This window comes from Panthera pardus, unplaced genomic scaffold (assembly GCF_024362965.1).
Source record: "Panthera pardus isolate Hobbes unplaced genomic scaffold, ASM2436296v1 HiC_scaffold_27, whole genome shotgun sequence".
Lineage (NCBI taxonomy): Eukaryota > Metazoa > Chordata > Mammalia > Carnivora > Felidae > Panthera > Panthera pardus.
The window spans coordinates 1,538,897-1,670,468 of record NW_026526843.1 but is presented as its reverse complement, the minus strand read 5'-3'; the positions used below and the strand labels follow the sequence as shown (position 1 = coordinate 1,670,468).

Below are 131,572 nucleotides of genomic sequence, written 5' to 3'. Positions count from 1 at the left end.
GCGACTGAGGCCAGGGCCCTCAGCCTTCACCTTGCTGGCATCGTGGGAGGGCTCCACCTTGACCCGGATGGGGCTGGTGGGTGTGGCCTGCAGGGGGTGGGAGGAGACAGGCTCAGAGGAGAGCAGCACCCCAACACTCAGCAAGCAGTGTTAGGGGCTGGGAGGAGCAGCACCCACCTGGTCGGCAAAGAGGACCATGATGGTATAGCTACCGGCCCCTGCGCGGTGTATACTTCACCGTGAAGGTGTCATTGTCATTACGGATGATGTCGAAGTCAATGTCGGCCTCAGTGGGGCCCACCACGCCAGGAGCACACTTGATGCCGATGCTGACATCACCTGCGGTGGTGGTGGGAGCAGAGGCTGGGATCGCGTAGGGACACCTCACCCCCGCGCCCACCCGCTCGGGGCAGGGCCTTACCCTGGCCGGCCTCTGTGCAATCCACAGTGAAGTACGTTGGCTCATGAGCCTTGAGCCCGGTCTTGGCTACTCCGGGGCCATACACCTTGACCTTGTTTGGGTGGCTACCAGCTCCCACGTTCACCTGCAGGGCACAGAGGCAAGTGCAATGGCATGACCGGCCTGGGGGAGAGGCCGGCCTTTTTCACTCACTGCCGACAAGCACACGAAATGTGAGCATGAAGTGACTATCTGATGTCGCGATGCCACCTTTAGGTGTCTGTGTATCGGGAGGAAGGAGACGACTCGTCCCCATGAACACTCATCCTCGAATGTTCACGGTGGCACTATTCGCAACAGCCAAAAGGCACAGAACCCCCAAATGTCCATCAACAAAGAGATAGGCAACGTGTGGTCTGTCCACACACTGGCACGTTATTCAGCCCTAAAAGGGCGGCAGGTGCTGATTCACGAGAGGATGTGGGTGAACCGTAACGAGAGCGTGATGCTGAGTGAAAGCGGCGAGGAACACGAGGCCCCATACCAGATGGTGCATCTATAGCAAACGTCTAGGACGGGCAAACCCACACAGCCAGGAAGATCGGTGGTTATTTAGGGCTGGGGGAGGGGGAGTTGGAGGGTAGGGGGGTTTCTTTCGGGGATGATGAAGATGCGCTCTGCTTTGATTGTAACCGCAGCTGCCTAACTCTGGAGGTACTCAAAACCACCGAGCTGCACACTTGAGATGGGGGAACTGCGTGGCTGTCATCTGACACAGGTGGAGGACAGAAGGGAAGCAGGTGCCCCGGGGAGACGGGCTGCAGGCCCACTGGAGGCCCCGGGAAGGCCGGCTCACCCGGAAGGGGCTGTTAGGGACGTTCACGCCTCCCCAGGACACCACGGCCGTGTGCTTCACAGGCTTCCTGGGCACATAGGAGCAGCTGTAAGTGCCGTTGCCGTTGTCCTTGACCGACGCCTCCACGGGGCATCCCTCGTTGTCCTGGAAAGCGGGCAGGGACAAGCAGCCTGCCGATCAGCCCGGGCACCTGGCCACCCCACCCCACCCCACCCCCACCACGGGTGGGCACCCCACCTGGACTTGGATCCGGAGAGGGGCCTTCCCGCCATGCTTGGCATCCACCGTGAACTCGGCCGGCTTATTGACGGCCACACCCGTCTTCTCCAACCCAGGCCCGCGCGCCTTCACCTGATGAGAGGCCACCCAGGTCTCAGGCCACCAAGGACCCAGAGTGGCAGGAACACACCCCTGGGGATACCAGCCCGGCCACGCCTCCCAAGGCCCCACGCAGAGGCAGAAGGGGGCCGAGACCCAGGCCAGCAGCGCGCGCCCCTCACCCTATCTGGGTGGAAGTCCTGGGGCGCCTCACGGATGTCGGCCATGAAGGGGCTGAGGCGGATGTCCTCACTGTTGCACAGCACGTGCACTGCATACTCGCCAGCCTCCTGGGGCCAGTAGCGCACATCACAGGAGCCGTCGCCCTTGTCGTCGCATTCAATCTTGGCCTGCGACGGGCCCTCCACCGAGAAGCCTGAGGACAGCCGCCGGTCCCATCAGCACCCTGGAACCCGGTCGGGTGGCCTCACCGCCCTCCGCCCCGAGGTGCCCACATCACAGCCTCCAACCTACCCAAGGTGCCGACGTCGTCCCCGATGGCCTCCACCACAAAGTCTGCTGACTTGCCGACGACACCCCCTTCCAGCCCAGGGCCCCAGGCCCGCACCTTCTGATTGCCACACTCCGTGCCCACCTTCACCTCGAAGGGACTGTGAAAAGAGAGCCACGCAGGGCAGCGCTGAGGGCCCAGCAGGGAGAAAAGCGTGCTGCCTGGGCTCTGAGGGCTCCGCCCGGGGCCTCACCTGCGCCCAATGTTCTGGCCGCCCCACGTGATGGTGACAGTGTAGGTGCCGGGGACCATGGGGTAATACTCGAAGCCATAAACGCCGTCCCCCAGGTCCTTCTGCTTCACACGCTCCTCGCCCTCTGCCCAAGACAAGGGAGGGCCTCAGGCCTGGCCAGCAGCAGCCCCGGGGTCTGCCGCTGCCCATCCCAGCCGTGGCCCAACTTACTGGGACCCTTCACGGTGACCTTCAGCTCCCCACTGCCCGCGCCCTTCGTGTACACCTTGAAGTCCGCGGTCTCTTTCACCCGCACACCCTTGGGCTGCAGGCCCCGGCCGACAGCGCGGCAGGCACCCGGGTTACAGGCTGTGGGTACAGGGCCGGCTAAGCCACTGGGAGCGGGCCGTGGGCGACCCCGCCCCCCGCCCCCTGCCCAGGGCTGGGGGTCCCTCAGAACTTGGTCCCACGGGATGGCGAGGGACATGCAAGAAAGAACTGCAAGGGACCGTGACCCCAGGACCTGCGGGCCAGGCCTCCTCCCAGCTCCTCAACACCAGCACCCCGCCCCCCACCCAGCCCACCCCCTCCCAGAGGAAGACAGATCCAAGTACCGTTGACCCTGTGGGCAGAGCAGAGAGCAGCAGGTTTCTAAACAGCTGGAGCGAGCTCTTCTGAAGGTGAAAGCGTGGAGAGAGAGCCGGAGAAGGAGGAGGAAGGGCCCCAGTAGGGGACGACAGAGAGCCCAGACAGTGGAAGCATAGAGACCCAGGGGGCCGGGGCCGGGGCCACACGGAGACTCGCCCTAGCTACCCCCTCCTGAGGGAGGCCCAGTCTACAGCGCCCCGCTCGGGGGGGGCGGCTGGGACCGGCCTACCTTGGCCAACAGTGACAGTGTAGGGGCTGCGAGGGATCGGCACGCCGGCAAAAGTGACGTGCACCGTGTGGACGCCCTCCATGGTGGGCTGGTAGCTGCAGCGGTATGTGCTGTCGCCCCGGGCCTCCAGCTGGGGCTCCACGGCGCCCTTCTGTCCCGTGGGGTCCTGGATCACAACGTCCACCTCACCCGTGCCAGCTCCTGCCACGAGGCACCGGCTCAGGCCCGGGCCGTTCCGGGACCCCGGCAGCTCCCGCCTCAGACCTGCCAGCCTCAGCAAAACCCCCTCACCTGCCGTGAAGATCTCAAAGTAGGTGGTCTTGTTGGCAATGTTGCCACTGGGCTCCAGGCCGGGGCCCTGGGCAGTCACTTTGCTGGCATCACCCTGGGACTTGTCCACATACACCTCGAAGGGACTCTTGGCGATATGCTGGCCGGCAAAGAGCACGGTGACCTGTCCCCAGGAGGGGCAGACCGTGAGGGGCGAGCTCTGGGCCTGCCGGCCGCCGCCTCCACCCCCCCGCCTCCCCTGGGGCTGAGGGCTCACCTTGTGAGTCCCGGTCACCTCGGGGACGTACCAGACAGAGAAGGTACGGTTCTTGTCATTATTGGCTGTCACCTTTGCCTGTAGCAGGAAGGAGCACATGAGCCATGCTCGGAACGGGGGCACCGCCGAGCCCACCGCCGTCCGCCGGGACCCCTACCTCCTCCTGGTGGCCAGCCGGGTCCTCCACATACACCAGCACCTCTCCCTGGCCGGCGCTTCTAGTCTCCACCGTGAATTCTGCCCGCTTCTTCACCATGTTGCCCGTGGGCTCGATGCCTGCCGGGCAGGGTCAGGGAGCCGGGAGCCGGCCGTCAGGGCCGCCTCCTCGCCCCTGCATCCCTCCCCTGCCATTCCCCCCTCTCCCCATCAGGCGGGCTCCGAACTGGGTGAATCGATTCCAAGTGAATCCTGGCCCAGCACACAGCCTGCCCTCGTGCCCCCGCTGCATTCTTGCCGTGGGCTGGGCCCGGGTCTGTTTCCTAGTACCCTCACTCGGTCGGCCTGGGCCCTAGTTCCCATGTTTCGCCCTGGCTGGCTTATCTCTGTTTACAGGAGAGCGGCTGGGTCCTCCCTCCTGAACACGCTCCACCTTGCGCTGGTGACTCGGGGACTTCTAGCCAAGTGGCCAGTCCTGAGCAGCCCTGGCCCACTTCTTGGATTCTGAGGGGGCGCTTGAGAACCTAGCCGCCACGTAAGCAAAGAGTTCCCAAGACCTCCAGGTCCCGCGGGAACGAGGTAAGCACTCAGAGCATCCCTGCCCCCCCCTCCTCACCTGGCCCGTAGGCGCGGGCTTTCTTTGGGTTTAGTTTGGGCCGCAGCGGAGCCCCTGGCTTCAGCTTGGCCTTGGGGAACTGGGACAGGTAGGTCATGACGGAGTGCTCGTCTACATTGGGATCCACGATCTCCTCGGGCGTGATCACCTAGCACAGACGGAAGACAGAAACCACGTGACCTCCAAGCCTCAGGCTCCCGGGAAGCCACACGGCTGGGCTGCCCACTGGGACCGCACCCCCTGGACGGCCTGCACGCGGCCGGGCGGGGGCGTACCTGAGGGATGCCCAGCCAGTCATCGGCCTGCTGCATGGCCTCCCTCGCGTTGTTCACGGGCTTGCTGGCGTCCCAGGAGTCCCAGTCAGGACACAGGCCTGCGGCGCAAGGAAGGCTGGGAGGAGAGGGGAGGGACCCGCGGGCCCCCCGACGAGGGCGCTGCCCGCCACCTCAGCCCCCTGCCCCGCACCCCCTCACCCCTCACCCCTCACCTGGGGCACAGCTGTCGACGAGGGCGCCCAGGGCCCTGCCGCTCTGCCAGTCCCGGCTAAAGTTGGTGATGGGCAGCTGTGGCAGCTTGTTCTGAATCCAGCCCAGGAGCCGCTGCTTGGGGGTCTGCTTCTTGGCTTCCTCATCCTCCTCCTCATCCCACATGGGCATAGAGATGGAGTAGTGCAGGATCAGGGTCCAGATGAGGCCTAAGATCAGCTTCAGGTTCCCGTCCACGATGGCCTTGCTGTCTGTGAGGAAAGCGAGTGGCCACACTGAGCACGTAGGCGGCCGAGCTCGAGCGTCCCAGAGCACGCGCACACAGGGCACCGGGCGCTCACAGGTGGCGCAGGGGGAGCGGGGGGGACGGGAGAGCCCTCCTGAGGGCATGGGGTGTGGGTTGTGCCCTCTGCCCAGGGTCCCTGTGCGGGGTGGAGACGAGAGACCTCTGGGGATGGATGGGGTGACACCCGCTGACACGTGGTGCCGATACAGTGCAATGAAGGGTGTTGCTGGGGGCCCAGAGGCAGCCCCGACGATGGACCCAGGCTGCAGACAGGGCCCGGGGTGGTGGTGGGGGGGGTGGCGGCTCCGGAAGAGCCCTTCTCCTGAAGGTGCTTTGCAGCTGCCTGCCTCCAGGGTCCCCAAGGAATCGGGCAGGGGGAGCAGCCTGGCCCCAGTGGGCCTAGATGCGAGAGCCCCTGAGCTGACCCTGGCACTGGCTGCGGACTGGGGCTGCGGCTGAGGAAGAGGAAATCTGGCCGGCGGGACAGTTGAGAAAGAAAACCATTGCCTCAGGATGACTGGGTGGGCCGAGGGCCACGCAGGACAGGGGAAGTGGAGGCGTTGGGCAAGGACCCTTTGTATGGAGGATGTGGGCCCTACCCCCACTTCCTCAGTGCCTCCCACCCCTCCACAGACCCAAACTGGGAGCAGGCCCGGGGTGGGGAGTGCGGAGGACACAAGAGCCAGTGCTTGGGTTGCGTGGCCCTGACTCACTGAGACCCAGCAGCTGGCCTGCCACCCAGGGTGATGGCCAGGACACATGCCAGGGAGCCCCTTCACCCACTCTGAGGAGAAGGGCAGAGCTAGCCAGCCTGGGTGGGGCAGCCAGGGCCCCGCTTGGGAGCATGGGTGGGGTCCCTGACTCCTGCTGCCTCAGCAGAGCTCGCCGGCGGCCGCCTGCCCTCTTCACCACCTAACGGGGCCCTGGGCCTCAGGGGGGTGGCTGCTAAACTCACCACAGGGGAAGCGGTTAGGGCGGGCACCCGGCACCCCGTCACCCCAGCAACCCCTCCAGGCTCTGGGCCCCACCCAAGGCACTTCTGGGTCTCAGCTTCCTCAGGGGTGGGGCCCTGAAAAGGGGAGGGCTCCGGGAGCCACCGGAGTCCTGCACCCCCATCAAAATCAGGAGAAAATACTTGTGTGATGAGTCAACTGGAGGGTGGGAAGAAGGAGATGGACGCCACCAAAAGGGCCATCAGTGGCAGGCAGCCTCGAGGACCGGCCAAGCCACTCAGCGAAGCAGCCTCTCTGCTCCCAGACTGAGGCGTCCTAGTTCTGCACCCCTGCCTTGTTCTGTGCCCAGACAGCAAGGGGACGTGGTGGAGGAGGGGCTTCAGGCTGCGGGTGAATGGAAGGTTCAGAGAAGACCAAAGGCACAGGCCTAGCCAGGGCTTCCCAGCAGGCCCCCACCTCAAGTCCTGCTGTGACTTAGGAGAGGACACATCAGGCCAAGCTCATCAGCCTCAGTCGTTGGGCTGGGCCCTCCCCTCGATCATCAGTAGGAGGCGGGCCTAAGCCCTCCTCCATCCCCCTCACAAAAGAGGGAGGGAAGAACCAGGGCCCGGGGTTGGGAGACAGCCCGGTTGGATGGCCCCGCCCCATCCCACCCCCTTTCCCCAGCCCCGGGGCTAGCCTGCCCCCTCCCTCCCCTAATCACTGCTGCTTTCCAACATTTTTTTGCCTTATATGGCAAAGCTCTGGGAACTAGGCCTGCTCCAGCCAGCTCACAAGAGGAGGAGAAGAAGGGAGGAGGGAGGAGGAGACCCCCCCCAGACAGCTGGGGTGTGGCCTGCCTCCCCACATCCGGTTGCCCCCCCACCCAAGGCTCAGAGATGACTCAGCTTGGCTAGACTGAGGCTGGGACTGAGGGGTGGGCCTCATCCCCGACTGGCATTCCAAAGAAAGAGGTGGGGCCCTGGAGACCTGCCCTCGGAGTGGTTGGGGGCATCTGAGTCTCCGTCACTCAGACTGAGGCTCAGCAAGGACCGTGCCGTAGGGACAACTAGAAGAACTGTAAAGAAAAGAAAGTTTTCCTTCTCTCTCGGCAACACGCTACCCCCCCAGTGACCCACCAGTTCCGGTGCCTGTCTCTGAGCAGCCCCCATCTTGAGAAGAACCTGGGATGCCGCAGTAGGTCCGGTCAATGCCAGCCTCACCAGCCTCACCCGTCCAGTGACACGGACACTAGGTTGGCGGTGAGCCCAGTGCACGCTGGAGTACCTCCCAGCCAACTCCTGCATTCTAGATGCAGAAAAGCAAGTCCTACATGGAAGCAAGAGTTTGGCCCAAGCTCAACGGTAACTTGGAGTTGAAGTAGACTACAAACCAGCTCCCTTCGCCAGCCGACTCATCTCACGTGCCCTTTGGCTAGCTATCGTCCTCTGTGGCCCCGAGTTCCCCGAGGGGAGATCTAAACTGGGGGTTGGGACCATCTCCAATAGAAGGACCCATCTCCCAAGGCCAAAAGGAGCCAAGAGCCCTAGACAATGGGACCCGCGAGCTCCAAGACCCTGTTTAGGAACTACAGGAGCGCGGGAGGCCAGAGGACCCTTCCCAAACTGCCGAAGGGGAGGTGGTGGAGAGCCTGAGACTCCCCCTCCTCAGGGATGGGGCACTGGGCGCAGGGCCAGAGCCTGGCCAGTGCCCGCCTTCCGCAGGCTCTCTCCCACCGCGGGCTCGGTGGCGGGGGCGCGGCCTGCGGAGGATGTGAGCTCAGCCTGGGCGCGGGCCAGCCGGGGTGCGGCGGGCGGGGGCGCGTAGCGGTCTGCATGCCTGGCCGGCCTGCCAGCGCGCCTTTGTTCTCGAGGCCTGCGCGCTGGAGCCCGGCGGCCGGGGGGCAGCGCCGCGGCTTGGCGGGGGTGGCTGGGAGGGGTTGGCCCGGGAGAGAGGGGAGGACGCGTGGAGCCCCCGCCCTCGACCTCCCGGTGCCACAGGGGCGACCCGCGCCCTCACCGATGGACACGAGCTTGATGCTCTCGCGGTCCAGGAACTCGAGCGCCACCGACACGTTCTCCAGCTGCATCTGGCGGAAGGTGGGCCTCTGGTTGTGCTTGCGGTGCATCTTCTTCTGGCTGAGCACCTCCAGCAGTGCGATGAGCCGCAGCCCATCGCTCAGGTCCGTCTGCAGGTTGGCGATGCGCTTGCTCACGCACTTGAGGTGCTCGTTGCACCAGCGCGTGAACGTGTTCTGCTGGATCTTCTTCCACGGCGCGTCCTCCGCCAGGTCCTTCTCGGTGGCTGGCATCTCGGCGTCCCGCGTGTCGGTACCGCCGCCCGGAGCCGCGCCTGCCGCGCTCTGGCCCGCCCGGGAGTGGGAGCTACTCATTTTGAGGCGCGAGGAGCCGAGGGGCGGTGCTGCAGCCTAGGCGAGGGGACGGCCCTTTAATTAAAGTCGCAGGCACCTCGGCACACGCAGGGCGAGGCGGACAGCGGAGATTGTGCTGCGGAGAGAGCGAGCCCTTTAAATGCGGGAGGGGGGCGGGTTCCGTAGGGGCGGAGCCACAGCGGGGCGGGGCCCCGGGGTGGGGCTTCGGGCCGCACCCTCCCCGCCCCGCCCCGCCCGTCGGAATGCCCCCTTCAGCCCCCAGTCCCGTCAGTTCGGACCCGACACCGAGGCTCCGGGGAGGGTCTTTGGGCCCCGAAGGGGGCAAGGACGCGCCCTCGCCTCATGGCCTCGCACCAGCGCTGCAGGAAACGCTACAGCAAGGAACGGGTGAACAGCGTCTGGCGCCGTACCACTTGGCCGCCAGCGGGCACGCCATACAAGGGACTTTCTTTCCCCAAGTCCCCTGCGGGGGGCGGGGGGGGTGTTGGGTGAGGTGAAGTGGGGTGGGGTGACTCCTTCTCCCCGAGTCACGTGGACTCCGTCCCGTCCCCGCAGCCCCCCGGCCCCCTCCCTACTCGGGACTCCCGCGCCTGGGGTTCCCCGGCCGCCCCTGCAGCAGCAGGAAGGGACCCGATCCTAAGAGCGAGCCCTTGGAGACCGCGGGTCCCAGGCCCGGCGCTGCTGCCAGAGCTTCACGCCCGTGCCCCACGCCAGGGAAGCGGCCGCGCCACAACCCCTGTGCCTGGCCCGCCTTCCCGCTCTACGCGGTCCTGGCCCGCGCACCTGCGCCCGCCGTCCCGCCGGTCCCCACCGCCTCCCTCCCTCCCCACTCCACTCGGGAGGAAATGGGGCACTGGGCCAGGAGGCCGCCGGCACTCCAGGAGCAAGCAGCCTTGCAAGGGACTGGGCGTGCCAGTGGGCACTGGCAGAGGGCCGAGTGAGGCGCGCAGACGGCGAGTGTACGTCTGACCCACCATGCCATCCACCTGGGGCGCTGGGGGTTTGCTCTCCTCTTGCAATGCCTGCCTCACCCCCCAGCCCCGGTCGCCCCAGGAGGCAGCCTGGCAGGGGGCGGGGGGGGGGGGTCGGGGCACCTTCCAGACCCAGAGGGCCTGCTCACGAGTTCCAATAAGGCTTGGCAGGCTCTGAGTACTTGGATCTGGGTGGGCCTCAGCCCCGTAGCAGCACAGGGGCGGGGGTGGGGGCAAAGACAGGGATCCAGGGTCCTGATGTGGGCGAAGCATGGAGGGCTGCAAGGGCAATGGGCAGCTATTCAGTCAAGATCACTTTTCTGGTCGATTGGTCTGGAGACAGTGGGAAGGCTGCCGTGGAGAGACAGAGACCACCAAAGGAACAAAGGCCAGAGGTCTTCTGGGGACCCTCGCTGCCACCCTCTTCAGTCTAGAGTAGCCAGCCTACCAGGACTCCTCCCAGGCCTGTGCGCCTCCCCTCTGCAACCTGTTCCCTTCCTTATGTCTTCTCTTAAGAAAGCCATGCTTCTTCCTCCTGCGTGGTTGTGAGACTGAACTGCACACTAGCAGGGTTTAAGTTACCTCCTAAAGACCAGTGCAGGAGGAGGCCCTGGGTCAGCCAGCAGGTCGTGCCCAAATATGGTTGACTGAAGTAGCCCCGGGGGTCTGTGTTACCCGCGGTGGGGCTGCAGTCCCAGGCAGCATGTCCCCCGCCCTCTGGCATGCTCCCTGCGGGGCTGCCTGTCACCCTATTGCGCTCCTCCCTCTCCCTACCGCTTTCAAACACGCTTGCACAAAACTCCACGAAATGGTGTCTGGGACCTGGGCTGGAGTGGCAGTGACAGCTGTAAAGAGGGAACCCATATGGACCCCTCCCTACCAGGCCCCGTCAGGACGATGTGAGATGTGACCTGGTCTGTCCCCATGCCCCACTGGAAAAGCAAGTTCCTAAGGACAGAATGACGGGAAATCACTGGATTTTCTCTCCACTAAGTGCCATCCCACTGGGTCATCTGTGTTCATTCTGTAATCTTCAGAGACCAGGCAAACTAAGTCAGCACAACTGAGCGGTAGTCAGCCCCAGCAGAAAGGGGAGCAGAAGCTGGGTATCCAGGCTTCCAGCCCTAAGCTTTCCCGGTTTGGGGGAGACCAGGGACGTGGGTGTAGAGGGTTCTTGTCCTCAGGAAACACAGTATCGCCACCAGATGGCGCCCCATCTCCAAGCCCCCAGATCGGGCAGCCCTCGGAAGCCAAAATCCAGCTCTTTCATATTTTCCCTTATTTGGAGTAGATTCTTGGACGTTAGACACACCCCGCCCCCACCCCACCCCCGGCCCTCAGACCCCAGGCCAGGCCCTCCCACATGGGCGCTTCGGCTGGGGCGCAAAGCTGCAGGGTGGCCCGGTGAGAAGAGACCTGGGCTGGAAAGGCAAGTCCAGGTGCCGCAGGTGTGGACACTCACTTCCTGAGCTCCCACCTTGACCGCTGGCCTGGAGCACGTGCAGGTGGACCTGCCAGGGGACTTCACCTACTTTTCCTGGACCCAGCTGGCACAGGAATCTGGGGATGCTGCTGCTCACATCCTGACTGGCGCTGAACATCCAGCTCAGAGCCAACCTGGGATAGGGCCCAGCCGGGGAATCCGGCCCGTAGGAGGAGCCCCTGCTGCCTGTGCCTGGCCACACCCCTGCCCCAGCCCCCACGGAGCGTAGCTGCCCCGGAACCAGCTCCCCCGTGCCGGAGGCAGCTGGTGCCCTGAGGACTGGTGCCAGCGACGACCCCACTATTACCCTCCCCGGGGGTCATACTGGCTGCGAAGCGTCCTTCTAGGTGACCACTCGGTCTCAGCCCATACAATCTCCTGCTCTCGGGAGCCTTTCTTTCCCAGCAATGCAGTGGTTAGCTCATGGGCACCCGCTTAGCCCGTGTCCTGCCAAACACTCAGACACCATCTCTCCGAGGGACCTCTATGGCCCAGGGCGCCCACACTCCTGGGCACCAGCACGCATTCCCGGGTAAACTAGGGAGGGCAGCTCCTGGGCACCGCATTCCCAGGTTCACTCCCAGCTGCGCCTGGCTCCGGCGCGGTGCGGGCCGGCGCCCGCGTTCTTGGCGCCTCTCCGCCCTCCTTCGCCACCCCCGTTCCCGGTCCGCGAGCTGCGCGGTGACCGTCTCGCGCGGAGGCCTCACCTGCTGTCGCCGCGGGCGGCCCGCGACGGCGGGGGTGGCGCCGGGGTCGCCTTCGCGCCCGCGCCGGGAGCCTCGGGGTTCCGCTGGCGTCCGCTGCGCGCCGCGCGCCTCCACGCGAATGGGCCGCCGCTGCCCGCCTTCTTGTTGGCCGCACCCCCGCCCCGCGCCCGCCCCGCGCCCGCCCCGCGCCCGGCCCGGCGAGAAAGCCTTAATTGGTAAAATCGCCCAGGAGCCGGGGGGCGGGGGCGCGCCGCGAGCTCGAGCGCCGGGGCCGCCCGGCGACTCCGCCACCCCCCCATCCCCGATGAGCTCACCGCCCGGCGAGGTCCGCCTGGGGGTGGGGGTGCCTGCCTCAAGATCCCGCGGGGTCTACGGGGCCCACATCTCAGCTCAGCGGGAAAGGCCCCTCCCTCCAGGGAGCCGCCCACAGTCACGGCCCCCTGCATTTGCCCCAAGCCTGGGCTGGCCGGGCAAGTTGGATTCTGCCCCCTAGGGTGGGGGTGGGGGGGGGACGGACAACAGTCCGCTACAGGTGTTCGCTGAGCTCCTACCACCCGCAAGGCCACAGTGGGTCAGAGCCCCGAGCCCCGTGCCGAGCGAGCATCCCGCTGCCACCGATTTGGCCCCTGCTGGCTGCCAGGCCTGGCCTGGGAGCCAGCGGCAGAAAGACACTGATTCTCAGGAGCACGATTAGGTGCGGTCCCGAAGTCTTCGAGGGCCCAGGGCGGTGCAGTCGAAGAGCCAAGTATCGGGGCTCCTGTTCCTCTTCTACATGCCAACAGCCTGGCAGCTTCAGATTCGGCTCAAATGTCATTTCCTTGGGGAAGGCCACATAAAGCAGTGTCGTTTTAACATGTTGCCCACAAAGCCCAATAAGAACTACATTTTACATCCTGAGCCAGTATTATGTGCTTGCCCGTGCACACGCACACAGATTGGCCCAAGTAACTGAAAGAAACATTTCACAAAATGAGACTTCTCCTTACTACCTGCAAAGCACTCTGATATTTTTTTATTCTATTCTACCTCATTAAAAGAAAAAGAGAGGGGCGCCTGAGTGGCTCAGTCGGTTAGGCACCTGGCTCTTGATTTTGACTCAGTTCATGACCTCACTGTTCATGAGTTCAAGCCCCACATTGGGCTCTGTGCTGACAGTGTGGAGCCTGCTTGGGACTCTCTCTCTCTCTCTCTCTCTCTCTCTCTCTCTCTCTCTCTCAAAATAAATAAATAAGTAAACATTTAAAAAGAGAAAAAGAAAAGAAGAAAAGGAGGGACGGGGAAAGAAGTCGGTCATACCCGCTAAATGAATTTGGCCGTCCATCTGCAGTTTAACACTAACAGCAAGGCGCTGATCGTCCTCCTGGCCTCCCTGCATTCATTGCTGCCTTTGCTGGCTCCACTGGCAATGACCTTCCACCCTGACCCAGAGTGGGATCTTCCAGCGGTGCCAGGGTCTCCCGCTGCTCCCTCTCGTGGGAACCCCCCCACACACACACACTGCTGGGGGGACCAGTGGATTTTTGTCACTTGATAGATGAGCGTGGATGGCCACCATGAATTCAGGCCTATGAGGTGGCTGTGCCGGCGCTTATGGCCAAGACTGTCCTTCGGGGATGGAAACAGACATTGTAATGGTGGAGCTCACCATGGAGGCTATGGCCACGTGGCCGGATCTTGGGACCCCCACCTCCATTTGAATCCTCTTTTTACACTACTGCCTCCCTCCTCCTCTGTACACGACCCAGACAGGCTGGGGGGAAGCGAACGTTTGTACGGCGCCCGCTGTTCTCTGGCGAAGGTTTGATATCGGTTGTGACAATCTTCCGCGTACTTATTTTCACAGTAGTCCTGCCCTTACGACTTTTGTTCCTATCTGAGCAATGTTTCAAAGTATTTGAATACCACTAGGTAAATCCAAAGTATCCTTAACATCTTTGAAAAGTTAAGTTTTATATCAAACTAAAGTATCAAGAAGATTCTGATCTTAAAACGTTAAAGAGCTCAGTCAACAATCGTCTGGCTGAAGTTCCAGAGAAATTCCTCCTCTTCTTTACCTCTGCACACCCTTCCCAGAAAGACTCTGCTGGAGGCCCAAGATTTCCCCCAACAGCCCCCGTGATGACTCAGAACCCCCAGACCGTCCAGGTCACTGTCCTGAGAACTAAATACTAGCCGTGGGGACGTCCATGATGGAATTGCTGCACTGGCGATCCCTGAGCATAGTCTCCTCCCTGTCTAGGCCTCCAATTCCTCCTCCTCTGTGTGATGGGGGTGGTGCAGAGGGCCTCTCAGCTCCATTGGTCAAGGGCTTTCCTGGTTTCTGGTGTCCAGAATAGACCTGCACGGCAGTGGGGCTGGATTGGGGCTACAGGTGCCCACGGGGTGGGCGCAGGGGACCGTCACGGTTCAGCCTCCTGGTGCCATCCGTGGTGGGACCCCATAGCGGGGCAATGGGTGGGACATAAAAGGCAGAGTGCCGAGGCAGGTGCCGGGGGAAGGGGTGTTCCTTGGGGAGAAGGCAAACCTAGAATTCCTTGACCTCATAAGGAAACAGCTTGGATCCCTACGGGGAGGGGTGGCGTGGAGGAGGACCGGGCCTCTGGGACAGGGGCCAGCACTGCAGAAGAAGGCTTGGAGAGGTGCTCGGGAATCCGATCTTGCCAAAACTCACAATTCCATGAGGCAGCCTCTGAGCGCCCCGAGCCCGAATGCCATGTGTTTCCCTGCTCTGAAAGATGAACAGCAAGCCCCCGCCCTGCCCAGGCTGTCCCCTTGCTGCTGCCATGCACTTGTCTCGGCAGCCACACACCTCCGCCTCCGATTTCGAGAGACAGAGCAGGCTTTGCGTATACTCTAAAACCCAGCCAGCTGCAACTCTTCTGGGGGTCTTTGCGCGTGCTCACATCAGGACCACATCTCCTCACCACTCCGTGTGTGGCTACCTCTTCTCCACCCCATAACTCACAGAGAGCCAGTCTGTGACCCTCACCAGCTGGACCTAGCAGCCTGGGTTTGACCAGAGCCCTCCCCTCGTCTCCTGGTCGCCAGCTGTCATCTGACATCAGACACAATACCTCCTCTCCCTATGCTCCCAGCTCTGGCCCTACCCAGGGAGGAGTACATCAGTTGGACCGACACTCCATTAGCCGGCTTCATTCACGATATGATTGTTATAATCACGCCTTTGCAATCTCCCCAGGGACAGCTCTTTATTGACCAAGGCCCCCACCATTTCCTAATAGTAGTCTACGCTCTTCCGCAGGCCTTGCAGCCCTCCATGGTTTGCCCACAACAGGACCCCGGATCCCTGTCTTTGCACCCTCCCCTGTGCTGCAACGGGGCCGAGGCCCACCCAGACCTGAGTACTCAGAGCCTGCCAAGCCTTATTGGAACTCGTGAGCAGGCCCTCTGGGTCTGGAAGGTGCCCCGATTCCCCCCCCCCCCCCCACCAGGCTGCCTCCTGGGGCGACCGGGGCTGGGGGGTGGGGCAGGCATTGCAAGAGGAGAGCAAACCCCCAGCGCCCCAGGTGGATGGCATGGTGGGTCAGACGTACACTCGCCGTCTGCGCGCCTCACTCGGCCCTCTGCCAGTGCCCACTGGCACGCCCAGTCCCTTGCAAGGCTGCTTGCTCCTGGAGTGCCGGCGGCCTCCTGGCCCAGTGCCCCATTTCCTCCCGAGTGGAGTGGGGAGGGAGGGAGGCGGTGGGGACCGGCGGGACGGCGGGCGCAGGTGCGCGGGCCAGGACCGCGTAGAGCGGGAAGGCGGGCCAGGCACAGGGGTTGTGGCGCGGCCGCTTCCCTGGCGTGGGGCACGGGCGTGAAGCTCTGGCAGCAGCGCCGGGCCTGGGACCCGCGGTCTCCAAGGGCTCGCTCTTAGGATCGGGTCCCTTCCTGCTGCTGCAGGGGCGGCCGGGGAACCCCAGGCGCGGGAGTCCCGAGTAGGGAGGGGGCCGGGGGGCTGCGGGGACGGGACGGAGTCCACGTGACTCGGGGAGCGCGAGCCACGCCCAGCGCCTCGGTCCCGCGCGGCTTTCCTGTCCTGGCCGGTTTCTGCCGGTTCGATTTGCGTAGGCACCCCCTACCTCCTCCCTTCTGGCCGTGACACACCAGCCGGTGACGCCTCGGCCGCTGACCCCGCCCCGCTCCCACGTCCCGACGAGCCCACGCTCTTTCCCCTCGCGCGCAGGCCCAGCTCCCCTCTCGAGTCCCTCCGGAACGCGCCAGCGGGCGGTGTCTCTAGAGTCGCCGGCCCCGCCCCCTTCCCGGGGCGCGCGGCCCCGCCCGTTCCCGCGGCCGGTCGGGCGTGCGCGGTCCGGGCTTCCGCGCACGCCCCGCCCCCTTCTGCCTCTAGCCTATCCTGCCCGTTTGTGACGTCAGGGCTCGTCAGGCCCGCCCCGCCTGCTCCCACGGCCCGACCGATCCGCACCGGCTGCTGTTCGCGGCCCGGCCCCGCCCCGCACAGCGCGCGCCGTCCGCAGAGCCCGCGGCCGTGACGCGGGCGTGACGCGGGCGTGACGCGAGTGCCGCCGCTCCCGAGGCGCTCGCGCTGTCCCCGCCGCGCTCCGAGGCAGTCGTAGCTCGGCCCGCGTCGCCAGGCCCCGGGCCGCCCCCGGGTCCCCGCCGCCCGCCATGGACGACTACGCGGTCCTGTCGGACGCTGAGCTGGCCGCCGTGCTGCGCCAGTACAACATCCCGCACGGGCCTGTCGTGGGTACGCGGCGGCGAGCGGGCCCCCTCCCCGCGCCGCCCCCGGGCTCCCGGCCCGCGCCCCTGACCGCCCCGCGTCCCGTGTCTGGCCAGGTTCCACACGCAAGCTCTACGAAAAGAAAATCTTCGAGTACGAGACCCAGAGGCGGAGGCTCTCACCCCCGAACTCGTCCGCGTCGTCTTTCTCCTATCGGTTCTCGGGTGAGGCCCCCGCCCCAGAGCCCCACCTGGCGTCCCGTGGGGACGGGGCTTGGGCGCCACGGAGGCCGGGGTCGGGAGGGTGCAGCAGGGGCGCCGGCCGGGAGGGAGGGGCACGGGGGAAAGGAGGGGGGCCTCGGGGGCAAATGGTCCCGGCCCCCCCCCCCCCCATTCAGACTTAGACTCGGCTTCAGTGGACTCGGATATGTACGATCTGCCGAAGAAAGAGGACGCCTTACTCTACCAGAGCAAGGGTAAGGCCGCGGTGGGCCGGGCACCCAGCCACCTTTATGGCACTCCCTCAGGGACCCTGGTGTCGGGGGGGAACCTGGGATCTCGACCCCCATCACCCTCGGCAGCCCTAGAGGGGCGAAACGGTGCCACAGGCTGGCAAATGGGATTCAGATTAGGGCCACTGGGCCGAGGTGGGGCATTGCTCTCTCCTCTGCTACCCTGTCCCCCACCCCTTCCCAAGGCTACGGTGATGACTACTATGAGGAGAGCTACTTGAGCACCAGGACTTATGGGGAGCCGGAGCCTGTGGGCGCCTCGAAGGGGTTCCGCCAGCCCCCAAGTTCACTCTCAGACACAGACACCTTTCACCACCAGGTGAGCTGGCCGTTGAGCACTTGGGTGCTACCTGAGGGGGTCGTAGCTGCCTTCGGATAAAACAGGGGGGCTGCTGGGACAAATGGTGGCCCCCGTGCCTCCAGAAAGGTGTGGTCAGCAGACACCTTCCTGGTCAGGACCGTTCTTTGGGGGGCTGTCAGAACTGTTAAGAATAGAGCACTTGTGGGGTGCCTGGGCGGCTCAGTCAGTTAAGCTTCTGACTTCGGCTCAGGTCACGATGTCATGGTTTGTAGGTTTGAGCCTCCTGGTCAGGCTCTCTGCTGACAGCTCGGAGCCCGGAGGCCGCTTGGGATTCTGTGTCTCCCTCTCTCTCTGCCCCTCCCCGTCTCACGCTCTGTCTCTGTCTCCTTCAAAAATAAATAAACATTAGGGGCGCCTGAGTGGCTCAGTCCGTTTAGCGCCCAACTTCGGCTCAGGTCATAATCTCGCAGTTCGTGGGTTCGAGCCCCACGTCGGGCTCTGTGCTGACAGCGTGGAGCCTGGAGCCTGCTTCGGATTCTGTGTCTCCCTCTCTCTCTGCCCCTCCCCCTTTCGCGCGCGCTCTCTCTCTCTCTCTCTCTCTCTCTCTCTCTCTCTCTTAAAAAGAAACAAACATTAGAAAAAAATTTTAATACAAAAATGAATACACGTTAAAAGAAAAAGACTAGAGCACTTGGGACCGGCCTTCCACCCTGATCTGGGATCTAGCTTTGAGCTCTTTCTCGGAACCTCGGGGCAGAAAGTAAGGTGCAGGCAGCCAGGACGGGCGAGGAGCAAGCAACAAAGCCCTACAGACACAGGGCTCAGACCTCAGGAGGGTCCTGGGAGGGGCAGGCTCTGGGCCTTTAAGCATCGGTCAGAATAGGCCGGTTGGGAGAGTTTGGACTGAGGGAGAGGACAGGCCACGCCGACCTGCCTGCTGGTCTTTCCTGACTCTCACCTACAGGTGCGTGAGGACAGTCTTTTCTCTTCTGAAGAGGAGAGCAAGGATAGGTGAGTAGGAGGGAGGACCAGGCACTGGGTGCGATTCCAGGCCCTGGCGCCCCCCCCCCCCCCCCGCCCGGCTCACCCGCTCCCCTCTCTGCCTCAGGGAGCGCCCCGTGTATGGCCGGGACGGCGCCTACCAGAGCGTCGCGCACTACCGCCCTGTGTCCAGCGTGTCCAGAAGCTCCCTGGGCCTATCCTATTATCCCACCTCCTCCTCCGCCTCCCCCATGTCCTCCTCTCCATCTTCCCCCACTTCGTGGCTCACTCGTCGAGCTATCCGGCCGGAAAAGCAGGCCCCTGGGGCCGGTCTGGGCCAGGACCGCCAGGTCCCCCTCTGGGGCCAGCTGCTCCTGTTCCTGGTCTTTGCCGCCTTCCTGCTCTTTGTTTACTACTCCTTGCAGGCTGAGGACGGCAATCCCTTCTGGACGGAGCCCTGAGGCTCTGGCTTCGTGGCCGCCTGTTCTCAGAAGTCCTGGCTGACTGCCTTAGTAGTGTTTGCTGGGGGAGGGGGTGGGGGCTTTTCTGTGTGTTCTGGCTTGGGAGCGCCGGGCCTGGGTCCGGGCACCGCTCGCTCCCCTCGTTCTGCGGGGTAGGTGGCAGGCCCAGGCCCTCCGTGGCACGGTGGGCCTGGGCAGGCCTTCCTCTGGAGCCTTCTGGATCCTGCTTGCCTCTGACCCTTAGGGCCCAGGAGGGCAAGACTCTTCTCCCGGAGAGGAGAACATGGTTGTTGTCGTTGCATGCCTCCTGTCCGTTGTCACCTCGTTGGGGGGGGTCAGCCAAAAGCCACCCCGACTTTGTTTTCGTGGACACGCAATAAAAAGACCATTTATTTTTAACGTGTGGGCTCCTTCTGCTGGGTATGGGTCGGGCTCCCCCGGCTGGGGGCCTCCGGGGTCGACATCTGGCTTTGTCGCTTCTCCCCTTTTGCTTTGGGGTTGGGGTAGGGATCGCATGCTACCTGTAGGCGCGTTTGCGCTTTACTTGTAGGGTTCCTGATTCCTTACCCAAAGCTGCTGTAACTACTTAGGACAATAACTGCCACCACGGGGCACGGAGAGCACATTTGGGAATGCAGGCGAGGGCACGGGCACAACGCTACTTACAGAGGCTTTAACCTCGGAGAGCTGACAACGGGCCTCAGTGTCCAAGGGCAGGGACGTGGGCAGGAAAGGAGACATGTTTGTTTGCTGGGGTTTCTCCTGGAAAGCTGCTTGCTTAGTGGCATGGGAACTCACAGTACTCAAATGCCTCATCGCTTCTGGGTCTAATCCAACCCCTTACCTGGCTATATTGTTGCCTATCTCCAGGTTTTCTGCGGGGTTGGGGGGTGTTTCATAATCTTCAAAGTTGACATACATATATATACATTTTTTAAGATTTCGTACACCCAATGTGGGGCTCGAACTTACAACCCCGAGATTGAGTCACATGCTCTACTGACTGAGCCAGCCAGGTGCCCCAAAGTTTACATGTATTTTTTATTTTATTTATTGACTTATTTTTAAGAGAGAGAGAGCACAAGCCAGGGAGTGGCAGGCGGTGGGGAGGGAGAGAGAATGTTAAGCAGGCTCCACGCTCAGCATGGAGCCCGAATCAGGGCTCAATCCCACGACTGTGCGATCATGACCTGAGCCGAAATCAGGAATCGGACGTTCAACTGACTGAGCCACCCGGGTGCCTTTACATGTAGTTTTTAAAGCAAGTGCTAAGGAGCCCGAGGGCAGTAGACTGCGTGAGGCCCTGCATCCTGGTTCTGCATGCCAGCTGAGGAGGAAGGCGCAAGGGGTGGGGGTGGGGGGTGGTCCGGGCAAGCACTCCAAGCACTCAGGTGGCAAACAGAGTCCCTGGCACGGGTCCCCGACAGGTGGGGCCCTGGCATCAGTCCCTCACCTCTGACCAGCTCCTTGCTTGGGCAGTAGGACTCGGCCAGGCCTACCTCCCTGGGCACAGCACCCGCGGGCCCCTATTTATGGTACACAGTGAACTTGGGTCAGGGCTGGAACTGGGACCCCCCCCTACCCCGTGCTCCTGACCATTTCTTTTTCCTGCATGCTAGTGTTTCTCCCACGTGTGTGTGTGTGTGTGTGTGTGTGTGTGTGTGTGTTTTCTTAAAGTAACACGTGCATTTAGAATTTAGGGAACAGAATGAAAGAAATGAATGGCTTCTCATTTTCTCACCACCCCCACAGTTCAGCCTCCCTCGTTTGCTCCAAGCCACTCCCACCCCGGCTCACCCCCACCCCCGCTCCCCACCCCTCTCCCGCCAGGGCCCAGCCACTTTCGGGGAGGACTCCCCAGGCTCCCTGCCTCTGCCCCTTACCGTCCACCTAGACCCGGCTGCTCTGGGGTGGGCGGTGGGCACGGACACGAGACGGTGCCTCCTTCCTGATGACGAAGGGGCCTGATGATCAGATCAGTGAACCCATGTGAGGCCGCCAGTGCACCAAGACCCCAGAGGGGCACGATGATGCAACTCGTCTCACCCACTGATCCCCAGTCAGGTGTGTTGAGAGGAGGGACTGACCCTGCCTGGGAGGGCAGCTACCCCACGGGCACTTGGCACCCAGGCAGAGACGCGAGTGAAGCCTAGCGGACCCAACATAGGGCCTGGGGAAGTGGCGAGCTTGACGCGGTGACACTCTGGAGTGGCTGGGGCAGAGTGAAGGCACAGTGGGAGGCGAAGGGGAGCTGAGCTTGAGACATCCCAAGGAAAGGACAGAGACGGCATGGCTTCTGGACGTGATGGCCCTCTATAGGCCTCTATCTGGTGCGGGAAAGGGGGCAGGGCGACAAGGTGTGCTTGGCAACCACTGTGGTTTCTTGGATGTGAGAAGAGAGGAGAGGGAGGAGACGGTCCTACCCATGTGACTCAGTCTCCCCCTTTCCATTCATTTCTTCCCCGAGGTGACCTGCATTCACCCCCCTGTGGCCAGGTGGAGGATTGCTGAGGACTCGCACAGTCCCTAGAGAGCTCCCCCTTTGAGCCTCCTGCCCTAGGGCTCAGAGACACCCCTGTCACATGCAGTCTCGACAGCTTGGGAGGATATTGGGCCTTCCCCAGGACTCCACTTCAAGCCTGGCCCCCTGCCCCAGGGCTCTGTGGGTCCCCGCGGACTCCCATACCTTTCCCAGTGCTCTGAAGGCTCCGGGCCTCCACGTGCTATTGTGCCCCATCCCTAGCAGGCACCCGAGTGCTCTCTGCTGCTCTGGGGGCCCTGATCCTAAGGCTGTGGATGGCTCCATGGGGATCTGCTGGAGCACTGAGCTTCAAGGTCTCTACTTAGTGCTCTCTAGGACTCTGGGACTACCTCTGGGAAAGCTCCCACGGGCCCCCCTCCTGAAGTTACCTAGGGCTCCGGAGTAGCCCCACCAGGGCAGCTGGGGTTCCAGGATTCCCACTCCCAACAGTTCAGGTCATCCTCCTTCCGCCTCCAAGGGCTTGTGAGGTGGCCAGGGGCACAGTAGGGGGACAGTAGCTGCCCTCGGTCCAGGGCACAGCGGCTGTGCTGGTGCAGGGATGTCAGCCCTGCTGGGAAGGAGAGGCCCCGGCAGGCAGGGGCTGCCAGACTGGGCACAGCAGCATCCCAGGACAGGGACAGAGAGGAGGGCCCTACAAACGTGGTCTGCAAGGAGTGCTCCTGACCCTGGCCCTCCAACACGGGCCCCTGAATGTCCAGGGGAAGAGGAGGACAGCACTGGAACGACATAGGACTGGGCCTGCCTTGACACGCCCACTGTCCAGAAGCCAGCAGCTGCGGCGAGAGAGGGCAGTGGCCAGGCCACTTGGTCCCAGTGCCTCCACGAGCATAAACTACCCCAGGCCTTAAGACCGTAACGGATGGGAAAGTCGCACTACCTCCTCTCTGTTCTGGAAAACGGTGGGCCTGCCACCCTAGGCGCCCGGTGGCCAGTCCCGGGCGACACCGCCCTCTCACGGCAGGCCGCACGCAGGTGAATAAAGTCAGGCCCCACCACTTCTGCGGGGCATGCTGGCCAGGGTCCCCACAGGACAGCTCCAGAGCTGGGCTGAGCCGAGGAGGAGCCCCTGTCCCTCCCTGGATGCCACATCCTGTCCAGGCAGCTGTGACACACGCAGGGAAGCAAGGGCGAAAGATGCCAGCCTGGGGGTGGGGAACAAGCCCCGGGGGGAAGGCTCCGCACGGAGGCTAGGAGGCTACAGGACGGACCCGGCCCTGCCCAGGCAGGGGGCAGAAGGGAGCAGGACTGGGGCTCCATCCCTGCAGAGGGCTCTGGGGTAGGACGGGCGCATGGCACCGGGACTCCATCCTACGAGCGGCAAGCGGGCTGGGACCCGGTGCACTGGCAGAGTCCCGGCAGGACACCCCGGCCGCTAGGTGCTAGGAGGAGACAGGGAGGGGCAAGGCCCGGGCCCGCCACCGGGCTCACACACAGGGTGTGGAGGCCTGGTCACCTGCCCGGAGCCAGCGGGGATGGTGGCCCAGCCCCGCCGCACCCGCACCAGCGTCCAGGCCTTGCCTGCCAGGCGGGGCGCCAGGAGCAGAGGAGCGGTCCCCGCCACACGGCGACCGCAGGCTGGCCCCATCTCATCTTCTAAGTGTAGGGACGGGACCGCTGGCCACCCTAGTGGGGAGCAGCACGCCCCCCGCCCCCCATCCTTGGGGTCCTGTCCGCTCTGAGTCCAGGCAGCGCAGGGCAGGGGGAAGCTGACCAGCCCCACCCCACAGCCAGCCTCCAGCCCGCCCCAGCCACACCTCTGCACCTGGCCCTGCCTGTCGCCCTTCTGCCCCATCGCCCGCCGCCCCCATCCCCCCAAAAGAGGCTGGAAGGGGACTGGGGTGAGGAAAGGGGGGCACCCGGCCCCTCAGGGTGGGTGGGGCCGCCACTCACCCGAGCCAGCGAGGGAGTCCCAGCACCTCCACAAGGGGAACCTTAGTCCGGGGCCCCTTAGGATTCTGTGGGCCCACCCCAGCGCGTGTGGCCACATCCCGCTCCAGGGCATAGGGCCAAGGTGCTGCAGGGCAGCCCCGACCACGGAACCCCGGCGGAACCAAGGGAAAGAGGATGGGGTGGCCGCTAAGACAGGGCCAGCGAGCACGCAGAGCAGAGCGACAGGTGCCCGCCACAGGCACCTCCCGTGCGCTCAGCGCTCTGCAGCTCTGGACGGTCTCCTCCCGCTCCCGCTCCCGCTCCCGCTCGGGTGGGTGTGGGGGAGTGGGCCCATGGCAAGTGCAGACGGGTCCCCCAGAGGGTGGGGTCTCCTCCCCCGGGGCAGGTGCATCCAGGGGAGGGCCGTCCCGAGCTGGGGCCGCTGTGCTGTGCGGCTCGGAGGTGGGGCTGGCTTCCGCCGCCTCTAGCGCTCCCCACGGGCTCCCCACGGGCCGGGCCGTGTCTCTCAGCAGGTCTCCAGGAGCCCGGCCAGGCCACTGGCGGTGGCGGAGGGGACGGGGCTGAGCAAACCACTGAGCCACGCGTGGGGTGGGGGGTTGCCCTTGAGCCGGCACAGCTGCTGAGGACCGGCCGGGCACAGACGTCCTCGGGCAGAGACGGTGAGGTGCAGGGATGGGCACCGAAGGTGGGTGGGCAGGTGAGCGGGCGCAGGATCTGGCTGCCGGGGGCTGCGCCCACCCACAGGGCCGGCCACCAGGGGGAGCGCCTGCGCGGCCCCGTGAGGGAAAGGGAAGACTCCGCGCCCCCCCGCCCCCCCCCCCCACCGCCGCCGCCGCCGCCACCACCACCGCCACCACCGCCACCACCACCAGGGGCAGGAGGCCTCCGAGGGAAGAGGGAAGGCCGGGCCCTCCTTGCTGTTCCTCCTGCCGGGGCCGAGGGACGGGAAAGCCGTTCAGCTCAGACACACGCCAGGGAGCTGGCGACGACGCCGGTCAGATGGCCCCGGCGTGTGGGGCCACACTGGGCCTGTGGGTCTCCGGGGGGCCGTCTTCAGGACCAAGCCACCCGACACGCTGGCCGGGGGATGTCCCCAGGAGCCACGACCACAGTCCCCGAGGTCAGGCCCAGCAAGCAACGCCCTGGTCTCTGCTGCTGCTCCCGGGACACGGCCCCGCTGCCCCGAGACCCTCTGTCCTCGGGTTCAAAAAGCACACGGCGGCCGCCCCCTTCCCGCCCCCCCCCCCCCCCCCCGCACGGTGCCACGAGCTGCACCACGGGGCCTGGCCCTGCGCGGCAGCAACGGCCAACGGGAAAGGCCCGGCCCACAGAACCGGCGTGACACACAGAGCTCGTGAGCATGTCAGAGCGTGTCAGAGCGAGCTCATCTCTGAGGCCCAGCCAGGAAGGACGGGGTGGGCACTTCCCCAGGGAAACCAGATGCTGCTGGCCTCCTGTGGCCACAGTGGGAGCTCCTTCCTGGATTGACAGCTGCACCCCGCCCCTCCCCCACCGCAAGCCTGCCACCACCTGGGCCACCAGAGTCCAGCACGGGGCCACCCGGCTACCCGAACCATCACTGAGGAGGGGCCCGCTCCTCTCCACTCCCTGCCCTCACCCGCTTGCCAGCCGCCCGGCGGAGGGCAGGGGGCAGAAGGGAGGGCACGCCTGTGTGTGGAGAGAGGTCACCCCTGCCTGCCTCACGGGGCAGCTGCCCCCGGCCCCGGGGAAGGAGAGGATGCGGGGGCGCCCGGGGACTGAGGCGCCCGGGCGGGAGCACCGGCGGTCCGGAGCCTCCTGCTCTCAGGCCTGGGCAGGACTCAGCACGCTGGCAACGGTGCTGACCGGCTGCCGTGACGACAGACAGCTGCCCGCCCCTGTGCCGGGACGGCCGCCAGGGCTGCACGCTGCCCTGCAAAGGGCAGAAAGCGCCCCTCTTGGGCTGCGTGGGCCGCCCGGGAACCCGGTCCCATATTCTTCTTCCTGTCTCTGGCTCTTTGTGCGTTTTGTCTGCAAGCCTTTAAAGACGAAGAGCCACCCTCTGCCCATACACATGCGGGCCCTGCCTGCCTTGGTCACCGGGCCGGAACGTGCCACCCCCCCTTTAGACAAAGGACGTGTTCCTGAGGGGCCCTGTGAGACCAGGACGCCCGCACCCAGGTTCAGGAGCCAGGACGCTCCTCCTGTGTCGTCCCCTCCAGCACTGCTCCAGGTGGACCCGTGTGACCTAGAAGGACACAGCAGAGGGGAGGGAACAAGAACACAGACATGAAGTTGTAAAACGGCTGAGGCTTCAATCTCGGGGCCCCTCTCTTCTCTCTCTCCACCCCCCTCTGCCCCCTCGCTCTCTGTCTCTTTCTGTCTCCCGTCTGTCACATCGCTGGCTCTGGGAAGCCCTGCCCTGTGCTGCCCTATGGAGGGGCCCCACGGGGGAGGCACCGGGGCCCCGCCACAGCCACGGGAGCCAGCTTGGATGCAGGGCCCGCTCGACAGGCAGACCGGGTGGCTTGGGCCCTAGCTGATGCCTGGACTGCGGCCTGTGAGCCACCTTGAGCCAGAGCCCCCCAACCGAGCCCTCTAGGAGCCTGTCCTCAGACAGTGTGGAGGTCAGAACACAGGGATTAGTGGTGGCAGGGGTACGTCGGGGTAACTCGGTGTGCAGCAATGGGTGAGGAATACAAGGAAGCGGTCCAGCAGGAAAGCGCCACGACCCGGTAGCTGGGGGCAGGGGGAGCAGGGAGGACGAGAGGCAGAGGCTAGTCCGTTTGATCCCACGGCCACAACACGCTCGTGTGCCACGTCGCAGAGCCGCTCGGGTATTTACGTGGAGAAAGCCTCTCTGAGTAAGTCTGGAGCAAAGGAACCCACGAGAAGCCCCGGAAGCCATTAGGAAGAGCCTGGAAAGCCCGATGACACAGAAACTAAACGCGTCTGCCCGGCCTGAACAAACCCAAAACCACAGTCAAGAGACAAGTGACAGTGCAGCGCGGGGAAAGATTAGCAAGACGTGACTCAGGCCTCGTAGCATCAACCTATCGAGAGAGCTTGAAGCGGTCCAGCAGGAAAAGCGCCAAGACCCGGTAGCTAGAGGCAGGGGGCGCGAGCAGGGAGAAGGAAAGGCAGAGGCTACACCCTTCGACCCCACGGCCAGAACCCGCTCGTGCGCCACCCTGCAGAGCTGCTCATTCTGGAGACAAATGGCGGCCAGTGCCGGGCACTGCATTGCCCCCACCAGCCGGGGACAAGCCACCGCGGAGTCAAACCAACAGCGACCACCAAAGAGACCGGCCCTGGTGGGTGGGTGGCGGTCGTGGCGCCGGGTGCCGAGCAGCTCCGGGCGGCACCGCCGGGGCCCCGGGAGGCCATGTTGCTGGAGAAAGGCAGTGGCTTCCCAGCAGCTAGAGGGCCGACGGCACCCACGGACCAGACGACTGGCAGGGCCGGTCCCGGGCAGACGACCCCCTTGCCCGTCTGCACGCTCCCCCCAGATCCACGTTCTCGGTCTCAGGGCCCAGGGTCCTCCCCCGGCCCCGAGCTCAGGGTGCGGCTCTGTCCTCTGCCTCATCCGAGGGTTCTTTGCATCCCCACTGCCGGGCCCCACTCTGATCTCCGCCCCTCTCTCTCCTACGTGTCCGGACCTATCCGCTCCGGTCTGGGACTTGCCGGGCGCCTGTACAAACCCGACAGACACCTTCTCCCCGCCCGGGCTGTGGACGGTGCCCTCCAGACAAACCGGGGCAGGAAACGCTGACTGCCCCTCGTTGGGAAGTCCCCGAATCCTCGAGGGCTAGCAGCCTCCTGGCGTTTCCCAGGCCCGTGGGGACCCGGCCAAGGGGCCATGCCCAGGTAGGGAGGGCACGGGGCACGCACACACCTAGGAGTGAGTCTCAGGTCTCCGCAGCAGTGCTCCTCACAGAGGGGGTCCCAGACCCAGACCCGTGGTGGTGGCAGCAGCGTCAGCCCGGAGCTTGTTAGAGTCACAAGTTCTCAGGCCCCACCGCAGATCTGCAAGATCAGAGACCCCGGGGTGGAGTCCGGCGTCGCCAGGTTGAACAAGCCCTCCAGGTGTTCCCACGCGGCCGTCCAGCGTGAGAACCACGGGGACGGATGGTTCCTGATGGCACCCACTTGTAGAGAAGCCACGAGCTTTCTCTGCCTCTGCGGGGCCGCCCTTGCTTGTGACCTCCCCAGGTGACAGGCAGGGACAACCACAGGTGGTCCTGGAGAGCAGGGTGACTCGGGCAGGCCTCTCTCCCAGGGGGGCCACACCTGTCAAGTGGCGTGGGAAAGACTTTGTTACCTTCCTGCCGTCCTCACCTGCAGGAGCCTGGAGAGCTCCCCTGGCCAACACCACACTCGCGGGTACGGGCACCAGCTCTGCCCACCTTTTCCCGGGTAGCGGGTACTAGGCCTGTGTGTGTGTGGAGGTGGGATCCATGCTTTACAGAGAACTGTCCCAGACGCACGCAGGGCCGCTGGAACACACAGCGCGCCGGGCAAGGAAGGGGCGGAGGGGGGGGGGGAGAGTGGGGCGGGGGTGCCGCGATCCGGTCCCCGGGAGGCTGGATGCGCCCCGGACCGCACAGCAAGGCCGCTCTCCGAGGCCAGGGCGGGGAGGGGCTGCAGACGCGGTGACCATGCCCTTGGTCATCCCGGTGGGGCCGCCGCCCCCTTCTCCCCTCACTAGGCCCCCGGGGGCCCCGATACACTGGCCCTGGCCGTCTAGAGGGCCAGACACCGTCAGGTCGGCCTCGCCCCGGCGGAACGCACAGGTCCCCAGGCCTCGGGGAACGGAGACTCTGGCAGGGGCCAGGACCCGGAGAGGCGGGGAGCGGAGCCCAGGGACGGAGGGCGGTGTCCAGAAGGCCGGGGCGTCGTCCGCGCACGCCGCGCCCACCCTCACCGCCCCGGCACCGGTCTCCTCCTGTCCCTCAGCGCGCCACAGGAAGCCCCGCCCCACAGGTCGCGGGGCACCGCCTTCCTGCCCACCCCTTCCGGCTAGCTCCGCCAATGCCCCAGCTCGGCTCAGGACGGGGCCGCTCCCAGGCCGCCCGCGGAAGCCCCGGCCCCGCGGCCTGACGGACGTGTCCCCTGCCCAATCAAAACAAGCCGGTCTCCTGCGCGCCCCTCTGGGCTCGGCTCCCGCGCGCTCCTTTCTAGCGGTCGGGCCCGGTGGGCCGCGCGACGCCTAGACGTCCCGGCGGGACGAGCGGGACGTCTGCGTGCAGAGTCGCGCAAGTCGTCGTGTCCGTCCACGCCAAGCCCTGCTTGTGTGCTTTCGGCTGGAACTTGGATCTTGAAGTAACGGACCTCACGGGGAGTTCCGGAGAAGCGCCAGGGCGCCTCCCGCAGTTCCCTGGGACCGGCAGGGTGCACATCTAGTGCAATCGCACACCCGGCTTTGGCACTGCTGCCGTCCGAGAGCTGCTCCGTGTGTGCCGCACCCGCGTGTGCGGCCGCGCGTAGCTCTGCACTTTCGCCACGCGTGTAGATTCGGGCGACTCCCACGGGCATCCGCGTCCAGTTGGTTCCCTCCCAAGGACCCCTCCTGTTAACCTTTCGTAACCACAGCCTCCTCCCCTCTGCTCCCTCCCACCCCGCGACCACCAGTGTTGTGTGCTCGCTCGTGTACAAGTTGGTCATTTGAGCACTTCGGTAAATGGAACCATGCGGTATGCAGTAGGTCTCAGTGACGCGGGGTGGGCTTTTTTCCCTTCACTCTCATAATGCCCTTGAGATCCATCCAGATGGTCGCGTGTATCCATAGTCAGTTCTTCCTTCGTATTGCTAGCTACGGTCCTTGGTGTGGATCGACCGGTTGCTTCAAACATTCACCCGCTGAAGGACACGCTGCTCGTCCCCAGTCCTAGGCTGCTGCAGATACCCCCGCTATGGACATTCACGTACATGTTTTCGCGTGATCCTAAGCTTCTGTTTCTTTGGCCTAAATGCCCAAGAGTGCAATTGCTGGGTCCTATGGACATGGATGTTTAGCTTTAAATATTTCATTTAATTTTAGGGTATTTATTTAAGTACTCTCTATACCGAACGTGGGGCTCCAACCCACCACCCCAAGATCAAGGGTTGCACGCTCTTCCCACCGAGCCAGCCAGGCGCCCCTGGATGTTTAGCTTTAGGAGAAAGTGCCCACTTGCGGTCCACCCTGGCTGTTACCATTTTCCATTAGCACCCTGCACAGTTTTAGAGCGCATCGTTGAACATTTTTACAAAGCAACATTATATTAAGCAAGATTGTTAACAATTTTGTCTCTCTCTTCTACATATAGTCTTCTAATGCAATCACCAACATAGTCATTTACAGAGTTTTACAAAGCATATACCCTGGGGCGGGGGCGGGGGCGGGGGAGCGGGCAGGGAAAAACAAAAATGAATAAAAATAAAAAGCATACATCCTATATATTTAATTGTGATTTTCTCTTACTTACTTAGCAATAGGTCTTTGAAAACCTTCCATGTCACTAAACAAATGTCTAGCTCATCTCTCTTCTGGCTGCGTGGTATCTGATGCATGTACTGTATGTATGTACTATATGCAGCTACTATAATTTACATAATGAATCCCCAACTGGATGGTACGTTTACCTTTCCTCTTCTCTCTGCCATTGGCATTAGCACCGCAAGTACCAACCGTGAACGTGTGTCAGCCTCCCTCTAGGATAATTACCTCTAAGTGAAATTGACAGGTCAAAACCTATGGGCGTTTGAAATGTCAATAGATACTAAGAGATGGCCTTCCCGACAGAAAGACCCCACTGGTGGTACACTAGGGCTGTTAGTTCTTTGTTACCTATGTTGCAAATATTTTGCCCCCAGTATGTCTTTTGTCTTCAAGGACAAGGCTTGCCGGTTTGGGCAGTCAAGAAGATATACATTTTTTTTTTTTAAGTTTTTATTTTACTTTTATTTTCACTTATTTTCTTTGAAAAATTTTAACGCGATTTATTTCTGAGAGACAGAGACAGAGAACAAGCAGGGGAGGGGCGGAGAGAGAGAGGGAGACACACAATCTGAAGCAGGCTCCAGGCTCGGAGCTGTCAGCCCGGAGCCCCACACGGGTCGAACCCACGAATCGTGAGTGAGATGGTGACCTGAGCCGAAGTCGGACGCTCCACCGACTGAGCCACCCAGGCACCCCAATTTTTAATTATTTTCCATGTTTGTTTATTTTTGAGAGAGAGGGAGAACGCGAGTGGGGGAGGGGCAGAGAGAGGGAGTCAAGAGGATCCAAACCGGACTCTATGCTGACAGCACAGAGCCCCATGTGGGGCTAGAACTCACAAACCGTGAGATCATGACCTGAACCCAAGTCGGAGGCTTACCCGAATGAGCCACCCAGGCGCCCCTAAAGTTTTTGTTTTTAAGTCATCCCTACACCCCCCCCCCGGGGCTCCAACTTCACACCCTGAGGTCAGGAGTCACATGCTCTACAGACTGAGCCAGCCAGGCGCCCCAAAGTTACACATCTTTATACCACCAAGGGTATTAAACTGTCAATTGGCGATTTCTGGGTTGCGTATCGTGGGCACGAAGGCCTCCTCCCACGTGTGATGACAGTAAGGAGACTCGGGGTGGCATTGGTGAGCCTGTTGCCAAGTCCTCGGTGACCCGGGCTGGTAGGTTGACCCGCTGGGCCAATGGCTGTGGCCCTGGGCGCCGGTCACATGATGCAGTGCTGCCTAGGCTGGGGGCTGGGGGCGGTGCCACTCTGACAGCCAGCCTCTGCCCTCCAGGGATGCCAGTCCAGCGAATACGGAATGAGAAACACGCATAGGTTGCGCGCGGGTAAGCAAGAGAAATCCCGGGGAAGAGGACGCAGAGCAAATGCAAAGTCAGGGGTGGGTGAGCAGGGATGCGCTAGGGCCGTGGGGAGGAGCTCCCGGGGTAGGGAGGAGCTCCCGGGGTGGGGAGGAGCTCCCGGGGTGGGGTTCCCAGGTGCCAGGAGCAAATGGCTTTCAGAAGGTCAGAGGGCAGAACCGAGACCCCACCTAAAACCCGTGTTGGTGAAGGGTGACCCCCGCGGGACAAAGGCAGGATGGTGCTATCAGGAGAAGTGGGTCTGAGGGAGCGGGGACCAACGCCCCCCTGACTCCAGTCCTAGCAGCTGCGAACAGGGAGGGGCTGCCTTCCCCCCACCCCTAGCTGCAGGCTGAGAGAGGAACCGCTCCCCCTGCATCGTCGTGGTACTGCTGGGCTCCGGGCGGGCCGAGCACATCCACCCTCCCTGGAAGGGTAGCTCACCCCAGGCTTCCGGCCCAGGACCCCCAGAGGCCCAGCGGGACACGTGTCAGCAACCTCGACTTGAAGACACGGCCCACCTTGGTGGAGAACCGGCAGGCCTGTCGAAGACAGGACTGGCCCTGTGGACCTTCCCAGGGTGCAACTCTCAGAGGCCAGAGGACATCATTTGCGGTCATGGCCTTGCGTGCTTGCGGTGTGCCTCGGCTCCTCCCATCCCGCAGCCCTAGCAGCCTGTTCGCGGCGTGATCCCCATTCACGGCTTCTTCCGCACCACTAGCTGGCAAGTGGCCCAGGCGGGGTGTGGATCAAGGACGTCGGGCTCAAGCCAGATCCCCTTCTGTGGGGCTGTGCTCTACGGCGCGGTTCGCTCCCTCACTTGGAGGTCCCCGGGGAACGTGTGGCACACTCAGCATGTCCTGGAGGCTTGAGAGGTGAGCCCAGGTGGCCATCCCCCACGGAAGCCTCCTGGGGCCAGCACACAGCAAAGGGGGCAGGGTGAGAAAGAGAGCCGCCTTCCCCTCTTGTGCTTAACCGGGGCAGGGCGGGGGGGGGGGGGGGACTTCAAAACCCAGACTGGCATTACCTTTGATTTCTCAGGAGATCAGAGAGTGGCGCTCGTGGATATCTACGCGTTGTTTGCGTTATTGTGATAGAAAGCTACTCCACCTCCCCAAGTCTTCAATGGCCTGTGAGACACAACAAAATAAAAACACAGAAGAGGGAATCGAACAGATAAGAATAATTTTAAAAGCCCAGGCACGGGGCACCTGGGCGGCTCAATCACTAGAGCACGCAACTCTGTGTCTCGGGGTTGCGAGTTCCAGCCCCGCGTTGGGCACACAGAGGTTCCTTAAAAGAAAAAAAAAAGCACCCAGGCAATTTTGAAAAAGAACTGTCGAAGTCGGGCGCCTGGGTGGCTAAGTCTGTTAAGTGTCTGACTTTGGCTCAGGTCATGATCTCTCGGTTCGTGAGTTTGAGCCCCACGTCGGGCTTTGTGCTGATGGCTCAGAGCCTGGAGCATAGATTCTGTGTCTCCCTCTCTCTCTGCCCCTCCCCTGCTCATGCTCTTTCTCGGTCTCTCTAAAATAGACATGAAAAAGCGTAGGAGTCACAAAACATAGCCTTTGGAATAAAATCCGTCAACAGACGGATGAAACCACAAACAGATGCCACTGAAGAAAGAATTACTGACCTGGAAGATGGTCCTCAGAAATCATCTCCTGCCCCATATCCCCTCGTGGTGGATAAGGTTGCTTCCGCCTTCCCTGAGAAATTGTGGCAGCCCCTCCTCAGAGATCCGGGCTCTGCCTCTTCCAGGCCCCTCATCCTGGCGTCTAGGTGTCTGCTCAGCCCGACCTCTTCCCCGCTTCCCCTCGCCTTAGGGACGGCAGCTTTCTGCCATACGATCTGTTTCTTCGGCCCTCCGGGCCCTGAGCCACCAAATGCTCGTATTCGATTTCGTCTGCTGAGAAACCGTGTCTATTTCTCGTCTCCTTCTCCTGCCCGACTGCTACAGAGTCGGACCTGGGAGTGCTCTCAGAAGAGGGGCCCGCCAAGTGGGGATGTGGGGATGGGTGTGGTCGCGCCCTTGGGCCCCAGGGCAGGGCTCGGGCTCCCTGCCAATGGGAACTGGGCGCGTACGTAGCACCCGTGCTCTGCGGGGACCTCTTCCTTCATCAGGCTGTCACCTGCAGTGAACCGGGATGAAGGGCCACCTGCGGGAAGCCCTGAGGAGCCGGCGTGGCTGCTGTACTGTCACGGCGGTAAGGACGGCTCTGAAGACCGTGGTGTGGTGATCCCGGAGCGCGCAGAGAAAACAATGGCAACTTTAGTTCCAGTCACAGCACGACACGCACAGAACTCCCCCGACAGCCCTAAAAATTCCCTTCCTTCCGTACCTGCAAGGGTTCCTCGTGGTGAAAATTAAGCACAAGTTTATCGGTGCGGGTTACAGAATCCCAAAGTCCACTGAATTCCCAGCCTCTCTCTGTTCCTCGTGTGAAAGGTATGGCCGTGGTTGGAGGAGTGTGGCCCGGAAACCTGGAACTGGGACGTCTGCTCGGCCTCAGTCGAAGCTGAGAGTCGGGATGCCACCAGCCCCTCTGAGCCCCCCATTGTGGTTCAAGTAGCTGCCCCGTGTCTAAGGGACTGGTGTCCCGTCGCCAGAAGAATGTGTCATTATCTCGTGTGGGCTTGGTCCCTTGTAATGCAATTCATGTTGTCCTTGAGATCCTGGGCAACATCCCGCTTGCCATTCAGCCCATATGTAGGGTGCAGTCACAGTATGCCCCACGGCTAAGTCTGAACCATGAGGAAATAGCTCATGTGTCAATAAAAATTCCCAGATGTAACTGGTATCTAACAGATTAATCCTATTTGAACATTTGTGGGAATGGATTCTCAGGCTACCAGGCTAAGGAGGTGAGCTAAGGCACTCACTGGGGTAGATTCACTGATAGTGATGTACTTACTAAATGTTACTGATGGAATGTGTAGCACTTGCAGTTCGTAAGAAATACAGGCCCGTGCTTGTTTGGTTGACTGAACTTGGACTCACTGGTGGCCTGTAGTTGATCGCTTTCAATGCCAGGACTCTCTTGGCATGAGGTGGAGAAGGGAATCTAAAGTGTTACGAGAAAAAAACCCCAAGTGTTAGAGAGAGAACAACTTGGCAAGTGTTAGAGAGAGAAGTTCACGTTGGATCTGAACACCCCACACCCTATGTTCCACAGGATGGTCCAGAAGCAGCTCCTTTCAGTGAAGCTTTGAGAGAACCATTAGAGTAGGAACAGTTGCATCTTAGAAAAGCTCTGGAAAGATCACCATGGGGGCCCCTGGCTGGCTCAGTTGATAAAGAATGCAACTGTTGACCTCTGGGTAGTTAGTTTACCACATTGGGTGTGGAGCCTCGTTAAGAAAAAAAAAAAAAAAAAAGATCAGGCCCCTGGATAGCCCAGTCGGTTAAGTATCCGACACTTGATTTTGGCTTAGGTCAGGATCTTCAAGGTTTGTACATTCGAGCCCTGCATTGGGTTCTGTGCTGACAGTGCAGAGCCTGCTTGAGATTCTCTCTTTCTCTGTCTGGCCCTCCCCTGCGCTCTCTCTTCTCTCTTAAAAATAAATAAACATTTTTTAGAAAAGAAAAAAGAAAACGAATGAAATAAAACAGGCCAAGTGCTACAGCATGTTTGATATATAGAACTCTAAATGCTCCAGGTATGGGAGCCAAAAATCTGCCTTGAGCTGCTCCAGTGGAGTCACAGACTCTCACCCCGTTTCGAGACCCAGAGTCCCTTCATGGACCGGGAGGTGGGTCCCCTGAGACACACACTGCACCATTGCTCCGTGGAAACCACAAAGGGATCTGCAGGCCTGTACTCAAGTGACAGGTTGTCCCGGAGAACAGGTGTGCTTGAGCAAGCAGGCCTCCCTCCTTGGCAGGCCACACCTATCAAGTGACGTGGGAAAGGCTTTGTTACCTTTCTCCTGTCCCTACCTCCAGAAGTGTGGACAGTTCTGGGATTTACTGAGATCGCTGGTAACTTAAGCACTAACTCTGCCCACCTCTCTTGGATCCTATTCTTGTTGGGGGATTGGGGGGCTTATTGTGAACCATCTCAGGGGCACACTTTCGATGTGCTGGAACACAGTGGGCAGGGAAAGGAGTGTGTTGAGGCGTGGGGGTGTGCCACAATCTGGGCCCTGGGAGGACGGAAGCGTCCAGAACTGCACCGCAAGGCTGCCCTCAAAGGCTAGGAGTGGGGCACAGCCGGAGAAGGAATGACAGTGCTCCTTTGCCACCCTTGGTGCGGTTATAGCCTCTGTCTCCAAGTCACCCTGGGGAGCATAACGTCTCTTTTCTCTGCCTGGTCAGGGTGGGCGAGGTGGGCCCAAAGGTGTACACGGGGTCTGTCATGCCCTGGATCATGAGGGAGGCTTCTCCTTGCCCTTTCTCCAGCGAGAGGGCGCAGCTCTGCCACTTGTCTTAGACGAACCGGGAAACTGCGCATGGCTTACAGCAAAGGCAGCTCTGGAATCTTCGGTTAATACGGGGGGCGGGGTGGTGGTGCGGAGGCGGGGCGAGCCTGCCGCTCCGCCGACAAAGGGACGTGGACCTAGGCTCCAGCACAGCATGTGCCATGGGGTCCTGGAGCTCAGAGGGAGGCTCGGGGGGAGGGGGGGGTGCGTATCCCAGCCCCGTGACCCCGGGAACACGCAAGCAGCCACAGTAAGCCACATTCAGGGGTACTTTCCTTCTTTCAACCCCGGGAGTATATGGCGTTCATAGTCACGGCAAAGCCTCGGGGAAGAGTTCTACACCCAAGATGGCCGGCCGGAAACAGGCTTCTCGCGCCGATGTGGCGAGGCCAGATTGGCTAGCTGGCCGCCCGCCTTTGAACGCTCAGCTGTGTCCCGGTTCAGCTCTGGAGCGGAGCCCCGCCCGCACGCAGGCGCACAAAGCTGCTGCATCTATGGTCCGGAAGTGTGACAGAGCGTCCACCCGCTCTGGCCAGGACTCTATGGTTCCTATGCGCGAAGATCGGCCGCCTATATAAGGCATGCGCAGGCGTGGGAGCGCCTCTTTTCCTTCGGCGCGGTGAGTAGTCGTGGTTCTGGAGTTGTGCGTTGTCCTTGCTGGTTCTCTGTCCCGGTTTGAGGCCTGTCCGCGTCTTCTGTTCCGACTTTGTCTGTTTCGTTGCAGCCACAGAAGATCTTGGTGTCGCCATGGGCCGCCGCCCCGCCCGGTGGTGAGTGCCAAATCCGTGCAATTTCGCTGATGTGAAAAATGGAGGGAGAACTGTACTTCAACGCTAAAATTAACCGTGGGGTGGGGCCTCCGGGGCACCTTTTCTATATTGCGAACGGACTCCACGTTTTTACTGATATTCCGGGTCGCTTGGGGATTTCGTTTACACTGTCTGTTTCTTTTAAAGTTCAGGCCTTTCTTAAGCGTTTCTTCTGTTTTGTTGGGGTGCCAGGTTTACCTTGGCCTGCGTGTGTTCCGCCACTTACGGGCTGAAATCGACGGCCGCCTTACATCTACTCTCCGTCCTGGAAATTAGCCACCTTTTCAGACTCGATACCCTCTCAGGGCCTTTGTGTGCCATCCCCATCTTATTTCCGGGCGACATGCCCGTTCGGCCTCGGTCGCCAAGGGCCGCCCTGACCAGAGGGCTCAGCCACCTCGTGTGCCCTGCAGGGGGCGTCAGAATCTTTTCACATGTGGTTTCGAAGGCGGATTTATTGCCACGTGCCCAAAAATCAGTGGCATGAATCATGTTACTAATTAGCAAGAAATTTGCAGTGCCTTTGAGATGTTTCTCTTATTTAACTGGAAAAGTGCCTTTCCACTTGTTGACCTTATAGGAAGCATGGAACCATAATAATACGGGGTTGAGGGAGATTTTTTGCTTCTATGTTTTCTGTATGAGTGTTATCTAATTTTTGGTCACTTTGTTTTGACCGTGTTTTGCTTAGAGCCAAATTCCAGGAGTGGAGACAGCTAGAGATTGAGATGTTGCCCCCCAAGTCCCCATTCCCTGTCATCCTTTGGTCTTAATTGAAGGGAGTTCTCAGAGTGCTTATTGGGTTCACTTGTGAACTATAAACTTGGATTTCTCCCCTCCCCACAGTTACCGGTATTGTAAGAACAAGCCGTATCCAAAGTCTCGTTTCTGCAGAGGTGTCCCTGGTAAGTAGTGGGAGAGTTCCCAAACTGGTTTGGCTGCACTGACTCAGTTGCCTCCGGTGCCCCTCCCCCACATACTTATCTCCATATTTTTCAGATGCCAAGATCCGCATTTTTGACTTGGGGCGTAAGAAGGCAAAAGTGGATGAGTTCCCACTGTGTGGCCACATGGTGTCAGATGAATACGAGCAGCTCTCCTCTGAAGGTGAGGCTGGATTCCTTGTTAATCCCATCCTTTCTAACTGCTCCCCTCCCCCACCAGACCCAGAACAAACTGCACCAGATTCACCATTTAATCAAGAGTATCTGATGGCGAGCCTTTTTATGAAGTTCACCCAGTCGATACAGATGCACACTGAGGGCCAGGGACGGTTACAGTAAGTGGCTCTGTCCTATCTTGTCTCACTGCTGCCTCCCACCTGCCCCCAACCTAGCCCTGGAGGCTGCCCGAATTTGTGCCAACAAGTACATGGTGAAAAGCTGTGGCAAAGATGGTTTTCACATCCGGGTGCGGCTCCACCCTTTCCATGTCATCCGTATCAACAAGATGTTGTCCTGTGCTGGAGCTGACAGGTGAGCTGGGTCCTGGGTGTCTGTCTTTTGAGGGGTTTTCCCATAACTTGAGGCTCTTGTTTGCCTTGTTTTTTCCATCGGAACAGAGATGGTCTCTCGTACGGGACTCCCCCATAATAAAGCCAAGTTAAAGGTTCCCAAAACAAAAGGTATCACGACTAAGTCTTAGACTCTGGGTGACAGGTGGAGGGAGGTGCTTCTGAGGGAGAGGCTTTAATCCTGATGATACCCATCTGCCAGCAAGCAGGTAGCTGAAGCAGCCACCAGTTGGAAGGCTTTCAGCTGAGCCCAATGACACCTTGTAGGGGCTGCCTAGTCTTTTCAGGTTTTCCATTTTCTGCAGCCAATTAAGCCGACTGTGCTCTTTTCCCATGGGGCCCAGTGTGCAATGGCTGCGAACAGCAGCCTCCTTGGTAGTGTATGCAGCCTGTTGGTTGTACGGGTTGCCCTAAGGGACCTTGGAGACAGTTTTTGTTCCAGTGGACATTGAGAGTTGGCCTCATGCTTTCTCCAATCTAGGCTCCAGACAGGTATGCGGGGTGCCTTTGGAAAGCCCCAGGGCACAGTGGCCAGGGTCCACATTGGCCAAGTCATCATGTCCATCCGTACCAAGTTGCAGAACAAGGAGCATGTGATTGAGGCCCTGCGTAGGGCCAAGTTCAAGTTCCCTGGCCGCCAGAAGGTAAGTTGTGCCGAAACCTTGGTCCTGCTTTACTTGCCCCGGTCAGTGTCCAGGTTTCCTGATTTCGTTATTTTCATCTTCCCATAGATCCACATTTCCAAGAAGTGGGGCTTTACTAAGTTTAACGCGGACGAATTTGAAGACATGGTGGCTGAAAAGCGGCTCATCCCAGATGGCTGTGGGGTCAAATACATCCCTAATCGTGGCCCCTTGGACAAATGGCGGGCTCTGCACTCATGAGAACCTCAGCACAGCCCTTCCCCATTCATGCCCACCAATAAATCCTGCTTCCTGTCTATTTGTCTTTGCATCTGGATTCAATGGTGGTGGGCTGGGAGGGGGACTCGAGAGTCACTACCTTGTCTTTTCGGAAGAAAGTTGACGAGCTGGCCAAGGCCAGCAAGGAGACAGACCTAGCGACATGGCCTGGGACCAGCATCCTCTCAATTGTCCGGTTGGGACTTGGACTTGGACTTGGACCTGCCTAGATCAGAAGCCTATCAATTCAGGTTTTCCCTGCCAAGTTCATGCTGTGATTAGTCCAGTATAGTCCAGTGGATGCTGCCTTAGTAAAGTGCCCTGCCCAGTGATGAAATAGGGCTGGTGGCCTAAGGTTGACCTCTGGCTGCTTGTGGAATCTTTCCCCACGGGTCCCAGACCAGTAACATCACTGGAAACAGAAAGAAGTGAATCAGACCAGGCATGGTTCCAGCCATGTTTTAACCAGCACTCGAGGAGACCCGGTTCTCCAGTTAGCCCTTGAATAGTTTTCCTGTGTTGGGAGTTGTCCAGCTTTGACCCACACCATCCACCGCTCCTGTGGCCTCATTTCTGGGTCCCTCCTCACCACCCTGGCCAGTGTCCCCTGACCTTGAGCTCCCCCAGCTGAAACAGCCCATAGGCTTGGCAATGAGACAGTTGGCAAGTATGCAGCTCCCCTGGCCTGGAGCTCCTGGTGTGCTGGCCGGCACTTCTGAGGGCCAGGATTACAAGAGCAGGAACAGGCTGGGTATCCGTGGAGCAGCAGAAACAGGCCTGGGGAGTTCTTAGCAGGCGGGATGGCCTGGGGCTGTGCATGCAGAAGGGGATCTGGTTCCAGAGCCGTGCACGGTGGCCCCAGAGCTGCTGTGTACTGCTTCCTGGAGCTGGACTGTGCTGCACTTAATCCCTGTGGCTCCTGAGAGTCCTTTCGTAATCATTACTTCCAGCCATTTATGAAGTTTAAAATGACCTTTATTTTTGACCTTGAGGTGGTTCTAAACCATAAACATTTGTGCTTAAGTGGCTCTGATGTCTTGCTAATGGGCTTTACTGAGCACTGCTCTCTGGAAAAGAGCTGGAGAAGGAAGGGTTCTGTGATACCAACACCCCAAATAGGATCATTGTTGACATTTTGCTATGTATCCTATCATGTATCCCCTTTGGCTGAACAACCATGTAGCCACACAGTTGCTACCACAGTTACACGGTAAATGCTACATATATTTTCTGTAAACCTGAGCCCTGCCAGCCACTGGACTGACCCTGCACCCTGGGCTGCAAGAAGGTTGCAAATATGGGCTCCTGCAGCAGGCACAGCAAGCACGGGGCTGTTTGAAACATTTTCTGTTCTCTAGTTACTATGTGTATGTGTAAACTGCTTCTCAATCCTTGTATTTGCTGTAGTCCTAATACTGATGTAGATGAATCCCGTGTGCAATGGAAATGGCCCTTTGACGTATCAGCTACACGTATGCGATATCCCTACAATTTAGCTTTTTGTGCTCCATGTGTAAGTTCCCTTTTTGTCATAGAATAAAAATCTTTGGGTCTGTTGTGATTCCCTTTTCTGAGACCTGCAGTTTAGCCAGAATCACCAGAGCCCTCTCTCCTCCTCCCCCTGCCCCGGAGCCTGCTCTATCCCCACTCCTGACAGTAGCTGGGGACACAGTGGCATGGGTCTAGCCTCAGGGCCCCTCCCTGCCTTCCTCTTCTACATTCTAATGCCAGCCAGGAGCCCAATCAAAGAACGCAAGCCAAACCTAAGAAGAGACAGATGGAGGAGAGCCCCAGTCCAGTGGGGCAGAGCTCTAGTCAGATGGAGGAGGGCTGCAGGTGACGCCCTCAGGAGTCTCTGGACCCCAAAGCCGTCCGAGAGCAGATGGCGGAGACCAGGATTTGAGTCCTGAAGGCAGCACCGTTCTCACGTCTGTAGGCAGCAGGCCCAGTTAGGGAAGCAGCAGCAGCAGCAGCAACAGAGCGGCGGCCAGGCCGAGAGGCTGGACCCCGCGTGCCGCCCGGCTCAGCTCCACTTCCACAGGGTAGTGGTCGCTGACGTTGAGGGCCTGGGGGGCGGGCAGCGAGACAGAGCGTCAGTGCCAGGGCTGAGGCGCTTCCCTGGGAAGCCGTTCCTGTCTCCCCCTTTACCTCCTCCTCGGTGAGTCCGAAGCTCCCGGGGAAGTCAAAGGCGGCAGCGGAGCGCAGCAGGCTCTGGCAGCGCTCGCCGTGCAGCACGATGCGGTCATACGCGCAGTGGGTGCTGGCACGCACCGTGGTGTCCTCCCCGTCGGGGATCACCCAATGGAAGCCTTCCTGCGTCCGCAGCACCAGCTCACCTATGCGCTTTTTGGTCAGCGAGCCGCAGTCAGCGTTGAAGTCCCCAAGCAAGATCATGTCCTGGAGAGGGGGTGGCGGTCAGGCCGGGCCACCCAGCCATCATGTCCCCGGCCCTCCCGCGCAAGCTGCCCCCGCCCTACCTTGCTCTGCCAGTGCTTGGAGACGTCCAGAAACACATCGTACAGGGCGTTCAGCTCTTTCTCCACGGTCTTCGGACTGGTGTGCAGCGGGACCAGCACCAGGCTGGGGAGGACTGCAAGACCCCGGGGACGGAGGACTCACATCCTCTCCTGGCCACTGCCCACCCCGACTCTTCTCAGTAACCGAGCGCTTAGTAGAGCCAGCCAGGTCCTCCTTCCAGCTCCCAGATAGCAGGGTCACCCCTCTCCCCTTCCTACCCTCGCTGGGGAAGGTGAACCGGGCCACAAAGGGCTCCCGGGCGAAGAGATCATCCTCGTCATTGTACACGTAGGAATCCAGGACCTGTGTCTTGTGCGACCTGGGGGAGCAAGGGATGGGAAGCAGTGGCCTCACATCATGGATTCTGGTTTGCAAGTGGCCACAACCTTCCTCGCCTTTTTCCTAGAACCTGTTTTTTATTGAGCTAGAATTCACATACCTGGAAGTTACCTGTTTAAAACGCACAATTCAGTGGTGTTTAGTACATTCACAGGTTGTGCAACCATCACCACAATCAATTTTAGAACCTTTTTATGGCCCCAAAGAGAAACCTTGCACCCGTGGCAGCCGCTCCCCAGTCCCCTCCTCCTCAGCCCCCCCAGGCAGCCACTGATCTACTTTCTGTCTCTGTACACGGATACTGCCTTTCATTTATCCAGTGCGCAGCCGATGGACACTTGCACTGTCATTTTTACTTCGGGGCCGTTACGAGCGTTCCCATGTGGCTGTGTTTCTGTCCCCCCTGCGCCATTACTTTGAAGTGAATTCTACACATCGTATGATTTCATCTATACAAATAGGCCTCCTGACCTGACCACTCCCCTTGCCCTCTCCATCCTGATCCTAGAGGGCTCTGCCGCCGCCAGGCTGTCCTAAGGACTTCGGGCTGTCTCCAGAAACCGGGCCTGTCCAAGGCCCACAGGGAGCCCCTGTTGTTGGGTCTCTTCCCAGAAGTGTCAGCCAATTCCCAAAGAGGACGCCAGCCTTGCCCTGAACCGCATTCCCAGGTTCACTCCCAGCTGCGCCCGCCTCGGGCGGTGCGTGCCGGCGCCCGAGTTCCTGGCGCCTCTCGGCCCTGCGGAGGGCCCCACCTCTGTGCACGGAGAAGGCAGGCCTCTTGCTGTAGGGACATATGGGCACCAGAGCTGAGTAGGGCAGAGGAGAGTAAGATCCCCAGGTACAATCAGTGAGGAGAAAAAGTGCAATGAGAAGGTGAGGGCCACCCCCGGGGGGGAGCACCAGTTGCCCCGGCTGCCCTCCGCGCTTACCGGTAGACGTACACGTACTTCTCCATGTACGTGCTGCGCCCCAGTGAGGGGCTGCTCAGCAAGGTGTAGGACCCGGACTCATCAAATCTGCCGCGATAGGGAAAGCCAGGCTCAGGGACCCTGCGGCTCTGGTCGGGGCGGATCAGACCCACAGAGCCCTCCTCACCGATTGAGTTCTCGAAGCAGGAGGGACATAGCACTGCCAGAAGAGTCCACTACTTCCTGAAGCACCATGATATCACAGCGAACCAGGATCTGCAGGACACCAGGAGGGCCAGCCCCACTCAGCGCCGGCGACCCCAAGGGGAAGGTGTGGTCCCTGGGGAACTGGCACTTTTGTGGCCAAGGGTGCTGTGGCTCTCCGGCTGAAGCCCACAGAGAGCACTGGGACCAGAGAGGACCTGGGAGGACACCGAGTGCCACCCCATCCACACCGCACCCGTATCACAGAGGAGGAGACTGAGGCCGATGACAGGGAAGGAGCGTGCTCCACATCTCCAGACCCATGTCTCTTGTTGTCCCCTCTTCTCTCGGAAATGCCCCTGGTCAGGCAGGGCAGGGGCTTCGGGCTGTGGGCACAGCTTTCCTTCAGGGATGAACGTACCCGGACCAACGTGTCCATCACATGTTCCCTGGCCGCCTTCGTGAGCGTCAGCCGCTGGGCATTGAAGGCACAGATGCGAAAGGCCTCGACCCCACCGGGCAGGAGAAGCAGGAGCACCGCCGGGTAATGCATGGCTGGGTGTGCGACGCCAGGGCCCTCGAGGGAGCCCAGGCTGTCCCAGGGTACACTCCCAGCTAGGCTCGGTTCTGCTTCTGGAAGGACATGGCAGTGGGGGACAGAGGAAGTGACGCCCGTCCTGCTGCCCAGCACCAGCCTCCCGGAGCTGCCAGCATTGCAGATCTCCCGCCTTTCTCCCTGCGGACGCTTTCCAACATTGGCACATATGGCTTGACTTTCACGCCTAGTGTGGAGCCCAAGGAGGGGCTTGAACTCGCGACCCTAACGTCAAGATTTGGGCTCAGATCAAGAGTTTTATCCTGCTTTCAATCCTTTCGCATATATATCCAGAAATGGAACTGCTGGATCATACAGTCATGCTAGGTTTAGTTTTTTTGAGGAGCTGCTATACTATTTTCCATAGTAGCTAAACCCTTTTTTTGCATTCCCACCGGCAGTACACAAGAGTTCAACCTCACAGTTAACTCCAGCTTTTCACCATCATTAGCAGTAGGAGGATCGCCTTCACACAGATCTCTTTCCACTTGTGAGATGATATCAGCAGAATTGTTGGGTTCAAGGGCGTGTACATTTAAAATGATCTCAGCTATGCCAAATCACTCACTGCAGTGTGTGATGGGGCCCCTTTCCCACACCCCCGCCACACTGGATACCCCTTCTTGTTCATCCTGCCAGCTGAAAGGCCCCTCTTTCGCAGCGTCTCTTGGTTAATCTTTGTTTCAGATGCACCCAAACTTTGTCCTGTCACTTGGGCTCAGCCCCTTGCTCTGCTCCTGCTCTCTGTGACATTCTCAGTAAGCAACATTAAGTCCCTCTACTTCTGTCTGCCTCCTTCTCTCTGTCACCTTTGTAACTAAACTCAAGGGGTTCGCCACTTGGGGTGCGCCGAATGGAACACAACCTAAGGAAGTGTTGAAAGCAAAGAACTGTTTGCTTCTTGTTACAAGTAAGGCGACAGGGAGCTAGCTCCAAAAGCACTGTCTCCCCGTGGGGTTAATTCAGGAAGCTTTTATCCAGTGTATTAGGGGGTGGGGGCAGGGAGCTGGCAGAGGGACTTTTGGTTCAATTGTGTGTGCCTAGCATGTCGACATGCTAGTGCACACATCTGTTGGAAAAATGGTGGAAAACTCTGCCTATGGAAGATTTTATATTATACGACTATAAATTTTATATTATAAAACTAATTTTTTTAATGTTTATTTATTTTTGAGAGAGACAGAGCATGAGCGGGGGAGGGGCAGAGAGAGGAGACACAGAATCTGAAGCAGGCTCCAGGCTCCGCGCTGTCTGCACACAGATGTGGGGCTTGAACTCACGAATGGTGAGATCACGACCTGGCCGAAGTCAGACACCCAACTGACTGCGCCACCCAGGCGCCCTTAAAATTATTATAATGAACTAAAGGTAGTTATTTTAAGACAACTTGGGGGGGGGGGCTTCTGTGGTCAGCTCCGATCCAGCCCCAAGTGGCTCACGTGAGGAGCTTCGAGGCGAGACACAGCCAGCAAGGGGCTATGGGACGAAACACCTAGCTAGCTGGGTGTCTCCTTGGCTGGAACTGTTGGTTCTGGAAAACAAACCATATTCCTTCTCTGCTTTTGTCCCTTCCCCTCCTCCCTTCTGCTCATAACTTTCTGCCCTCTTATTTGAGTAACTTCCCACTGCATCCTAGCTAAGGCTTTGTCACCTTCCCCCTCGGGCTCACTTTCTGCCTCAACCAAGGCTCTGCCTGTCTGTATTTCTCCCTGTCTCTTCTCTGTTCTCCCCTCTTTGTCATGCAGTCTCTGTGCATCTCCTTCATATTCCTGGCTGGGCCGAATGCCTGTCTCTCCCTGGCCACCTGCTCTGTCACTCATGCTGGTGGGGCGGGGTGGGGGGAAGATGGGGGCTGCCCTGGTTACTATTCTGGGATGTATGTGGACATTTGAGCAGCCCTGGGTGGTTTAGGGAAGGCCTGGAGGCTCTGGGGCCAAGGGTCCCCACAAGGGCTGAAGGCAAGAAGAACCGGAGAGTGACTGTTCCTGGACTCGGCCCAAAGCCCAACCCAGGCTCCCAACACCAAGCCTTGGCCACAGCCCTGGGGCACCCTTCCCCTTTCACCCCTCTCCCCAGTCTGGGGGCAACTTCCTCCCTCCCTCTGCTTAGAGGGCGCCCATACCTACTCAGACCAGCTCAGGTCCACGCGTGCCTTGGCTGTAAGCAGACCAGCAGATCACCACACCCTCAGGGAATCGCAGCAGCTCTCTGGGCAGGAACCCGAGGGAGAAAGGAGAAAAGAGGAAGAGGCGGCCTTCCCGACCCACCCGTCCGTCCGGGTCAGGCCGTCGCCCCACCCTTCCTGGAGCTTGGGCTCTTCCCCGGGCTGGGCCGGCCCCCCGACCCCGCCTTCCCTGACCCGCCTGGAAGCAGGCGCTGGCAGAGGCCGGGAGCTGTGGGCGGATGACAGACCTGTGAGTCACAGAGGGTGATGGAGTCTCAGCATTCCCATAACGAGTGGTTTCCTGTGCCAAGGCCGCGCAGCGAGGAGGAGCTGCTTGGAGAATGCAAACCCGGAGCTGTGCTCTCCCGGGCCCAGCGCTCAGCCCCTGACATGGGCTGCCTCCAGGCATCCTCTGGCAGAGAACAAGCGAGAGCTGGAGCTCGTGCCCAACGTAGCCTGGGCACCCGAGCACAAGAGCTTTCTCTCCACGTCCTCAGGCTGGTTGTCAGGGTGGGTGCACACTCCTAAGTGCTCTGGAGACCCCAAGTGAGCGACAGTCAGCGCGGGAACTGGGCACCACTGCAGTCAAGGCTGGACTGAGGAACTGTCCCCAAGAGAAGGGGAGAACAAAGCTGGCAGCTCGGTGTCCCGTGTGGTCCTGCACTGTCGCTGTTGGGACGACCAGGGGATTCATTGGAGTCTGTGGCCTGGCGGCGGGTCCTCACCGATGATTGCAGTGTGGTCCCGTTGTTGGCCGGACCCATGCGCATGAGCACATTAGGATTGCAGTGGTGATGAGAACACTAGAAACACTGTTTTATTCATTAATCAACTTAGTTTTTAAAGTTTATTTATTTTGAGAGAGAGAGAGAGAGAGAGAGAGAGAGAGAGAGAGTCCGAGAGCACTTGTGAGTGGGGGAGGGGCAGAGAGAGAGGGAGAGAATCCCAAACAGGCTCCTCGCTGTGAGATCATGACTTGAGCTGATACCAAGAGTCCCACGCTTAAACAATTGAGCCACACAGGCTCCCCAGAAGCATTTTTAAAAATCAATAAAACTGTGCTTCAAAATTTAAAAAACACGGGCATCTGGTTGACTCATAAGTGCACCATGTGACTCTTGATCTCAGGGTGGTGAGTTCAAGCCTCATGGTGGGTGTAGAACATACTTAAATTAAAAAGGGGCGCCTGGGTGGTTCAGTTGGTTAAGCATCCGACATTGGCTCAGGTCATGATCTCACAGTTTGCGAATTCAAGCCCCTCACTGGGCTCTGTGCTGACAGCTCAGAGTCTGGAGCCTGCTTCGGACTCTGTGTGTCCCTCTCTTTCTCTGCCCCTGTCCCGCTTGCACTCTGTCTCTCAAAAGTAAATTAACATTAAAAAAAAAAAAAAAGGAATAGGGGCACCTGGGTGGCTCAGTTGGTTAAGCATGCAACTTTGGCTCAGGTCATGATCTCACAGTTTGCGAATTCAAGCCCCTCACTGGGCTCTGTGCTGACAGCTCAGAGTCTGGAGCCTGCTTCGGACTCTGTGTGTCCCTCTCTTTCTCTGCCCCTGTCCCGCTTGCACTCTCTCAAAAGTAAATTAACATTAAAAAAAAAAAAAAAGGAATAGGGGCACCTGGGTGGCTCAGTTGGTTAAGCATGCAACTTTGGCTCAGGTCATGATCTCACCGCTGGTGAGTTCGAGCCCCACGTCAGGCTCTGTGCTGACAGCTCAGAGCCTGGAGCCTGCTTCCGATTCTGTGTCTCCCTCTCTCTCTTCCTCTCCCCTGCACGTGCTCGCTCTCTTTCTCTCAAAAATAAATAAACGTTAAAAAATTTTAAAAAAAGGAATAAAAACAAAACAAAAAGACTGTTTAACAGATATAGGGCTTTCTTCCAGGGTGATAAACATGTTTTGTAACTAGTTAGAGATAGTGGTTGACGGCAGTGGGAATGTACTGACATAAAATACTATATTACATATATTATGCAGAGTATTTCGTTTATTATATGCCATATGTTGCTGCATATACATTACATATTACATCTACACATATGGTACAAATCTGTACTATTTTAATCCTTTAAAATTATATAATGTAACATGTATAACATCGTATATATGTTGTATATATAAAATACGGTATATAGCAGAAATCGGTATCAAAATACCACAAAACGGCGAATTCCGTTATATAAATTTTGCCTCCATAAAAATAAAGGGGAAAAAAAGCGAAAGTAAGGTCCCCGCCAGCTCCGACCTTTAGCGGCGTCGGCTAATTGTGCTGCGTAGCCCAAATTGCCTCTCGGACCTTTCTGTGGCCGAATTAAGGGGACAAAAAGGGAGCGCGCACTCCAGCGGCCGGGACTCCACCTCGCGCTGGAGCGGGGCGGGGCGGGGCGACGCAGCCCGCGGGCCCGCCCACGCTGCCGTCAAGCGGCCTGAGAGCGTTTTGCGACAGGCAGCCGGGAGCCGGGCCCCGTCGCTGGCTCGCTTTCCGGCCGGGGCGCGGGGCGCCTGGGTGCCGCCGCCGGCCCCTCTCGCTTCTCCCTGGGCCCCCTGGCTCCTGACCCCGGTGGCGGCTGGTCTGTGGCGAGAGGTCGGGCCGGGCCGGCTCTGGCCTGACCTGCGAGGTGACCTTGGTCGAGTCCCCGGTCGCGCGGAGCCGCGGCGCCCGTGTGTGGCGCGGGCCCGTCAGGGACCCAGTTCCCCCGCGGCCGAGAACACAGATCTAGAGCGCCCCCCGCCCCAGGCTGCCCCGTGGCAGGGGAAGCGCCAGGCCGCCTGGGGCGGAGCGGGGGAGCTCGGTCTGGGTGGGGGAGATGCCACTACGTGTGAAATGGCCGTTCCCCGCGGTGCCGCCGTTCACCTGGACCCTGGCCAGCAGCGTCGTCATGGGCCTGGTGGGCACCTACAGCTGCTTCTGGACCAGTGAGTGGGCCTGAAGCCGAGGCAGGGTCGGCCACGGCTGTCCACGCCCAGCCAGAGTTGGGGTTCGGGGTTGTGGGTGCGGGCCGGGGCTAGTTTGGCTGGGGGGAGCCCTGGGCCCCAGGGACAGCGAGGCCAAGACCCCTCCCCACAGTCCGTCTCTCCCCCCAGAGTACATGAACCACCTCACCGTCCACAACAAGGAGGTGCTGTACGAGCTCATCGAGAACCGAGGCCCAGCCACACCCCTCATCACTGTTTCCAATCACCAGTCCTGCATGGATGACCCTCATCTCTGGGGTACCTGGCACCAGTGTTCTGGGCACAGGGAAGCATGGAGAGACCCCGGGAGGGCGCCAAACAAAAGCAGAACAAACTCCCTTCTCACAGGGCTCTGTACATAGCTCTGGCACTCCTGTTTCTGGGGTGTCCTGCCCCAGGAGTCAAAATATGATTTCTGGCCTGGTCGGTATCCTCTCCGAACATGATTTGGAGACGGCCTCAGAAATTTGGAGGGAATGAGCAAGTGGGGGAGTGACTGCAGGGCAAGATGTGACGGCCTCTTTAGTTTGATGCATCAGGCCCGTGGAACCCTCTATCCTCTGTAAACCATTGAAGGTCCCACAGAGTAGTGGAACACATCTGAGAACCATAGGGTGTCCTGGCAAGGAGAGTCTAGGCTACAGGCTGGGAGACCTGCGTCCTGGTTCCGGGTTTGTTCCAGGCTGAGTTTGTACCTTTCAACTCCCCTCATTTGGGAGCCCACTTCGCCACCTAGAAGTTCCTGCTCTGCTGACTTCATAGTCTCCAGTAACCCAAATGGCTGGCTCAGGGGGTGCCCAGGGCCTGTACGGATGACTGCAGGTCAGACTGTCACGGGAAGTCAGTTGGTCAAATTGCAGCCTTTCCGAGCTCACCCTGGCCATCAGGCAGAGAAGGGTCTGTACGTTGCCACACGCAGATCCCTGGAGGCCAACAAGGAGGCTTTAGAGCCATTCAGTAACCTGCACTCGGGTGGTGGCACTAACAGTGGGGGGACAAGTGTACAAGACTACACAGTGTCAAAATATATCAGTGTGGTAGGCAGGCCAGATGTGACTGTTAAGATACGGGTTGGGGTGGGAGAGAAGAACGAGCCAGGGACAACCTGAGGGTCCAGCCCAAGGGTCTATAACATGGCACTTTGGGCCACGTATAAATGGTAGAGCTGCTGCCCTTGTTCCTCATTTCCTGAAACTGGGAGCGAACAAGATGCTCTCTGCGGACAAGGCAGGTTGGGTCATGAAGCCTTTCCTTCTCTAGGGATCCTGAAACTCCGCCACATCTGGAACCTGAAGTTGATGCGTTGGTGAGGAGGAATGGGCCCCTCGCAGTGGGCCTGGCAGGCCTCACCCGTCTCTGCCCAGATTTGCCCTCCTCCTGCTCTGCCCAGGAGGCGGCGTCCAGCAGTACAGGCAGGGCACGGGGTGGGGTTCCACAGGCCCTCCTGTGCCGCATTTCCACATTGCCACTGATGTCAGGCACCATGCTGGGGGGACGGCAGGGCATTAGGGTGCAGGAGCCAGGGATGACTGCGTCTGTCCCTTCTTCAGGACCCCCGCGGCTGCAGACATCTGCTTCACCAGAGAACTACACTCCCGCTTCTTCAGCTTGGGCAAGTGTGTGCCTGTGTGCCGAGGTGAGCTCCGTGGGCGAGTAGATGCAGGGAGGCACTTCTGGGGCCTTTTTGGGCTTTATTTGCAACGGGGACTGTGGCTAGTGCTTCTGGCTTAGCAGCACTGGGCGTGGAGGGACCCAGCCAGGACACACAGCCTGGGAACAAAGGGAGCCAGGAGCCGCTGCTCCACTGGTGTGAGTCCCAGTTGTATTGCGTGGCTGCCGCAGACGTGGCAGTGGCTGCCGGAGGAGTGATGGCTTCTTGGGGAGCACTCATGCCCTGGGACTGCCTAAGGGTTGTGTGAAGCCGGGACTCTGGCGTTAGAAGTCACGAGGCATTGGCCACAGCCTCTTCCCTCGAGGGTGTTGCCAAGAGACCCGCTGATGGCACCGCAGTGTCATCGGTCTGTGGTGGGCGCTGCGGGCTTTGGGGTAACAACCAGGCTTGCGAGGTGAGGGTGTGACAGATGTGAAGGTTCCAGAACAATCACGTTAAGCATGTTGGACTCTGTTCTGTCATCTGGGTAGTGATGCGCTTCCAGATCTGTTCTTCCCAGAGAGCACCCTGGCTTCAGCATGGCTGGTGGCTGCAAGCAGAGCCCGGTAGAGGCAGGGAGCCGGATGAGGGGCTATCGCAGTGATCCTGGCAGCAGAGCATGGTAGCGGGCCTCTGGGGGCCACTACAGACAGCTGGACAAGGGCAGCATTCTGGACGCAAAGTTGACGGGACTTGTTGATAGATTGGCTATGGTGGAGGGGGGGAGGAGAAGACGGCCCACAGGTGACACTTGGTGACATCTGACGCTGAGCCACTGGGAGGAGGGGACGAAGGGAATGCAGTGCGGGGGTTGGGAGGGGAGGGGAGTTCCGCTGTGCACGTGTTTCACGTGAGGAGGCCGTACCCCGAGGAGGGGAGCAGTCCCGGAGGCAGTGGGACGTGCGGTTCTGGAACGCAGAAGGGCACTTGAGAAGATGTTGGGGACCCAATCAGCGACAGAGTGGCAGAAGTAGAGGAGAGATGGCAGAGAGGGAGAGCAGACAGAGAGCGGGGGCCCGGATGGCACCTCAGAGCACAGAGGGAGAGACAAGCCACCAAGGCAGCAAAGTGTCCTGTTTGTGGCCAAAGTGAAATGTGGTCAAATGCAATGAAGTTACCTCAGTCGAGGGCTTTTAACGCGCACTCCTCCAGGCCCTGAGAGCTACTGTAGGCACACAGCTGCCTTGAGCGCTTGCTCTTGCTGCTGCCTTTGGAGGAGACTTCGTTTCTCTAAAACACAAGCGGAAGCTACAGTGTTGCGGCTAGCGACCATGGCCTTGTTTACCACACCCCGCTCTCGGACATGGGGACTCTGCTCGGAGACTCCCGTCCCTGAGCCTCAGGTCGTCTCTTCTGCAGGCTCGCCCAGATGTCTTCCGTGTGCACGTTTCTGAAACGTTTTACTTATTTGTTATTTTTAATGTTTATTTGAGAGAGAGAGCACGCACAAGCTGGGGAGGGGCAGAGAGAGGGGGACAGAGGATCTGAAGCGGGCTTCGTGCTGTCAGCGCAGAGCCCGACCCAGTTCTTACAAGCCGTGACACCGTGACCCGAGCCGAAGTCGGACGCTTAAGCGACGGCCACCCGGGCGCCCCCATTTGCTATTTTTAAAGTTTATCCTTTTTTGAGGAATCTCTATACCCAACATGGGGCTCGAACTCATGACGCCAAGATCAAGAGTCACATGCTCTTCTGACTGAGCCAGTCAGGCCCCCTCCATGTCCAATTCTTGTCTTGTTCTTCTTTTGGTCTGCATCCAAGTGCTATTGCACTATTAAAAACCGAAAAGAAAATCTTAGTGCTAAGCACTTTCAGTGAGAGAAGGTGGGCAGGGACAGGTTATTTATTAAACGTATTCGATGTGCAGCCAAGAGCTCACGTGGTAAAGCAAAGGAAGTATGTGGCATGCTTGGCTTTTGTATTCTAGAACATTCCATCCCCCCAGCATAGGCCTTATGATATGACATGAAGTATGGAAGTGGTGTTGTACAAGCTTTTCTTTTTTCTTTTTTCATTGAACTATAGTTGACAACGTGTTACATTAGTTCCATGTGTACAACACGGTGACTGGAACTCTGTACATTATGCTGTACTCACAAGTGTGAATTTTGTGACCATACAACACTATCACAACACCATTGACTATATTGCCTATGCTGTGCCTTCCATCCACATGACTTCTATTCAGCCCATAGCTGGGAGGCTGTATGTCCCACTCTCCTTCATCGATTTTGCCCATCCCTCCACCCCTGCCCCTCTGGCAACCTCAATTTGTTCTCTGTATTTATGGGTCCGTTTCTGCTTTTTCTTTGTTTATCCATTTGTTTTGATTTTGATATTCCACACAAGTGAAATCATATGGTACTTATTTTTTTCTGAATTATTTCACTTAGCATGATACCCTCTAGGTCTATCCGTGTTGTTGCAGATGGCAAGATCTCATTCTTTTTTTATGGCTGAGTAATTTTCCACTGAGTGTGTGTGTGTGTGTGTGTGTGTGTGTGTGTGTGCGCGCCTGTGTCTGTCTACGTATACACCGCATCTTTATTCATTCATCTGTCGATAGACACAAGGATTGTTTCCCTATCTTGCCTATTGGAAAGCTGCAATGAGCAGGGGTGCATATCTTTTCAAATTAGTGTTTTTGTTTTCTTTGGTTAATAGGAGTGGAATTACTGGATCATATGCTATTTTTATTTTTAATGTTTTTTGAGAGAGAGAGAGAGAGAGAGAGAAAGTTAGTGAGAAGGGGGGGCAGTGACAGACAGGGACAGAGAGAGAGAGAGGGAGAGAGGGAGAGAGGGAGAGAGGGAGGGAGGGAGAGAGAGAGAGAGAGAGAGAGAGAGAGAGAGAGAGAGAATCCCAAGCAGGCTCTTCACTGTAGTACAGAGCCCAACATATGGCTCAAACTCAAGAACCATGAGATCACAACCTGAACCAAAAGCAAGAGTCAAATGCTTAACAGACTGAGCCACCCTGGTGCCCCTATTTTTATTTTTATTTTTTTGAGGAAGCTCCATACTGTTTTCCACAGTGGCTGTACCAATTTACATTCCCGCCAACAGTGCATGAGGGTTCCTTTCTCTCCACGTCCTTGCCAACACTTGTTATTTCTTGTCTTTTTGATACAAGCCATTCTGACAGCTGTGAGGTGATCTCTCATCGTGGTTTTGAGTTGTAATTCCCTGATGGTGAGTGATGTTGAGCATCTTTCCACGGGTCTGTTGGCCATCTGGATGTCGTCTTTAGAGAAATGTCTAGCTTTGTAAATTGGATTATTTGATTTTTTTGGTGTTGTGTAGGTTCTTTACACAGTTTGGATGTTTGGATATTAACCCGTTATTGGAAATATCATTTGCAAATGTCTTCTCCCATTCAGTAGGTTGCCTTTTCGTTTCGTTGACGGTTTCCTCTGCTTTGCTGTACAAGAGCCTTTTACTTTGACGTAGTTGCAAGAGTTATTTTTGCTTTTATTTCCCTTCTCTGAGGAGATGTATCTAGAAAAAGGTCGCTAAGGCCAGTGACAAAGAGATTACTGCCTATGTTTTCTTCTAGGAGTTTTACAGTTTCAGGTCTCACATTCAGGTCTTTAATCCATTTTGAGTTTATTTTTGCGTATAGTGATAGAAAGTGGTCCCGTTTCATTCTTTCGCATGTAGCTGTCCAGTTTTCCCAGCACTATTTATTGAAGAGATTGTCTTTTCCCCATTGTGTATTCTTGCCTCCTTTGTTGTAGATTAATTGATGACATAAGCATGGATTTATTTCTGGGCTCTCCGATCTGTTCTGTTGATCTGTATGTGTTTTTGTGGCATACCGCTCTGATTACTACAGGTTTGCAGTATCTCTTGAAATCTGGGATTGTGCCGCTTCAAGATAGCTTTGGCTATTCGGTGTCTTTTGTGGTTTCATACAAATTTTAGGATTATTTGTTCTAGTTTTGTGAAAAATGCTGTTGGTATTTTGATATAGATTGCACTGAATCTGTAGACTAGGGTCATATAGATGTTGGAACAATATTAATTCTTTCAATCCATGAGCATGGAATATCTTCCAATTTGTGTCATCATCAATTTCTTTCATCAGTGTTTTGTAGTTTTCGGAGTACAAGTCTTTTACCTCCATGGTTGAGTGTATTCCTAGGTATTTTGTTCTTTTTGGTAGAACTGTAAATAGAATTGTTGTCTTAATTTCTCTTTCTGCTAGTTTGTTATTAGTGTATAGAAATGCAACGGATTCTATATGTTAATTTTGTATCCTGCAGCTTTACTGAATTCCGTTTATTCTAACAGTTTTTGGTGGAGTCTTTAGTTTTCTACATGTAGTATCATGTCATCTGCAAATAGAGACAACTTAATTTCTTCCTTACCAACGTGGATGCCTCTTATTTCTTTTTCTTGTCTGATTTTTGTGGATAGGACTCCCACTACTATGTTGAATAAAAGTGGTGAGAGTGACATTGTTGTCTTGTTCCTGGCCTTCAGAGAAAAGGTCTCAGTTTTTCCCCATTGAGGACGATGTTTGCTGGGGGATTTTCATATAGAAGGCCTTTATTATGTTGAGGTATGTTCCCTCTGAACCAACTTTCTTGAGGTTTTTATCATGAACAGATGTTGCATTTTGTCAAATGCTTTTTCTGCATCTATTGAGATGATCATGAGGTTCTTATCCTTCATTTTGTTAATGTGGTGTATTACATTGATTGATTTGCACATATTTGAACCATCTTTGCATCCCTGGAATAAATACCACTCGATTGTGGTGAATGATCCTTTGAATGTGTTGTTGAATTTTGGTTTCCTGATATTTTGTTGAGGATTTTTGCATTTACCATCATCAGGGATATCGGCCTATAGTTTTCTCTTTTTTTTGTAATGTCTTTGTCTGGTTTGGGTATCAGGGTCATGCTGGCCTTGTAGAATGTATTTGGAAGCTTTCCTTCCTCTTATATTTTTTGGAATTGTTTGAGAAGAATAGGTATCAGGTCTTCTTTAAACGTTTGACAGAATTCACCTGTGAATCCATCTGGTCTTGGACTTTTGTTTGTTGGGAGTTTTTGGATTATAGATTCAAATAATCAGTCACTAGTAGTCGGCCTGTTCAGCTTTTCTATTTGTTCCTGATTCTGTTTTGAAAGACTGTGTGTCTAGGCATGTATCTATTTCTTCTAGGTTGTCCAATTTGTTGGCATATAATTTTTCATAGTAGTCTCTTATAATCCTTTGTTAAATATATTTAAAAATTTTTTAAATTTATTTATTTTGAAAGAGAGGGAGGGCACACAAGCAGGGGAGGGGCAGAGAGAAAGAGAGATAAAGCATCTGAAGCAGGCTCCACACCAGCAGCATGGAGCTTGATGTGAGGCTCGATCTTACAACCCTGGGACCACGACCTGAGCTGAAATCAGCAATTGGATGCTTAACTGACTGAGCCACTCAGGCGCCCTTCTTAGAATACTTTGTGTATCTGTGGTATCAGTTGTTATTTCTCGTCTTTCATTTCTGATTTTATTTATTTGGGTCCTCTCTGTCTTTTTTTTTTAATGTTTATTTATTTTGAGAGAGAGAGAGACAAAGCAGGAACAGGAGAGGGGCAGAGAGAGAGGGAGACACGGAATCCGAAGCAGGCTCCAGGCTCCGAGCTGTCAGCACAGAGTACAACACAGGGCTTGAACCCACGAACCATGAGATCATGACCTGAGCCGAAGTCGGATACCCAACTGACCAAGCCACCCAGGCGCCCCCCCACTCTGGTCTTTATTATTTTCTTCTAAGTTTGGGCTTTGTTCTTCTTCTTCTAGTTCTCTTAGGTATAAAATTAGAGTGTTTATTTGAGATTTTTCATGTTTCTTCAGGTAGGCCTGTATCACTATACATTTCCTTCTTAGAACTGCTTTTGCTGTATCTCAAAGATTTGGGAGCATTGTAGCTTAGTATGAATTTTTATTTCAAGCTGGGTGCAGTTGCACCAGTGGCTCAGAAGGAGATGACACCTCTGAAGCCCACCCCCTACCAGTTAATGCTACCCAAAGTAGGGGAACCAGTGCTCTCACAATGCCCTGAGAAGCTGTGGTGGGTGATTGCTCCTCAACTCCAGCCCGTGAAGAAGCTGCCAGGCCAGGTCCCAATTGGGTTGGGTGGAGACCCCTGGATGCCCCACTAGCACCTTCTAAAGACTCGGCTTTGCAGAGAACAGGTTAAAAGTCCATTTCTTGGTGAACTGGCCTGACATAGTCCCAATGTGTGTCTCCTCCTCTATATGATATGGCTTTCCCTACTCAATAAGTCTGTCTGTCACTGTCCACTATATGGACAAGATCGAGGAGATTCTTAGTACGTGTGGTCACAGTGGTCTCTGAGGGACTCCCAGTTGAAAGCCAGTATATAGCATTAGGTATGTGTGTCTGTGTTGCTGCAAATGCCAGGCCACCTGGGTCTAGTATCATGGTCCCTAGGTGTCTCCAAGGTGAGTGTTACTAGCCTTAGGGCAGCTCCACTCCCCTTCTCTCAGCCTAGCAAGTCTGAGTTTTTCCCAACCCTCAGTGACACTGTGTTCCATTGAATGTTCTCCCTTTTCCAAGAGATCTCGATAACTGAGAGACTAGTTTCAGAGGGAGCAGAGCCCTGTGAGGAGTGAAGCGGTCAGCAGAAGGGAGGGATGGCGGTGGCCGAGGGCTCAGGCAGGGCAGGGAGGCCCAGGAGGGATGGCTGTGGGCACAAGCCTAGCCAAGACCCCAGGAAAGGGTTGCTGTCCAGGATCCTGGGCCCAAGCGAGGCTGGAGATCGTGAGTAGACTTGGTTTGCTCGAGCGGTGCCCTCCGGGCTGGGGGCAGCAGATGGGAGGCTCGCCATAAGGCTGGTGTGTCCCAAGGAGAAAGAAGGCTGCAGGAGCTGGAGAGGGAGGGAGGGCCAGGAGAATGCTGAGCAGATCCCGGAGCCCACGCGGACGCATTCTGTGGGTGTCTGTGGCTCAGTGCCCGAGGCTGTGGCGGGGCCAACAGGTAGAAGGCGGGGTGCAGACTGGTGAGGGAATCGCCAGTTAAGAATTTCAGTTGGAGGGGCGCCTGGGTGGCGCAGTCGGTTAAGCGTCCGACTTCAGCCAGGTCACGATCTCGCGGTCCGTGAGTTCGAGCCCCGCGTCAGGCTCTGGGCTGATGGCTCGGAGCCTGGAGCCTGTTTCCGATTCTGTGTCTCCCTCTCTCTCTGCCCCTCCCCCCTTCATGCTCTGTCTCTCTCTGTCCCAAAAATAAAAAAAAAAAAAAAAAAAAAACGTTGAAAAAAAAGAATTTCAGTTGGAGACTGAGACAACGATGCTGCCTCGCACATGACAGGTACTTAGTTTAGAGAATATTCTGAACAAAGGATGTCGAGGGCACAGCGCAACCGGAGCTGAGTCCCCAGAGAGTTCTCGGAGGACGTCCACGTGGATGGTGTGGTGGAGGATGAGGAAGTCCTTGAGCTGCTGCTTCATTCCCAGGGGAAGGAGGGAGCCCGAGAGAACGGGGACTGATGGCGCATGCCTTCTCTTGGCAGGAGACGGTGTCTACCAGAAGGGAATGGACTTCATTTTGGAGAAGCTCAACCATGGGGACTGGGTGCACATCTTCCCAGAAGGTCAGTACAGTTGGCGGGGTTGCACACCACCCCAGCTGCCAAGCCTCATCTCTGTCCTCTCTCTCCACAGGGAAAGTGAACATGAGCTCTGAGTTCCTGCGCTTTAAGTGGGGTAGGCACTGCTGGCCTCGTGTGGCTGGGTCGGACGGTGGCAGATGGGGCAGATGGGTGTGCTGGTTGTAGTGGGAAGGGGGCAGGTGCTGAGACGAGGGCTCGACTGGCAGAGGAGCTGGACCAGGGGAGGTGGTTTTAACCGGAAGACGGCAGGGGTGGCCTGGCTGTAGGCTGGCGCTGAAGCTGTGCTCTTGCTGATGTTCCCGCCTCTCCCCGGGGCAGGAATCGGACGTCTGATCGCCGAGTGTCATCTCAACCCTGTCATCCTGCCACTGTGGCATGTCGGTGAGCACCTGTCTTGGGCCAAGGCTGTGGCCTGGGTGTGGGGGCGGGAGAGGAGGGGCTTCCCTAGGTCTTGGGGGTTTCCCCTGGCTGGCAGGGAGAGGGCCTCTGGGGTAGGGGGCCGGGGCTCCATCTGTTCCCAGGTCACCATGCTCTACCCCATGCCCGCTTCCTGGCCTCTGTCCACTGTGCTGCAGGAATGAATGATGTCCTTCCTAACAGCCCGCCTTACTTCCCCCGCTTTGGACAGGTGCGTAGGGGCTGTTGACCTTCGTGTGTCTGTCTGTCTACCGTGTGCGTCGTGTCTCCCACTCAGCACTGCTGAGGCCAGGTTCAGGAGCTGAGCTTGAAGCTGCAGCAGGGGGACCGAGTGGAACAGAGAGAGAGGGACTTCCTGGCACCAAGGCCAGTAGAAGGAGAGCAAAAGAAATCAGGGTGGGTGGAGGCGGCGAGCCCTGGGGTTTGGATAAGACAGGACATTCAGAGCATGGACCGCAGGATTTGAACAGCACTGAGCCTGGCCACTTTGTCTTAAAGAGGGAGAGTGGCCGTGAGGGAGCATGCGGCAAGTTAGGGGCAGGACTTGGCTTCTGGCTCTCTGGGGTGGTTGGGCCATGGCTGTGGGCACTCTCCCTGTTTCTGTCACCCACTGGTGGCTGGTCTCCTGGCAGAAAATCACCGTGCTGATCGGGAAGCCCTTCAGCGCCATGCCTGTACTTGAACGGCTCCGGGCAGAGAACAAGTCGGCCGTGAGTTGTCTCTCTGCCCTGCCCCCCCCCCCCCCCCACCGCTTCCCTTTGCCACCCGGCAGCTGTCTTAGCCTCTCCCGGCACCCTCAGCCTCCCAGGGCTCCTGGGCAGAGCTCCCTGAGGGCCGCAGGCCAGCCTGAGTCCTTCCCCTCAGGTGGAGATGCGCAAAGCTCTGACGGACTTCATCCAGGAAGAATTCCAGCGCCTGAAGGTCCAGGCGGAGCAGCTGCACGACCACCTGCAGCCTGGGAGATAGACGGTGCCCTCACTTCCTCCTGCAAGGGGGCGGCTGGCCCCCAGGCCCGGGACAGAGGCAGCTCCCACCCAGGCCCTGGCCACCGGCCGCCGGCCACCAGCGCTGTCTCCAGGCTCTTGCCCTGCACAGAGCTGAACTGGGGGACGGACTGATGTTTTGAGCAGATATGTTCTTTTAGACAGATTTGTGCACAACCCCAAACAGGGATCATGTCCCAGCTGGTGAGCATTCCCTCTGCTCTGAGCTGCTTCGGTTGAAGGAAGGGTTTCAGCTACTCCTCCCACTTGGCCACGAGAGGAGGATAAAATTTCGGCAGGGACCTCCTTCCTCCCCCAGAGCTGGCGTCAGGACGGAGGGTACTTGAGTGGGGGCAGGTGGCCAGACCAGAAGTCCGCACAGGACTTCATGAGGCCCTTGGCTTGGCATCCACTCGATAGGCCCGATCCAGGAGCTGCCTCAGCACGTCCTCAGAGACGGCCGTCGGCCACCTCTTCCTTCCGCCCACACTTCCCACAGGCGTGGGGTCCTCAGGCAGGGCCCAGCTCCACGCCGCGAGCAGAAGGGCAGCCTTTTGCCGGAAGTGAAATCCAGCTGGATGGAGCCTGCGGCAAGGGCCTGAGACCCAACCACTCACCCGTGTGCCGGGGCCCAGCAACTGCTCTGTCTTTTCCACCTCCCTGGCATCACCAGAGACCCCTGGGGCCTGGGTTTTCATGTTTTGTAGCCAATAAAGCATCTGTGTCGTGTTTTACCTCTGGCCTCGTCATAAGGGTGGGGATGGGGGGAGGTGACCTGCTGGAAGGCTGGACCCTTAGAGCAACCAGGGCCCTTGAGCAGATGGGCGTCAAGCTCTCAGTGTGCACCAGTCACATAAAACTTCAGTCGTTACCTGTAATCCGCATAACAACCTTGCAAAAGTAGGGATTAATCTCATTTTGCAAAGGAGGCAGAGCGAAGCTAATGGACTTGCTTCCAAAGCCGAATCGAGTAAGGTAAGAAGCAGCAGATAGCAATAGAATCCTCCCCGGGCTTGTTTCCAGGCGGGAGGAGGTCTCCAAAGGGCCCAGCAAGCCTCCACGAGCCACAAGTGCTTTGAGGGGAGGTGGGAAGCGGGACACCTTGGTGGAGCCGGAGACCCTTGAAAGGAGCAAAGACGGGTGGAGGTGCTCTCTGTACAAGCAAAAGCAAATCCTCTGCAGGAAAGTGAGCTCGGTTTAGGTCTCCAGTTCATCCACAAGTTAAACTCAACCCAGAAGACTTCACAAAGGTCACCAAACATAGAGGGAAATGAAGCATTGTACTTATGTCAGCAGAAACAAGAACAGGTTGAAACCTGTGGGAACTTCTGAAATTGACAGGGTCAAACAATATGCAAAATAATAGAAATGTGGAAGGAAAAAAAAGGTAGAACCTGATCAGGACGGCAATTGTGTGTGAATCTACTTATTTCAAAGTAAGAGGTTTGGGGGCACCAGGGTGGCTCAGTCGGTTAAGCGTCTCTTAATTTCAGTTCAGATCATGGTCTCCCTGTTTGTGGGATCGAGCCCTGCATCTGGCTCTGCACTGACAGCGCAGAGCCTGCTTGGGGTTCTCTCTCTGCCCTGCCCCCGCTTGCATGCACTCTCTCAAAATAAATAATTTTTCAATGTTTATTCTTTGAGAGAGGGGGAGAGAGAGAGCACGAGCAACGCAGGGACAGAGAGGGAGACACAGAATCTGAAGCAGGCTCCAGGCTCTGACCGGTCACCACAGAGCCCGGCGTGGGGTTCAAACTCAGGAACTGTGAAATCATGACCTGAGCTGAAGTCGGACGCTTAACTAACTGAGCTGCCCAGGCACCCCAAAATAAACATTTTTTTAAAAAAGGAGTGCCAAAAGGTTTTTTTTTTTTTTTTATTTCTTTTAACGTTTATTTATCATTGAGAGACAGAGCATGAGCATGAGCATGGGAGGGACATAGAGGGGGAGACACAGAATCCGAAGCAGGCTCCAGGCTCCCAGCCGATGAGCAAAGAGCCTGATGCGGGGCTCGAACTCACAAACCTCGAGATCATGAAGTCGCCCCAGGCGCCCCAAAGGTTTTTTTTTTAAAGTAACCAGAAAGGAAAAAAATCACTTGTGGGGAGGGACACATACTGTTGGCTAATTTCCATTTGCAGGTCCAAATGTAATACCACTTTTTCATATATGTCCATTTGAACAAACAACTACAGATATTTACCATATAGATGTTTCTGCAATTAGGTTTTTTCATACAAATTATTTTTCAGAGTAGTTTTAGGTTCACGGCAAAATTTGGCAGGGTGCCTGGGCGGCTCAGGTCATGATCTCATGGTTCGTGGGTTCGAGCCCCACATCGGGCTCTGTGCCGAACTCTTGCTTGGAGCCTGGAACCTGCTTCAGATTCTGTGTCTTCTCCTCTCTCTTCCCCTCCCCTGTTGCGATCTGTCTCACTCTGTCTCTCAAAAATAAATGTAAAAAAATTTTTTTTTAATTTGGCTTGTCCTGTGATTGTGAAATCTACAAATACCATTCACCGTATTAACCAAATAAAGGAAAAAAACCATTGTGGTTATTTCAATAGATACAGAAAGAGTACTTGATAGAGTATTCATAGTTTAAAAAAAATTTAGCAAACTATAAATAGGAGGGAACTTTCCTTTTTTTTAAGTTTACTTTTGAGAGAGCTTGTGTGTGCACAAGCAAGTGGGGAAGGGGCAGAGACAGAATCCCAAGCAGGCTCTGCACTGTGAGCTCAGAGCCTGATGTGGGGCTCAAACCCACAAACCATGAAATCATGACCTGAGCCAAAATCAAGAGTCGGATGCTTAACCGACTGAGCCACCCAGGCGCCCCTTACCACAATTTTAAAACTCAAGATTTTAAATGTATATTCATTTATTTTGAGAGAAGAGAGAAAGGGGGAGAGGGAGGCACAGAAAGAGAGAGAGAGAGGGAGAGAGAGAATCCCAAGCAGGCTCCGCCACAGCAGTGCGGAGCCCGATGTGGGGCTCAAACCCACCAATCGCGAGATCATGACCTGAGCCGAAATTAAGAGTCGGACGCTTAACCGACTGAGCCACCCAGGTGCCCCTAAATAATCAAGATTTTAGAAATAATCTGATCAATATAACAAGTTGATTCTAAAGTTTATATGCAAGCACAATGGCCCGAGAAGAGCCTCTTGAAAGAGAAGAACGAGCAGGTGTCAGAGTTTAGTATGAAGCTATGGTGCTTGAGACACTGTGGTGTTGGATAGACAGATGGACCACTGGCATGGCATGGAGAGCCCCGAAGCTGATCCACAGCCGCATAGACGCTTCTTATCCCCCAAAAGCACTCTTTCAAGACACTGGGTAAAAGGACATTCGTCTCAATAAACAGTACTGGGACAATTGGACATCTTTATGGAAAAAAAGAAAGTTGACCCCTACCTTCACACTATCCATAAAAGTGTGAAAAACAAGACAACTTCTAGAAGAGAATGTAGGAGAATATTTCCATAATCTTGGAGGCAGGGAAAGGTTTCTTAAACAGGAAATTAAAAACATTAATCATAAAGGAAAAAATGGTAAATTTGACTTTTGAAAATTAAGAAGTTTGGTTCATCAGAAAACATCATTAGGAGAGTGAAAAGGGGTGGGAGGTACCTGGCTGGCTCAGTTGGTGGACCACCTGACTCTTGATTTCAGGGTCGTGGGTTTGAGCCCCACATTGGGCCTGGAGCCTACTTAAAAAATTTTTTTTTTTTTTTAAAAGAGAGTGAAAAGGGAAGCGATTTGTAACACACATAAGCAACACAGGGCCTTATGCAGAATATGTAAAGAGCTCATAAATCCTCATAAATCAACAAAAAAAAGATCAACAATGCAACAGAAACATGGGAAGATGGACAGAACAGGCATTTCACAGGAGAGGCAACACAACGGGCAGGGCTGAAAATATATATACTACGTGAGTTTCCTGTAGCCACAGTAACAAAGTACCACAAGCTGAGGGGGCTTAAAACAACAGAGATGTATTCTCTCCCGGTTCTGGAGGCCAGAAGTCCGGGGTCAAGGCGTGGGCAGGGCTGTTTCCTTCTGAGGGCTCTGAGGGCGAATCCGTTCCCGCCCGTCTCCTAGCCTCCGGTGGTGGCCAGCGGTCCTTGGTGTCCCTTGGCTCCTAGAAAAGTCACCCCGATCTCTGCCTTCACCTCCACGTGACCTTCTCTGAGTCTGTGCGCCCCTTTTTCTCTTCTTAAAAAGGCCCCAGCCATTGGCTTAGGGCTTGCTCTAACTCATCCAGCATGACCTCATCTTAAGTAATTACATTTATAAAGACCCTATTTCCAGATAAGGTCCCATTCTGACGTTCCAGGTGGGCGTGAATTTTGAGGGATGTTATTCAACCCGGTACATATACCGTATGACCTGGCCATTCTCCACCTAGGTGTGTGCCCACCGGAATGCACATGCATGCGCACCACGAGACATATACATAACTGCAGGCAGCGCCGTTAGCCATACTGACCAGGGTGGGAAACCACTCAAATGTCCGTCACCAGGGGAAGGCCTCAATCACTGGCAGAATATTTATCCAGGGGAATGCCACGCAGCAGTACTGCTATCATGCAATGATTCACATTAACCTCCCATTCTTGAGCGATCATGATGCAAAATATAATACTGAATAATTTCACTTACATGAAGTCCCCAAATAGGCAAAACAAAGCCATCATATTTAGAGATGCATGCTTAACTGGTGCCATGGTCTGAGTGTTTGTGTCATCCTACACCAAGTTCATATGTTGAAACCTAGTGTCCTAATGGTATTAAGAGGCAGGGCGCGAGGAGGTGCTTAGGTCTTTAGGGTGGAACCCTCACGATTGGGATTAGTGCCCCCCGAGGGGCCCCAGAGAGCTCCCCGGCCCTTTCCACCAGGTGAGGATACAATCAAGGCCTGCAACCTGGAAGAGGGCCCTCGCCCCACCCTGCTGGAACCCTGATCTCGGACTCCTGGCCTCCAGAGCTGTGAGCTATAAATCTCTGCTGTTTACAAGCCGCCGGTCTGTGGTATTTTATCATAACAGCTGGAACAGGTTAATGCAATTAGTAAAATTATCAGGACCAAAGTGATGACCACAAAAGTCAGGTCTGGGCTCACTTCGGTGGAAATGAGACGGAGGTGATTAGAGAGGAGTGCAGGCATTAGACACATGGGCACATATACACGTGGTCAACCTACTAAGAAAAAGCAGAGAACGGCAAATACCAAATTCAGGCTAGCAAGGACTTCTGTGGGGAGGCAGGAAAATGGGATGTGGGGACCCAGATTCCTGCCAAGGAGTTGGCAGTGGCCTGTGAAGTCTGGGGCAGGGTTTATGAGGATTCCTTTTATTGTATGCTTCATATACAGGTAACATATAACAGGTGACACATATACATGTAACACATATGTAACCTGTGTAGCATATAGATATTACACATGTCTTGCTTCATGTCCAATATTCTATTAAACAATTTAAGAAGGGGCGCCTGGGTGGCCCAGTCACTTAAGCTTGATTTCAGCTCAGGTCATGATCTCACAGCTCAGGAGTTCGAGCCCCGCATCGGGCTCTGTGCTGACAGCACGGAGCCTGCTTGGGAGTTTCTGTCTCCCTCTACCTCTGCCCCTTCCCTGCTCATGCTCTCCCCCTCTTCTCTCTATCAAACTAAATAAATAAACATTAAAAAAAATAAAACAATTTAAGAAGACATAGGGATGATGAGGGCCCAGAAGGGTTCTAATGAATTATTGAAGTTAAAAAAATTTTTATTTTTTTTAACATTTATTTACTTTTGAGGAGAGAGAGAGAGAGAGAGAGAGAGAGAGAGAGAGAGAGAGAATATGAGCAGGGGAAGGGCAGAGAGACGGAGACACAGAATCTGAAGCAGGCTGCAGGCTCCAAGCTGTCAGCACAGAGCCCGACGCAGGGCTCGAACTCACGAACCGCGAGATCCTGACCTGAGCCGAAGTTGGACGCCTAACGACTGAACCACCTAGGCGCCCCGAATTATTGAAGTTTTTACCGTAAAGGTGGAGGAAGCCCACAGAGAGAAGATGCTCATTGGTGCTGTCAACATTTAGTGTGAGTGACTCAGCTTAGATGTCACCTCCTGGTCAGAGCAGCCTCAAGCAGGTGCCCCTCTCTGTGCCTCCCTCCCAGCCTCATCCCTCCCTGTTTTGAACATCCATCAGCCTGTGTCATGTCCTGCTGTCCTGCATCTTCTCTAGACCAGACTGGATTGGGAACTTGGGGGAGGGGGGGTGGGGTCCAAATCTGACTCAGTGCCTGGCCCATAGCAAGTGCTTTAGGAAGCCTCGAGGGTCACCACTCCAAGGACCCCTGACAACTCAGAGGAATAAAAGCAGCCACAAGCAACCTTCCCCCCTAAGGATGAAAGCATTTCAGCAAGAGACTGCTGGCTGGCAACGTCGCATTTGCAAGAAAGTCATTGCCTTCAAAATTTATTTAAACAGCTCTTTTTGTATTCTTCAGTTTGCTCATGGCCAGTGGTTCCTCTTATCACTCTGTGTCACCATTCTCCTGGTCCCCAAGGCATCCATCCCTTTCCCTTGATACCTTCTGCTCCTGTGGCACCATTCTAGAACTTTCCTCCCAAAATATGGCCCTTTCTGGGTCTGTCCTGAGCCTGGAGGACTTCAGCACACTGCGATGCCATTTAGGGACCTCGACCTCGTTTCTTTCACCACTGGGTGCCAGCCCAGGCAGGCTCTCCAGGACTTCCGTGAGTGACCAAACGAGGGAATGCAGCTGAGTCCCAGGGTCGTGCTGTGTGCTGGTCCCTCGTCTCCCTGGCTGCCCCAGCCCTGGCTCTGGCTCCAACTTCTCAGTCCCAATGCTCCCAGGACCCCTGCCCCCATGCTGGCATCACGACACCTGGTCAAAACATCAGTCCCAGACCAACGCTGAGGCAGCAGCCTCTGGTCTGTCTAGCCTTCTCTCTCTGCCCCTCCATTACTCTTGCCAAGCTCCCATCCTCTCCGTCCCAGAGACGTGACAGCCTCCTCTTGGTCTCTGCTAGCGCTCTCATCCCCTCTAGTCTGCTCTGCTTACCACAGCCAGATCAGCCGCTTAACAAAAAATCAGATGGGGGCGCTGGGTGGCTCAGTCGGTTGAGCGTCCGACTTCGGCTCAGGTCATGATCTCATGGTTTGTGAGTTCGAGCCCCGCGTCGGGCTCTGTGCTGACAGCTCAGAGCCTGGAGGCTGCTTCAGATTCTGTGCCTCCGCCTCTCTGTGCTCCTCCCCCACTCAAGCTCTCTCTCAAAAATAAATAAACCTTAAAAAAATTAAAATCAAATCATGGCACTGGGGCTTCTGGGGATAAAGTAAAGCTCCAGTGCAAACGTCTCCCCTCAGCTGGCCTGAACATGGCCACTTGGGGGCCCCACAATGCCCCAAATTTAACTGTCCCTGGTTGACTCCGTCTCTCAGTCCTCAACTGAGAGACCCAAGAGTCACCTTCGGACACCGTCTTCCTCAACCATGTCCTATCAAGTCCACCTCCTCTCTCTAGGCTCAACTGCCACTGTCCTAGTCGGAGCCACGCTCGTGACAACCACGACTACAATCTCTTAAGCAGTTTCTCTGACAAGCAGAGGTAATCAGTGAGCTGGCCCGGGTGTTTGAAGGGCAGCGGTGTCTGGCCATAGTGTCTCGCTGTCCAATCATGAGTGCCCGGCTTATTGCAACCACAAATGGTGCCTCAGCAGACCTTTTTGCATGTGCGTCTCCTGGCTCAGGTGAGTGTTTCTGTTGAATGGACCCGTATGAGGAAAATTGCTTGGTTGAGGGTCATATACCTTTTTCAGCTTGTTAGATGCTGCCAAATTATCCACCAAATTGGTTCTACCAACTGACACTCTTACCACTGTGTAGGTGAGACTCTATCTCCTAACATCCTTGCTGACAATAGGCATTATCAAACTTTCTTCTCAATTCTTGTTATGAAAAATGTCACACATATAGTGTATTAGTTTCCTAGGGCTGCCATAACAGATCACCATAAATTGGCAGACTTAAGACAACAGAAACTTCTCTCCCAGTCCTGGAGGTTCCAAGTCCAAAATCAAGGTACAGGCAGGTCCATGCTCCCTCTGAAAGCCCTAGGGAGGAAACCTTCCTGCCTTTTCCAGCTTGTGGCCAGTCCAGGGGTTCCTTGGCTTACGGCTGTAACACTCTAATCTGTCTCCATTGTCACGTGGCCTTCTTCCCTGTGTGTCTGTCTCTGTGTCCAAATTTTCCTCTTCTTATAAAGATACCAGTCATTGGATTTAGAGCCCACATGAATCCACCATGACCTTATCTTGATCACATTTGCAAAGATCCTATTTCCAAATAAGGTCACGTTACAAGTTCATTGGATGAACATGAATTTCAAGGGGTCACCATTACATCCAGTACATACAGCAAGGTCAAAAAAAGCTTACAGTGCCCACCTGTAGATCCACCCCTAGGTTGTGCCATTAACGTTTTACCACTGTTGGCTTTATCACAAACCTACCTCTGTAGCCACACTTCCCTCCATTTTATTTTTGGTGCATTTCAAACTAAGTTGCAGCCATCAGTTCATTTCCTCCTAAATAAATCGGTGTACATATCCCTAACGGGACTTCACTGATTATAGCTACCAGGTTTTTTTTGTCCGCTTGTTTCTAATAGTCACCAGTCTGAGAAACCGAACATGGCACAGAAAAAGATAAAAGTCTTCCAATTCGTTTTAGGCGGTGTCTCCCATCTTCTGACTCTAGCTGTCACTTTGTCTCTTTCCTCTCTTTATTTTTTTTTTCTTTTTTTTTTTTTAATTTTTTTTTTCAACATTTTTTTTATTTTATTTTTGGGACAGAGAGAGACAGAGCATGAACGGGGTAGGGGCAGAGAGAGAGGGAGACACAGAATCGGAAACAGGCTCCAGGCTCCGAGCCATCAGCCCAGAGCCTGACGCGGGGCTCGAACTCACGGACCGCGAGATCGTGACCTGGCTGAAGTCGGACGCTTAACCGACTGCGCCACCCAGGCGCCCCTCTTTCCTCTCTTTAAAGGAAACTTCGAGAAAAGACAACTTAACGACCGTGTCTCCTTCCTCCCATTGACATCGCTCTTGCCAAAGTTTCCAGTTGTTGCTAAGTCCAAGAAACAGTTTTCTATCCTCATCTTACCTGCTTCCTGGCAGCAGTTAACTCTGACATTGTTAAGCTTGGTGTCCTTGAAACCACGCTTCTCCCTGGGTTTTCCCCTCCTCCTGGATACTCCTCCGATCTCTTCTGGACCCCCCTACTCCCTGCCCATTTTAAGTGCTGGGGTTCCTCTGCACGTTATCCGGGGCCCTCTTCTCCCCTCATCTGTCTCAAGCAGAATCCATCTGCAGGAAAAAGAAAGCACTCTTGCAATTTTAAGCGGAAGGAATATTAAAACCGAGAGACGCGAAGCCCTGCGTGTGAAGACCTACCGAGCGGAGCCGTCCCAGCCCCGCCCTAACTCGCGATGGGAACCAGGAGCCGGCCGAGCTCGGCCCTGCCTCCTTTCCTACTTGGAGCGTGCGCGCCCGGAGACACGTCTAGCCAATCAGTGAAAAGGAGTGGCCGTGAGTGGCATGATCTTTGTCCAATCGTCTGCGGCCCTGGGGAGCGGGCCTGCTCGCGAGCCAATGGCGACGGGGGGCGGAGCTCAGGCGGGGGGCGACGGTCACCTGATCTGCAGCGGCGGCGGCGGCCGAGGCAGCGGAGGCCGAGGCTGTGATGGCGGCGACCGCAGCGGCTCGGCTTCAGGCGGGGACGCGGCAGGCCCCAGCGCTCTGGCAGATGCGGTGGCTACTGCTGGTGCTGGTGGCGGTGGCGGAGGCGGAGGCGGAGCAGCAGGTGCCGCTGGTGCTGTGGTCGAGTGACCGGTGAGCGTGGCGGGCCGGGCCGGCGCAGGCTGTGCTGCGCGCCGCGGCGGCTGAGGTGCCCTCGCCCGGCTCCGGGGCTGTCCTCACGAGCGGTGGCCAAGGGGGGCAGAGGGGGACTGTCCAGCCAGATCAGAGCTCGGGGCCCCACGCATCAAGATGGGAGCCCGTGAGCTTCAGATCCTAAGTCATGCGCCGCCCCCCCTCCCCCCTTGACAGCACCTCTTCTGTCCCCTGCCAGGGACTTGTGGGGTCCTGCGGCCAACACCCACGAGGGCCACATCACCAGCGACATGCAGCTCTCCACCTACTTAGACCCCGCCCTGGAGCTGGGCCCCCGGAATGTGCTGCTGTTCCTCCAGGACAAGGTGCGCCCGCCCCACCCCTCTCTCCCTCAGTTGTCAGGAAGAAGTCAGGCCCTGCCCCCCCCCCCCCAACACCGAGGCCCATTCCCCAAGGGAGGCTTCAGTGACCTTGTGCCAACTGTAGGGACGTGGGACTCCTCTCTTGGGAAGAAGGCCTGCAGGAGAAGGTTCAGTGGGAAGGACGGGGGTCCTGAAATGGCACTGCCTCGATTGGGTGAAGCAGGGGGTCAGAGGGCAGATGTCTTCTGAGTACCAAGTACTTACCTGAGCTACTCTGTGCGGTGGGGATTATTGACACTGTTTACAGATGACAAGACTTCTGTCCAAGGATGGCAATGGCAAATGACACAGCTGATGGGTGACAGAGTTGTGATCCTAACTTTAATGATCATAATTGAGATGGTCGAAAATGATCAGTTATTGACTGCTTCGTAGGCACTGTGCTAAGCTGATGTCATTTTCTTGGTTTTACTGCCAGGGAAACTGAGGCTGGTAGAGGTGCGACGATTGGCTGGTGGTCCGTAGTTTATGCGCACCACAGTTGGTTCCCATCTGAGTCTGCCAGAGGACCCCCCCCCTCCCCACGGCTTGTGCTCTAGCACACAGTTTTCCCTCCCATGCAGGTCTCTCTGCCTCCAAAGCAGGCAGATGGACCATAAGAAGATTCTAGGGCAGTGGAGACTTGGTATTTGGGAGGTTACCAAGCCTCTGCTTATTCCTTCCTTGGTGGCGGCCTGTGTGGCTCATTCCCCTTGTGGTCTCCCCCTGTTGCCCTGTGGGAAGACAGCGATGGCCATGCTGGCCGGTAGTCCTGTCAGGAGGTGGTAAATAATGTAGTTAGACTGCAACTCAGTTCTAGTTCTACTACTTACCAGACTCTGGACGTGCGAGAGAATCAGAGAATGCCCGTTTCCTCATCTGTAAAATGAAGACACCGCCTCTGTCAGAGGGCTGTGAGGAGCAACACTTATAATCTATGTAAAACAGCTCCCTGCGGTCCCCTTATGGCATTCACACGTTCATTCATTTGCCAAACGTGGACTGCCTAGTATGTACCAGGTATCAGGTGTTGGGGACAGAGCAGTAAGCAGAATAACCCAAGCCTCTACCTGGCAGAAGCTGACGTTCTTGTGAGGGCAACAGGTAAATGCTGAATTGGTGTATCATATAATGTCAGTGCTGTAGTTTTCAGGGAAGGAAGCAGGCCAAGGGGAAAGAATGACTGGTGATGCTGTTTAAGGGTGATCAGGCAAGGGCTCCCTGACAATATCCGAGCAGATACCTAAATGGAGGGAGGGACAGAGCCATGTGGGTATGGGTGGGAGGGCTTCCTGGCAGAGGGAACAACAGGTGCAAAGGCCCTGGGCCAGGGGTGCTCTCCGTGAGCCCAGAGAGAGCTGGTGTGGCTCAAGTGGAGTGTCGTGAGGGAGAGAAGCGGGTAGGACATGGTTAGCCAGGTAGCCAGGACATGAGGGGGAAAGGCTTGCTGTAGTTCTAAAGGTGGCGGGAAGCTTTGGGGCCATTTGGGGGCAATTTGGAGTGAAGACTATCGGGAGGACACAGTGGTGGTTACTGGGCTTTCAGAATGAGAGCCCAGGCGGCCAAACAGGGTCAGGATCCCAGCCCAGAAGAGAGAGGAGGCTGGGCAAGTGTGTGTACTAAACAGAACGAGGTTAGGGAAACTGATTAAGATCGCCTCTGGGCCTAACTGGGAAAAGCCAGAGGAATCTGGGAGTTGGGGTGGAGGGGCAGGAGTTGAAGGACATCTGTAGGTTGGAGAGGAATAGGGAGGGGACGGGGTTACTGTGGTCCGGAGAGCTCAGAAGACTCAGAAGACTTCGGGGCCTTCTTAAGCACATTCCGTCGTCTTCACCTCTCTCCTCCCACCAAAACGAGGCAGGGAAGGAGGTCCTTGCCCTTGTCTGAGAAGGGTCCCGTCCAGACCAGACATAGGCGGCGTTATAGCCGTTGCGACTGAATGCAGCTTCTCGTTTTCTCTGACTTCCGCCCCGGGCATGGGGGGCGCTGCAGTAAATGCTCCTCGCTGCCCGCTACCCCTCTCCCAGCTTCCCCATTCCCTACCCAGTTCCTCATCCGAAGGTAGGTGGCTGACTCTTAATCCTGAGGTTACCACAAGTCAGCTGCCCACAGATTTCCTCCCAACCCCGTGACCACCACCCATGTTTTCTCACCCTGCCAGGAGGGTGCCGAACGAAAAAAAGAGAACCTTCCTTTCCCCCACTCCCTATCCCCAAGCGTGCCTTTGTTCAGTCTTTTGACCAGACCGTATCTGGCTGTAAATGAGATTTGGCTGGCCCCGCAAACACACACGGAAGCTGTGTGCCCCCTCCCTGGCCCCACCTTCGGAGGCATCCTCTCTGCTTCTCTCCTAGCTGAGCATTGAGGACTTCACAGCATATGGTGGCGTGTTTGGAAACAAGCAGGATAGCGCCTTTTCGAACCTGGAGGTAAGTGTCCCCTCCCAGCCAGGGGCCACGGGGGCTGTCCAGCACTCTCCCCCACAGCACAGGAAAAACCGTCCCCTTAGGAACCAGACATGCCAGCTTGGGGGTAGAAAAGCCTGAGGTGTCGGGGGCCGGGAATGTGGGGTGTTTTTTTTCTGACCTCGGATAAGATGCCGGTGTGGGTGTGCCTTGCTAAAGAGGGCTGCCACGGAAGTTTGGGGGCTGGCACGGGCCCACCGGTCCCTTGCTGACTTGTCCTTTTGCCTCCCCCCGGCCCCCAGAATGCCCTGGATCTGGCTCCTTCGTCTCTGGTGCTTCCTGCCGTCGATTGGTATGCGGTCAGCACTCTGACCACTTACCTGCAGGAGAAGCTTGGGGCCAGCCCCCTGCACGTGGACTTGGCCACCCTGCGGGAGCTGAGACTCAATGCCAGCCTCCCAGCCTTGCTGCTCATCCGCCTGCCGTACGCAGCCAGGTGTGTCCTAGCCCCGGGGCCCAGAGAGCAGCGAAGCTCTTGGCCGTGGTGGCACAACTCGGCCAAAACATCAGTCCTCCTGTTCAGTACCTTGAAGCCCTATCAGAAGGTGCCTCGTATGTCCAGAAGAGGCAGGAAGGGCCTCTGGTCAGTCGTGACTCAGGAGTTAGCGGCCCGCCCCTCAGTGAGGCCCTCTAGAGACGAGGCAGATCTGGGCCCTGCTGGTGGCAGCTAGCTCCCTTGGCCAGGACACGTTCACGGAGCAGCCGGCGGGGCCTCTCCCGGGGCCGTGAAGCTGGAGGAGAGGGGCAAGGGCAGGGCCACGCAGCGAGCAAAGGTGCAGGGGGACGAGTGACCATGGCTTCCAGAGCCCCCGGCTGGAGTGTGCAGGGTGAATGGGACTAGTGGGGGAGGATGGTGGCATGGGGTGGAGGACACACTGGAGGAGTAGGGGGCAGGTGTCCCCAGGCGGTGGGGAGCTGTTGGCGTTGCAGGGGCTCTAACGCTTTGCCTCTCTTCCACAGCTCAGGTCTGATGGCGCCGAGGGAAGTCCTCACGGGCAATGGTGAGTGGGCTCAGGGAGGGCATGCGTTTGCCAGCCTCATTCAGCCCGTGACTGCAGGCTCCAAGTTCCCCAGGCCCTCTTCATTCCCAGGGTGCCCCCCCCACCCACTTCTCAGAACGATTGGCGGCCGAGCAGAGAAATGCGGCCCCCAGGCCTCACCCCTCTTCAGCCGGCTTGAGGTGTTGGGACATCTAGGGGCCTTCCGTGTGGGGGGGCCCGTGGAGTCCGTCTCCACTCCAGAAGCGTGAATCCTAGAGTTTTGGGTTTAACAGACCGGCAGTGTTTCAAAAAACGGTTCTGAGGACTTCCCTTTTGCTATGAAGGATGATCGTTCCCCCCAAAAGGTCATTGAAAATGTCTAAGTGAAACTGGAGTTTTCTATATCTCTGTCTTTTCTTATTTATTTATCCGTCTATTTATTTATTATTTTAATGTTTATTTAGTCTTGAGAGACAGACAGAGAGACAGAGCGTGAGCAGGGGAGGGCAGAGAGAGAGACACACACACAGAAGCCGAAGCAGGCTCTAGGCTCTGAGCTGTCAGCACAGAGCCCGATGTGGGGCTCGAATTCACAGACCACGAGATCATGACCTGAGCCGAAGTCAGACACTTAACCGCCTGAGCCACCCAGGCGCCCCTTTTCTCATTTAATTTAGTTAGGGCTTGGCATTAGGGAGCCAACTGCTGAGGCCGTAGGTGTCCCCGGGGGAGGCTGGGGGTGCGTGGGATAAGAAGCAGCTGCTCTTAGGGACCCGTGAGGGACCCTGAAAACGTGAGTGAAGGGTGATAGGAGCCAGCTCTGTGAGGATCTCGGTGTCCCACCACACAGGGTGTGTCAGTTGCCAGGGGTGGGAGGCTTCACAGTGCAGACATCTGGTGGTCCCCACCCCAACACGGTAATGCCACTGGATGTCATCAAGAGAGGCCGCTCACACGGCACATGGAAGGGCACAGCCCCGTCTCTGTTGTCTTCTGCTGCGGGACTGGCAGCCGGCTTCTGGCAGGTGTTGGGGTGTTACCGTAAGTAGCTATCTGCGACCTGGTTCTCTGCTCTCCCCCTCGCTCCTCAGATGAGGTCATCGGGCAGGTGCTGAGCACACTCAAATCCGAAGACGTCCCGTACACCGCGGCCCTCACAGCGGTCCGCCCTTCCCGGGTACGTAGTGTGTGCTTCTGCAGGGGCCCTGGGAGGCGGGGGCAGAGGCAAGTGCTGAGTGGGGCTAGGTGTGCGGCTCCAAGGGGAATGCCCTGCGGGGGCCGGTTTCTCCCCTGGGCCTATGTGGGGGGACAGGGATGAACCAGAAAGTGATGCTTTCTCTTTCCAGGCTGCAGCCTTCTATCTGGCCCAGTGGGCCTCACAGGCTGGCATATTTGGACAGTATGTCCAAGTGCTCCTAATCTGGAGGGACTAGGAAGATCACAGGGGCTTAGGGGTCCGCCCGGGAAGAGCTTCCTGGAGGAAGGGCCTCCGAGTATGACCAGTGCAACTGCAGATACTAGAGAGGGTGCCCAGCGGGGACAATGAGGAAGGCCACTTGATTCTGGGCCATGCTCTCAGCTCCACTGAGACAAGGCTTGTGGGTTGTTTGTACAGGTGGCCCGTGATGTAGCCATGGTGACTGGGGGGCCAGGTCGCCAGCTGCTGCAAAAACAGACAGTGTCAGCTGTGGTCCATCCCCCTGTGAGTTACAATGACACTGCCCCCCGGATCCTGTTCTGGGCCCAAAACTTCTCAGTGGCATACGGGAACCACTGGGAGGACCTGACCTCCCTCACCTTTGGGGTCCAGGATCTTAACCTCACTGGCTCCTTCTGGAATGACTCCGTTGCCAGGTAAGGGCAGAGTTCCTGCCACTGCAGGTGGGTGCATGTGTATGTTGGGGGGGGAGGTTCACTGTGGGAAGCAGGTGAGATTGTGGGGTGGGGCAGGTGGAGGGCTCTTGGAGTGGGGCTTGCTCAGAGTTTTGCCTCTCCATGCCTTCTAGTCCTTGCCCAGACCCTTGGTTGTTAACACTTCCCCGTCACCAGGGAACCTGACACTTCCCCACACCCCCTTTGCCTTAAGCAGCCTCAGGGTGACTGCCCGAGGGCGTATACCAGGCCTGAGTTAGTTCTAGGGCTTCTGTACCCTCGCTGCGTGGCTGGAGAGACCACCTTTATCCCCAAAGCCCAATCCGGGCATCTCAGCAACCCCGAGGGGACCTGAAAGGAGGGGCAGTAGGCTCAGGGAAACCAGAGGAAGGTGCTTTTAGCTGGAGGTGGGGGGCCTGGGTGCTGGCTTCTGACCTAGATGTGATAGGGCCTTAGTTTCCCCATTTGTCAGGTTGGGACCCTGCCTCTTCAGGTGCTGTGAGTACCCGGGGCAGCATAGGTAGAGTGGACTTGAGGAACTTGCTCTACTGCTAGATGTTAAAGGCCCCCCAGAGCCTGACAACTCCCCTCTTACTCTGGCCCCGCAGGCTTTCGCTGACCTACGAACAACTCTTTGGTACCACCGTGACATTCAGGTGAGTCCGAGGGGCAGTTGACATGTGGGCAGGCTGGCGTGGCTCCGGCCTTCCCGGCTGCCTGACGAATCCCCGGACGGCCTCTCCCTCAGGTTCATTCTGGCCAACCGCTTCTACCCGGTGTCTGCCCGCCACTGGTTTACCATGGAGCGCCTTGAAATCCACAGCAACGGCTCTGTCACCTACTTCAATGCCTCCCAGGTCACAGGGCCTAGCATCTACTCCTTTCATTGCGAGTACGTCAGCTGTCTGGGCAAGAACGGCGACCTCCTCGTGCCCCGCGTGCGGCCCTCTCTCTGGCAGATGACCCTTCAGCACTTCCAGGTAGGGAGCACGGGGCCCGGGCTGTGGGGAGCAGCGTACCTGGGGGAGGCGGGTGGGCAGCGGAGGCCTGACGGCTCCCGGCATCTCTGGGCCTGGGCTTGGCCGCGTAGTTGAGGGTCCTGTGCCCGCAGTGCTGCCATTCTGTGGGATCTGGACTAACCCACTAACTTGGGACTCCCGGTCCTCACGTGGGGCCACATGGTCCTTTCCGTCCCCTCCCAGATCCAAGCCTTCAACGTGACAGGCGAGCAGTTCTCCTACGCCAGTGACTGCGCCGGCTTCTTCTCCCCGGGCATCTGGATGGGGCTGCTCACTTCCCTGTTCATGCTGTTCATCTTCACCTATGGCTTACACATGATCCTCAGCCTCAAGACCATGGACCGCTTTGACGACCACAAGGGCCCCACCATCTCGTTGACCCAGATTGTGTGACTCCATGCCCGTGGGGGGTCGCAGGCACGATGGTGTCCAGGTTGTTGCTTTCCCACTTCGAGGCACGCTGGACCGAAGGGCTTCCCCTCTTCCTACCATAGCATGAACCCCCCAGTTCCCCTCGGCCTGTCTTGTTACCCGTTGAACACGCTGAGGGGCTCTCCACCCTCCATCTACCAGCAAGGTGTACATAGTTCTTCGTAGATAGGAGACAGATCTCCCAGGTCCAGTCATTGTAGGGGGAGAGGACATGAGTTCTGGGACCCCCTCTTCCCCCTTATTTATTCTCATCTCTCCACCTTCACCCTTTGCTGTTTATAATGCTTTTGTGTATCAAATGCTCCCTCCCCAGACTTTACGGGGCTCCCTGCAGCAGCTAGAAGCTGAAGGTTCCCTGAGTTTGGGGCAGTGTGGAAGTACTATTTAATTGTCCTGCTTGGCTGGTGTCATTGTCTTTTGGTGATGTTGTGCTAATAATAAGCAGTACACTGGGGTTTATTTCTGTGGCCTGAGAAGGAAGAGACCTCCACAGCAGCTGGGTTGGGTGTAATCATTGGTTTTCTGGCATGTACCCGCCAGGAGTGCCTGGCAGGAGCCTGGGGTTCTGGGTGGTTTCCTTCCTAATAAAATAAAGACAGGTTGCCATGCTTAGGCCTCTTGTCACTCATTTCTGCACCGGGCACGAGGGGATGCGCTTGGCTGAGGGCTGCAGGAGGAGGCGCCCGGATGTAGCTGTAACGGAGCCAGGCCAAAGGGAAGGCCGGAGGGTCTTCAGCAAGCCCTTAACCGGCGAGGGTACGGAGGGGCTGAGGCTCGCGGGCGGGGAGGGCGGGGCGGTCCGTGCCTGTGGGGGCGGGGGGGGGGGGGAGAGAGACCGTCGTGACAATAGCTGCCTTCGCGTCCCGAGGGGGCCGCCCCCGGCTGCCGCAGCGGCGCGCGCCCGCCGCACCCAGCCTCCTGGGGGGCGGGGCGGGCGGGCGGGTCGCGCGCGGCTCCCGCGCACGAATCCCTCGCGGGCCGCAGCACCGGCCGCCGGCCGCCCCGCCCGCCCCGCCCCTCTCCAGTCCCCTCAGGGCTCTCGGCGAGCGACGCCGCCCGCGGAACCGCGCTCGTGCTGCCTCCCGGACCCCGGCCGCCTTCCTGGGAGGCGAGCCAGGGAGGCGGTGGCCCCAGCTGGCGCGGCGGGACGCGGGGAGGGGCTGGGACTCTTTGACGCGGCGGAGGGGTCAAGCGGCGTCGACTGCCGCCATCTTTGGTCCAGTGCGGCGGCGGCGGCGGCGGCGGCGGCGGCGGCGGCGGCGGTGGCGGCGACGACTGTGCTGAAGGAGGAGGAGGAGCGACGGGCGCTGGCAGCGAGGCCTGACCATGGACGAGGAATACGACGTGATCGTGCTGGGGACCGGCCTCACCGTAAGTGCGGTTTCAGGCGCCCGGGGTCCCGTATCGTCTCGTCCTTCCTGCGGCGCTGCCGCCCCCGGCCGCCGACCCCATCTTCCCGTCATTGCCGTCCGAGGCGCTCGGGTCCCCAAAAAAGACCGCCCCGTGCCCATCCCACCACCGTCCGCGCCATCGTCTTTCTCCACCCCCGTCGCCCGGTCTGCAAGAAGCGGCCCTCTACCTAGCCGCCCCCTCGACTCCCCGGGCTTGACCTCCGATCCCCCCCTTGCTCTGTATCCAGGCCTCCTGGGCCAGAAGATGCATCCCCCACTCGGCCAGAGTCCCCCCTCCCCGCCGTGCCCCCGACCCCGCCCACCAGGCCCCCAGCCGTCATCCGCACCCCTCGCCCACACAGCATCCCTCCCACATCTTGTGCTAATTCTGGTGCGGGTGAAGTACAAGGTCCCTGGGTAAGGGGGCCTCACCGGGGCGGGCCCTCATCCTGCGTTCCTGGCTTCTCAATGCGGTCCGGGGCCCAGGGAATGTTCCAGAAGGAACAGCATTGGGGCCAGGGAGCACATTCCCGCTACCCTACCACGGTTTCCCATGGAGATTCCAGGCTGAGGAGTATTTGCAGCCTTTGTCCTTGGCCTGGTGACAGAAACGAGTGAGGGTGTTTATCTTCCCTCTTCCCCCAGACCCTGTTGGACTGCTCCCCTGGAGAGGCTCCTCTTTCTCAGTCAGGGTGTAGAAGCCCCTCCTGTGGCTGGGCACACACACACAGGGTCAGCCGCTCCTGTCCTTTGAGGAAAGAGCAGCCCAGGGTGGGGCCTGAGATTGCAGGCCAGTGTCGAGCCTCTCTTCACTTCCCTTTCTGGTGCCCTTCGTTGTTCAGCTGGATCTCCTCTGAGGCTCATTGTGGGCTTTCTGCCTTTTAGCATGGTCCTACGTAGATAGATGGCTTTCTTGTCATGGCCGAGACCATCCCTGTGTCTGCTGGGCACTCTTTCTCTGGGCACCGTCCTTATTTCTTTTTCCTTGTTCAACTCTGCTCGGCAAAGTTGTAAGAGGGATTGTGGTCAGATGAAGCTGTCACCCCGGCCTTTAGGGGAGCCAGCCAGCCAGGGGTGGAAGGAGCTTCCGCTGGGGCAGGGTCTCTGTAGGTTTGCTCTCCCGTCAGGTTTAGGGTAGGGAACAAATCAGGGCGGCTTTTGGGAATGTGGGCAGAGGGAAATGCAGTGAGTGTTGCCCCCTTCTCCAGGAATGTATCCTGTCCGGCATCATGTCCGTGAACGGGAAGAAAGTGCTGCACATGGACAGGAACCCCTACTATGGGGGAGAGAGCTCCTCCATCACGCCCCTGGAGGAGGTGAGGCTCCTGGGCCCAGGCCCATCCCCCGTTGCCCTCTCACAGAAGCCGCCTGAGCAGCTCCATAGATTCTCTGGGAAAGGGGGGCAGAGACCAGACAGGGTGGTCCTTGAGGCGCCTTTCTTTCTCCTGTTTGCAGCTGTATAAGCGTTTTCAGTTGCTGGAGGGGCCCCCTGAGGCCATGGGCAGGGGCCGAGACTGGAACGTTGACCTGATCCCTAAATTCCTCATGGCCAATGGTGAGAGAGATGAAAAGAGGTGTCGTGGGAGGTGATGAGGACGGCTGAAGAGGGGCAGGCTCCGGAGGAGGGGTGGCCACACCAGCTAGGGAGCTTCGGGAGGGGGGAAGCTGTGCCAATGTTGTTTCTTCCCCACCGCCCCACAGGGCAGCTGGTAAAGATGCTGCTATATACAGAGGTGACGCGCTACCTGGACTTCAAGGTGGTGGAAGGCAGCTTTGTCTACAAGGGGGGAAAGATCTATAAAGTGCCATCCACTGAGACCGAAGCCTTGGCTTCCAGTGAGTACAGGTTCCCTGAGCCAGAGAATTATGGCGAGGGGCAGAGCAGGGCGCCCAAGGTCACATTCCCCACGCACTGCCAGAAGCCCCTTGGTCTGGCCTCCTTCAACTGCCCTGAGCCTCACAGTGGAGGCCAGGAGGGAAGACCACACGCAGAACGGATGTGTGGATGGTTGCTCCTTCTGGAAAGACTTCAGCCTCTTGACCGGGGCTCCACTTGTCCCGTGAAACATCCCCAAGTGTTGGAGCTGGGAGGATCTGCAGAGTCTGTCCAGCCCAATCCCTTCTTTGTACAGATGGGGAAACTGAGGCCAAGAAGGGCAAAGGGGCTCACGTAAGCTTACACGGTGGTCGTCAGCAAAGCTTGGCTGGGAGCTAGGGCACCTGCTTTCTTAGCCCACCTGCTGGGAAGGAGGGCTTCACGTTCTGCGGGGTACAGGCTTCTCGCATCTGCCTCCACAGATCTGATGGGCATGTTTGAGAAACGGCGTTTCCGCAAATTCCTGGTGTTTGTAGCAAACTTTGATGAGAACGACCCCAAGACCTTCGAGGGCGTCGACCCCCAGAGCACCAGCATGCGCGACGTCTACCGGAAGTTTGACCTGGGCCAGGACGTCATCGACTTCACTGGCCATGCCCTGGCGCTCTACCGCACTGATGAGTGAGAGGAAGCTGGCGTGGCAGACCCCCTCGTCTGGCTGCACCCTGCCCTCCCCACTCCTGCACGCTGCTCCCTCCATCCGCCCTGCACGTTTCTCGTAGTCAGCCACATGCTCACCCGTCAGCTTTTTTGTTCTTTTTGCACATTTATTTGACCCGGAGCCTTCCCCAGGCCGTAGACGGTGGTGGGGCGGCTGGCCTGGTGCTTGGGTGGGGGTGAGCTGGGGTGCTGCTGTTGGAGCTTCTTCTCTTGACCCCATCCTCCCAGTTACCTGGACCAGCCCTGTCTCGAGACCATCAACCGCATCAAGTTGTACAGTGAGTCCCTGGCTCGGTACGGAAAGAGTCCTTATTTATATCCGCTCTACGGCCTCGGTGAGCTGCCCCAGGGCTTTGCAAGGTGAGGTGGCTTTTTTCTGTTGGCAGTACTAAGTAGGACCAAGAACGGAAATGGCCTTGAGGATTTTTGTGGCATTCGTGCCTTCCCATCGTGGTCTAGTGTGCTTTATACTGCACGTGCTCGGGTGCTGGGGCGGGGGCGGTGTGCCACAGCAGGGCGTGGAGGTACAGGGTTGAAGGACCAGGGCTTCACCAACAGGGCCTGCCTGGCTCCCAGCCACGTTCAGGCGGCACCACGGCTGGGCCTGGGGCCTTGGAACCTCAAGTCGGAGGGCTTCCCCAGAGTCCTTTGTTCTGCTCCCCAGACCATTCCCTTGAGGAGCCATGCCCTTAGGCTTCTCTCACGGTAGCCCTTTGCAGAGTATTTTGGGTGGAAACCGGAGAGGAAGGAGTACTCCGAATTCAGTCCTGAGTCTGTGGCAGTGACAGAGGTGGGAAGAACCACCAGGTCTACTGAGCCCTGCCTGCCTAGGGCAGCCTTCTTTGTACCCTAGGACTGGTTTGGAGGCAGGGAGTGGACAGCACAGGGGCACCAGTCCCTGTTTTCTCCTGGGAAGGAGACTCCCACCATCGCTCTCCCCACCACAGGTTGAGTGCCATCTATGGGGGGACATATATGCTGAACAAACCCGTGGATGACATCATCATGGAGAATGGCAAGGTGGTGGGTGTGAAGTCAGAGGGAGAGGTAAGCCTTCTCTGTGGTGCAAGGATGGCGGTCTGGGTGGGGCTTGGCCTTCTCCTTAGAGGCACTCTCCCTGGTGACTCGGCCTCTGCTGGGTCTCTCCCTGGGTCCCCTTGGGCTGCGGACCAGGGCCCCAGAAGGAGTCCACATAGCCACTTCTGTTGGTGAGAGGTAGCTCTCAGACCCGCTTGCCGTGTCAGGGGTCCAGGGAGTGTTCCCGATCACAGGGTCTCGGTAAAAGGTGTTTCCCAGCGCTGCATACGGGGGCCCACCTCCCCGAGGTACAAGATGAAGCTGTACCGCTCAGAGGAGCACAGTGCCAGCCCTCGCTGTGGACTCAACCCCACGACCACCTAGGGGAGTGTTTGGATAGGCCTCCCGGTGTTTTCACAGGTGGCCCGCTGCAAGCAGCTGATCTGTGACCCCAGCTATATTCCAGACCGGGTGCGGAAAGCCGGCCAGGTTATCCGCATCATCTGTATCCTTAGCCACCCCATCAAGAACACCAATGATGCCAACTCCTGCCAAATCATCATCCCCCAGAACCAAGTTAACAGGAAGTCAGGTAGGCTAAGCCCCACGTGACTTCCTCTAGTGTGTTCTCTTTGGGGTGGCTCTGCCTCTCCCCGTAATTCTTGGAGCTCTCTGCCTGATCCCTCCGTGGAAGGATGGGGACCCGCATAGCAGTCCCTGTGACTTGGGGCCCTAGGGATTGGGTGGCTTGGGCTGTGCTCTGTGAGGGTGGCAGTCTGGATGCTGCCTGCTGTGCCGGACTGGGGAGGAGTGGGCAGGCAGGCCCGAATCGAGCCCAGCTTCCAGGGGCCCTCTGTGCCCGTGTTAACGGAGCCCCTTCTTGCGGGCAGACATCTACGTGTGCATGATCTCCTACGCACACAACGTGGCTGCGCAGGGCAAGTACATCGCCATTGCCAGCACCACGGTGGAGACTGCAGAGCCGGAAAAGGAGGTTGAGCCTGCCCTGGAGCTGCTGGAGCCCATTGACCAGAAGTGAGGGGCTGGGGGGCCGGGGCCGAGGCTGGGCGGGGGGGGAAGGAAGGGAGCCGAGGAGCTGGGGGGGGGGGGCAGAGGCCACAGGGAGTAAGGCTTGTCGCGAGGTCTCCTCCCTCCCCTCCGTGTACCCCTCAGGTTTGTGGCCATCAGTGACTTATATGAGCCCATTGACGATGGTTCCGAGAGCCAGGTAAGCAGGCTGTCTTGGCCCCAGCTCCTAGCTGCCTACCCAGGGCCCCTGCCCAGCTCACCCTGGCTCTGGGTGTTTCCAGGTGTTCTGTTCCTGTTCCTATGATGCCACTACACACTTCGAGACAACCTGCAATGACATCAAAGACATCTACAAGCGCATGGCAGGCTCCGCTTTTGACTTTGAGAACATGAAGCGCAAACAGAATGACGTTTTTGGAGAAGCTGACCAGTGATTGATGCCCCTCCCCCACAGCCTAGCCCTTGGTGCCCTCTCCCCTGACCTGAGTCGGTTTTCCTCCAGGGCTGGGGAGATGGGCCTGGCTGGGCACCCCCGTTTCCAGCATTCTCTGCTTCCCCCACCACATTCTACATTCCTGTCACCCACCTCATTGATTCACTGACCAAATCCTTAACCTTAGTGATGGTTTGGGAGGCGGGGGGTTGGATAGTATCCTCTTTCTTGGCCCTTCCTTATTCTGGGAAAAGAGGGTTCTTTCCCTTGTGTGTGTCTCTTCCCCCTCCACTCCTAATTCTTCTGCTCTGTTTGGGAAGAACGTGGAGGAAAAGCTGACTTCTGCCCCCACTGCTCTTACCCCTACTTGTAGTGGCCTTTGGAGATGCCCCCTGCCTCCCCCCACCAGCTCTCTTGCGTGTTGGAGAGAAGGGGCCCTCCCAGCACAAAGTTGCATTCCTCCCCCCGCCCGCCCCGCCCTCGTTAATTTATTCTAATTTATTAACTTCGGCCCCCCTGATTTGGGAAGGGAGCAGAGTGCCTCTGCCCGCAGCCTTCTGGTGTGGCCTGGGAGGGGGGAGGGCTTGCGTGCAGCCCGGTTGGAGGTTGATCTTGCTATTTTTGTTGCTAGTTTTGTGTTTGTGTTCTCTGGCATTTGCCGAGAGAGAAAAGAAATGTGAGCAAAGCAGAAGGAGGTGGGAAAATGGATCCAAACCCCAGTGCGCCCTGCCCCAGCCCACAACCTTTCCCTTAGTGGTGGGAAACCCTTATCCTGCAAAGTGAATGTGTCCCCTTCCCCGACCTCTAGTGTATTTCACAGAAAACCTCTCAATAAAACTGTGTTGAAACCCGAACCCAGGTCTTTCGCTTTATTTCCAAAAAACGGGTGATGGTGGGGCCTCTGCTCCCAGGGCTGTTTTGTTGTAGCAGTTTAGGCTCTGGCTTAGCTTTGCTCCGGATGGGAGTGAAAGGGGACTTTCTTCATCAGGGAATTAGCTGCTAAACCAAAAGGGCCCGTCCGGAGGAAATCGGTCACACCGGCTTACCCAAGGCCACCCAGCGAATTGGTGCTGGCATCAGGACTACAGTCCCTTAGGGTCAATGTGGGGGGGGAGGGGAGGAGAGGGAGAAAGGAGTCCGGCCTGGGGTGGGGGGTGGAAGTAGAGGAAGTGGAGAGGGCAGGGTCCCTGTCTCCAGGTCAAGGAGGAGGACACCCAGGCCCAGCTTCATGGCCTGGGTTAAAACAGGAGACTGGGGCCCAGTCTTGGGTGGGGGTGGGGGGTCAAAATCGAAGCTGTGGGAACCGGGGTGGCCTCAGGGAGGCAGCAAGGGCGCGGGGCAGCGGTGTGGGTCTGGCCTTGGGCTGGCCTCAGCATTAAGGAAGAGGAGGGTCTGGGGGCCCAGGCTTGAGGTCAGCTGGCTGAAGCAAGACGGGGGACCCAGCCTCGGGCCAGGGGGTAACGTCATCAAAGGAATGACGGGGAATGTAGGAAGCGAGCGACTGGGGTCCAGCCTCCGGAGGCCGGCGGGAAGGGGCGGGGCGACTGCGCGTCCCCTGGTGCCTGACGTCACCGCGCGGGCGTCAGCTGACTGCACGGCCGCCGCCGTCCCTGCAGCCGTTGAGGCTCCAGCAGGCCGCTGTCGCCGCCGCCGCCGCCGCTGTCGCCGCCGCCGCCGCCGCCGCCGCCGCCATGGCTCAGTACAAGGGCGCCGCGAGCGAGGCGGGCCGCGCCATGCACCTGATGAAGAAGCGGGAGAAGCAGCGCGAGCAGATGGAGCAGATGAAGCAACGGATTGCCGAGGTGCGGGCCCGGCCGGGGCCTCTTAGAGCACGCGCGCCGCCCGCCGCCCGCCGCCCGCCGCCCCGGCCCTCTGGGGCCCCGCGAGACCCTGGGCGGCGGATGCAGAGCGCAGGCGGCGAGCCGGGGCCGGCCCCTTGCTCCCGCACCTCCAGCAAAATGTAGAAACGATTTGGCGACAGTCTGCTCATCTGTAAAATGGGCCCAGGAGGCGGAGACGAGCTAGCTTGTGACAAGCTCCCAACAGGAGGGAGCCGTAGTCGTGGCTCCGTTGGTGGCATTAGGGCTCCCCTCGCGTACACAGAGCGTCCTCGCCCTGGCCCCTCGGCCCTGAGAACGAGGCCTCCGCCCTGATCCCATGGATGCCAGGGAAGTCAGGCCCCACAGGCCGTGGCGCATCCACAGGCCACTGAGGCTCATTCCAGAGCCCTTTGCACCGCGACAGAGGCAGAGTCCCGCGTCCGGGGTGCTAGCGGTTCACGAAGGGCTTTAATGAGTGGTCGGTGGCGGCGGGCTGGCAGGAAAAAGGATTCCTCTGCTTGGGCCTTTTGGGGAGACTCGTCTGCAGAGCGGGGAGAGCAGGCTACGTTGGGTACTGTGGATGCCAGGCCCAGGGAGACAGCTGTGCGCCGGGGCCTGGCGTGGCCTCGCTTCACGCTGGCGCCCAAGCCCTGCGGTCTTGGTGTGGGCTCTTCGGCCCGTGGAGTTGCATTTCTCTGCTGGCCACCTGCGTTGGAGGCCACCAGCCAGAGACGGACCTGTGTGGTACCGAGTGGGGTGGGGCTGGCCTGGAGCGAGGTCTCATGGGAAGCTGTGGGCAACATCTAGAGCCCCTTGGCCACTCTTCACTCTCTCCTGTCACCTCTCGGCTTGGGTCTCCAGACCTTCAGCTTAAAGGCTGGGTATGAAAAACACCCAAGGCAGGTAGGGCCTGTGACCCCGGGGCCACTGAGGGAACTCGTCCTTAGCAGGAGACACGGAGGGGCCAGATCAGCACACAGGTCGCAGGGAGCCACTTCATTTGGCTCCCTCAGCACTGGAAGGGCCCTTCATAGCCCTGTGGAACCTCCCATTGACCGAGGAAAGGGGACATGTCTTTCCCGGGGTCACATTATCGTGAGCCCAGCGGCAGATCCGGGATTAGAGCCCGAGCTCCCCGCTTCCCCGGTGGGGCGGTGGGGAGCCCTCACTGCTGTCCTCCCTCTGCCACAGGAGAACATAATGAAATCTAACATCGACAAGAAGTTCTCTGCGCACTACGACGCCGTGGAGGCGGAGCTCAAGTCCAGCACCGTCGGTGAGCGAAGCGCACAACCCCCCCCCCCCCCCCGGATCCAGAGCCCTGCTGCTTCCCCACGCTGGGCCACCCACCCTTATGCTTGCCTCTCCTCACCTCGTAGGTCTCGTGACCCTGAATGACATGAAGGCCAAGCAAGAGGCGCTGGTGAAGGAGAGGGAGAAGCAGCTGGCCAAGAAAGAGCAGTCGAAGGAGCTGCAATTGTGGGTCCTGACATCTCAGCCGGCAGCCCTCCCCCCCCCCCCCCCGCCCCAATGTATAGCTAGTGCTTGGGGGTGGGCCGGGCACTTCCTGCCACGTGAGAGTGGGCCTGCCTGTCTGCGGGCAGCTCTGGGCTAGGGAAAGGGCCTCAGGGTGGGGACGTCGCGCATGGTGTGCTGTGCCTTGGTAGGAAGCTGGAGAAGCTACGAGAGAAGGAGCGCAAGAAGGAGGCCAAGCGGAAGATCTCCAGCCTGTCCTTCACTCTGGAGGAAGAGGAGGAGGCAGGTGACGAGGATGAGGAGGTGACTGTGTATGAGGAGGAGCTGGAGAGGGAAGGTAAGGCTGGCTCTGGGAAGCCAGGCCATAGCAGAAGAAGCATATCCGTTTACCCCGTCTGGACGGCCTGCTCCGTCGCGGTCCTGAACCTCACACATCGGGTGGGAGAGAGAGCGGCCGTGGGGCTTGCCTCCAGGGGCAGAGTGAGTCAGGGCCTGGCGTGTGGCCGCTAGGCAGGGCTGTGGGCTCTTTGGTGCAAGACGCCGATGCTTGATCAGGAAGTCTTCAGAAGCTGCCCTTCGTAAGTGCCCGTGAAGGATGGACCGAGGAGGGGAGAGGATGGCCTTGGGGCAGCCCAGCAGAACCTTCTGCGATGATGGAGACGTTCGGCTCTGTGCTGCTAGCTGGCCACTGAGCACGTGGCTTGTGTAATGGACGCCGAGTGTCCGTTGTTTGATTCATTTCAGTGTAAATTGATACAGCCACAGACATTCAGGACCTCAGTAGAGGTCTCAGCCGAGGGACCAGGGGGGTGGCAGGGACAACTCGGGAAGGCTGGGGAGCAAGGATGAAACCAGCATGGGGGGCCCGTGTGCCACGTACCTGTTCTGAGCCAGCGCCGAGGCAGATAGATAGAGGCAGGGCGCCTTTCCTCTCCTTGGAGTCACATGGGTGAGCGCGCGCCCTCTGAAGGGCCCGGGTCCAGCCCAGGGCGGGGAGAGCGTCTCAAGGTGGGAACAGGTGAGCCGGGCCTTTAGAGCAAGGGGACTTCCACGAGCAACCAGAGGTGAGGCGTGGAGGGATGTATTGCGTCCAGAATGAGTGTGGCCGGCAGTAGAGCCAGCGGAAACGGACACAGTTGAGGACGTGGCAGGGCTTCCCGGCGTGAGGGATCTGAGGCGGGGGATGGTACCTCACGGCGTGGCCGCGGCCCCGTATGGTGGCTTCAAGAGGACCGGCTGACGCGGGTAAGGAGAGAGAGCCCGAGCCTCCTGGGTTTCCCTGTGTTCACGAGCCGCAGTCAAACACGCTGAAGAGAAACCAGTGAAGATAACTGCAGTCCCCTTTAGTAATTTTGTTTGTTTATTTATTTATTTTGAGAGACAGAGGGAGAGAGCAGGGGAGGGGCGGAGAGGTCGGGGGAGAGAGAGAATCCCAAGCAGACTCTGCGCCGCCAGCACGGAGCCTGATACGGGGCTTGAACCCACGAACCGTGAGATCATGACCTGAGCCAAAGTCAAGTGCCGGATGCTCAACCGACTGAGCCCCCTGGGCGCCCCAGTGCTGTTTCATAATATAAGTGTTGAGTAGCATTCGATGCTGTCACGGGAACTGTGCATCTTTGCGGCAGGGAGCACTGTGGTGGACGGCGCGGATCTGGGGGGAGGCCGTGAAGCTCAGTGTGTGTCGCTGGGGCTTTGTGAGCACTTCCTTCCCCACGGTGGTTTTGTTTGGGGGGCCCGGCGATGAGGCACTGGTGTGGGATTCTTCTCTGGGTGATGCTGACGTGCAGCCGGGCTCCGGAACCGTGCTCCTAGGAGCCTGTAAGACCCTTTTGGGGGGTCTGCGAGGTCAAAAACACTTCCATAAGCGCGGCAAAGCCTGCTCGGCCTTTTTCATCCTCCTCCTCTCTTGAGCGTGTGGTGTGGAGCTTTGCAGAGGCCACGTGACATGTGATGATGTCATCACTCCAACAGCTAACAGAACGTGGGCTTTCCCATTTCCGGGTCTTCACTGTTTCTCAGGCTTAATTACAAATTCGGTGACTACCCAGAGCTACAGCCCCCAGAGGTGAGAGCTCTCCGGGGTCCTTGGTAACTTGTAAGGAAGAGGGTTCGGGGTGCTGACACCAGCAAGTTGTAGTTCCTTCGTGTCTGAATTAGGGAAACTGAGTCCCAGAGTCCAAGATGTTGACGAGCCTGGCCTGAGCCCTAGCGGGGGCTTCTTCTTCCCTCTTCCCCTCCGGCCCCAGTGTTAGTAGTCATGGGACTTTGGGCTTCAGTGTCCTTGTCTGGGAACAAGGAGTGCCACACCCCTTCGGGGCCGTCGTGAGGGTTAGGTGATACATTGGGTGTGGGCCCACGATGAGCACGGCTCTGGGTGCAGAGCGGGTCCTCCGCAAGCATCCACCCTTCTGAGGATGCCCCGTCCCTCCGTACAGAGGGCCCTTTGCTCCCTCACACACCGGCACCGATGCCTGAGGTCCCCTGAGGCGCCTGAGGTCGCAGCTGATGGGATGTGAACACAGTCCCCGGACTCCTGTCCAGCTGCTGGCAGTGGAGAGCGAGGCGAAGGCCTCTTGGCAAAGGTGCTTTTTGGGTCTCCGTAGTGCTGTGGACGAGACAGTGCCGGCCACTGTGACTGGGGGCCCATGGTGGTGCCAGGGCGCTCCGGGAAGCCTCCAAGGAGGTGGTGTTTGAGCCGAGGCTGCAGAGACAGAGGGCCAGGGTGCCCTGGCAGTGGGGCCCGTCGTGCAGCCGACTGCCCTGTTTCCTTTTGCTCCAGAGATCACTGCAAAGAAGAGGAAATTGGGGAAGAACCCAGATGTGGACACGAGCTTCCTGCCCGACCGAGACCGTGAGGTAAGAGTGGCCTGCCCCCTGGCTCGGGCAGGGGCTTTTTCTCAGGGAGTGGGGTCCCGCTCGCCCCCCGAACAGCCCTGGGCCCCCCTCCTTCATCCCCCTCCTCTCCCAGGAAGAGGAGAACCGGCTCCGGGAAGAGCTGCGGCAGGAGTGGGAGGCCAAGCAGGAGAAGATCAAGAGTGAGTGCCTGCCGCGTGGGGTGCTGGGGGTGGGCTGCCTCTCCTGCCGACAGTTGTCGGGGCAGGGACGTCTGCGTCTGGAGGCCAAAAGGCAATTCTGCTTTGTAGGTGAGGAGATCGAAATCACCTTCAGTTACTGGGATGGCTCCGGGCACCGGCGGACGGTCAAGGTGGGTGGTGGGGAGCACGCACAGCCCCCTCCCTGGGCCCCCCCCAGGGCCCAGCCTCCCTCGGGTTCAGTGGGAAAGGAGCTTTCAGTCCCGACTTCAGAATTTCACAGGCCCTTTCCTGTGGGAGGACCCTGGGGAGCCTGGAGGGGCACGGAAAAGGGCCTTCGTGGGGGGTAGCCTGGGGCTCCTAGGTCCCCGGCAGGGAACTCTGGGCCACTGCCTTCTTAAGAGCTCTTCTCCAGGCTTCTGTCTTGTGTTACTAACCCCTTGCTCTTGTGGATGCTCGTTCCCGGGCTGCTGCTCCAGATGAAAAAGGGCAACACGATGCAGCAATTCCTGCAGAAGGCGCTTGAAATCCTGCGCAAAGACTTCAGCGAGCTCAGGTGCGTGTGAGCTCAGGAGCACGCGCAGCACGTGTGTATGCTTGCGCGTCTGGAGCGCAGGGTCCCAGGTGCCGGAGCCCCAAAGTCTGGCTGCTGCTCCTTGGGTGGGAAGGTGGCATGCTGGGCACTGTGTTCCTGAGCCAGAGGGTCAGGTTTCTTTTCCGTTCGTGTCACCGGGGACAGCTTAGGTGGGGGGTACCTGTTTTGGTTCTTTAGCCCCGAGGCGTAGGGTGGTGTGTGCCCATCCTGGGCCCGCCAGACCTTGCAGCCTGCCACGAAGCATTCTGGGTTGCCACCGGGACCACTGCCTCCCAGCTCCGGTGCCGGGGTTTCCTTGGGTGGCTGCTCCCGGGCGCCCACAGCCCTCGTGCCTTTCTCCCTCAGGTCAGCGGGGGTGGAGCAGCTCATGTACATCAAGGAGGACCTGATCATCCCCCACGTGAGGCCCTTCTCTTCCCTGCAGCTGGGGGTGGGGCGGGCCGGGTGGGGCGGTGGGCTGTGGGGTGCCTCGGGGCTTCTCCAGAGGGCACCTTGCCCCAGCCTGGCCCTCTGGCTCGGGCCGGCGGGTGGTGGGCTGCGGGGGGGGGGGGGGGGGGGGAGGGGGCTCGTCAACCACGGCTCTCTTGCCTTCGCAGCACCACAGCTTCTATGACTTCATTGTCACCAAGGCCCGAGGGAAGAGTGGTAAGTGTGCCCGGCCCGGCCCCCTGCCTTTGAGTTCTCTCCTGTGTGGCAGGGCGGCAGCGTGACCCTGACCTTGGGATGGCTGCTGCTTCCCTGCAGGGCCGCTCTTTAATTTCGACGTTCACGATGACGTGCGGCTGCTCAGTGACGCGACCGTGGAGAAGGATGAGGTGTGGAGGGGGAGGGGGAGCGGAGGGATGGGGTGCCCGCCCTCCCCCCAGTAGCCTTGAACGGCTCTTCTCCCCGCCTCAGTCACACGCGGGCAAGGTGGTGCTGCGCAGCTGGTACGAAAAGAACAAGCACATCTTCCCTGCCAGCCGCTGGGAGCCCTACGACCCCGAGAAAAAGTGGGACAAGTACACAGTGAGTGGCACCGGGCCGGGAAGGCTGGGCGGGGGTCGGGCTGTGCGGGCCACTAGAGGATGGAAGGCCAAGGCCTTCCGGCCCCTGCTCCGCTCCACCTCCCTCTTCTGTGCTCTTGTGCTCACACCAGATCCGGTGAATGTCCCTGCGCCTCCGACCCCCTCCGCCCCCTTCCCGGGGCCTCCGGACTCCGGGCGCTGCCCCCCACTGTCCCGGCCCTGACGTGAAGGGCCGGCCGGCCCCTGCCCCTGCTGTCGTCATTTACTGCCTTTTTCTTTTACAGTAAATAAACACGTGTCAGAGTCGGAACACCTCCGTTGTGTTTTGTTTTAAACGTTTTCTGAAGGAAAATTCACCATTTTGACCATTTGAAGGTGTCCAATTCAGGGGTATTTAGTCCATTCACAGTGTTGGGCAACCATCACCTCTGCCTGCTTCCAGAACATTTCTGTCATCCCTCGAGGAGACCCCGTGCCCATGCACAGTCCCTCCCCCAGTCCCTGGTACCCCCTTGTCTACTTTCTGTCCACATGGGTTTCCCTCTTCTGGAAGTTTCACATAAGTGGAATCATACAATATTTCTGGCCTTTGTGTCTGGTGAGAAAGTGTGTACCTGGTGCGGGTGGGGGTGGGAAGGTGGAAGAGGAATGTGAGTCTGTGGGGGGAGAAGGCGGCATCTGCAACCCACTGGGGCCTGGGCGGACCCAGCTGTCCTTGCGGCCAACCCGCACTCCCCAGGGCACCTACATGGCATTGTGGTTCCTTATTGTGGGTGGGAAGGGTGTCCCCCCCAGGCGCGTGGGCCCCTCTGTGCCTCGTAGCTCCCCGTTCCACAGGGGACATGACCGGCCTGTGGCTCCCAGCGCCCTCCGTCCCTACCAGGGCTCTGCAGACACCCCTCGGCCCCCTGGTGCCGCTCCCTTCCCAGCACGTCTTCCCGTCCTCACGTGGGAAGGCGGCCGTGGGTGCTGTACACGCGGGCTCAGCCAGCCCTGCTCGCACCGCCGTCATGGTCCCAAGGGGACAAATCTGGTTTGGGGGTGGGTGCCCCTATTCCCCCCCCACCTTGGCAGCCAGATCCCCCAGTTCCCCTTGGGTAAGCTGAGGCAGACGGTCCCATTCCGGGAGGCTGAGGAAGGCAATCTGACTAGTCCCAGCTTCCATTCTTCCCCTTGCCTGAGGCGGAGCAGAGGGAACGGGGCGGCCCCGGGGCTGGTAGAGGGCATCCAGGCTCTGGGTCTGGCCCCGCCTCCTTGGCAGATGCACAGATCCGACCGTGGGAGGACTTCCCGGGGTACAGAGGCTCCTGTGCCCTCCTCCCACGGGCTGGGCCCCGAGTCCTGTTCGGGTGCAACACGGCGGGGGGTGGGTCCTGGAGCAGAGCCATCTGGGGTCACTTGCAGGAGGGAAGAAGGCAGCCTGGGCCAGAGCACCTCGGGGCACAGCAGGGAGTGGGTGGCCGAGCCTGACCCTAGGTCCTGGACGTGGGGGACAAGTGTGAGGACGTCAACGGGGCCTTTTGTTTGGCACTGGGAACCCTGGACAGGGGATCGTCCTGCCTCTGCACCAAATCCTTCGTGCTGTCTCTGAAAAGGAAAGGGAGCCCCTGTTAGCCAGCTTACCCAATGGAAATGGTTTCCAAGGGAACCGCCTTCAGGGGGCCCATAGCTTCTGGAAAATAAACTCCTTGGGCCCAATCTTGGGTCCTGGCAGGAAAGGACCTGGAGGTTGGGTGGGGGTGGGGCAGGGAGGGAGTCCTTTGGGGGTCAAGATCGACGGGCCGGTGGGACTGTAAGGGAAGGAGACCCACTTCCTTATAGCCAATGAAGGGACAGAAAAGGCTATGCCATAGTTGGGGGCGGGGTCTCAGGGAGGAGCCCCTTGTCCTAAGGGCGTTACTCAGATGCTCTTCCTGGCTGCTGGCACTGGGCATCTGGCCTCACGCTTGGCTGGCACAGGCCAGAGTTCCTGTGAGGAGGGGGACTGCACGGCCTTCCTCTTGGGACCTGGGACCCACAGGAATGTGGAGCTCAGAGAGGGTGGGCGGCTGCAGGGAGAAGTAGGTAAGCTGCCTGGACAGGTGTGAGACTCTGGAACTAGTGACGTCACCAAGGTCAGTGAGTCCCCGATGCTTCCGGGGACCAGCCTGTGCCAGGGGTGGGCTGGGTCCTGAGGACACAAGTGAGAGAGGCTTCATTCCTGATGTGTTTAGTGGGGGGTGGGGTGGGAGGCTGAGTGTGCACGTGTGTGAACGTAAACAACAAACAGGGAAACGAAAAGTGAACTTTCTGAGGTCAGGACGTTGAAGCTGGCGAGAGGGGCAAGAGGTCAGCCGTCTCAAAGTGGAGGAGGGAGTGTCGCAGGCAGAGGGGAGAGCAAGTGTGAAGACACTGGCAGGCAGGCTGGAGGTGAGCAGGGCCGGGATGGAGGGAAGGACGGACGGGAAGGAGAAGGAAGGGAGAGACAGGTCAGAAGCCTAGGGTCCGGGAGATGAGCCAGAGGGGTGGATGCCGATCCTTTTTCGTTTACCTTGAATGGTTCTGCAAAGCCCAGGTTTTCACCCAGTTCATACATCAGCAAGAAAGGGGGGACGCGAGGATGCCCCACCTCCTGCCCGGTCCTCCCTTCCCACTCCTCAATGCCCCCAACACAGAAGCTCTTGCTTTTGTCACTAACCAATACATCTGAGTGTCCTGTGTCTCTCTCCGCGTCTGTACACGCAGAGCTTCCTCATGCTTCTGTTTTAAAGGAGTATAATTGATTTTCCCGACGTTGGCAAATTCCCCTCCCTAGGGCCTGGCCCATTTTGCAACCCCACCAGCAGGTGAGAGTGTCCTGGCGCCCCTGAGCCTTGCCCACAGGGGACGGTCCATCACTCCTCGCCAGGGGACAGACGCAACCCGAGACGGAGTGTGTGTTCTCGCAGTGGGGGCTTTTATTTAATTTTTAAAAAGTCTTTTCAACCGAAGGGCACCTGGGTGGCTCAGTCATTAAGCTTCTGACTTCGGCTCAGGTCACGATCACGGCTCGTGAGTTCAAGTCCCACATCATGTGACCCGTAACCCCGCCTCGGGTGAGCCCCGCTTCTCCCTCTCTGTCTCTTTCTCTCTCTCTCAGCCCCTCGCTCACTTGCACACTCTCTCAAAAAAATTCTTTTCAACTGAGGAAAAATTCACATAACAGCAACCATTAACCATTGAAAAATGTAGGTTTCAAAGTGGCATTTACTTTGTTCACAATATTGTGCAACTGTGACCTCTGCCTGGTCCCAAAACATTTCCATCGCCTCAAAAAGAGACCCTGTGCCCATTAAATAGTCTCTCCTCACCCCCTTCCCCCAGCTCCTGACAACCACTAACCTTCTCTCTGTTTGTATGGATTTGCGTCTTCTGGAAATTTCACATAAACAGAATCATACAATTAAAGATCTATGAACATGGAAAGACACTTCATCTTCATGGATTGGAAGGCTCAATACCATCAGGGTGTCTCTATTAGGTTTCCATCACTGTGTAACAAATTAAGCAAAACTCAGTGGCTTAAAACAACACCCAGTCGTTACCTGACCGTTTCTGTAGGTCAGAAGTCCAGGCATGACATAAGCGGGGCCTCTGCTCAGGGCCTCACGAGGTCGCCCTGAAGGTTGGCTGGGCTGCATTCTCATTGGAGGCTTGGGGTCCTCTCCCAAGCTCATATTGTTCTTGGTAGGGGTCAGTTCCCTGTGACTCCAGGACTAGGTCCCTGTTCTCTCATTGGCTGTGGGCCAGAGAATGCTCTCAGCTCCCAGAAGCCACCTGAGATTCACTGCCACCCCAGAGCCCTCCATAGCCATGTTCATGCTTGGAATCTCTCTCTTCAGGAAAGGCCCCTTTGTGGTTAAGGCCTCACCTAATTAGGTCTGGCCCACCCAGATACTCTCCTTTTTGATGAACTCAAAGTCAGCTGGTTAGTAACCTGACCATGGCAGTGATGTCCCACCATGTGTGAAGGGTCTGCTCTGCCTCAAGGGGAGGGGATCATACAGGCTTATATGCTAGGAGGCAGAAAGCTTGGGGCCATCTTAGAATTTTGCCCCATGATGACAACTTTCCCCAAAGTGATCTATGAATTCAATGCAATCCCTACCCCAAACCCCAGCATGCTTTTTTTGTAGAAATTGACAACCTCATCCTCAAAGCATATAGACATGCGAAGGACCCAGAATATCGAAAAAACAATTCTGATTTCAAAACTTACTATGAAGCCACACTAATCAAGGCATGTCATATAAGTACAAGGATAGGTGTGCAGGTGGATGGCACAGCATCAGGAGTCCAGAAATAAATCCTTACATTTACGGTTAGGAAATGATGCTGGGAGGGCGCCTGGGTGGCTCAGACGGTTAAGCAACTGACTTCGGCTCAGGTCATGATCTCGCAGTTCATGAGTTCGAGCCCCATGTCGGACTCTGTGCTGTCCTTGCAGAGCCTGCTTCAGATCCTCTGGCCCCCCCCCCCTCTGCCCCTCCCCCAGTTGTTCTCTCTCTCTCAAAAATAAACATTTAAAAAGAAAGGAAGGAAGGATGGATGGGTGCTGGAGCACTCAGATATCTGTATGGAAAAAGTGAATTTTAACCCTGATGTCATGGGTTGAATTGTGTCCCCTAGAAAGAAATGTTGCAGTACTCCCCCAGGAGCTTGGAATGTGACCTGATTTGGAGACGGGGTTTTTATAGATGTAACTAAGTTAAGATGGGCTTGTATTGGAGAATGGGCCCCAATCTAATATGACTGGCATCCTAAGAAGAGAGGAGTCGGACACACACATGCAGGGAGCAGGTCATGTGACAACAGAGACTACAGTGGTGTGTCTACTGGCCAAGGAAGGCCACGCACTGCCAGCAACACCAGAGGCTGGAAGAGGCAAGGACGGAGCCTCCCCCTAGAACCTTCGGAGGGAGCTCGGCCCTGCTTTCCCCCCTCTGGCCTCCAGAGCTGTGGGAGGATAAACATCTCTTGTTTTAAACCCCACAGTATGTGGCACTTTCTTTCGGCAGCCCCAGGACACTCACCTTGTTTGACCACATGGAGAAATGAACTAGACATGGATTATAGGCCGAAAAGTAAGAGCCCAGACTGAGAAAAACATCTAAGTAAAACACAGAGAAAATCTTTGTGACCTTGGGCAGGACACAGAAGACATTAATCATAAAAGGAAAAATGAATAAATTGGACTTCGGGGTGCCTGGATGGCTCAGTCGGTTAAGCGTCTGACTTCGGCTCAGGTCATGATCTCACGGTCCGTGAGTTCGAGCCCCGCGTCGGGCTCTGTCCTGACAGCTCGGAGCCTGGAGCCTGCTTCGGATTCTGTGTCTCCCTCTCTCTCTCTGTCCCTCCCTTGCTTGCACTCTGTCTCTGTCTCTGCCTCTCTCTCAACAATAAACAAACATTTAAAAAATTTTAAAAAATAAGTTGGACTTCATAAAAATGCAAACTTTTTTTTTTTAAAGTTTACTTACTTATTCTGAGAGAGAAACACAGAGAGACAGAGGGAGGCAGAGAGCGTGAGCAGGAAAGGGGCAGAGAGACAGGGAGACACAGAATCCGAAGCAGGCTCCGGGCTCTGAGCCGTCAGCACAGAGCCCGACGCGGGGCTCGAACCCACGAACCGCGAGATCATGACCTGAGCTGAAGTCGGACGCTTAACCGCCTGGGCCACCCAGGCGCCCCCGAGCAATCTTTAAATATAGCATTCTTACTTTACACCCTCAGTGCCGACGGAAGACACGAACAACAAAATCCTGCAAATAAATCCCAAACCCCACTCAGTAGGTTTGTCTGTCCTGGGGCTATGGGTGCTGCCTATGTACAGGAGGATCACGCAAACGAGTCAACATATTGACGATGTTGGGAGCTAGGTCTCTGTCTCCCACTACTGGAGAAGGGAGACATAAATATGGATTGGGGAAAGGCTAAGAACTTTTATTGTGGAACTGGAAGGGAAGGTATCAGTAGTGTGTCCTCCGGATTTGTATACATAAATCTGTCTGTCTATCTATCTCTCCGTCTATCTATCTATGTATCCATCTATCGGGGCAGATATCCTAGCTCTGCCCACTGAGAGTGCCTAAGAGCATGATACCGCAGTAGCGATGAACACACCTCAGGCCCATTTCTTGGTTTCTAAATATTATTCTCCTTGGAAGAATGGCTGATTCCAGGGTCGGGGTGAGCAAAAGTACAAGAAGCATGTGGAAATTCTTGTGCCAAAAGTAATAAAGGACCTAAAGAATTATGGGGCGGGACGCCTGGGTGGCTCAGTCAGTTAAGCGTCTGATTTCAGCTCAGATCATGATCTCACTCCTCTTGGGCTCGGGCCTCACGTCGGGCTCTGCGCCGACAGCTCAGAGCCTGGAGCCTGCTTCGGATTCTGGGTCTCCCTCTCTCTCTGCCCCTCCCCCGCTCACACTCTGTCTCTCTCTCTCTCAAAAATAAACATTAAAAAAATTTTTTAACAATGATGGGGACATGTCAGAAGGGCAGAGTCGTCAGCTTGAAGGGGCCAAATCTGACACAATTTGAGCATCAACATGAATAATGAACAATAATGGGTTATAGTCCACTGAATAAAATGACGGTCCACAAGCCCATACTGATGATGAATACACAGATAAACAGAGGAGCTCTTCCTGATGGCAGAAGGCCATCGAATAAATGTAGTAGGGGTCACTGAGGAAGAAAACCCCTCTCTCAGCTGTCAGAATAATCAATGACGCGGGCAAGGATTATCAATGATTGGGTGACGTTTTGATGAGGAACGGAATATTTACCTAGTTTTAAAGTATCTTCCTACAAAGTACTTTTTTGTTAAGTACACTCTACACCCAACGTGGGGCACAAACGCAGAACCCCAAGACCAAGAGTCACACGCTCCACTGACTGAGCCAGCGAGGGGCTCAGCTACAAACTAGTTTTTTTTTTTTTTTAATCTTTATTGATTTTTGAGAGAGAGAAAGCGGGGGAGCAACAGAGAGAGAAGGAGACGCAGGATCCAAAGCCGGCCCCAGGCTCCAAGCTGTCAGCACAGAGCCCGACGCGGGGCTCGAACTCACAAAGTGCTCACAGTGAACGTCACAGGGAAGGGACAAGGCAAAGACACACAGAGAGACGGCCTAGCCTCACAGGGAGAGAGCGTGGGTGTCTTCCCAACACGACACAGCCTGGATCTCACCATGAGAAAACATCAGACAAGCCCAAACTGAAGGACATTCTACCAAATACCTGGCCTGCATTCCTCAAAAGGGTCCATGTCATGAAACGCCAAGGCAAGCACAGGAATGTTCCAAATGAAAGGGGACTGAAGAGAAGTGACAACCAAATGCAATGTGCAGTCCTAGGCTGGACCCTGCATCAGAAAAAACAACGTGAACATTTCTGATGTTGACATGTTGTACTGTGGTTATGTAAGTCGCTAAAATAATTCTATCGTAACTATACTGTGGTTATGGAGCGCAGGCTGAAACATTTAGCGGTAAAGGGGCAAGGTGTATGCACATGACATTGAATAGTTCAGAAAAATATCAATTTTTTACATAAAATAAATGTTTTACACTATATATATATATATATATATATATATATATATATATATGTATACACATATACACACACGTGCATACATCAGAGAGGTGGGGGTGACGGAGAGGGTGAGTGAGAAAGCAAATGGGGCAAAATATGAACTATGGGTGAGTCTGGGTTAAGGGCACATGAGGGCTCTCTGTGCTGTTCTTACAATATTTCTGTAAGTCCAAAACAATTGCAAATTATAAAGTTAGAAGGAAATCAACCACTTCTAGCCAACATTTGACAGGAAGGTTTAGCCATGGCAATTAGGCAACAAAATAAAATAAAAGACATCCAGGTTAGAAGGGAAGAAGTCAAACTATATTTTCAGATGACGTAATCTTGTATATGCAAAAGCCTAAGAGATCCCCTAAAAACATATTAGAGGTAATAAACGAGGTCAGCAAGGTTTCAGGACAAAAGGTCATTACGAAAACCAATTGTATTTCTATATACCCTAGCAATAAACAATCCAAACTGAAACTGAGAAAAGAATTCCATTTACAAATAGGATCAGAAAGAATAAAACACTTAGGAATAAATTTAACAAAAGAAGTACAAGGCTTGTACACTGAAAGCTACAAAATATTGTCAAAAGATATTAAAAAGGACCTAAATAAACAGAAAAACATCTGTTCAGTCAGAGTTCTCCAGAGAAACATAACAGGACACACACACAGAGGATTTATTTTGAGGAATTAGCTCATGCAATTGTGGGGGCTGGCAATTTGGCAGGCTGGAGACTCAGGCAGGATTTCTATGTTACAATCTTGAGGCAGGATTTCTACTTCTCCAGGAAACCTTAATTTTTGCTTTTAAGGCTTTCAATTGAGTGGACCAGACCCACACAAATCATGGAGGGCCATCTGTACTTAAGGTTGACTAATTGTAGACATTGACCACATATACAAAATACCTCCACAGCAACACCTAGATGAGTGTTTGATTAAATAACTGGGGACCATAGCCTAGCCAACGGAAATTAAAAAACATAAAATTGATCAACATCCCATGTTCATGGATGGAAAGACTTAATCTTATTAAGATGGCAACACCCCCTAAGTTTACCGACAGAGTCAATTTCATCTCTACCGAACTCCCATTGGCTTTTTTTTTTTTTTTTTTTTTTGCAGAAACTGACAAGCTTACCCTAAAATCATAAGGAAATGCAAGGGACATTGAGTATCAGGCAAAACACTCTTGGAAAAGAACAAATTCAGAGGACTCACAATTCCCAGTTTCAAAACTTACTACAAAACTACAGTGATCAACACTGTGATATTGGTATAAAGATAGACATATAGATCAGTGGAATAGAAATGAAAGAGTCCAGGAATAAACCCATATATCTATTGTCAACTGATTTTTGATGAGGGTGCCAAGACCATTCAATGGGGGAAAGAACAGCCTCTTCAACAAATGAATAGCAGTCACATGGAAGAAAATGAAATGGGACCACAACCTCACATTACATACAAAAACTAACCCCAAAATGGATCAGAGACCTAAACTTAAGAGCAAAAACTATAAAACTCTTAGAACAATGCATAGGGGTAAGTTTTTGTGACCTTGGATTAAGGAATAGTTCCTTAGAACAACAAAAGACAAGCAGCAAAGGAAGGATAAATTAGTTGTCATCAAAATCTAAAACTTTTGTGCATCTGAGGACTCTATCAAGAAAGTGAAAAGAGAAACCACAGAATGAAAGAAAATATTTGCAAATCATATATAAGGGATTAATATCCAGAATATATAAAGAACTCCTACAACTTGACAACAACAAAGCAAAAACTCAATTAAAAATGGGCAGAGCTTAGGGGCGCCTGGGTGGCTCAGTCGGTTGAGCGTCCGACTTTGGCTCAGGTCATGGTCTCATGGCCTGTGAGTTCGAGCCCCACATCAGGCTCTGTGCAGACAGCTCAGAGCCCAGCCTGCTTTAGATTCTGTGTCCCTCTCTTGCTCTGCTCCTCTCCTGCTCATGCTCTGTCTCTCTCTCAAGAATAAACAAAACATTTAAAAAATGGGCAGAGCTTGAATAGATGTTTCAGATTGCTTTGTATATCACAGAAGACATGCAAATGACCAAGGAACTCATGAAAAGATGCTCAACATCATTCGTCATCTGGGAAATGCAAATCAAAACAAGATACCGTTTCACACCCACTGGGATGGCTAGAAACAAACAATCAGATAATAAGGGTTTGTCAGAATGTGGAGAAATTGGAACCCTCATACACTGCTGATGGGAATGTAAAATGGTGCAGCTACTTTGGAAAGCTCTTTGGCCATTTTTCTCAAAATGTTAAAAATAGTTATCATGTGACCCAGAAATCCCACTCCTAGGTGGAGGGGAAAGGAAAATGTGTTTATACAAAAAACTTGTACACGAATGTTCTTAACAGCATTATTCACAACAGCCAAAAGATAGAAAAAGCCCAGATGCTCATCAATTGATGAATGGAGAAATGTGATATATCCATGTAATGGAATATTGTTTAGCCCTAAAAGGAGACGAAGTCCTGATCCATGCTACAACATGGATGAACCTTGAAAACGTTACGGTAAAGTGAGAGAACCCAGACCTGAAAGACGCATGCATATTGTATGAGTCCGTTCATATGAAATGTCCGGAACAGGCAAATCCATAGTCAGAAAGTAGATCAGTGGTTGCCCGCTGGGGAAGGGGGGGACTGGGTGGGGGGACTATTTATGAGTATGGGGGTTTCCTTTGGGGGTGATGAAATGTCCTATAATTTGACGGGGTGGTTGCACAAGTTTGTGAATATACTACAACTCACCGAGTGTTACACCTTAAATGGGTGATTTACGTGATAGGCGCATTCTATCTTAATAAAGCTGTTTACAAAGAAAAGGAAAAAGAAAGCAAGGGAATGAAACCTCCAGATTCCGGGCCGCGGTGGCGGTGGCGGGCTGGGTAAGGGGCCGGGTGTAGATGGCTGACAGCCTCCCGTCCTCGTGCTGGGCACTTGCACGGTATTAGCTGTGGGCCCTCCGGGTTATGGATCCTGAGGCGGAGGGTGTCCCGAGCAAGGACCGCGCGGACGTCGGCTGGTGCGCGCCTGGCAGGTCGACACACGGCCACCGGCGCACCGGCAGCAGGTGGCCAGGGGCGCGCCTCGGAGCGCCTGGGCGGGGCGGGGTCTGTGCGCGCCGGCGCAGCGGCGCGCCGGGCCCGAGGGGGTGTGGCGCGGGCGCGCGCCGGTCCCAGGGTTGCCCCAGGCGGCGGGCGGGGAGTAGAGGGAGAGGCACGCGCCGCGGACGCGGCCATTGTGCGAGGGGGGGTCGGCTCGCTGGGCGGACACCCAGGCGGTTCCTGGGGTCCCCGGCTGCGCGCTGGGCTCCCCCCGGCCCCGGGGTAGGAGAGGCCCTCGCCCGCGCGCCCGGCCGCCCGGCCCTCCCTGGGCGCCCCTGCCCGGCGCGGTGGTACGGTCCGGGTTTAAAAGGCCCCGGCGGCCGCGGGCCTGCCCAGTGTGTGGGCGGCGGCGGGGGCGCGCGCGGGGCGCGGCGGCGGGGACGCGCGAGTGGGGCTGGTGTGGGGCTCGGGGGCGCGTCCACGTGGCTGGCAGGCGGCCACCCGGAGCCAGCGGCAGCGGAGGGACAGGTAGGTAGGTGGCCTCCATACCCCGCCGCCCGTGAGGGGACGGACTGCTCGGTGGCCCGGGATTCGGGCAGCTCGGAGGTTGGGTTCGGCCTCGAGGGGGTCGGGCCCTACCTCTGCTCTTGCATCTTGGACGCCGGCCTGAGTGGTCCTTCGTGCCCAGCGCCTGCAAAGACGGCCAGCCTGAGCCCAGCTCCCCTGCCCTATGTGGACCCTTTGTGGCTGAGGAGCGGCCCGTCCAAGGATTGCTGAGGCGCCTGCATCCACCGGGGTCCTCGTGGGTCCGTTGAGGAGTGCCCCCTGTGGGGGCTGGGCGAGCCAGGCCAGCAGCACGGTGGGGGGCATCGGGGAGTGGGACCCTGGAGCCATATCTCTGTGTAGGGCTGTCTCTCTCCTCGGGCAGACAGCTGGGTGTGCCTGTGATGCCTGAGGCTCCCACTTACAGGTGGAGGTTGGGGTGGGGGCTTGGGTGGCACATCCTGCCTCTCCAGGTCTCCCTCCTGACCTCTCCCCTGCCCCCATCTCCATTCCTAGGCCTGTATTCCTGCCGGTTGTGGAGGAGGTGAGGGTGGGATATGGCACCCCCATCTCTTCCGCCTCCCTTTCTTCTCTGGCTGTTGCATTAGGGGTCCAGGATGCAGACCTGACAAAAGAGCCCCAGAGAGATGATCAGTCTGAGCTGAAACTCTTCAGTTTCAAGAAGGGCCTGTTCCTTGTTCTATCAAATGCATTTTTTCTTTTCTATCTCCTATGCATTCTTAGTTTGGTCCCCTGTACCCCCGCCCCCCGAGCTGGGTACCTTGTGTTTCCCTTGGGGCTTGGGCACAGAGAGGGTAGCTCTGAGCCCTGCTCCACTGGGTGCCATGACACTGCTCTGCTGTCTTTGCTGCCTAGAGCTGGCCAGAAAGCTGGGTGTGGCCTGGGGGTGAAGACCTAGCCAAGCTGGGCACTTGGCCCCCACCCCATCTCCCCAGGGCCTCGCTGGATTTAGGGACATTGCTTCCTTTCCATAGGGCTCCTTGCACCCCCCCCCCACCCGACACCTCCTGTTCCCCAGCTAACCTCTGGATTTGGAGGGAGAGCTGCACAGGGCTCCCTGGGCCATCTGTCTGGCTGTGCCTGAGCACAGCCTGACTTATGTCTGTCTTGGCGCGTGGCTGTGGGGGCAGGCACAACTCGGCTTTGTGTTGCGGTGGGTAGGCCAGACAGCAGGCTCCTGGACAGCCAGCTAGGGGAGGCCCTTGGGGCGAGGAGGCAGCTGGGGCCAGGACTCCGGGTGTGATGGCACCGGGTCCAGTCTCAGATCTGGATGCCTCAGACCTCTGACCTGGGTCTCCTGGTGGCAATGCCACTCTGGAGTGGTGTCCCCCCCCCCCCCCCCACACACGCACACTTAGGATTGTTCACTCTCCGCCTTTCCCCTTCCCCCAACTTGGGCATGGGGCGTCTCTGTGGCCTGGGACTTGCCTGTAGTGGCTCTTGCGTGTGGCTGGCCACCCTAAGCTCCAGGATCTGGTGTTTGGGGTCTCATTCTGGGAGGGCCTCCCACCCTTCCTTTTTCAGCATCTGGCTCTGCTGCCCCCTTGGGTGTGGCCCGGTTGTGGGGAGGCCTCCTGGCTCCTTTCCAGCGGGGGTGGGGGATGATTGATGGCCCTCAAGCCTGCCTGTGCTCGCTGCTCACTCATGCGCCCTGGTGGAGGCCCTCCTTGTCTCCCAGCCACGGGCACCATCTGGGACTCTGTGGTCCGCTGGTGGAGGAGTGGCCTCCACCCTCTGTGGCATGGTGCTCGGTCCGCTGGAGGCCCTAGGCCAGTGGGGCAGAAGGAAGGCAGGCAGCTTGGGCCTGGGCCTCTGATTTGCGCTTGCTTCTTCTCCCCAGGCCTGTCCTCGGGCGCAGCTGCCGGCCATGCCTGCTGTCTGCCTCCTCCTGCTGGTCCTCCTTGCCGTGGGGGGGGCCCTGGGCAGCGGCAGGCCCTTCCCTTCCTTCTCGGTGACAGACACGACGCTCACCCACCTGGCTGTGCACCGGGTGACCGGGGAAGTGTTCGTGGGTGCGGTGAACCGCGTCTTCAAGCTGGCCCCCAATCTGACTGAGCTCCGGGCGCACGTCACGGGGCCTGTTGAGGACAATGCTCGCTGCTACCCACCTCCCAGCATGCGAGTGTGTGCCCACCGCCTAGCACCTGTCGACAACGTGAACAAGCTGCTGCTCATAGACTATGCGGCCCGCCGCCTGGTGGCCTGTGGCAGCATCTGGCAAGGCATCTGCCAGTTCTTGCGCCTGGACGACCTCTTCAAGCTGGGTGAGCCGCACCACCGCAAGGAGCACTACCTGTCGGGAGCCCAGGAGCCTGACTCCATGGCCGGCGTCATTGTGGAGCAGGCTCGGGGGCCCAGCAAGCTGTTCGTGGGCACGGCCGTGGACGGCAAGTCTGAGTACTTCCCCACCCTCAGCTCGCGCAAGCTCATCAGCGACGAGGACGGGGCCGACATGTTCAGTCTGGTGGGTGAGCCCGCTCGCCTGTTCACCTTGTCAGACGGGCTGCCGGGCCCTCCTCCCCTGCTGCCTCTTCTTACCCCTCTCGTCTCCCTCCTTCCTGCACCCTGTCCTGGCTCTGCCACCAGAAGAGCCCTGATCCAGAAGGAGGCCAGCCGCTGAGGCCGGGAGGCCGGGCTGGGGCCCAGGAGGGTGCTGCTCAGCCCGCCCTCGGCGGCCTTTCCGAGCTGCGCTCCTATGACTCTGCAGGCAGAGTGGGATCATGAGGGAGGCCCCAGGGGCGATCGTGTCCTGGGAGCAGGGCCGGGAGTGGGGTTGTGGGGGCCGAGAGGCCAGGGTCTGGGAGGTTGGCAAAGGACACGGGCCTCGTCCCATGCTCTCTCCTGAACCCCCTCCACAGGTGTACCAGGACGAATTCGTCTCCTCGCAGATCAAGATCCCCTCAGACACGCTGTCCCTGTACCCCGCCTTTGACATCTACTACATCTACGGCTTTGTGAGCGCCTCCTTCGTGTACTTCCTGACGCTGCAGCTGGACACCCAGCAGACACTGCTCGACACGGCGGGCGAGAAATTCTTCACGTCCAAGATCGTGCGCATGTGCGCTGGGGACTCGGAGTTCTACTCGTACGTGGAGTTCCCCATCGGCTGCTCCTGGCGAGGCGTGGAGTACCGCCTGGTGCAGAGCGCCCACCTGGCCAAGCCCGGCCTGCTGCTGGCCCAGGCCCTGGGCGTGCCGCCCGACGAGGACGTCCTCTTCACGGTCTTCTCTCAGGGCCAGAAGAACCGGGCCAGCCCGCCGCGGCAGACCGTCCTCTGCCTCTTCACCCTCAGCAACATCAACGCCCACATCCGGCGCCGCATCCAGTCCTGCTACCGGGGGGAGGGCACGCTGGCCCTGCCCTGGCTGCTGAACAAGGAGCTGCCCTGCATCAACACTGTGAGCTCGCGCCCGCGCCTGCGCCGCAGGGCCCCGGCCTCAGTGCCCGCACCCTACCCTGGAACGCCGTGTCTTCCTGTCAGGGATTCCCGCCCTCGTTGCCCCCGCCCTCTGCGGCTCCCCTTTCTTCCCCGGCCGCCTTCTCACTGTTGACGGGTGCTCTCTGTTCACGAGCTGCCGGCTTCCGGGTGCTCCGCGCTCCTGCTCCTGGGCGGCCCTGTGCCGTCCGTCCCGCAGGCCTCGGAGGTGTGTGGTGTGTCCGGGGGCCACCCGCTGCCTCAGCCTCACCCCCCCTCCCCCGCTCCTCCTCCTCCTCCTCCTGAGCCGCTGGCTTCCTGTGGGCTCCTAGGGCAAGCCGCTGGTCTTGGCTGGTGGGGGGAGCCGGTTCCAGATCCAGTTCCCGTCCGGAATATGGGGTCTCTGCCCTCTGTCCAGCTGGCGCCCCGAAGCTCGGATTCTCACCGCACCCATCCTGTTTCACCAGCCCATGCAGATAAACGGAAACTTCTGCGGGCTGGTGTTGAACCAGCCACTGGGTGGCCTACACGTGATCGAGGGGCTGCCCCTGCTGGCTGACAGCAGCGACGGTATGGCCAGTGTGGCCGCCTACACCTACCGCCGGCACTCTGTGGTCTTCATTGGCACTCGTACCGGCAGTCTAAAGAAGGTAGGGCGAGGGCCGGGGGAGGGGGGACTTCCCGGGCTGGGCCCCAGGAACCTGGCCACGCTCCACAGGCGGCTCTTCAGCCACCCGCCCTCTCCAACACCAGTGCCCACTGTGGCCTCAGTTGCTGGCTTCCCGTGACACGGACCAGATAGGTCTCGAGGCCTCTCTGCTGGGAGTGCAGGGGCCCTGGCTGAGCCATCATGCTGGGTCCTCAGTTGAACGAAGGAGAAAAATGTGAATGTAACCCCTTTTGCCCTCTTGTCCCCTCATGGGCACCAGGGCTGTTTCCGTTCCAAGACGGGGTAGCATGAAAGGGGGAGACGCACTCTGGGAGCGCTAGTGTGCTCACTCCGAAGGGACAGTGGTCAGGAGAGCCGCCACGAGCTCGTCCAGCTCACCCGGCAAATACGGAGTCGTCCCCAGGAGTTCTGGGGTTGGCTGGGGAGGGTTTGTGAAGGGAGCCAGTGACTTCTGGGGGGCCTGGTCTGCTCCCCCTCCTGCGCCCTTGTTTGTATCTCTAATCACTTCATGGAGGCATCGCCCGCAAAGCATACACTTCTCCCACTTAAAGCGTACAGTCCGTGGTTTTAGTAAGTTTGCAGAGGGTGTAACTGTCAGCATGAGCTCATTCCGGAATGGTGTCTGTCGTCCCCCAGAAAGCTCTCCCCCTGCCTGTGACCATCTTGGGAGTGGGCAGGTTGAGAGCTGAGCCCCACCAGGCCCTGGCTTCAGCTTGGCCACGACCTGGAGAGTCCCTGGCTTGACAAGTGGATGTTCTGGGTGTGTGTGGCACCCTGTGGCATCAGGCCAGCGTGTCTCGCGGCCCAGGTCCGGGTTGACGGCTCCCAGTATGCCCACCTGTACGAGACGGTGCCCGTGGTGGATGGCAGCCCCATCCTTCGAGACCTGCTCTTCAGCCCTGACCACCGGCACATCTACCTCCTGAGTGAGAAGCAGGTAGGCTCGTGGCAGGCGGCAGCGGGTGGCGGGGTGGGGGCAGGGCGGGTACTGACGCCGCCGTCCCCAGGTGAGCCAGCTCCCGGTGGAGACGTGCGAGCAGTACGTGAGCTGCGCGGCCTGCCTCGGCTCGGGGGACCCGCACTGCGGTTGGTGTGTGTTGCAGCACAGGTGAGGGCCACAGGGCCGGGTGGGGAGGAAGGGTCTGCAGGGGTCCTGCTCCTGGGAGGAGCCGGCGATGCCCGCTGATTGGGGTGGGCAGGGCGTGCCCTTGCCCACGTACCCATTTCTCCCAGTCATACCCTTGTGGCCTCTGCCTCCATCCCCTCCTACTTCAGCTAATGAGCGGAGCCCCCATCCCGAGTGACAGCCCTCAGGGCCCGGGGGACGAGGCCAAAGCATGCTGTTGCCTGGCACTGTGGGCTGGGCTGGCCATCCCCTCTTCCCTGCGGACGTATGTGTACCCTCCCGCCGCCCGGCCGGGGCCCTCGGGACAGCTGTATAACGGGCTCTGGCCTAACCCCACGCAGATGCTGCCGTGAAGGAGCCTGTCCGGGTGCTTCCGCCCCCCATGGCTTCGCCGAGGAGCTGAGCAAGTGTGTCCAGGTGCGGGTCCGGCCCAACAACGTTTCAGTGACGTCACCCGGGGTGCAGGTAAGTGCTGTGATGGGTGGGGGTGCGTGGGCCCGCGTGTGTGTGTGTCGGTGGGGGGGGGGGACGCCTCCCGCTCTGACTCCTCCGCCTTCCCCAGCTGACCGTGGCCATGCGCAACGTGCCGGACCTCAGCGTCGGCGTGAGCTGTACCTTTGAGGAGGTGGCGGAGAGTCAAGCCGTCCTGCTGCCCTCCGGGGAGCTGCAGTGCCCGTCGCCCTCCCTCCGGGAGCTGCGGGCTCTCACCAGGGGGCACGGTCAGTAGGCTGGGGCTTTCCGGGATGGGGACACTCTGCGTCCCGGGCCCGCTCACGGCCACCCCTGGGCTCGCCACAGGGGCCACGCACACTGTGCGGCTGCAGCTGCTGTCCAAGGAGACTGGCGTGAAGTTCGCCGGGGTCGACTTCGTCTTCTACAACTGCAGCGTACTCCGGTCGTGAGTACTGGCATCTCTGACCTCTGTCCCCACACCCCTCCGTCCCCTGCTGTGTTGTGTGGGCCTCAGGTGGGCCCCGGCCCCTCCTCCCTGGGGCTTCCCGTGTGCCCCGTGGGCGAGTGGTGAGAGCGCGGCCTGGTCTTCTGCGTTATTCGCGAAGCCTCTCCCCGCAGGTGCATGTCCTGCGTCGGCAGCCCATACCCCTGCCACTGGTGTAAGTACCGCCACGTGTGCACCAGCCACCCCCAAGAGTGCTCCTTCCAGGAGGGCAGGGTCCACAGCCCTGAGGTGAGGCGGGTGCCGTGCGCGAGGGGGCTGGGCTCCACGTGGGCTGGCCTCTGGCTTTTCTGCCTTTGTTCTCATTGCTATCCCGGAGCCTCTTCAGTTTGGGGCCAGCCCAGCTGGGCCCAGATGGCAGCGGTGGGTGTGTGGCTGACGGGTGGTCTCCCCGCAGGGTTGCCCTGAGATCCTGCCCGGCGGGGACCTCTTGATCCCAGTCGGTGTCATGCAGCCCCTTACCCTGCGGGCCAAGAACCTGCCGCAGCCGCAGTCGGGCCAGAAGAACTACGAGTGCGTGGTCCGGGTGCAGGGGCGGCAGCAACGGGTGCCGGCCGTGCGCTTCAACAGCAGCAGCGTGCAGTGCCAGAACGCGTCGGTGAGGCCCCCTCCCGCGGGGCGTGCTGGCCGTGCGGGTCTGCGCCCAGCTCGCTGCTCGGACAGCCTGACGTGCCTCTGGCGGGGGACCTTCTGAGCACCTCTGCTCTGGGGTGACGCGGGTCCCTCTCTCCCAGTACTCCTACGAAGGCGACGAGTACGGTGACACCGAGCTGGACTTCTCCGTGGTCTGGGATGGCGATTTCGCCATCGACAAGCCTGCCACCTTCCGAGGTGCGGGGCAGCATGGGGCTGAAGGGCCTGGGGCACGGTGGGCGCGAACTGGGGCCAGGTGCGGCAGGGGGACCCCGCATCGGGGTCCTCGGTGCCCCTGGCGCCCCGCGGCCGCCCCCAGCGGTGCCCTCTGCCCGCAGCTCTCTTGTACAAGTGCTGGGCACGGCGGCCCAGCTGCGGCCTCTGCCTCAAGGCTGACCCTCGCTTCAACTGCGGCTGGTGCGTCTCGGAGCACAGGTGCCAGCTGCGGGCCCACTGCCCGGCCCCCAAGACCAACTGGATGCACCCGAGCCAGAAGGGTGCCCGCTGCAGCCACCCTCGCATCGCCCAGGTCAGCCTCCCCGGTCTCCTTCCGTCTGCCAGGTACCCACGAGTCTGGGCTCACCCTCGCCTATCGTCCTGCTCTGCAGATCCACCCGCTCATGGGGCCCAAGGAGGGAGGCACTCGGGTCACCATCGTGGGTGAGAACCTGGGCCTCAGCTACCGGGACGTGGGCCTGCGGGTCGCAGGTGTGCGCTGCAACCCTATCCCCTCCGAGTACATCAGCGCCGAGAGGTGAGTGTGGCCGTGCGGGCGCCCGAGCCCTGGGCTGTCTGCCCCCAGCCCTGACCTTCTCTCACCCGTAGGATCGTGTGTGAGATGGGGGAGTCGCTGGTGCCCAGCCCACCGCCGGGGCCCGCGGAGCTCTGTGTGGGCGACTGTTCCGCTGACTTCCGCACACAGTCCGAACAGCTCTACAGTTTCGTGGTGTGTGGGCTGCCCGTCCTTCCCCCTCCCCTCCCACCTGAGGCCCCTCCCCCCCCACCTGCACCGGGCCACCTCCTCCCTCTCCTCAGGGCCGCTTCTCCCACAGACGCCAGCATTTGACCGCGTAAGTCCCGGTCGGGGCCCAGCTTCCGGGGGCACACGGCTCACCATCTCCGGGAGCTCTCTGGATGCCGGCAGCAGGGTCACAGTGACTGTGAGAGATGGCGAGTGCCAGTTCGTGAGGTGGGCGGGGCCCCGTCAGCTCTGGCCTGGGCACTGGGTAGGGGGCCACAAGGGCAGGGTGAGTCATGGCCCCGGGCTACCTGCTCTCAGCGCCCCACTTACCAACAGGAGAGACGCCGAGACAATCGTGTGTATCTCGCCCGTGTCCACCCTGGGCCCCAGCCAGGCCCCCATCACTCTGGCCATCGACCGTGCCAACATTTCTAGTCCTGGCGTCTTCTACACCTACACCCAGGACCCTACGGTCACTCGCCTTGAGCCCACCTGGAGCATCATCAAGTAAGACCTGAGGAGGAGTGTGGGTCGGGGACTGTGTCCCTGAGCTCCTGTCCCGGGGCCTCGCTTGGTGACTGGGGCCCAGGGCACCAAGTTACGCGTCCTCCAAGCCTGAGCCCTCATTGGCAGAGGGGGGCAGGGTCCTCCCAACAACATGGCACCTGGCATTCACCCAGTGGCCTGGGGTGGGGGAGGCCACGGGCTCCATGGCAGCCGTGATAACTCTCTGGAGGCCAGGCTGGGAGCAGTGGCGGAGGGAGCCTGAGGCCCCTCCCCCACTGCCCCCAGTGGAAGCACTGCCATCACTGTGAGTGGGACCCACCTACTGACCGTCCAGGAGCCCCGGGTCCGGGCCAAGTACCGAGGCATCGAGACCACCAACGTGAGTGCCAGCGGTCCTCGCCCTGCCCCTAACCCTGCCACCTGTGGCTTCATGTGCCGGGCTGCCCTCCCTTGTCCCTGCAGACATGCCAGGTGATCAACGATACCGCCATGCTGTGTAAGGCCCCCGGCATCTTCCTGGGACGGCCCCAGCCACAGGCCCAGGGTGAACACCCTGATGAGTTTGGCTTCCTGCTGGATCATGTGCAGACAGCCCGCTCCCTCAACCGGTCCTCCTTCACCTACTACCCTGATCCCAGCTTCGAGCCACTGGGGCCCTCCGGTGTCCTGGATGTCAAGCCTGGCTCCCACGTAGTGTTGAAGGTGCGAGTGGGGCACAGTGGACCAGGAGAGGTCGGGAGGTGGGGAGCCCTGGCTGACCGTGCCCTCCACCCACAGGGCAAGAATCTGATCCCCGCAGCAGCTGGCAGCTCCCGCCTCAACTACACGGTGCTGATCGGGGGCCAGCCGTGTGCGCTCACTGTCTCCGACACGCAGCTCCTGTGCGACTCACCTAGCCAGACGGGCCGGCAGCCTGTCATGGTGCGTGGGAGGTGGGGGAGGCCACCGGGTGGGCGTGGGGGTCAGCTCACAGTGGGGTTGTCCCTGCAGGTACTGGTAGGTGGCCTGGAGTTCTGGCTGGGCACCCTGCACATCACGGCCGAGCGGGCGCTGACTCTGCCGGCCATGGTGGGCCTGGCGGTGGGCGGCGGGCTCTTGCTGCTGGCCATCACCGCTGTGCTGGTCGCCTATAAGCGCAAGACTCAGGATGCAGACCGCACGCTCAAGCGGCTTCAGCTACAGATGGACAACTTGGAGTCCCGCGTGGCTCTGGAATGCAAGGAAGGTGCCTGGGACGGTGGTGTGGTGCAGGGCGGGTGGGCTGGGAGCCTCTCCCCTCCCGCTGCGCTCATTCTTCCTCCCCGCCCTCCCCAGCCTTTGCTGAGCTGCAGACGGATATCAATGAGCTGACCAACCACATGGACGGGGTGCAGATCCCTTTCCTGGACTACCGGACCTATGCCGTTCGCGTGCTCTTCCCGGGCATTGAGGCCCATCCGGTGCTCAAGGAGCTGGATGTGAGTCCCCAGCTCGCCTGCCTGGCCCTCATCCCCTGCCACGCCTCCCCCACTCTCTGAGACACCCTGTCCCTCCCAGACCCCCCCCAACGTCGAGAAGGCCCTGCGCCTCTTTGGACAGCTGCTGCACAGCCGCGCCTTCGTGCTCACCTTCATCCACACGCTGGAGGCCCAGAGCAGCTTTTCCATGCGCGACCGTGGTACCGTGGCCTCGCTCACCATGGTGGTCCTGCACAGCCGCCTCGATTACGCCACGGGGCTGCTCAAGCAGCTGCTGGCGGACCTCATAGAGAAGAACCTGGAGAGCAAGAACCACCCCAAGCTGCTTCTGCGCAGGTAGGTGCTGCAGGGCCCCGGCCCCGCCTCCTGCCGGCCCCACTCCCACCAGGCCCGCTCCTGCCTGGGGAGCAAGGTGGGTGGGCCCCCTCTCCAGTCTGGCCCAGCGCCCCTTTTGCCCTAGGACCGAGTCGGTGGCTGAGAAGATGCTTACCAACTGGTTCACGTTCCTGCTGCACAAGTTTCTGAAGGTGTGCTGGGCAGGTGGGCGGGTGGGCGGGGCGACCCGGGGAAGCGGCTGGCGGGCGGGCGGGCAGCGTACGTGTGCCCGCCCCTGGCTGCAGGAGTGTGCTGGGGAGCCGCTGTTTCTGCTCTACTGCGCCATCAAGCAGCAGATGGAGAAGGGCCCCATCGATGCCATCACGGGCGAGGCCCGCTACTCCCTGAGCGAAGACAAGCTCATCCGGCAGCAGATCGACTACAAGACGCTGGTGGGTTGGCGGTCGGGTGGGCAGGGCCTCAGGTATGACGGCACACCTCGTCCGGGGTCCAGCCTGTGGTTCCCCTCACCTGCAGACCCTGCACTGCGTGTTCCCGGAGAGCGAGGGCAGCACTCAGGTCCCAGTGAAGGTTCTGAACTGCGACAGTGTCACCCAAGCCAAAGATAAGCTGCTGGATGCTGTGTACAAGGGCGTCCCGTACTCGCAGCGCCCCAAAGCCGAAGACATGGACCTAGGTGACCTTGCCCCTTCCTCCCGGCCCCCACCCTGTGGCCACATGACATTGACTGCCATTCCCGCTCCCTGCTTGGGCTCTGTCCGCTGAGGGAGGTGGGCCCCGGGGCCCGGGGTACTCTGGGCAGGACCTCAAGGGCTGTCTGTGGCCTACAGAATGGCGCCAGGGCCGTATGGCCCGAATCATCCTCCAGGATGAAGACGTCACCACGAAGATTGAGTGTGACTGGAAGAGGGTCAACTCATTGGCCCACTATCAGGTGAGGGTTCTGGGAGCCACCCGGGGGCCATGGCCCTGCCCCGAGGACACAGTCCCTCCTCGGGGAGCCTCGGGTACCTCCGACGTGCACACTGCAGGGTCTGGGTGGGTGGTGGCTCAGGCCCGTTGGCTCCCCAGCCTCCTGTGCTGCCCCCCTCTGTCTCTGTGGTTTCCAGGTGACAGATGGCTCCTTGGTGGCACTGGTGCCCAAACAAGTGTGTGCCTATAACATGGCCAGCTCCTTTACCTTCACCCGCTCGCTCAGCCGCTACGGTAGGTGCCTCCAGGGTGATGGCCTTGATTGGCCTTGTGCCCTCTGAGGCTGTGTCAGCCATCCTGGGGAGCCCCCTCTCTGAGTGGCCACCATGCATCTGGTGGTCGCCCTGGGCCTTGCCCTTGGGAGACGTCCACTTTCATAGAGCCTGGAGGTGGGGTGGGCCGGTAAGAGTAGGCAGCCCCCTTAGCCTGCTGGGCTCCTGGAACAGAGGGGGGCAAGAGCCGTGGTGATGACTGGCATGGCCCCACTGGCCTAAAGGGCATGCCTGTCCCCTGCCCCAGAGAGCTTGCTGCGCACAGCCAGCAGCCCCGACAGCCTCCGTTCTCGGGCACCCATGATCACGCCTGACCAGGAGACTGGCACCAAGCTGTGGCACCTGGTGAAGAACCACGACCATGCTGACCACCGCGAGGGGGACCGCGGCAGCAAGATGGTCTCAGAGATCTACCTGACTCGACTCCTGGCCACCAAGGTGTGGGCCTGCCCTGAGCCACCCCGGCCTCAGCCCAGACATCTTCTAGCCCAGCCTTGGCCCTGCGGTTGGTCCGGCCTGCCCTGGGGGTAGGCCGCGGGGTTCTTCAAATCTGGTGCACCTTGCTCAAGGCCTGAGGCTGGGGCGGGGCCCGTCTGGGGCACTGTCCCTGCAGGGAAGCTCCTTGCCCCTCTGTCCCCCTGTTCTGCTGTGGGGCCATCCCAACCTGACCTGTGCTCTTGCTGACCCCTGCAGGGCACGCTGCAGAAGTTTGTGGATGACCTCTTCGAGACCGTGTTCAGCACGGCTCACCGAGGTTCAGCCCTGCCCCTGGCCATCAAGTACATGTTCGATTTCCTGGATGAACAGGCCGACCGGCGCCAGATCAGCGACCCTGACGTGCGCCATACCTGGAAGAGCAACTGGTACTGCCTTGGGCTGGGCCACTGCTGGCCCCCCTGGGGATGGGCGGACAGAGGAAGGGAGGACACCTGTGGCTGTGCCGGCACTCAGAGACCAGGGGGGTGGGTGACTGACGGGGGCTGGAGTGGCCATCCAGGCAGGAGAGGGCCTGCCTCAGTCGCCCCTCAAGCACAGAAGGGGAGTTCGGTTGATTCCGGATACGGGCCCCGCTGGGCCATGTGGGAGGCCGGGAGTGGGGCCGGCACAGAGCAGAGGTGCTGACGGCCAGGCCCATGTGGTGGCCGTGGCGGGGGGCGAGATGCAGCGAGGACGGAAGGCTGTTTGCTCTCATTTCTAACTGCTTGAAGTCTGGCAGAAACTTAAAGAAAAGGCCACCAACTCTAAATATGTCACACTTGCTGCTTGTGGGCAAGATGTGCACAGGCCAGGCAGGAAGCGTAGAAGGGAGCACTGACGGGATGGGCTTCAGGTGCCTGTCCCTCTGTCCAGCCTGCCTCTGCGCTTCTGGGTAAACGTGATCAAGAACCCCCAGTTCGTGTTCGACATCCACAAGAACAGCATCACGGACGCCTGCCTGTCAGTGGTGGCCCAGACTTTCATGGACTCCTGCTCCACGTCTGAACATCGCCTGGGCAAGGACTCGCCGTCCAACAAGCTGCTCTACGCCAAGGACATCCCCAACTACAAGAGCTGGGTGGAGAGGTGGGCTGGGAGGGGAAGCAAGGCCTGGCAGCCCCATGCCGGGTCAGCTTGGGGAAAAAGTCCCCAGAGACTGGCCTGACTGCCAGGGCAGGGGCTTTGGTGGCACCTGCCTTTGTGACCTACTCAGGGTCCCAACAGGTACTACCGGGACATTGCAAAGATGGCATCCATCAGCGACCAGGACATGGACGCCTACCTGGTGGAGCAGTCCCGTCTGCATGCCAGTGACTTCAACATCTTAAGCGCGCTCAGTGAACTCTATTTCTATGTCACCAAGTACCGCCAGGAGGTGCGTGCCAGTCTCGCGGGCCCCCAGTCGTTAGGCCCTGATGGTGCGGTCAGTGGCAAACACGGGGGGGCCCCGTGAGGGTGAAGGGCACTAGAGGGTGGTGGAGGGGACAGAGGGGGCACGGAGCCCATCTCTTAGATCGCTCGCAGCGCCTCCCCTATTCAGCCCCCAGGCTAGCACAGGTGATGCTTTCCAGAGATGCTGGGATTTGAGGGGGCTAGGAGAGAAGCCACTGGCCAGAGAACAAAATTCTGCTCGGGCAAAAGTAAAGGTCCAGGGAAGGGGTGGGCTGAGGGGCTAGGGTGGGGCCAGAAGGTAGGCAGGGACAGCACCTTATCCGGCCCATGGGATTGGTGACCCCACACTTCAGTAGACAGGGAACATAGAGGTGTGGATCTGAGATTGTATTATTGCTGGAAGTAAGAACCCGTCAGCCAGGACATGGCCCAGAAAGCTCTGAGCCTGGATGAGCTCACCAAGGGCAGCCGAGAGCCAGTGTAGGGGTACAAGTGGCCCACGCACTGAGTCCTGGGGTCCTGGGACACTCAGAGGTGGCAGAGAAGACAGGGAGCCAGCAGCAGAGACTGAGCAGCGGAGGGAGGGACCCCAAGACTGCAGGGTGGCCTCCTGGAACAGGACACACACACACACACACACACACACACACACACACACACACCTACCTGGGGCAGGAAGGGGGTGGTCAGGAGGGAGAAGGGTATGATTGGCTTCCTGGGGTGCTACTGATAGTCAAGGGCGATGAAGCCCTAGAAGGTTGCCGCATTTGGCAAGGAGATCCTGGATACCGGCAAAGACAGGGTTGGATGCGGGTCAGGAGGGGACGGGGAAGTTGGGTGCGGGTTGAGATGGGGGTCAAGAGGGGACAAGGAAGTCAGGTGCAGGATGGAGGTAGGTGTCAGGAGAAGACGGGGAGACCAGGAGGGGATGGGGAGATTGGGTGTGGGGTGGGGGTCAGGAGGGGTGGGGAGGTTGGGTGGGGGTGCGGGTCAGGAGGGGAAGTGAAGATTGGGTGCAGATTCTGGGTCAGGAGGGGATGGGGAGATCAGGTGTGAGGTTGGGGTCAAGAGGGGATGGGGAGATGGGGTGCAGGGTGGGGGTCAAGAGGGGAAGTGAAGATTGGGTGCAGATTCTGGGTCAGTAGGGGACGGGGAGATCAGGTGCGGAGTTGGGGTTCAGGAGGGGATGGGGAGATGGCGTGTGGGCCAGGAGGGGACGGGGCGTTCCCACTCCCGGGAAGGGCCGCACTGTGGCCGCCGAGCAGAGAAGGCGGTGGCTTCGGGGTGGCCAAGTCGCAGCGTGTGCAGAGGTGAGGGCTGCAGCCCTTCCCACGTGCCAGGGACCCGCAGAGAGCGGGGTGCGTGGACGCAGGAGGGACAGAAGAGCTCAGGCAGGGGAGGACAGCTTGGCAAGGGAGGGAGCGGCCCCTCCTCGCCAGCCCGGCTCCGGGGGGGCCCTCCTCCCCCAGGTCCTCACCGCTCTGGACCGAGACGCCTCCTGTCGGAAGCATAAGTTGCGGCAAAAACTGGAACAGATCATCAGCCTCGTGTCCGGCAACAGCTAAGGGTGGCGGAACCGGTGAGGAGGGGGCGTCCCAGGCCTGAGGTGACCTCGGGGCCGAGCCCTGGATCGGGTGGCACGGGGGCGGGGATGGGGTGGTCACCGGTCTCTCGTGCCCTGCGCACACCCGGGCCCCCTTCATTAGTGCCTTTCTTTGGGCCCTGCGTGGGGGCGGTGGTGACAGGACCAAGGGTCCTGACCCTGGCAGCAGCAATATCCCCGCCCTCCTACCCTCGTGCCCCTGGGTCGTGCCAGCCCCTGCCCCCTCTTCCTGTTTATACCCCCAACCACCTATTTATTTAATTTATCTGCACCTCACCGTGTCCGTCTGTCACCACGTGCCCCTTCTCTGGGATGTGGACAACCTCACGCCCCTTCTGTCCTTGGGTCGTCCTGGCTCCTTGGTGGCACGGTCAGCCTCGGCCTCGCCTCTGGCACCTGCCCCTGGCCGTGGCCGGCCCCGCCGGGTCCGAGCAGGGGCCCCCGACACCAGCAGCACTTGATGGCAAGGCGGGGGGTGCCCAGGGTGATGCGGCGAAGCCGCCCCAGACCGTGGCTGCGCCCAGGGGTCTCCCCGCGGCTGGGTCCCGGCATCCCCTCCGGACTTCTCGGGGGTCGGACCGTACCTTTCTCGGGCGTCCTGTCCCCAGCACCTGGGGAGCTATGAGCGGGTTCGTGCCAGGGCCCCATGTGGGCCTGGGGGCTCTGGAAGTCTCCTTCTCCAGGCCCGAGCGCCCAGCTTCCTCGGCGTGGCGCCCGCTCGGCCCGGACCCCTCACCCCCGCTGCCCTGTCCTGTGCCCGCCCCGAGTGGCCGAGGCGGCAGTGCCTTACCCCTATGTTCCCTCTTCCTCCCCTGAGGAATCTGGCCCCGGCTCGTGGTCCCGGAAACCCAGTTGTCTCCTCTGTTTTGGCATGAGCTTCTTTGTCGTTGTTCCTGGAACCTTGTTTCTGAATTAAACGTCGGGAAAACGGTGGCCGTGTGTGGCAGGTGGGCGGTCGGCGAGCAGGGAAGCAGGTGGGGAGGCTGTTGGACTCTGGAGGAGCTGGGCTCCCTTTATGGGAGGAAGGGTGACCCGTTGCAGGGGTCCCGCGCATCTGAGGAGGTCCAGGGCCACGTCCGATCCGTGTCAGCAAACCCCGGTGGCTCTCCCGTCAAGATCCAATCGGAACCCGTTCCCTTCTCCCCACCTCCACTGGCCGCAGCCTGGGGGTCTCTCGCCTGCGTGCCAGTCTCCCCACTTCTGTCCTGCCTGCCCTCGTCCCCTTCCCAGCGCAGCAGGCACTGCGACTGTGGTGGTGGTTCCAAAACTATGCATTTGCCCAAACTCCTAGGCCTGTACACTCACAAAGGGGAAGGCTGAGAGGATGGAACTTAGACCTCACTTCAAACACAAACAAGTAAACAAAAAGGCAAGGTAAACAGTCAAGAGAAAGCTGCTTGATCCAGGGTAAGGATTGAAGCCCAGACCAAGGGAGGTGCCGGGCTGACAGCTGTGCAGGCACGTGGCCTGGAGGAAGCAGGCAGGGAGGGAGAGGGGAGGCCGAGGAAGACGGTTTTAAAAAATCACCATTGTGAGATTACAGAAAGGCAATGAAAGACTGAAGGCAATTAAAATAATTTTTTTAATGTTTATTTTTGAGGGAGAGAGAGAGCACAGGTGCGAGTGGGGAGGGGCAGAGGGAGAGGGAGACACAGAATCCGAAGCGGGCTCCAGGCTCTGAGCTGTCAGCACAGAGCCCGACCCGGGTCTTTAGCCATGAGATCATGACCTGAGTCAAAGACGCTTAACAGACTGAGACACTCAGGTGCCCCTAAACAAGGCGATTTTTAACCTAGGAGGTAAAGAAACCCCAAGTGAATGGTTCCCCAAGAACCATTTTGGGAGAACGAAGAGGCTAGCAGAATGGAGAGTGGTATAAAACAGCCAGATCCTCAACCATCAAGAAGAAAGATCTTCAAAATGATTTTTCAAAAGGAAGGAAGAGAAAGAGACCCTTGCTGTAGCCACTACAGCTGCTGTCTGCTGTCAGGTGAGAGTGTCATCATCACAACCACCACCACTGTCCCCGTGACGGCGTGTCTCCCCTGCAGCACGCAACAGCACGCCCCACGTCCAGCAGTCAGACTCTTCGTGCGTGTGGAGTGGCAGGGACCGATTTACACTGCCACTTACTTGAAAGAGCCCCCCAAACCAGACAGAATAGAGGAGACCCAAGCTGTAAGGAAACCAGGTATCAGGCGATGAAGAACGGCGATCTCTGGGAGATGAGAAGTCAGAGATAGGCCTTGCGATTGTCCTGGCTGACCGCATTGGGAGTTTCGTGCTGAGGCTCACCGGAACTGGTGGGGCAGAGGGCCCCAGGGAGCAGGGGGGGGGGAGCCTGGGCGAGGACCCTGCGGGAGGGAGCAGCGCACGGCTGATCAGCGCAAGCGCGTGGGGAGACCACTGGAGGCCCGCTGAGCACCATCTGACAGAACGAAAGTAACTTTGTTGGGCACTCAAGTGGGACAACGACCAACAGCTGTCCCCACCGGCTACGAGGGCAAACTTCACAACTGGGGAAGTGTGGGAGTGGAAAATGACGCCTGCCCCGAGCTGTTCTGGTCCCATAGGGCAAGTCTTTGAAGACTCAAGAGGGTCCAACTGCTCCAGGTAAGTAACGGCACCGCGGAACAAAGCTCACAAATATTTCTGGGAATAGAAAGACCTCCAGCACCCGAGGAGAATCATGTCCGGCATCCGGTCTACAGTCAACGGGCACACAGAGAAGCGGGGAAACCCAACCCACACAAATTCTCCGCTATAAGGTATCCAGGTCAGAAAGGAGGAAATAGAACTGGCTTTATCCTGAGAAAACACGATCACCTATGGAGAAAACCCCATGGCGTCTGTCCACCAAAGAGCTGCCAGAATTGCTGGGTTTGACAAGTCTGCAGGAGACCTTGTGTGTCACGGGGAGTGCACTCCTTCCACCAAAAGGCTGACGGTTGTCCAGCACTTTTCCTCACTGAGCTAAGGCCAGTCAGCCTCAACGCTCTGATTCTAGTGTTTCTGGGTTGTTTGCTCTTCTCGTGCAAACTAATCTTTAAATTATTTTTTAAGGATTTTTTAAAATGTTTTTTTTTTTTAATTTTGAAAGAAAGATTGTGAGTGGGGAAGGAGCAGAGAGAGGGAGACACGGGGCTCAGTCTTGATCTCACAAACCATGAGGTCATGACCTGAGCCCAAATCGAGTTGGACACTTAACTGACTAAGCCGCCCAGGTGCCCCAAATTATTATTTTTAAATGTTTATTTTCTTGAGAGGGTGAGTGTGCACATGAACATGGGCGGGCAGAGAGAGAATCCCAAGCAGGCTCCCCACTGTCATCTCACAAACTGAGATCATGACCTGAGCCGAAATCAAGAGTAGGACAGTCAACCAAGTGAGCCAGAGGCACCCCCAAATGAATTTTGTTTTCAAATTTTGCCAGAGCCAGCAGTGACAAGGTGTAGCAAAACCAGCATTCTGGCAGAGTGGTAGGTACGTTTTCTGGAGACTAGTTTTGCAGTCTTGACAGAGCTTTAAAAAATATACTAAATATTTACCCACTAATTGTACCTCTTTTAACCTAGTGGAAGGAAGCAATCATTTGTGCAAGGTCATATGCAAGAGTTCCACTGAGTCATTACCTAGAATAGGGCAAAAAGGTGAAAGCAATTTAAACGTTCAGTAGTTACATTAGAATATTATAATGCATCTTTTCTTTTTATAAAAAAAATTTGTTTATTAATTTTTGAGAGACAGAGACTGAGCAGGGGAGGGGCAGAGGAAAGAGGGAGACATAGAATCCAAAGCAGGCTCCAGGCCCTCAGCTGTCAGTACAGAGCCTGACACGGGGCTGGAACTCACCAACTCTGAGATCACGACCTGAGCCAAAGTCAGACACTCAACCGACTGAGCCTGCCAGGTGCCCTTAATGCATCTTTCCTGGACTCATTCAATATTTTTGAAGAGTTTGGATAAAAAGTTCACATTAGATGAAAGGTATCAGGAGTAATGCGAAACGTGCAAACGATGGGCATATTCCCACATGTTGAGAGTCCTTGATACCGAAGGACAGGACGCATGTGGGTTCTGCCAGTTCCCACACTACCTTCTATCACCTTCTGCGACTTGCACGTCGACATCCCAGAAGCCGCCCCGCCCCCCACCTGAGGACAAAGGGAAGACTATCCGGGGGTGCCACAACTGAGAAGGAACACGGAATAGCAAAGCTCAGTTTTATTCTCTGCAGTAGCAAACATTCAAATGGCAAACAAAACAAGGGGACCATGAGTGCCCAAGGGCTCGGGCCCTCATTGCCCTCAGAAGACCAGGCAGGCCCCCAACCTCAGGTGGCAGCTAGTGCAGGAATCACTGCCCTAGGAAGGACGGACCGCCCAGACGCCAGACGGGGGACACGAGGCTAGACCTTAGCCCCCTTTCGCCAGCGCAGACTTAGCGGGAAACGGGGGGCCCGAAGCGCTGCATGGTCCGAATCACCAGGGAAAGCTGGTCAAGAAAGTTGATGATGGAAATTCGGAGGAGGCGAGAGTTTTCAGCTCTCCAGCGGCTGAGAGAGAAAAGGCAATCAAGTTGGAGGTGGTGGCTCCTCCCCTTCCTCGCTCCGCCCCCCCCCCCCCCCCCCAGGCACCCATCCCTCGCACCCTTCTCCCCCCAGGAGCACCCCCCTCCACAGGTGCAGGTGTTAGAGCCTGCGGGGCCCCCTCCCCGCACCTAGTGCTCACGGCTCCAGCAGAGCATCCCCCCCCGTGGAGACGACCCGCCACCTGCAGCCACCCCGACCCAGGCCCTTCCAGAACTTACACGGCCAGGACGCTGTCAGTTACGGTGAGCTGCTTCTCCACAATGCCTCCGTGCGGTTCGCGATCTGGGGCCAAGGACGCACAGGCGATCTCCGCCTCCAACTGGGACGGGAAAGGCACGCCGAGGGCGCTGGGTGCAGATTCGGTTAAGGTACCACCCCTACTCACTTAGGGCCTGAGCCCCCTTCTCAGGCCACCCTGACGAGGCCACCCACTCCCGGCCCTAATGGCTCGCGGCCACCCCGTTACCAGGCCCGTGTCCGCCCACCGCCCCCGGGAACCCGTTTCCCCCCTGCTCTCCTTCCTTCCTCCTCCCCCACCTCTCTCCAGCCACCCCTGGACCACCCTGCTCTCAGATCTTTACCCCACGCCCCGCAGGTTACCGCGGCTCCTCTCCCTTTCCGCCCCCTGCCCATGCCCCGCCGTCCCCTCGGCTAGGATACAATATGTGTGTTCGGGTTTCCGGCCTTCCGGTCGTGGAGAGGGCATCTCCGCCTGGCCCCGGGGCGTGCTGTGGTCGCGGGACACGCGGAGCTGCGCCGGCGACCGCGGCCTCCGTGCCTGCGCTGCAAAGGCCGCCACAGCCGCCCTGGCCCTGGCCCTGGCCCTCCCGGCTGTTGTCGGCGCCGCCCGCCGGGCCGCCGGCGTCTGCGGCTGCCGCCTGCATGGTCGCCGCGCTCCGCCTCAGACCCCGCCCTTCGAGCACAGGCCCGGCCGCTCGCCCAGTCGGCGGGCGGCTGAGGGGCTGCATCTCATTCCCGAAGCTCCGCCCCGCGCGCCGACCCCGCCCTCCCCGCGCACGCGCAAACGGGCCGTCGGGAGGCTGCCGGGCGCGTGGCCGGTTCCCGCCAAAGCGACGCTGTCCCAGGCTCTCTCGGACCCTGGCTGCGGAAGCCCCGCCTATCACAGCTCGATGCCACCCCCAGGCGCCTGCGCCAACGGGCTCCTAGGGTTCCTAGTGAGGCCGCCAGCCTGCGGCCGGTCCCCGCCCAGCCGGCCTTTCCGCCCTTGGGCCCTGGGAGACCCCCTGGCTTACCTAGACTATGAGCGCTTCCTCATAAAGCCCACGCAAGTCACCCCGGCCTCCCGGGAGCGCCAAGGCCAACATTTCCCCACCCCCACCTCCCGGTCATTCCCTTGGGCGCCTGCCTGGTTCCCGCCCAGCCAGCTCGGCCAGGAGCCCCTAGAGACTACCCCCGCCCCACCCTTGTCCTCCTAGCCAATGAGGGCTCCCTCCTAAGGCTCCGCCCCCAAGCGTCCAAAGCAACCGGGCTCCCAGGAGCGCCTGCGCAAACGGACCCCCCTGTGCTCCTCCTGGGCCCAGAACTGCTTCCTGCGCCCCTTTCCCCACAGCCAGCTCCGCCCCCGCGTCCCCTGCCCCGCAGCCCGCTCTGCCCTGGGCTCCCGGAGACCCCGCCGTTGGCAGCCTAGCCAGCAGCTGCTCCCTCACCAATAGTCGCCACGCGCTGTGACGTGTGACACCACTGCACCCACGCAAACCAGTCCTACCTCAGCTCCACCCCCTCCCCACACCCGTAGCCCCTCCCCAGACCTCGTGGGAGGCCGCCAGACACCACGGCCTGTTGTCCAGAGGGCCCTGTCTCTTCCTTGGGCTCAGTGTCCCCAGCACGTGGGGCTCCACGACCTCGCAGCAGGACCTCCAGTCCTCGTGGAGGGAGATGGGCCACAGCCCACACAGACACGGCCCCGCACCCCGTCCCCGTCCCCTTCCCCGGTACAGGTGGACACGCCAAAGCGGCCTTTGGAGGGGGCGACTGAGCACAGGTGCGGATCAGATCGGCGGTCTGGGAAGGTCACAAAGGGGCTCCCGCCGGGGGGCAAGCCTGCCAGTAGGAGGCAAGGAGGGAAGGGATGGCGACTGGAGCTAAAGTAGTTAGTGGCCGTGGAGAACAGGGATGCGGTCGCATAGGAAAAACCACGATGCAAAAGGGAAATCACTAAAATCCCAACTTAGGAAGCTACTGTATATGTGCACGGAAATCTTGCAACGGTTGCCTGAAGTGTAAATACTTTGTATCTCTGTGTGGTGGGATTGAGGGTGGTCCCCACTTCTTTTTTGTGTATTTCTCCCCCAAAAGGTTCACAGTGACTTTACATGACCTTTAGTGTTTTTAATTTTTTAATTTTATTTTGTAAGTGATCTCTGTGCCCCACATGAAGCTCGAACTCACGACCCCCCTCCCACACACACCCAGGCCAAGAGGCGCATGCTCTACCCAACGAACCAGGCAGCCAGACACCCCTACGATCAAAAAGAGTTAAAAAAAATTTTTTTTAAACATTTACTTATTTTTGAGAGACAGAGACAGAGCATGAGCAGGGGAGGCGCAGAGAGAGAGAGGGAGACACAGAATCCGTAGCAGGCTCCAGGCTCCGAGCTGTCAGCACAGACCCCGACGCAGGGCTCAAACTCACGACCCACAAGATCATGACCTGAGCTGATGTCAGATGGTTAACCAACTGAGCCACCCAGGCACCTGTCTTAATTTTTAATATAAATCACATAACATCACTTACCTATTTAAAATCCTAAAATGATCTCCCATTGCCCTTGGAATCATATCCAAACTCCTTGATGTAGTTGATAAAACTGTGTCACCTGGCTTCCTGCTCATCCATCGTGTACCGTCACCTGTCTGCTGCCTCATTCTCTGCAGCCTGGGGGGCCCTTTGCTCCTGACCAAGGGTGGCCTGCCCTACCACTTTGAATTTATTCTTCTATTTGGAAGACTCCACAAACTTTCCCATAGCTGGCTCCTCCTTGTCTTCAAGATCTTGGCTCCAGTGTCACCTTTGAAAGGCCTGCTGGGTCACCAGTCTAACATCCTACCCCCAGGCATGATTCATCACATTTGCCCATTTTAGTCTGCTGCATAGAATTTTTCATAATCTGAAATGATAATCTGGTTTTGTTTTCTTCTGTATTGGTCATATATCGTCTCTGGTACCTTTTTGTTGTTGTTCAGTGCAGTTTCTTCAGTAGGTGGTTTGTTGCTTGTTGAATGAGAGTATTAAGTACAAGAGTCATGGCTGTGTGGACCCTGCAATCTCTCATATAGGCAGTTACTTCACAGATATGTAACAGTGTATGCACAAAGTGACTCCTTGTAACGTAAGTGGTCATAGGAAACTATGGGGCACAAGGTACAAGTCCATCAGCAGGAAGCTAGTGAAATCAACTATGGTGCATTCATACAATCACCCCAGACAGCAGTTAAAAAAAAAAAAAAGAATCCATAATGAAAAATGAAATGATTTCCGGGATATATTGTTGTGTAAAAAAAAAAAAAAAAAAGAATGCAAAGGACACACACTCTCTCTCTGTCTCTGTGTCTCTGTCTCTCACAGACACACATGTTTATTAGAAAAAAAAACAGGAAGGAGAAACCTGAAACTAATGAAAATAGTCCCCTATAGGGGTCAAAATGGGCATGGGATTTCTTGGATCGTACCATTTTGCACAGTTTTGACTTTGAACCACATAAATAGCTTACATGTTCGAAAGTACATTTGAAAGAGCTAAAAACAACCGAAATGCAAAAGTTGAATACAAACAAAAACAAATGAAAACAAACACATGAGCCTAACTACACATCCAAATGATAATAAAACCACCCAGAGAAAATTCAGGTGATTTTAACTCCGCTTTCTGCTTGTATATCCCTTCAGGGCATTATATTCTAAGGACACAAGAATTGACCTTACTCTTAGTATTTTTGCCGTCAGCAATGGTAGTCATGAGGTTGCAGTGAGGCCATTTGGGGTGTCCTTTAAGGTAGACTGCCCAGTGCAGCAAATGAGTAAATACATCGCTGTTGTCAGCAACCAGAATTCTCTCTGTGGAATGACGAACGGTGAGAAAGGACTGTGATGCTGGATTGCAGTATGAGCTTAAACATACATATTTCCTTGTTTTGTCCGGTGAAAGGGTTTAGAAGCGATGACCCTCCAGTAGCAATGAACACACCCTACACCCAAGCCTTGCTTTCTCCCTGTCATTCTCCACTAAAAGGAACCAGAGCTTCCTGGAGTGATGGGTGATTCCAGAGCTGGGGCAGGAAAAAAAATACATGATGAGCCCGGAGCGCTTCGTAGTGCCAAAAAGTAAGGAAGCGCTTGAAATACAAAAGGAGGAGGCATGTCAGAGGGACACAGGGGCCCACCAGAAAGAACCACGGCTAGAACAGTTTGATCATTCAAAAGGATGTTAGACCTTTTGGCGAGGAGTATGACTGGGAAGGCGGCGCCAGGGAAGGTGCTGGAGTGTTGGCAGTGTTCTGTGGTTTGATCCGGAGGGGATGGATACATGGGTGTTATTTACTTTAAAAATCCATTGAGCGGTACTCTGATGAGTAATGCACGTGACCGCACGCACGCTATAGCCCAATAAAAGTTACCCCCCAAAACATAACTTTTGGATTCTAAGTTGTTGGATAAAAAAGCCCAATGCATCCACCACGGTAATCAAGAAAAAAGAGCCGGAGAAAGAAAAGCTCTTTCGTGAGAAATGCTGCTAACTAATCACTGTAGAACGCGAGCCCTGGCAAACCGCAAGTTTGAAGCCGTCGGTACAATTCGTTCAGGCAAGGGTCGGCATCGTATGGTAAAACCGTTAGAGATTGCTGGGGAACAACACAGGCACACGGGCCCGCGGTGTTTATTACCGCAGACTCCTGGTGCTTTAGGACAGGAAAACGCACCTTTGTGAGGGAGAGGTGTGGCGGCCACAACCTTGACCATGTGACCAGAATGAGCCTCCCCGGTGACGGTGACGGCGCAGCCCCACCCGCGACTCCTGAAGCTGCTGGGGGAGGGAAAGGGCAGAGCAACTGGTCATAGCAGTTGAGCTGAATCTAACGCGGAGGGAATCGGGCAAATCCAGACTCTGGGACATTCTACAAGACAACTGCCCTGGGCTCTTCCAAAACTATTGTTGCTTGATTGCCTACGGAGAACAGAGAGTTTAGAGAGGCCAAGGCGGCCTCCTGCGTCCTGTTAAAAGTCTGCCTGAGTGCTGTCGGCTTTGACTGAGGCAGGCTGTGGCCTGCAGCATCCTCCCAGCCCTGCAGCACCCACCCCTCTCATCTTCCCTCCCTTGCCTGCCCATCACCGCCCCCTTCTGCAGACAAGCTTCCAGAATGCGGGATCCCCTGTCACTGGCACCACCCTCTCTCCTCGCCAGCCTGCAGCTAGCTGCTTCTTGCTTCCCAACATCACCGGCGACCATCTTGTTACTAATGCCTCTTGGCAGTAGTGGACAACCCCTCCTCCTTTCTGGAACGGTATTGTTGGCCCGTCATCCTGAGCTTTCCCTGTGGCTCCGTGTCGGGATGTTCCTTGGCCTTTTCTGCATCTCCTGTGGGTGGAATGCTTCGAGGCCCAGCCCTCTCTCCTCTTCGCCGGCTACACTCTCTGGGAAGCCCCCTCATCTGTCCTCAGAGACTCTAGGACGTCCTGTCCACACCCAACTCCTGAACGTCACTATAGGAGGCCGCACAGGGCTTGGGGTCCCAGTCAGCTCTTCCACCAGGCTCCCACCATGCATCCTGAACACCTCGTTCCTGCCTCCATGTCCATCCTGATCTCCCGGCTGAGTTCCCAACCCCCGTGTCCAACTATCCACTGGCCCGCTCCTAATCACCAGAGGGTTCTTGTGGTTCCTGAGCCAGGAGGCGCTGGCACAAGGGACTCAGCGACCATCTCTAGGGTCTGGCTGAAACGCGCATCCGTGTCGCACCCCTGCAGTGGGCAGTTGCTGCCCCAGGCCGCCATCCAGCCCTGGCTTTGGTTGAGAATCCCCCGCTCCCTCCCACAGCTCGTGGGTACCCAGGGGGCTGGCCTCCCACCACCCACCCCACCCCCGGCCAAAATCATCAGAACGGGACGTGCTTCTGACCAATGAAAGACAGCATTTATTGGCTGGGGGCGTCAGAGAAGGAAGCTACACCGCAGGCCGAGGCGGTGCTCCCGGCTGGGTGCAAACTAGAGATTTGGCGGAAACCGCAGGCCGCCATCTTCCGATCCTGAGGCAGCAGCCTGGGGTGGAGAGCCAGAGGGGAGGCGGGAAGACACTAGGCGTTTGGTGAAATTGTTCATCTGCTGCCAATATCCCGGGGACTTCTCAGTTCTGTAAACTGTTTCCTTTATCGTTTAGACCAATTTCTTTCATGGTTAAACCAATCATTGGAAACCGAAAGCAGCCTGGCTAATATTGTTCCTTTCGGATACAAGTCAGTTTCACGTTCACCTTTAATGGGATTCAAAATTTCAACAAACGTTTCCTGACTGAAAATAAGACGGGAGCATTGGTAAGTCACACGAGCTGCTTGCTATACTCCCAGCTCTCAGGCAGAGCCAGGGACTTGTCTGCTCTTCAAAGCCTGGGGACCCAGCGTTCACCCCATGAGCACCAGGCAGGAGAGTGGCTTCCTTCTAGCCTCGACCGACCTAGGTGTCCTCCTCCAAGGAGCTGGTGACTAGATGACCTCTAGTGCCCGCACATCAGGCAAGGTGGGAGGCTCGGTGCCACCAGCCCACGCTTCTGCCCCCTTCCCAGCGCCCTGAGGTTTCCCTTCAGGCAGTGAGGGGTGTGCAAAGTGAAAGCCCCTGTACGTGTGGCAGGGGAAGGGGTCCACTTCCACACCGTGGGTGAGTGCAGGGTGTGGGGGCCTGTCCAAGGCTGAGTGACCTCGAGTCAGTCACCTGTCATCCCTAAGAGGTGAGAAATGCCCATGTCCAGGCGGAGACAAGCAGAGGGAGTAGCGAAGGGCTGTGACGCGAAGGGCCGGGCCGTCGCATTTCTGGGCCACGCTTGGCCGTTGCTCCGTTTGGGGCCTGCTTACAGAGCGTGGGGTGGACGGAGTGGTGCAGGCCCCTCACCCCAAGACTGGGTAAGAATGAAGGAAATGGAGGTTTCGAGAGCGGCCCTCACTGGGCAGAGTTAACACCTAGGGACCCACGTGGCACAGGGACTCGTCTGAGGTCATACCACACAGGTCCCTGACTCCCCAGCCCGCTTTTCCTTGTCGAGCGCCCACTGGCTGTGGCAGCGGAAGGGCAGCCCGGGGCTGGCTGTCACTTGACCTCCTGCCAATGCCGCACCTGTCAGAGGTCAGGTGACAGGATTGGGCAGCAGGCGCCAGCAGCTTCACTTCTCAGGCGTCAAGAGGAGTCGCTAGAGGATTTGTTCTCAGCGGGCTAAACAAGATTTGCCAAAGGCCGTCCGTCGGAACCCTTCCGAAGGGCCCCTGTTTTCCCTGGGCACTCGGGAGGCATTTTTAGAATCCGGCTGGACTCAGATGCTGGCTCCCTCACTTCACTGCTGGGAGCCTCGTTGTCTTACCTTTTGCGTGAGGCGTGGGAGCAAACCCAGGCAAGAGCCAGGCGTGGACACCCAGGTACTGCCAGGTATTACTATTATTATGAGCCAGATTGCGACGGGAGAACACGTTTAATGCTACATGCAGCTTGTAGCCTGGCTGGGCTCCTCCCCGCACTGAGAATCTTATTTGGAGAACCCCTTCTCCATGGCTTCAGTTACTTCGGGGTGCAGAAAGCGGCTAGCCAAGCGTTCGATGTCATCCAGCGTCAGGCGGTTCAGGGACCTCTCGTAATCCTGAGGAGAGAAGGCCAGGAGGATTCGGGGGTGCCAATGGGGGGGGTACACTAAGACAGAGTCAGGGGACGGGAGCAGCCGGGCCGGGAGCGGATGTCCTGGGCTACCGTTCTCACCCTCTGTAGTTGATCCAGGACTCTGCTGGCATCTGCTGCGCTGAAGTGGCGGGCCAAGACTTTGGAGATCAGCTGCCAGGCCGGTGGGGGTGGCGGCGGGGCCTCGGCCAGTCTCCGGGCAGCGCTTTCTTCCAGTAACACCTTCTCCAGAGGTTTGACCACTAGGTTGAGCTTGGAATTGGGCCCAACGCTGTAATCGGAGAGTCTTTTCCCATCTGCCAAAGAGAGGTTGATGGAATCGTTACGCGCAGCGCAGCTCTGCGGCATCTGAGGAGGGTTCAGTCACCTCCCCGAAGGTAGAGTGGCCAGCACTCTAGCCATCACACTGCTCCTCGGGCTCGGCCTAGGCACCCCGCCCCCTGAATTCCTGCGGGGCTCCCTGGGCGTCTCCTCTTGCCGGGTACCTGCCAGGGCCTTGCCCTTGAACAGCAGCCGCTGCTGGCGCACCGGGACGTTCAGCTTCTCGGAGACCAGATGTTTCAGCGTGGACACCGGCTCGTCCTCCGACACCTGGCCGGGACGAGGGCAGGAGGCAGGAGTTGAGGCCGCGGCCCCCGCAGACGGCGGCTCTCCCGGCCGCCCCCCCCCCCCACCCCCCCCCCCCCCCCCGACCCCTAGCCGGTCCCCGCCCTCGGCCCGACCCCGCGCCCAGGGGGTGGTGAGTGCGCGAGCCGGCAGGCCGGCGGGGACCCGCGACGCTACCTGCAGGCTGCACTCACGGCCCTGGAGCGCTTTCACCGTCAGCTGCATGGCGGCCGCGGCGGCGTCCACTGCGGCCGGCGCGCGCCCCACCGCCCCCCGCTGCGCGCCGCCGCCCCGGGCGCGCGCCGGAACCGCCCGCCGCTGCCGGAAGCAGCGCGAGGGGCGCGCCCCGGCCCCGCCCCGCGCGCCGGGGCCCGGCCCCCCCCCCCCCCCCCCCCGCTCCTCCCCGCCCCCGGCGCCGGAGGAGTCACCTTGGCGTCGGGCCTCGCGAACGCCCGGGCCGACGGATTCGCCTGCCACGGGAGGGAGGAGGAGCGAGTGGGGCCGGATCGGCTTCGTAGGGGAGCTGGGGTTTGGGAGGGGGGGGGGGCCGCCCCCGGCCGACTGACGGGGCGAGTCGGCGCGAACCCCGACTCTCCCTCTCGGGAGTCCACGTAGTGGCCCGGCCCTGCCAAGCTTGCCCCGCTGCTCGCGGGGCCTTCTGCCTCCTCTTTTCTAGTCTGGCCGCAGAAAACTGAGTTTGGGAGCTGGCTGCGGAGCCCGGCCTCTGCCCTCATTCTCCCACGCTCCTTCTAGAACGGCAGGGCCCGCCTCTCCCAGAGAGGGGATGCGTGGGGAGGGAGAGTTGAGACAGAAAGTCTGTGCACGGGTCACCACTGCCACCCACGCCACTCCTCCACCCTGGCCCACATCTACCCAGCCGCACTGTTCCTACCCCACTCCCCAGGCCCCAAAGGTCAAAGACTGGGAGGCACCCGAGCTTGCTTCTCTCTTTTATTGAAATATATTTTCTGAGCAGTGCCCACCTACCTAACTCAGCGTGGCCTCTTTGGCACTGAAAGCTGGAGAATAAAAAACCGGTAAAAAAAATAAGCCTGGATTGTTTTCTGAGTGCATAGTGCATGAGAGCCAAAGGCCTTTGGTACACGAGAGCTGTGGGGGCGGTGGCTGGAGGCCGCGGGCGACGCGTGGTGGAAGCTGGACCCAGGGGCCTCAGGGGACCGGGCACAGGCTGCTATAGATGAGGTGGCCAACAACCAAGGCCAGCATCTCCGAGGTGCCGCTCAGCGCTACAATGAAGGGGGCCTGGGAGGCGTAGTCGGCTTGAAGGCGACGGAGGGACAGCTGCAGCATGGCCAAGGCCAGCAGGCTGTTCTGGACCCCTACCTCAATGCTGACCGTCCGCCGCTGTGCCGCCGGCAGCTTCAGGCACGTGGCCAGGCAGTAGCCCACCAGGAGGCCGACCAGGGGCACCGTGAGGCCCACCAGCACGATAGGGAGCCTGACACCCGCCAGGATGAAGACCCCCATGCGGTAGGCCAGGAAGAGGCCACCCAGGAGCAGCACGAAGCTGAAAGGCTTGATGACGTGCAGCAGCAGCTGGGAGAACTTGGGGAGCTTGGACCTGATCACCACGCCGGCTGCTATGGGGATGGCGATGAACAGCAGGGTCCCCAGGATCTTGGAGATGGGCACGTGGAGCGTTTCATGGATGCTGAGCAGGCGGCTGTAGACGGCGGAGGACAATGGCAGGAAACCGGTGGCAGCCACCGTCGAGATGAACGTCATGGAGATGGCCAGGGTGACGTCCCCTCCGAGGAGGAGGCTGAAGAGGTAGCTCCCCCCGCCGCCGGGTGACGAACAGGTGATGATGAGGCCTAGAGCCAGGGCCTTGGGCAGCACGAAGACCTTGGCCATCAGGAAAGCATAGAAGGGCATGACCAAAAACTGGCCCAGCAGGCCCAGCAGCATGGGCTGGGGGCTCTGCAGGAGCCCTTTCAGAACCTCGAGTTCCACTTTGCACCCAAATGAACACTTGTTGACAAAGATCAGAGGCAGGAGCAAGTAGAGAATCGGGTTCTCCGAGAAGTGGACCAGGTCGGCGCCGAGGGTGGCGGGAGCATCTTCGGCAGGTGAGACCTTGATGCAGAAATCTCTCCGTTCCTCAAT

The 131,572-nt window shown here is 58.3% G+C and overlaps 12 protein-coding genes, 2 long non-coding RNA genes and 1 other non-coding gene across 23 annotated transcripts in view; 9 read left to right on the top strand and 6 right to left on the bottom strand.

Annotated features, from left to right (window-relative positions):
* FLNA (filamin A) overlaps positions 1-11,802 on the bottom strand; it is a 25,743-nt gene extending 13,941 nt beyond the window's left edge. The window contains 19 exon segments of the mRNA XM_019437695.2: positions 1-87; positions 178-219; positions 221-339; positions 422-545; positions 1,257-1,400; positions 1,494-1,607; positions 1,757-1,950; positions 2,049-2,185; positions 2,279-2,402; positions 2,489-2,626; positions 3,135-3,335; positions 3,426-3,588; positions 3,682-3,759; positions 3,839-3,957; positions 4,454-4,601; positions 4,729-4,826; positions 4,941-5,189; positions 8,176-8,584; positions 11,710-11,802. The exon segment at positions 1-87 is cut by the window's left edge and continues 4 nt beyond it. Coding sequence (XP_019293240.1) covers positions 1-87; positions 178-219; positions 221-339; positions 422-545; positions 1,257-1,400; positions 1,494-1,607; positions 1,757-1,950; positions 2,049-2,185; positions 2,279-2,402; positions 2,489-2,626; positions 3,135-3,335; positions 3,426-3,588; positions 3,682-3,759; positions 3,839-3,957; positions 4,454-4,601; positions 4,729-4,826; positions 4,941-5,189; positions 8,176-8,548 — 2,652 coding nt within the window. The 5' untranslated portion in view covers positions 8,549-8,584; positions 11,710-11,802.
* A 4,328-nt stretch (positions 11,803-16,130) lies between these two features.
* On the top strand, positions 16,131-19,046 carry EMD (emerin). The gene is made up of 6 exons (XM_019437757.2): positions 16,131-16,420; positions 16,510-16,617; positions 16,791-16,868; positions 17,090-17,223; positions 18,170-18,216; positions 18,314-19,046. The coding sequence occupies exons 1-6, from the start codon at positions 16,339-16,341 to the stop codon at positions 18,645-18,647; spliced, it is 783 nt and encodes a 260-aa protein (XP_019293302.2). The 5' UTR covers positions 16,131-16,338; the 3' UTR covers positions 18,648-19,046.
* An 11,191-nt stretch (positions 19,047-30,237) lies between these two features.
* On the bottom strand, positions 30,238-35,815 carry LOC128773808 (uncharacterized). Of its 5 annotated transcripts, XR_008418199.1 has the most exons (3): positions 32,531-32,640; positions 32,123-32,187; positions 30,238-32,024 (listed from the first exon to the last, which is right to left on the bottom strand). It is a non-coding gene; the product is annotated as an uncharacterized LOC128773808 (long non-coding RNA). The 5 variants fall into 5 exon arrangements; XR_008418200.1 differs by lacking the exons at positions 32,123-32,187; positions 32,531-32,640 and adding an exon at positions 33,810-35,815; XR_008418198.1 differs by lacking the exons at positions 32,123-32,187; positions 32,531-32,640 and adding an exon at positions 33,237-33,350.
* On the top strand, positions 33,044-33,304 carry LOC128773809 (uncharacterized). Its single transcript, XR_008418201.1, has 2 exons — positions 33,044-33,127; positions 33,244-33,304. It is a non-coding gene; the product is annotated as an uncharacterized LOC128773809 (long non-coding RNA).
* Positions 35,816-35,942: 127 nt separating the features above from the next.
* RPL10 (ribosomal protein L10) lies at positions 35,943-38,580 on the top strand. Of its 2 annotated transcripts, XM_019439717.2 has the most exons (6): positions 35,943-36,086; positions 36,972-37,030; positions 37,125-37,232; positions 37,462-37,600; positions 38,120-38,282; positions 38,370-38,580. In XM_019439717.2, exons 1-6 carry the CDS (start codon positions 36,064-36,066, stop codon positions 38,520-38,522), a joined length of 645 nt encoding a protein of 214 aa, XP_019295262.1. In that variant the 5' UTR covers positions 35,943-36,063; the 3' UTR covers positions 38,523-38,580. The 2 variants fall into 2 exon arrangements, with proteins under 2 accessions (XP_019295262.1, XP_019295263.1); XM_019439718.2 differs by lacking the exon at positions 38,370-38,580 and having other exon boundaries at positions 38,131-38,239.
* LOC128773998 (small nucleolar RNA SNORA70) lies at positions 37,938-38,070 on the top strand. The gene has a single exon (XR_008418478.1). It is a non-coding gene; the product is annotated as a small nucleolar RNA SNORA70 (small nucleolar RNA).
* Positions 38,581-40,195: 1,615 nt separating the features above from the next.
* On the bottom strand, positions 40,196-45,404 carry DNASE1L1 (deoxyribonuclease 1 like 1). The gene is made up of 8 exons (XM_019439716.2): positions 45,226-45,404; positions 42,930-43,141; positions 42,492-42,580; positions 42,326-42,412; positions 41,276-41,376; positions 41,018-41,130; positions 40,689-40,937; positions 40,196-40,606 (listed from the first exon to the last, which is right to left on the bottom strand). The coding sequence occupies exons 2-8, from the start codon at positions 43,059-43,061 to the stop codon at positions 40,490-40,492; spliced, it is 888 nt and encodes a 295-aa protein (XP_019295261.2). The 5' UTR covers positions 43,062-43,141; positions 45,226-45,404; the 3' UTR covers positions 40,196-40,489.
* Positions 45,405-47,709: 2,305 nt separating this feature from the next.
* On the top strand, positions 47,710-59,636 carry TAFAZZIN (tafazzin, phospholipid-lysophospholipid transacylase). 2 transcript variants are annotated; one of them, XM_019439719.2, is made up of 10 exons: positions 47,714-48,181; positions 48,350-48,478; positions 49,481-49,526; positions 49,771-49,856; positions 57,404-57,484; positions 57,555-57,596; positions 57,821-57,883; positions 58,078-58,130; positions 58,552-58,629; positions 58,784-58,992. In XM_019439719.2, the coding sequence occupies exons 1-10, from the start codon at positions 48,073-48,075 to the stop codon at positions 58,883-58,885; spliced, it is 789 nt and encodes a 262-aa protein (XP_019295264.1). In that variant the 5' UTR covers positions 47,714-48,072; the 3' UTR covers positions 58,886-58,992. The 2 variants fall into 2 exon arrangements, with proteins under 2 accessions (XP_053747449.1, XP_019295264.1); XM_053891474.1 differs by having other exon boundaries at positions 47,710-48,181; positions 58,552-59,636.
* An 8,977-nt stretch (positions 59,637-68,613) lies between these two features.
* Positions 68,614-76,597, top strand: ATP6AP1 (ATPase H+ transporting accessory protein 1). Its single transcript, XM_053891577.1, has 10 exons — positions 68,614-68,816; positions 69,055-69,181; positions 71,572-71,646; positions 71,925-72,118; positions 72,643-72,683; positions 73,754-73,839; positions 74,278-74,516; positions 75,143-75,190; positions 75,283-75,514; positions 75,737-76,597. Exons 1-10 carry the CDS (start codon positions 68,668-68,670, stop codon positions 75,944-75,946), a joined length of 1,401 nt encoding a protein of 466 aa, XP_053747552.1. The 5' UTR covers positions 68,614-68,667; the 3' UTR covers positions 75,947-76,597.
* A 622-nt stretch (positions 76,598-77,219) lies between these two features.
* Positions 77,220-83,245, top strand: GDI1 (GDP dissociation inhibitor 1). The gene is made up of 11 exons (XM_019439715.2): positions 77,220-77,356; positions 78,585-78,692; positions 78,832-78,931; positions 79,078-79,212; positions 79,675-79,873; positions 80,141-80,272; positions 80,860-80,959; positions 81,350-81,521; positions 81,820-81,964; positions 82,103-82,157; positions 82,240-83,245. Exons 1-11 carry the CDS (start codon positions 77,312-77,314, stop codon positions 82,390-82,392), a joined length of 1,344 nt encoding a protein of 447 aa, XP_019295260.1. The 5' UTR covers positions 77,220-77,311; the 3' UTR covers positions 82,393-83,245.
* A 784-nt stretch (positions 83,246-84,029) lies between these two features.
* On the top strand, positions 84,030-90,634 carry FAM50A (family with sequence similarity 50 member A). Its single transcript, XM_019439721.2, has 13 exons — positions 84,030-84,193; positions 85,403-85,487; positions 85,591-85,690; positions 85,879-86,024; positions 88,470-88,546; positions 88,659-88,725; positions 88,834-88,895; positions 89,202-89,278; positions 89,663-89,717; positions 89,914-89,962; positions 90,062-90,132; positions 90,215-90,325; positions 90,456-90,634. Exons 1-13 carry the CDS (start codon positions 84,083-84,085, stop codon positions 90,462-90,464), a joined length of 1,020 nt encoding a protein of 339 aa, XP_019295266.1. The 5' UTR covers positions 84,030-84,082; the 3' UTR covers positions 90,465-90,634.
* Positions 90,635-101,187: 10,553 nt separating this feature from the next.
* Positions 101,188-116,877, top strand: PLXNA3 (plexin A3). Of its 3 annotated transcripts, XM_053891543.1 has the most exons (34): positions 101,188-101,552; positions 103,425-104,048; positions 104,443-104,982; positions 105,467-105,649; positions 106,478-106,606; positions 106,677-106,777; positions 107,137-107,260; positions 107,358-107,514; positions 107,594-107,693; positions 107,867-107,981; positions 108,148-108,348; positions 108,485-108,581; positions 108,722-108,912; positions 108,992-109,137; positions 109,209-109,329; positions 109,436-109,572; positions 109,681-109,851; positions 110,137-110,230; positions 110,314-110,553; positions 110,629-110,772; positions 110,842-111,076; positions 111,166-111,308; positions 111,388-111,644; positions 111,769-111,835; positions 111,929-112,075; positions 112,161-112,320; positions 112,475-112,578; positions 112,754-112,850; positions 113,136-113,326; positions 113,582-113,751; positions 114,239-114,451; positions 114,590-114,740; positions 116,227-116,336; positions 116,736-116,877. In XM_053891543.1, exons 2-33 carry the CDS (start codon positions 103,452-103,454, stop codon positions 116,320-116,322), a joined length of 5,619 nt encoding a protein of 1,872 aa, XP_053747518.1. In that variant the 5' UTR covers positions 101,188-101,552; positions 103,425-103,451; the 3' UTR covers positions 116,323-116,336; positions 116,736-116,877. The 3 variants fall into 3 exon arrangements, with proteins under 3 accessions (XP_053747518.1, XP_053747517.1, XP_053747516.1); XM_053891542.1 differs by having other exon boundaries at positions 101,188-101,548; positions 116,227-116,876; XM_053891541.1 differs by having other exon boundaries at positions 116,227-116,876.
* Positions 116,878-120,569: 3,692 nt separating this feature from the next.
* Positions 120,570-121,939, bottom strand: LAGE3 (L antigen family member 3). Its single transcript, XM_053891816.1, has 3 exons — positions 121,612-121,939; positions 121,170-121,298; positions 120,570-120,915 (listed from the first exon to the last, which is right to left on the bottom strand). Exons 1-3 carry the CDS (start codon positions 121,917-121,919, stop codon positions 120,801-120,803), a joined length of 552 nt encoding a protein of 183 aa, XP_053747791.1. The 5' UTR covers positions 121,920-121,939; the 3' UTR covers positions 120,570-120,800.
* Positions 121,940-127,078: 5,139 nt separating this feature from the next.
* Positions 127,079-129,759, bottom strand: UBL4A (ubiquitin like 4A). Its single transcript, XM_053891689.1, has 4 exons — positions 129,623-129,759; positions 129,325-129,430; positions 128,921-129,135; positions 127,079-128,804 (listed from the first exon to the last, which is right to left on the bottom strand). The coding sequence occupies exons 1-4, from the start codon at positions 129,668-129,670 to the stop codon at positions 128,694-128,696; spliced, it is 480 nt and encodes a 159-aa protein (XP_053747664.1). The 5' UTR covers positions 129,671-129,759; the 3' UTR covers positions 127,079-128,693.
* Positions 129,760-130,383: 624 nt separating this feature from the next.
* Positions 130,384-131,572, bottom strand: part of SLC10A3 (solute carrier family 10 member 3) — a 3,772-nt gene continuing 2,583 nt past the window's right edge. Inside the window, 1 exon segment of the mRNA XM_019439699.2 lies at positions 130,384-131,572. This exon segment is cut by the window's right edge and continues 426 nt beyond it. Within this exon segment, the coding sequence (XP_019295244.1) occupies positions 130,616-131,572 (957 nt within the window). The 3' untranslated portion in view covers positions 130,384-130,615.

Coding starts and splice junctions, on each gene's coding strand:
- EMD (XM_019437757.2), top strand. CDS start 16,339: ATGGACGACTACGCGGTCCTGTCGGACGCTGAGCTGGCCGCCGTGCTG. Junction 16,421..16,509: donor CCCGCACGGGCCTGTCGTGG/GTACGCGGCGGC, acceptor GTGTCTGGCCAG/GTTCCACACGCAAGCTCTAC. Junction 16,869..17,089: donor CTTACTCTACCAGAGCAAGG/GTAAGGCCGCGG, acceptor CCCCTTCCCAAG/GCTACGGTGATGACTACTAT.
- RPL10 (XM_019439717.2), top strand. CDS start 36,064: ATGGGCCGCCGCCCCGCCCGGTG. Junction 37,601..38,119: donor TCCTGTGCTGGAGCTGACAG/GTGAGCTGGGTC, acceptor TCTCCAATCTAG/GCTCCAGACAGGTATGCGGG. Junction 38,283..38,369: donor AGTTCCCTGGCCGCCAGAAG/GTAAGTTGTGCC, acceptor ATCTTCCCATAG/ATCCACATTTCCAAGAAGTG.
- DNASE1L1 (XM_019439716.2), bottom strand. CDS start 43,061: ATGCATTACCCGGCGGTGCTCCTGCTTCTCCTGCCCGGTGGGGTCGAG. Junction 41,131..41,275: donor GTTCACCTTCCCCAGCGAGG/GTAGGAAGGGGA, acceptor GGGGTCTTGCAG/TCCTCCCCAGCCTGGTGCTG. Junction 40,938..41,017: donor CCAAGCACTGGCAGAGCAAG/GTAGGGCGGGGG, acceptor CCCCCTCTCCAG/GACATGATCTTGCTTGGGGA.
- TAFAZZIN (XM_053891474.1), top strand. CDS start 48,073: ATGCCACTACGTGTGAAATGGCCGTTCCCCGCGGTGCCGCCGTTCACC. Junction 57,485..57,554: donor GGTGCACATCTTCCCAGAAG/GTCAGTACAGTT, acceptor CTCTCTCCACAG/GGAAAGTGAACATGAGCTCT. Junction 57,884..58,077: donor CCTGCCACTGTGGCATGTCG/GTGAGCACCTGT, acceptor ACTGTGCTGCAG/GAATGAATGATGTCCTTCCT.
- ATP6AP1 (XM_053891577.1), top strand. CDS start 68,668: ATGGCGGCGACCGCAGCGGCTCGGCTTCAGGCGGGGACGCGGCAGGCC. Junction 72,119..72,642: donor CGCCTGCCGTACGCAGCCAG/GTGTGTCCTAGC, acceptor TCTCTTCCACAG/CTCAGGTCTGATGGCGCCGA. Junction 75,515..75,736: donor TGACCCTTCAGCACTTCCAG/GTAGGGAGCACG, acceptor GTCCCCTCCCAG/ATCCAAGCCTTCAACGTGAC.
- GDI1 (XM_019439715.2), top strand. CDS start 77,312: ATGGACGAGGAATACGACGTGATCGTGCTGGGGACCGGCCTCACC. Junction 78,932..79,077: donor TAAATTCCTCATGGCCAATG/GTGAGAGAGATG, acceptor ACCGCCCCACAG/GGCAGCTGGTAAAGATGCTG. Junction 80,960..81,349: donor GTGTGAAGTCAGAGGGAGAG/GTAAGCCTTCTC, acceptor GTGTTTTCACAG/GTGGCCCGCTGCAAGCAGCT.
- FAM50A (XM_019439721.2), top strand. CDS start 84,083: ATGGCTCAGTACAAGGGCGCCGCGAGCGAGGCGGGCCGCGCCATGCAC. Junction 86,025..88,469: donor GGAGGAGCTGGAGAGGGAAG/GTAAGGCTGGCT, acceptor CTTTTGCTCCAG/AGATCACTGCAAAGAAGAGG. Junction 89,718..89,913: donor AGGACCTGATCATCCCCCAC/GTGAGGCCCTTC, acceptor TTGCCTTCGCAG/CACCACAGCTTCTATGACTT.
- PLXNA3 (XM_053891543.1), top strand. CDS start 103,452: ATGCCTGCTGTCTGCCTCCTCCTGCTGGTCCTCCTTGCCGTGGGGGGG. Junction 108,582..108,721: donor CAAGCCTGCCACCTTCCGAG/GTGCGGGGCAGC, acceptor CTCTGCCCGCAG/CTCTCTTGTACAAGTGCTGG. Junction 111,077..111,165: donor GGCTCTGGAATGCAAGGAAG/GTGCCTGGGACG, acceptor CGCCCTCCCCAG/CCTTTGCTGAGCTGCAGACG.
- LAGE3 (XM_053891816.1), bottom strand. CDS start 121,919: ATGCAGCCCCTCAGCCGCCCGCCGACTGGGCGAGCGGCCGGGCCTGTG. Junction 121,299..121,611: donor GAAACCCGAACACACATATT/GTATCCTAGCCG, acceptor ATCTGCACCCAG/CGCCCTCGGCGTGCCTTTCC. Junction 120,916..121,169: donor ACTGACAGCGTCCTGGCCGT/GTAAGTTCTGGA, acceptor TTTCTCTCTCAG/CCGCTGGAGAGCTGAAAACT.
- UBL4A (XM_053891689.1), bottom strand. CDS start 129,670: ATGCAGCTGACGGTGAAAGCGCTCCAGGGCCGTGAGTGCAGCCTGCAG. Junction 129,136..129,324: donor CAAGGGCAAGGCCCTGGCAG/GTACCCGGCAAG, acceptor TCTCTTTGGCAG/ATGGGAAAAGACTCTCCGAT. Junction 128,805..128,920: donor TCCTGGATCAACTACAGAGG/GTGAGAACGGTA, acceptor TTCTCTCCTCAG/GATTACGAGAGGTCCCTGAA.